The sequence below is a fragment of the Sphaeramia orbicularis genome, chromosome 7 (genome assembly GCF_902148855.1).
Source record: "Sphaeramia orbicularis chromosome 7, fSphaOr1.1, whole genome shotgun sequence".
NCBI lineage: Eukaryota > Metazoa > Chordata > Actinopteri > Kurtiformes > Apogonidae > Sphaeramia > Sphaeramia orbicularis.
The window spans coordinates 5,546,506-5,682,681 of NC_043963.1; the positions used below are offsets into that span (position 1 = coordinate 5,546,506).

The 136,176-nt window shown below is 37.3% G+C and overlaps 4 protein-coding genes and 1 long non-coding RNA gene across 6 annotated transcripts; 4 read left to right on the forward strand and 1 right to left on the reverse strand.

The window, feature by feature from the left end:
• The first annotated feature begins 1,803 nt into the window (after positions 1-1,803).
• On the forward strand, positions 1,804-7,979 carry LOC115422147 (DNA repair protein RAD51 homolog 3-like). The gene is given in 5 exon segments (XM_030138247.1): positions 1,804-2,039; positions 3,367-3,589; positions 5,334-5,550; positions 6,888-7,055; positions 7,057-7,979. Coding segments are annotated over 5 exon segments (1,059 nt in total). The 5' UTR covers positions 1,804-1,921; the 3' UTR covers positions 7,390-7,979.
• Positions 7,980-12,711: 4,732 nt separating this feature from the next.
• Positions 12,712-70,101, forward strand: LOC115422143 (metabotropic glutamate receptor 6-like). 2 transcript variants are annotated; one of them, XM_030138240.1, is made up of 18 exons: positions 12,712-13,025; positions 17,535-18,152; positions 34,212-34,428; positions 39,780-39,915; positions 41,746-41,900; positions 42,015-42,155; positions 46,398-46,598; positions 55,482-55,621; positions 55,807-55,929; positions 57,716-57,980; positions 59,350-59,585; positions 61,801-61,962; positions 62,052-62,201; positions 64,422-64,562; positions 65,684-65,816; positions 65,851-65,893; positions 67,987-68,686; positions 69,464-70,101. In XM_030138240.1, exons 2-15 carry the CDS (start codon positions 17,580-17,582, stop codon positions 65,771-65,773), a joined length of 2,730 nt encoding a protein of 909 aa, XP_029994100.1. In that variant the 5' UTR covers positions 12,712-13,025; positions 17,535-17,579; the 3' UTR covers positions 65,774-65,816; positions 65,851-65,893; positions 67,987-68,686; positions 69,464-70,101. The 2 variants fall into 2 exon arrangements, with proteins under 2 accessions (XP_029994100.1, XP_029994098.1); XM_030138238.1 differs by having other exon boundaries at positions 65,684-65,893.
• Positions 70,102-73,999: 3,898 nt separating this feature from the next.
• On the forward strand, positions 74,000-75,455 carry LOC115422154 (uncharacterized). The gene is made up of 2 exons (XR_003935801.1): positions 74,000-74,099; positions 74,365-75,455. It is a non-coding gene; the product is annotated as an uncharacterized LOC115422154 (long non-coding RNA).
• Positions 75,456-78,520: 3,065 nt separating this feature from the next.
• Positions 78,521-87,403, forward strand: LOC115422148 (pre-rRNA-processing protein TSR2 homolog). The gene is made up of 5 exons (XM_030138250.1): positions 78,521-78,649; positions 80,459-80,549; positions 80,690-80,781; positions 82,993-83,151; positions 86,871-87,403. Exons 1-5 carry the CDS (start codon positions 78,524-78,526, stop codon positions 86,979-86,981), a joined length of 579 nt encoding a protein of 192 aa, XP_029994110.1. The 5' UTR covers positions 78,521-78,523; the 3' UTR covers positions 86,982-87,403.
• Positions 87,404-107,439: 20,036 nt separating this feature from the next.
• On the reverse strand, positions 107,440-129,221 carry LOC115422028 (SRSF protein kinase 3-like). Its single transcript, XM_030138069.1, is given in 19 exon segments — positions 107,440-108,703; positions 108,780-108,872; positions 110,809-110,878; positions 115,517-115,624; positions 115,723-115,820; positions 115,917-116,117; positions 116,772-116,823; positions 117,923-118,015; positions 119,972-119,997; positions 121,260-121,425; positions 121,528-121,595; positions 121,598-121,633; positions 123,988-124,075; positions 125,605-125,630; positions 125,633-125,691; positions 128,260-128,368; positions 128,466-128,522; positions 128,525-128,997; positions 129,064-129,221. Coding segments are annotated over 19 exon segments (2,166 nt in total). The 3' UTR covers positions 107,440-108,518.
• Between the last annotated feature and the right edge of the window lie 6,955 nt (positions 129,222-136,176).

The following is a 136,176-nucleotide window of genomic DNA, read 5'->3' on the forward strand; positions in this document are numbered from 1 at the left end:
ACCAACAATGACACACAGACTTCTGTTTGACTACTGTGAAAGAAAAGTGTGTGTGTGTGCGCGTGTGTGTGTGTGTGTGTGCGCGTGTGTGTGTCTGTGTGTGTGTGTGATCTGTGGGTGGAGCCTGGCAGTCGGTAAAAGATGCAGTGTGGAGTGGAATTTCTCCATAGTTCACAGTAACTTTTCTGGAGATTCTCCAGTGGGAATCAGCCTCCGTGAAGAGAAGGAAAAAGAGCTGAAAACTAAAGTCCAAACACAACAGTCCATGTTCACTAAACTGACCAAGACCAGCTTCAACAGAAGCATCAGTGAAGTGGGTCACATCCTGGACCAGCACAAACATGTGTTGTATGTGTGCATGTGCTCAGACGGCTGCAGTCAGACCTGAACAGGTGCCTCTGCGTTTGACTCCAGTGTGAGGACTGCAGAAGTGACAGAGTGATGGTGGATTTCTGTGCACAGACTTGTTCTGTTTTTACTTGATATGTTTTTTCAGCATATGTGAATTTAGAAAAGGTCAAATCCTTCAGAAATACAGCAGCACATGCAGGTGCAGTTTTATTGTGTGAGTGACAATGTTCCTTTTCACAATTTCAGTGTATTAAAAATGCACATACAGGTGTGTATTGTTTTTAACAATTCTATAAAAATATGCAGGATTGTTCCATTTCATAATATTTGACATAGTATTAAAATATTTAGGAATACAGCAGCAAATGCTTGTATCTGTTTTTTTTCTACTTTTGATTTTCTTAATAAAAGTAAAATAATAGTTTCATATTAACACTTTTTAAGTATTGTAAATGTTAAAACAAAGATATATAAATAAATAAAATAATAAATGAAGAACACAATGTTACAAACGTATTATACAAAATACGTGTATGTATGAAAATTAGGTATGTAAATACATGTCGCTAAATTAGAGTAGCCCTCCAGCAACTTCATTATGTAAAAGTAGCTCACAGAAGAGAAAAGGTTGGTGACCCCTGCCCTATAGGGACGTAGAAGCTGCTCCTCCTCCCTAACTGAAAAAAAACTTGTTCAACTAACTCTAAAACAAAAAGTTTGACCACCAGCCACCCCCAGGCCAAACTAAAAGAAATTAACTTAAAAGAAAGAAAGCTAATGGAGAGGGTTGGTCTACTTGTTCTTGGGTTTGTTTGCATGTAAAAAAAAAAAAAAAAAAAAGGAAATTGTGCAACAATTTATTTTCAATTGATGTGTCACATATACAGTGTTTGTATTGCCCAGTTTCAACAAAACTCCAAATATACAAAGGTTGTGAAAAAAAAAAAAAAAGAAAGAAGGCTGTCCTAGCCTTAGGCTTCAGCTGTGGGTGGCTCTGCTGAGGTGTTCAGCTGACTGGCTTTTCCAGCTGGCTGACCACCAGGGCAGCTGGTTCAGCTGATCAGCTGCACATGCCTGGCCTGATTGAAAGAGCTACAAACAGGGTTACGCAACAATATTAAACAAACAAATAAAAAACAAACAATTAGCCAAAAAAAATTCCAAATTAGTAAATAAAAGGATAAATTAACATAAAAAAAACTAAATAGCTGTTACAGAATCTAATTTAAATCAAAGTGATGGATTGATTCAAACACCTGTGTCTCAGGTTAAAACTGACACCTGGTGGTTATTTTATAAATTACAGCTTCAACTACGTATCCAGTTTGTGTTCACATTAACACTCTTCATCCTGTAAAACCACAGTAGAAGACTCTTTAAGGTAAAGTTTAGTTCAGTGAAGTTAACCCTTCAGTTAGTCGCGGAACTTGAGCCAGTTTTACATTGAAAGTTCAAACAGGAAGTGTGTTTATTCACTTCCGCATCCCCGAACCGAAAGGCATGTTGGGATACGTGTCACGGCGCGGTGTTTTGAAGGCGGACTGTTGATGTTTTGTTTTTTCCGGTGAAGATGCTCAGACCTGTGTCCAGTTTACCTCTGGGCTCCAGTGTGAGGCTCAGACTGGGAGGCGCTGGGTTCCAGTTCACAGCCGACCTGAAGCACCTCAGCCCGGATCAGCTGAGCACAGGTACCCGGAGCCCGAACCAGAACCCGAACCGGAGCCCGGTTAAAACACACCGGCTTTTAGATTCAAGGCTCAGTTATGACGTTAAAACTCCAGTTGAATATAAAAAAAATCTGACTTAAAGTGGATGAAATAAGGCTAAAGAGTAATTCGGCATGTGGTTAAAATGTCAGGGTTTAAATATTTAAACACATGGTTTAACACAAGTCCTGCTTCATCACAGACTGATACACATGATAACAGGTTTGAATGTTTTATTAATAACACTAACATTTAATTTGGCATAAATGCAACCAGTTATTTTATGTTAAATCTGGACTTTTTAACTGGTGGACTTTAACTAAATACTTAATTATGGATCGAGCAAAACCAGAAAAGTTGTATATTTTTTTCTATATGGTGACATGATTCAAACATAACTTTAATTTTCAGTATTGTTTGATATAGTATTGTCATAAGATTATTTTTAGTCTTTAAGGTTTATTTTATTAATCAAAAAAGTTAAAAAAAAAAAAAAAAAAAAAAAAAAAAGTCAGTAAAATTTAAAACCAATTTTCAAATGTTTTTGTCATTTTCATGTTGAATAAAATTTCAGACTGACCTTTTTTTTTTTTTTTCTTTGTGTTGATATTATGTTGTGGAAATACAATAATGACCAAATTATTAGAACACCTGAAAAATTGAGAAATTGTCCCTTTTTTTGCCACCAAAACATGATTTAATTTCAGTGACAGTGAAATAGCCCAAGCTTGTTTGTTTGTTTTTTTAATAAATGATCTGAATCTCCTTTATAATGCCTCTATTCAGTGATTTATAGAGTGTAATAATAAGTTTTGTGAGTATTTTAATGGACAATTAAAAAAAAAAAAAGAAACAGATGAAACCTCTTCCATTTGACAAGTGTTCCAATAATCTTGACCTCCGTCTATGTAACATTAAATCAGAATGAACAAAATACCATTGAAATCAGAGTCTAGAGGCATGTTTTTGTCTTATTATTTTAGTTTTATATTTGTATTTTATTCGGGGTTTTTTTGTTTGTTGTGATTTGTTCCTTCAACAGGAGGGAAATAATCATTTGACATTTATCATAATTATCCATACTGACTGATGTCTGTGCCATCTTATTACCATCTTTATTATTGATTTATTATTAATTAATTTATTTGCTTTTTTACTTCTACTCCACTACATTAGTCTGAGAGTTTTATTTTTAGATTCACATCATTGAGATAAACTAAAAGTGAACATGTCAAACATGTCAGGTCTTTGTTTATTTCACTGTTAACTTAAATTAATATTAGTTGAATGTGATCCGTCTGTTCTGCAGAGACCGGTCTGAACCACCAGGAGGCGCTGGAGGTGCTGCAGGCCGTGACCTCAGATGGGGGCGGAGTCTCCTTCACAGCTCTGGAGCTCCTTCAGAAGGAGGCGGAGCTTAAGAGCATTGTGACGTTCTCGTCTCAGCTGGACGCGGCACTGGGAGGAGGAGTTCCTGTCGGGAAAACCACAGAGGTCTGCGGCGTTCCGGGAATCGGAAAAACCCAACTGTGGTGAGATGACGAAAAGTTGATCTGTGGAGACAGGTCACATGACACGACAGAGTGACATCATCAAGAAACTGACCAATAAGAATGAGTGTTTTTCAATTAAGAAATATAGGATTTTACAGATAGACTTTATTGATCCCAAAACAGGAAATTATAGTGCAGCAGCAGCAGCATGACAGACACTAAAGGTAGAAAGTAAGAATAAAAATAGAATACAAGAGCAAACACATGATATGTGATAAATTAGAAGGATAAAAAAAACAGTTAAGTGCAACAATAAACTATAATGTGTAAAGTAAAATGGAATTGTTCAGTAAAATGGACAGTAAAGTGCATGGTAAAAATATGTTTATGACCGGGTTTGAACATCAGGCAGAGATGAGTTTATTTTACAGTGAAATGGCAAGTGGCAATAGAATAGAATAGAATAGAATAGAATAGAATAGAATAGAAGCCACCACGTGAGGGTTAAGTGTAAAGATGCTTTGGTAAAAACTATTATCATTCCTAACATTTATTCTTAACTCAAGGGAAAACTTTTAGACAACAGGAATAGTTCTAAGATTCTATTCACTCTAGATCTATGTGGTTTCCTTCATAGTTTCTCCTTATGAGTTAAAACCACTTGGTGTCACTGTTTACCTCAGAATCAGAACAGACTTTATTCAAACAAAATCCAGATGTTCAGACCAACACAGCAGTGATGAAGAAAGATGAGAATGAACAAGGAAAAGTAAAAAATTTGTATTAAAACATAAATACACAGTTAAAAAAAAATAGAAGAGAAGAGAAAGTCAGTCAAAAAGAGAACATCTGTTTTTCCCTTCGCAGTTTATCTGAATAAATAAAATACATGTGGAAACTAATAAACTAAAACAATGAAATTAGAAAACTAAATGTATACATATGTTGTTGTATTTTTTACATTTTGCTGTTTATATTAATGTAGTTCTGAAGTCACTGTTATATCGACTTTAAAAACCTACAATCAATAAACAGTAAAAACAGTTTTAATATTTTATAAACTGAAATGTGAATTAAACACTATTTTTATATCTGTCTATATCTATCACAGTAGTTTGACTGTATTTAATTGATAAATGCACTATGTTTTAATATATATTTTTGTGTATTTTTTGTGAATTTTAGTGTATTTATTATGTATTATAGCATATATTTTAGTTCAATTTAGTGTGTTTTTGTGCATTTTAGTGTATTTTTTTGTCCACGTTTGTCTAGTTTTTTTGTGTATTTTTAGTGAATGTTTGTGAATGTTAGTGTAGTTTTGGTGAGTTTTAGTGTATTCATTGTGTTTTTTAGTGTAGTTTTGGTGAATTTAGTGTGTTTGTTGTGTATTTTAGTCTATTTTGTGTATTTTTGATGACTTTTAGTGTATTAATTGTGGATTTTAGTGCATTTTTTTGTCCATGTTAGCCTCTTTTTTGTGTATTTTAGTGTGTTTTTGGTGAATTTTAGTGTGTTTATTGTGTATTTTAGTCTATTCTTTTGTGTATTTTATTTTCTTGCTGGTGTATAATAACTATGAGGCCTTTTGAGACTGTTATTGGACTGTTATTTATGTGACTGTAACGTCTAAAATTTGACCAAAAACGCCTTGAAAATCATTTTTAAAAGTGATACCTTTGACTTGGTCAGACCAGTCAAATGCCCTGCAGTCAAACCAGTGTTGGATCCTGTATTTCTGAACTCATCTGGGTTCTATGAGTTAATCTGGTGTGGTGGTCAGTCTGCAGCTGGCGGTTGACGTCCAGATCCCAGAGTGCTTCGGGGGGGTCGGAGGTCAGGCGCTGTTCATCGACACCGAGGGCAGCTTCACGGTCCAGAGACTCGTCGACCTCGCCGCCGCCGCCGTCCGCCACTGCTCGCTGCTGGTTGAAGACGACGAGCAGCGGGACGCCATGACGATGTTCACCGTGGAAACCATCCTGTCCAACCTGTTCCTGGTAGGTCGTCATGGTAACCATTAATAACAATAAAGAGGTGAAATCCATCATTCAGGAAAAATATACAATAAAATTTTACGATTTTGTTGAATTTTATGAATAATTAAATGTATGATGATCATCCACTTGAAAATAATGTATGTATGTATATATGTATGTGTGTATGTGTATATATGTATGTATGTGTGCATGTCTTTATATGTGTGTGTGTATATATGTATGTGTGTGTATGTATGCCTGTCTTTATATATATGTGTGTGTATATATATATGTATGTGTGTATGTGTATATATGTATGTATGTGTGTGTATGTGTGCATGCCTTTATATGTATATGTGTGTATATATGTATGTGTGTGTATATATGTATGTACGTGTGTATGAGTGTATATGTGTGTATATATGAGTGTATGTGTGTATATATGTGTGTGTGTGTGTGTGTGTATATGTATGTACATGTGTATGTATGTGTGTGTGTATGTATGCATGTCTTTATATGTATGTGTGTGTATATATGTATGTATGTGTGTATGAGTGTATGTGTGTGTATATATGTATGTGTGTGTGTATGTATGCATGTCTTTATATGTATGTGTGTGTATATATGTATGTGTGTGTGTGTATGTATGTGTGTGTGTCTGTATGTGTGTGTGTCTGTATGCATGTCTTTATATGTATGTGTGTGTATATATGTATGTACATGTGTATGTATGTGTGTGTATGTATGCATGTCTTTATATGTATGTGTGTGTGTATGTGTGTGTGTCTGTATGCATGTCTTTATATGTATGTGTGTGTATATATGTATGTACGTGTGTATGTATGTGTGTGTATGTATGCATGTCTTTATATGTATGTGTGTGTATATATATGTATGTGTGTGTGTATGTGTGTATATATGTATGTATGTTTGTATGTATGCGTGACTTTATATGTATGTGTGTGTATATGTATGTATGTGTATGTTTGTCTTTATATGTATGTGTGTATATATGTACAGTATGTATGTACTATTCTATACATTTTATTGAAGTGTATAAGATTTTATTCTATATTATTATTATTATTATTATTATTATATAATTCTCTACATAATACTAAAGTGTGTAATATTTTATTCTATATAATGTGTGTGTGTGTGTATATATATATATGTATATTTCCAGATTGGATCTAAATCCAGAGTCAAATGCATGTGTGTGGACATTAGAACTTTATTAAACCACCAAACAGAACACCTTTTCTGTAAATGTCATCGTTCACATGTTCTCCGTTCCCTCCTGTCCTGGTCTGGTCCTGGTCTGGTCGGATCTGGTCTACGTGGACCTGGTGTTTCAGGTGCGTTGCCGTGACTACGTGGAGCTCCTGGCTGAGGTCCACCTGCTGCCGGACTTCCTGTCTCAGCACCCGAACATCCGCCTCCTGGTGATTGACAGCGTGGCGTTCCCGTTCCGCCTCCTCTTCGACGAGCTCTCGCAGAGGACACGCCTCCTCAACGGCCTCGCTCCAGCGGCTCATCACCACGGCGACCAGCCACAACATCGCCGTGGTGATGACCAACCAGATGACCACCAGGGTGCAGCAGGGCGGACAGTCACAGCTTGTCCCCGCCCTCGGAGACAGCTGGGGTCACGCCGCCACTCTGAGGCTCCTCCTCCAGTGGGCGGGGTCTCAGCGAATGGCGACCTTATTTAAATCTTCATGTCACATGGACACCACCGTCCAATACCAGATAACCTCCGATGGCTTCAGAGACACTGACCAATCAGAGCAGCCGCAGAGCAAACGCCCCCGGATACAAACCGACCAATCAGCTTCAAGCCAGAGGGACGGCAGCTGATTGGTCAGAGCTGAGGGTACTGTCGGCCAATCAGAGACTGAGGTGCAGAGTGTGTTTGCTCTACATGAAATATGCACAGTTTATGTTCTGACGTATCTTTTCTTAAAACAGATTTATATTTTTACACAGATTGAGCAGCTCGTTAATCAGTTTGATCGATCATTGAAACGGAGCATTGATCACTTTGGTTCGGTTCATGTACAGCATCTAAAGACTGGATTTTTGAACAAATCACAGTTAGTTTAGCAAAGTTATTTTGACCAAAAACATGATAAAAATGAATGAAATTAATGAATCCATTTATGATGAGACTGAGCAGGTTTAGTCGATGACAGAGGGACGTATTTATCCACTTTAGGACAAAAAAGAAAGAAAAAGACAGCTTTAAAACGTCATAAAATATTTTTCACAAATATTCTCAGATAACAAAAATAAATCTGTAAAAAAAACTGGACAATTATTTGTTAATAAAAATATTAAAAGTTGTAATCAATGAATTTCTCTCATTACTTTTGTGTCAGAATCAGCTGCTAAAAATAAAATTTCCCTTTACATTAAACCTTTCTGTAGCCAGTTATAAAATTATCCTCCTTATTTTTCATTTTCAATGATAATGAGGTATTTTCTTATATTTAATTCACTGATTCTGTGGATGTTCAGAGTAAATTCAAATCTTATTATGTCAAAACAGAGAGAACTGAAGAAAATAATGCCTTTTTCATTAAATCTCTCATTAACTGAACATAAACCCAGTGTGTCCATCCACTGTCACTGATCCAGCTCCATGGGTTTATGAGTTTTTCTTCAACTTCCTTCAGTTTGGGGCTTTTTTTTTTTTTTTTTTTCATTTTTGCTTCTTATCTTTGTAATTTTTTTGTTCATTTTCTTGCTTATTTTCTCTCAATGTTGTAGAAGATGACGGTGTTTCCACGGTAACCACGGAGCCTCTGAATGTCCAAATGGGTCATATCTGATGACCATGAAAAGATGAAGAACTGTGTTTTACACCAGTTATCGACATGTATGGATAGAATTAGTGGCTGTTTTGGTTTCAGGGTCAAATCCTAGAATATAAATCCATCTGAATTCCACTGATTGTTTTCATTTAAACCGTACATTTGTGTTTCTAAACCACTGCACAGTGTCTCTAACTGCGTATTCTCTGATTTCCCAGTTTTCCACAGACCCTTAAACGCAGCGTGTGACTGTGAACTCTCACTTAACGATCTGACACGAACTTAGACGTCTGAAGGTGAAAACGACCGCATCTGTGAAGATGAGGTTAAAATCTGTATGGAAATATTCACAGTTAACCAGGTGGTGAATCTGTCACTGCACAAATACTGACGGACCCGAGTGTATCTAAAAATACTGCAGTAACTGAAGTATTCTGGGTGTTTTGATGTCATTTCTGTAGAAGACACATAATAGTTTACAGATTTTTCTCTTGTTCTATTTTTTGATCCTGAATATTCACTTAAGGGAGGAAAAATACTGGAAATATAACAAGTTTAGAAGCAAAATTAGAGAATTCCCTTATGTTCTTACTTGGAAAATGACTTAAACTAAATATTGATTGAATCATTGTTACTATTGATATTATTGATATCTTTAAAACTACTATTACAGTTATTACTTTTATTATTATTTATTTATTTACTTATTCTACCTTCTGTAATCAATAGTACAATGACTGTAATCATTCTTACTTTTATTACTATTTCTTTCATTATTAGTATTATTAATATTTCTATTATTATTTCTACCCCGCCCCCTGAAAGGGAGAAAAGGGCTATTGTTTTTGGTTCAGTTTGTTTATTTGTTTCTTTGTTAACACTTTAGCAGCAAAACTATTGGTTGAATTCAAACCAAATTGGGTTTCTAGATTGTCATTGACCCAGAATAGATGTAGGTCAAAGTTCAATATTTTAAAGAAAGTTTTAAAACTTTTTCTTCTCCCTTTTACTTATAATGGGCCAAATTTCAAATGTCTATAAAAACATCAGTTTTGTTTCAATTTGCTTCAAACATGGCACATATAAAGAGACAATTGACATGATGACATTAGCTGGATCGATGCCAAAATAAGCTTCAATATGTGCGAGGGGCGGGGTTTGTTGTGCCTGGAACCACTTATTATTAATGTTAATATGTATTACTACTAGTACTTCTAACATGCAATTGTCTGTTTTTACTAGTTTTTATAGTATTGTTTATAATATATAAATAATAATATATAAATAAATAATAATCTGGGCGGCCATGGCTCAGGAGATAGAGCGGGTCGTCCAATAACCGAAGGGTTGGTGGTTCAAATCCCGCTCTGTCCTAGTCAGTCCATTGTGTCCTTGGGCAAGACACTTCACTCTCCTTGCCTCCAGTGCCACTCACACTGGTGTATGAATGCATATGAATGTTTGGTGGTGGGAGGGGCCGTAAGCGCAGATTGGCAGCCATGCTTCTGTCAGTCTGCCCACCCCCCACCCCCCCCACCCAGGACAGCTGTGGATACAGATGTAGTTTACCACCACCAGAGGGAGAATGTGAGAGCAAATGAATAATGGGTCAATAATGTAAAGTGCTTTGGGTGTCTAGAAAAGCACTATATAAAATCCAATCCATTATTGTTATTATTATAATAATAAAACATTTTATTCATATAGTGCTTTTGATCAAAGTTATTACTAAGTTATATCAGTGGTTTCCAATGTTTTTTGGCTCGTGACCCCAAACATTTCTGGCAACCCCAGACATTCAAAACAGAAACTTTTTTTTTTGCTAAAATTAATTTGTTTTTGATCATGTAATAGTTTGCTATACTATGTTGCAGATTAATGTTAATTTTAAACAACATTTAGTCTATATAATGTGTATTATTATGGACAGAGGCAGTAAATCCAGGTGTAGATTACTGCACAAAGAGAGAATTGGATTTTTCTTGGTCAGGATCTGTCCAGTCAGTCCAGCTTTGATTTACAAGGAAGACAATTAATACTGAACAAACAAGAACTGAAACTATGAATTATGAAAGAGCTGCAGCATCTGAAACTGACAATGAACATTTGACAGATGAACAGAACCACAGATAAACAGAACCGCAGATGAACAGAACCGCCGATAAACAAAACCGCAGATAAACAGAACCGCAGATGAACAGAACCACAGATAAACAGAACCGCAGATGAACAGAACCACAGATAAACAGAACCGCAGATGAACAGAACCACAGATAAACAGAACCGCAGATAAACAGAACCACAGATAAACAGAACCGCAGATGAACAGAACCGCAGATGAACAGAACCGCAGTGCTGCAGTTTCACAACTACAGTTTGTCTGCTATGGATTTGGATTGTCTCTGTCAACTCCACATTTATATTTTATTAGTAAGTTTTTATTTTTACTTTAATCAATTACTAGAAATTCCAGGTGAGCCCACATGGAGTCCAAACCCTGAGGTGGAAAAACACTGAGTTATGTTAAGTTCTACCTAAGACTGTATCTGAAACTGACAACTCCTAGTTTGGAACGAAGTACATTATCTATCTATCTATCTATCTATCTATCTATCTATCTATCTATCTATCTATCTATCTATCTATCTATCTATCTATCTATCTATCTATCTATCTATCTATCTATCTATCTATCTATCTATCTATCTATCTATCTATCGTTCTATCTATCGTTCTATCTATCTATCTATCGTTCTATCTATCGTTCTATCTATCGTTCTATCGTTCTATCTATCGTTCTATCTATCGTTCTATCTATCGTTCTATCTATCGTTCTATCGTTCTATCTATCGTTCTATCTATCGTTCTATCGTTCTTTCTATCGTTCTATCTATCGTTCTATCGTTCTATCTGTCGTTCTATCTATCGTTCATCTATTGTTCTATGTATCGATCTATCTATTGTTCTTTCGTTCTGTCTATCGTTCTATCTATCTATCATTCTATCTATCTATCGTTCTATCTGTCGTTCTATCTATCGTTCTATCGTTCTATCTATCTGTCATTCTATCTATCGTTCTATCATCCTATCTATCGTTCTATCGTTCTATCTATTGTTCTATCGTTCTGTCTATCGTTCTATCTATCTATTGTTCTATCTATCGTTCTATCTATCGTTCTATCGTCCTATCTATCGTTCTGTCTATCGTTCTATCTATCGTTCTGTTCTATCTATCATTCTATCTATCGTTCATCTATCGTTCTATGTATCTATCTATCGTTCTATCTATAGTTCTATCTATCGTTCTATCTATTGTTCTATCGTTCTATCTATCTATCGTTCTCTCTGTCGTTCTATCTATTGTTCTATCTATCGTTCTATCGGTCGTTCTATCTATCGTTCTATCGTCCATCTATCATTCTATCGTTCTATCTATTGTTCTACTGTTCTGTCTATCGTTCTATCTATCGTTCTGTTCTATCTATCATTCTATCTATCTATCGTTCATCTATCGTTCTATGTATTGATCTATCTATTGTTCTTTCGTTCTGTCTATCTATCGTTCTATCTATTGTTCTATCTCTATCGTTCTTTTGTTGTATTGTTCCATCTATTGTTCTATCGTTCTATCTATCTATTGTTCTATCGTTCTAACTTGTTCTATCTATCATTCTATTGTTCTATCGTTCTATCTCTATCGTTTTTTCGTTGTATTGTTCTATCTGTTGTTCTATCGTGCTGTCTCTATCGTTCTATCGTTCTATCTATCATTCTATCTATCGTTCTATCTATTGTTCTATTGTTGTATTGTTATAGCTATCGTTCTATATCGTTCTGTCATTCTATCGTTCTATCTATCATTCTATTGTTCTATCTGTTGTTCTATATCTATTGTTCTATCATTCTATCTATCGTTCTGTCTATTTATTGTTCTATCTATTGTTCTATCCTTCTATCTAATCTGGGCATTCTGTTAAAATGTAGAAGCAGATTTTCTTTTTCTATGTGTTTTTTTTTTTTTTTTCATTCTTGTTTTTATGAATGAACTAAAATAAAACCTCCTGATGATAATAAAAAGTCCTAAATTCACTAAACAAACCCTCAGACTGTGACTGGATGAAAGTTTTCTGGTGTTAAAGTTGATTTAAAGTCTGTTTGTTGTTGTTAAAGGTCTCCATCTGTTTCCTGCTGTAAATAATGCACTTTGTTTGGGATCTGTGTCTGCAGCTGGAGGTTTGGATCCGCGGGGACCAACCACGCAACACCTGACGCACCTGGAGCGGACGGAGGACACCACGTGACCAGCAGAGGTCGCTGACAGGTAGCGTTACCGGCGGCTCCATCGGTCGGACCCACGGACGGACGGAGGGAGGGACGGGGCTCCGCTCTGTGCCTCTGCGGGAGGAGGAGACGCGTGTGTCGGCCGCACTCTGCCACCGGACCCGCGGAGGGAACAGCGGCTGTCTGGTCCTCCTGCAGCCGGAGCGGAGAGCAGCTCGGCGGGGTCGGGGCTCAGTGGGACCCGGGGTGGAGGAGGGTCCGCTCCGGTTCTGGTTCCGGTTCTGGAGTTAAAAAAAACAAAAACAAAAAAAAAAACAAAAACAGCGGATTTAGGACGTTAACCTGAGAGTTATGATGGTTTTTCATCAGATTTAGAACCGAAGAGACGCTGGATTAAAGGTAAGAAATTAATATTTGTATTAGTTTTTGTCATAAAACTGAAAAAGAGATGATTATTCTTAATATTCTACATGTGTTATTTACTGTTTAAACAGTTACAGGTAAAATACATTACTTTTAAAGTGCTTTTGATCAGTTTTATATTATTATTATTATTATTATTATTATTATACTTAATATGATATTTCAAGTTAGTTTTATTGAACCCCTGACAGAAATTAATTTGTCATTCAGCTCAAGAGATAAATATATATAATATTAAGTATTATTAATATGATTTGGCTGTTTTATTTGATCTTTTACCAAAAAAAAAAAAAAATCTATCGCATAATTTGAAGAATAATCAATGAAAATGAAATGAATGACATGAAAATTTGCTTTTTTTTTTCTCCAACTACTATTTTAAAATGATCACTCTGGTAAAATGTATTGATTATTTACTATTATTTATATTCTTTCAGTTACTATTCTAGACTATTTATTGTGTTTCCTTCACAGCAGGATGATCGACTGTAGGCTCATGTTTTGTTTTGTTTTGTTTTGTTTACATTTTTCATTTTATTTATTTAACCAGAAAAGACTTATTTAAGCTAAAAATGTTTTCTTCTACGCAGCACCAATTAACCCAGTTACAGACAGAATAGAAACCAATAAAAACTACATATATACAGACAACTTATGGAGCAGAAAAACACATCTACACAAACATTTAATGAAATAGAAGGCAAATGATGTGTGCAAAGACTGTAGGTTTAGTGTTAGATTAATTAAGTAGAACATCTGCATCCATATGTTTGTGCTTCCAGTTCATCTAAAAGCATTTAAAACTGTTCAGCGAGAGCAGATTGTTACGTTTCAGGTCATTTTCTTATTGACTGAGCAGCAGATTTAAGGCTTTTATCACAGTTCAGCCCATTTGGAACAATAAGAATAAACCCAGAGACTGAAACTGTCAGTACTATTAAACAGATGTCGTTCTGAAGATGTGATGGAGGCAGATCTGGATACATTACTAGATGAAAATATGTTGATGTTTCAGGTTGTGTGAAACTGTCCAAGTATCAAACAGTGATGAATGAGGCTTAAAAGTTCAGAATAAACCTGAGATCCACGATCAGCACAGATACAGGAGTATATGTGGTTACATTTAAGGACTGTTTTTAGTGTTTAGTCTGTTTTTATCATTTTCTTGGTCATTAAATATCAGTCCAGTTGGTGTTAAACTGTTTCATCTGAACAAACTGAAATAAATCTGTTTGTGTCAGAGGTTTTAACACAAGCCTGAACCTGCAGATCCAGTTACCATCTGATCCTCAGTCATTTAATGGAATCATGTACTTTTACTGCAGTACTTCCATACTTGAATACTTCCATTTTCTGCTGCACCTCACAGACAAATATGACACTTTTTGTTTAGTTCCTTTGACAGTTCTTCATCTGTTTCCTGACCCAGTTAACATTAAACATTTGTGATAAAAATTCATTTTAGATTCTCCTCCTTTGGACATTTTAACCCTTAAAGACCCAAACATCTACCGCTGAATAATGCCATTTACTGATATGAAAACTCCAATAACTGTTGATCCACTAATCTTATCAATACATGTAAATAATTGGTGTAAAATACAGTTATTCATCTTTTCATGGTCATCAGATATGACCCATTTGGATGTTCAGAGGCTTTGTAGTTACCATGGAAACACCGTCATCTTCTACAACATTGATTCACCAGTAAAACTCATGAGTTGGATCAATGACAGTGGATGGACACACTGCAGTTAATCAGACATTTCACTGAAAAAATAACTTTTTCCTCCATTTCCTTAACTTCACTCTGAGCTTTTATGGACATCAGTCACAATCAGTAATAAAATAAATGTAGGAAAATACGTGGTTTTCACTGAAGAATTCCAAATACTGAGCATAATATTCGAATAAATGGAGATAAATCACTTGAGAAAAGTGAAAAATAGGCAAAACTCATTTGGGAACTGCAACAAAACTAGCACTGGGTCTTTATGAGTTAATGTATTTACATAATTCTATAACTTAAACTTAAGGATCTGAAGATTTATTTTACTGTTGGTCATGTAAGTAAAATCAGTCAAGCTAGGACTGACATACAACTGGATAAAAACATATTCAGTGTCAAGACTGTAAGATTTTGTATTGTGTAACTGTAGGAATGGAATATACCATTCATAGTTATGCATGTGTATATCTATGTGTATGTATGTGTGTATGTGTATGTGTGTGTATGTATAGTGTTTACCTCATAATAACCTGTTCATATCTACAAATGGTTATTTCCCCCTCCTAAAGTTGCTCAGACCTGACCTCTTTTTCTCCTTTTCCACTTTTAGAGCAGGTGTCATTCTAGTATATAACTGTCATTTAGAGATAAAATCCTCTTAACTAACAAACCAACACTGGCTCGAATGCATTTAGAGCTTATGCATTTATTTATCTATTTTTGGTATTGTTTGTGGCCGTGTAACCCCCAACCCTTATCCCATAGGGAGGAGTGTGGAGGGAGGGTGCAGTCTACAGCTTCACCACTAGGTGTCACTAAATATCACAGCTTTAACTGATTAATTGTTTAAATCGGGGATGTCAAATCAGGCTGCACCATTAATCGATTTTAAACGGAAATTGGATTATTTAATTAGGACAATATTTAAAAAAGGGTCATCGTCAAATCGTATTCCATCTCTCTTGTGCCTCCAGGCTACCATAGACTCCTCCTCCGGGTTTCCATAGACTCCTTCTCTGGGCTACCATTGGCTCCTCCTCCAAGCTAGCGTCGTCTCCTCCTCCGGGCTACTGTAGGCTCCTCCTCCAAGCTACTGTAGGCTCCTCCTCTGGGCTACCGTAGGCTCCTCCTCCAGGCTACTGTTGACTCCTCCTCCGGGCTACCATAGAGTCTTCCTCCAGGTTTCCATAGACTCCTCCTCTGGGCTACCATAGGCTCCTCCTCCAAGTTAGCATAGTCTCCTCCTCTAGGCTACTGTAGGCTCCTCCTCCAAGCTAGCGTAGGCTCCACCTCCAAGCTACCGTAGGGTCCTCCTCCGAGCTAGCATAGGCTCCTCCTAGGGGCTACCATAGGCTGCTCCTCCGGGCTACCATAGGCTCCTCCTCCGAGCTAGCGTAGGCTCCTCCTCCGGTCTACCCTAGGCTCCTCCTCCAAGCTAACGTAGGCTCCTCCTCCGGTCTACCCTAGGCTCCTCCTCTGAGCTAGCGTAGGCTCCTCCTCTGAGGTAGCATAGGCTCCTCCTCCAAACTAGCATAGGCTCCTCCTCCGGGCTACGACAGACTCCTCCTCTGGGCTACCGTAGGCTCCTCCTCCTAACTGTGACAGCGGTCTCCACAGTCTTTGGTCTCCACACACACAAAAATGCTGTTTGCTAAAGAGAGTAAGAAGTTCGTGGTTAAAAATAGCAAGTCAGTTGAGTGGAATTGGTATGGCTTTGAAGTTTCCGATGAAGACCAAACCATTCCTTGCTGTAAACTCAGCCTGCAGGTGGGATCAGTCAAAAACAGCAGCACAACCGACTTATTTCAGCTCAAACGTCATCACACCCCAGAGTGGGAGCAGCGCGTTGCATTGCGAGCTGCACACGAAAACCACATGCCGACTAAAATGCCACAAACAAACAAAATGATTGAAATAACTTCTGTTGTCTTTTGTCGTTTTACCCAAAAAAATAATTTTTAGAGGAAAAAAAATCAGGATTTTTGGCCAAAATGGTGCAGCCCTAGAGTCTAACATAGGACCTGTGGGTCAAAACTGACCCATCGAATGAATCTGTGAAATACAAGAATTACACAGAAGATATGAATCATTTTAGTTCAGGTTCCACATACAGACCAGTTGAATCTCCAGTGGGTCGGATCAGTCAAATACTATCATAATAACCTATAAATACTCACAACTCCAAATTTTTCTCTTTATAAATATAAAAATTTTCATGTCATTTTACTGTATTTACACTAAAACATAACTATACTATAACTATACAATAACATAAACTATTTTTCTCTGTTTTAGTGTAAAAACATAAAATGACATGAAAATTTTTACATTTTCAAATTATCCTTTCAGAAAGAATGTGAATAACCTGAACAAATTTGAACAAACTGAAATGTCTTAAGAGAAGTGAGTACAATTTAACAATATTCTGCCTGTTATTAAATGTTTTGTGTGTTTTTAGATTCAGTTTTATCTGTTAGTTGTGATGAACATGATCAACCGAGACAAATATTGTTGAAATTGCACTTATTTTTCTCCAGAAATTTCAGATTGTTCATGTTATTCACATTTTTTAAATGATAATTTGTAGATGTAAACATTTTCATAATGTAATTTCACTTTTTTTCGCTCTAAAACACCAGTAAAACATTTCAGTTGACATTATTTCCAGGTTCTTCTGTTATTATTGTACTTTTTCGGCCCGTTTCAGATCATACTGGGCTGAGTGTGGAACCTGATGTGGATCCATTTCTCCTCAGGTGTCAACAGCGGGATGAAAACTCTGCGCTGAACGCGACCTCACTATGATGTCATCAGTCGCCGCCCGCCCCTTCATCCCCCTCCACCTTCATCATCAACCCGACACGCCTGCCATTGGACTACAGCCCCGCCCCTCTGGCATCTGGCCCCGCCTCTTCATCCTCCTGTGCATCCTTGTTGGTCACCAGGTGAGTGCGTCCCATCAGCACTTCCACCCCCACTCCATCAAGATTCCTGGGGACATCACGCTGGGGGGCCTGTTCCCCATCCACGCCCGCGGACCCCACGGCATCAACTGTGGCGAGTTGAAGAAGGAGAAGGGCATCCACCGTATGGAGGCCATGCTGTACGCTCTGGACCAGATCAACGCGGACCCCTACGTCCTGCCCAACATCACCCTGGGGGCCCGGATCCTGGACACCTGCTCCAGAGACACCTACGCCCTGGAGCAGTCTCTCACCTTCGTCCAGGCCCTGATCCAGAAGGACACGTCCGACATCCGCTGCTCCAACGGCGAGCCGCCCCTCATCAGGAAACCGGAGCGCGTGGTGGCTGTGATCGGAGCTTCGGCCAGTTCCGTGTCCATCATGGTGGCCAACATCCTGAGGCTGTTTGAGGTCAGAACACTTTCATTTAAGTCATGACGCTCAGACCAAGGTTTTTATCGTTAACAAAAACTAACGAAATGACGAAAACTAGAATTGTAAAAATATTTTTGTTAACTGAAATAAATAAAACCTATAATTAAAAGAAAAAAAACGATAACTAACCGAAACTGTATTATGTGCTTACAAAACTAAAATATATAAAAATTATGGGTAAAATTCTCTTCGTTTTCGTCTTTGTCAATGTCAGATTGATACCAAAGCAATTTATTTCACTCTAGCAATTTTAGCTAGCGGAACCATATGACACTTCGGTCCGTTACTTCTTGTCACTTGTGGTTTCCAGTCGTCTTCTGGTCCCCACTCTACCTGGAAACATGGAGACTAAAGCTGGGAGAAAGCAGCAGAGTCCTGTCTGGGATTTATATGAATACGACAGAGAAGAAGAGAAAAGATACAACACAACTAAAATTAATACTAAAACTAAAACTAAGCATTTACAAAAAAACGAACACTAATAAAAACTAGCAAACCTGCTCTAAAAACTAATTAAAACTAACTGAATTAGAGAAAAAAAGTCAAAACTAACTAAAACTAAACTATAATGAAAAATCCAAAACTATTGTAACCTTGGTTCAGACGAGGGATTCAACCACTGCAGAATTCTAGTTCCATATCGTTAGCCTCGTAGCATAAATGCATATATCGCGTATAGTCATATTTTTTGGCCAGACTGTGAAATCTGCATAACTTTACCTCCTGATACTGTTGATTTATTTTCCTCGGCGGATAGACCATGAGCTATTGTGAAGGCGCCATGTCTGTCGTCATCTTCATCTTCATCATCGTGGTCGCTCATCTTTGTTGTTGTGTTTGTTGTCACCTTCATTTCATTCATCATGATCTTCATGGCTGCCTTGGCTGTTGTCTTTGTCATCATCTTTGTCTTTGATGTTGTCGTCGTCTTGGTTGTTGTCTTCTACATTGTCTTCGTCATCGATGGTGTCTTCATCGTCGCATTCATCTTCGTCGTTGTCTTTGTTGTTGTCTTCATTGTTGTCTTCGTCATCGCATTCATCGTCATCTTTGTTGTTTTCTTCATCATCGCATTCATCGTCGTTTTTGCCGTCATCTTGGCCGCCATCGCCGTCTTCGTCATCGTCTTCATCACTGTCTTCGTCGCTGTCTTCATTAGCAATTTCTTCAAATATCTTCTTCTCCAGAATCACTGGTTGGATTCATCTCATGTATCTTCTTTAGGACAATGTCGACAAAGTTTGCTCACAGTTTTGAGAAATTTAGATTCTTGAATTTTTGACAAATTTTTTAAATATTAAAACTTTTCCTTTATTTTTTATGGTCCATATTTTAATAGTTTATAACGTATAAATGGTTACAGATATCAATATAGTTCCTATTGATCACTGATAGAAGTCATATATGGACTTTGATTGGATTAGCTGAGTTCTCCTCCAGTGAAAGTACCGCCCACTTCTGTTGTTAGACTGATCTCCTGCTTGATGCAGTCAGAATTCTGAAAAAATTAAAGTCAGAATTCAGAGATTAAAGTCCGAATTCTGAGAAAAAAAGTCAAAATTCTGACATTTCTCTCAGAATAATAGTAAAAAATATATATTGGACCTTAATTTTTTTTTATTTTTTTTTTTTTCCAGTGTCCCTAATCCTCTTATTACACTGGGTTGCAAAAAAATGTTTTTTGCAAGTTGTCTAGGTTTTTTCAACTGAATTAGGACCATTTTGCACCGCTAAATCCAAAAATGACATGTTTTTCTCAATCAGGTCAGGTTTTTTTTTTGCTAATTTGATTTTGAAAAATTTGATCTTCTCACAAAATTGATTACATTTTTGTGACTTTATCAGTTGATTTTTTATATAGTTCTCACCCAAAATAGGTTTTAAGAGAAAAAAATCATTTTCTAACAGGATTCCTGTTAGGTACAATGGTGTATTCAGCGCAGATGTAGCAGAATACGTCTGGATTATTTTTGCAAGATCTTCTAGTCGAAGCCATTTCATTCACCTGTAATATTAAAAAAACCATTCATCATAAATTGGCAAAAGTAAAATCTTCAGAACTCGTTTATTACAAGAAATATGAAAGAATTTTGTATCATATGATGTGAAAATGCCCATAAATGTAAGCAAAAATGTTAAAAAGCCAATATGTAGCATAGTTCAGAAAGTTGACCTGATTGAGCAAAATTAATGTGATTTTTGGATTCAGCACACCAAAATTATCCTAAATCAGCTCAAAAAACTGAAACAATAAATTTGTTGTTGACCAGTGTTATTGTGTGTAGTAGGAATAAACAGAGGAATATGTTGAGAGCAAAATTTTTCCAACTTAATTGGCAACAATGTATTTAGTTGAATTTCAGTTTTCTGACATGTATTTATGGTGCTTTGTTCAATAGGAAGTGCCATAATATGGTAATAATACCTGATGACAGCAGTAATATGTGTGTTTAGTGTAGTATTTAGTACTGACTGTGTCCGTGGTGCTGGTCATTCATGTACAGACGGACACACAGACAGGTGTAGAGACAGACAGTCTGGGCAGTGGATTAATGTTTTAAGGTTTTTAACAGACAGTTAGTGTCTGGATGACTGCCTGTCTCTAATAAAAGCTTTTAATGACTGTGTGAGCCTGTGTGAGGGGGTGTGTATTATTAGATTGTTAAAGCTGAGGTTTGTTAAAATCACCACAGACGATGGAGCACTGACCCACAGAGATGCATTCTGGGAATATTTCAATACGCAGAATATTTTTCACACACAGATGGGCTAAAGTGAACATGAGTGTCATAAATGAAAGTTTCACCTATTGTTTCTCAAATAGGCTCATTTTTTAGCTTAAGAACTCTATTTTATGGAACTGTTTACAACATTTCAGTATCACTTTGTAGAAAAGAAGATATAAAAATATAATCAATATAAACTGAAACCTAAAAAGGATTTAAATATGTAAATGCACTTTAACTTTAATGATAATATTTGTTCTAGACTCATTTAAGTCAAAACACTTCCTGTCCATATAAAAGCTCTGCTGTGTATCTGCTCCTGTCTCAGTCATGACCTGATCGTGATTTAATTTAGTTAAATTCCAGAATACACATGATAACACACTGTACCACAAAATGTATGGGCGTCCATCCATAACGTCACTTACACTAGCGTGAAAACAAAACGGAAACTTTACATACTTTCAACCTCCAACTCCTGGTTCTATTCCTCTATTATTCAGCAGATCTTACACGAAATGTTCACATCTTCTAACCTGTATCCACTGGACCCCCTCCACTGCTCTATGGCCCCCCCACAAATGCTGGGCCCCATGAATCTGTCACGTTTACCCCCCCTTTAAGGCGCCCCCGACTTCTTGTGACATTTCACGATAATAAACAAACAAATCATCGCATTTGTGATTTAAGGGAAAAATCCACATTACGCACTTTTGTTTGTTTTTTTTTTACATTTGGTAAATATTGGCCAAATTTTGCACAGATGTCCAACTGAAAAGTGACTAGTGACAGGTAAAGTGGTGGTAATGCTGATTAGCTCATCCCTAGGGTGCGATTTATCAAGAAAACAGAGGGGGGGATGTTTTTTTGTTTATTTTTTTTGTATGAGCGGAGGTGGGGGGGCTGCAGTTATATACATGGGGGTGTGGTCCACAACTAACATCACTAACGCTGGCATGAAATGAAAGTGAAACTAAACATGCTGTACTTTCAACCTCCAACTCCTGGTTCCATTCCTCTATTATTCAGCAGATCTTACATGAAATTTTCACAACTTCTAACCTGTATCCACTGGACCCCCTCCACTGCTCTATGGGCCCCCCACAAATGGTGGGCCCCATGAATTTGTCACGCCCCCTTTACAGCGCACCTGTGCATGGGGACATTTGTGAATTCTGAGACTGCGACAGTTGGGTTCAGGTAAACGTTAGTGTCAGTAATGTAGGATATAGGAGGAAGAAAACTGACACAACCTGCTGTTATTTACATTGCTTGGTTGCCCCCTCTGCCCCCCCCCCCCCCCCCCCCCATGGATGAAATTCATTGAAGAGAAGTAGGGATGTAAAAACCAGAGAGGGGTTTCTCATTCCCACCCATCCCCCCCAGCCCTGCTCATCCCAGTGGGACCTGTCAGAGGGTGGATGCTTTAGGCAGCAGGTGAACATGGAGACACTGAAGTTAATGCGTCACAAACGGTGTTCAAAAGTAGGAATATGAGCAACTCTGATGAAAGGGAGGAAATGTGATGAAATCAGTGAGTCTGATCATGTGCAGATCTTGTTCATTTTCAGTGTAAAGTGTTCAGAACAGACCAGTTAATCATTTACACATGTGCATTAAGACTTACAGATCACAGTGGATCTACAAATATACAAACAGTGTAAGCCCAGACTTTGTATTTACTAACATGCTTTAATTACAATGTACTTCAATGATTTACGTTTTATGACATTACTATAAAATATTAAGTATATGCGAATAATTTGTAGACATAGTTGAAAGAACGAAAAAGTTTAAGTTGAATGGATTTAAACCACTCAGTTTTAGTCATGACCACACCTTTTTATCTCTGCGTTGCATTGTGGGTATTGGGCATGTTGTTGTAAATGTGTTCTTTTTCTGTGCAGGGGTTCAGCGGGGTTGTGGTGTTAGTGTTCATTTGGACTGAATGTGTGTGTGTCAAAGTTTATTGGCCTTTTTGTGTTTGTTTTTGTATTTTTGTACAGCTGCACCGTGAGTCAGAGCCAGAGGAAGAACTATGGAATTACTGTTCAGCTAAAATTGTTCTTGTACAATGGAAATATTGATGCCTTTCCGAATTAAAAGCAGCCTGTTCTGGCAAATGACATTGAGCGAACTTCCATCCATGCTACTATATATTAAGTTGAATAGTTTTACAAAGCACTTTATATTGCGAAAGATTTTAATTTAAATCAACTTGGAATTGAGTAAAATGATGTTGCAACAAACTTTAAGTTAAATTAACTTGGCATTTAGTGTGTTGTACTTATAATAGCAATTCCATTTAAATCAAGCATTTAAGTTTAATACACTCAAGTTTTCATTACTCATTACTTAAATTTTTTAAGGCAATGAGCTACCTGCGATTTTTTAGGTAAACTCAACTATCTGGTCTTACAGTGGAATATTTAGTAACAGGCAGAATATTGGTCAAATGTTGGAGTTTGGAGATGACCTTATCCGTAGGTTATTATGTTATTATTTCACTGGTCCGATCCAGTCATACTGGGCTGAATCTGGTACCTGAACTAAAATTAATTTAACATCCGTGACCGTTAACGTCTTCAGTGCCATTTTTACATTTCACACATTCATCCTATCGGTCGTATGTTTGACTCGCCTGGTGTTTTAGATCCAACCCAGTGAAAGGTCTGTTTGTAGTGAGATTATTAATATTAATTCCTCTTCTCTCGTCAGTGTCATAATGTTATGGCTGATCAGTATCAATACGTTTACAGACCCATGAAGAATATTTTAATACACGTTACAATCTGTTCACACATTCATACATGTACATTTCTTCACATATGTTGCATACTGTACCTTTAAAGTTTCAGTGAGTAACATTCATGTTGCCTCTTTAAACATTGAAAATATGATTAAACATTCATGCCACTGATGTCAGAGTCTGTTTGACTCCACTTCTAAACTAACAGTGGTGCTGCTGCTGTAGAAGAGCAGAAAAGAGCTTTTAAGCATCAGTAGAATGAAAGGATTTTCTTGGAAAAACAGACCACAGTCCTTTAGGACCTCAGAGAAGAAGAGATCCCCCACAGGACCTTCAGGACTAAATAAGGGATAAAATAAATAAAAAATACATAGAAATCAGAGTACAGGCTTTTATCATGGATGTAAGGAACCGGGACAGTCAGAGACGGTACTGATGGGTTTAGTGTCGTTGAAGTAAGTCATCTTATATGAAGTCAAACTGTCCGTTCATGTGCTCAGCCATGTTAAAATAAGATAAAATAAAATGCAATAAAATAAAACAAGATGAGAATAAAAGATAAAAAATAAGAGTAAAATAGAATAAAATACTGATAGCTGAGTTAAAATGGTGGTAAAATGCTATAAAACCCCCAAATGTAATACATACATTATAAATAAAGTACATATTCAGTCACTTATGGTGCATTTGAACTATTTTTGCAGTGAGGTGGGTGGGGGTCTCGTCCCTCAAACATCAACTAATACATGTACGTTCTTCATACCTGCTATTTATTTAACTTTTAACTCATGTAATATCAGTTCATGTGCTCAGCTGTGTTAAAATAAGATAAAATAAAATCCATTAAAGTAAAACAAGATGAAAATAAAAGATAAAAAATAAGAATAAAATACTGATAGCTGTGGTAAAATGGTGGTAAAGTGCTATAAATGCTCCAAAAATAGTTCATTTATTATAAATAAAATACATATTCAGTCACTGATGGTGAATTTGAACTATTTTTACAGTGGTATGAGTAAGGGGGGGGGGGGTCTTATTGTCCCTCAAACACCTGTTAATACATGTACGTTCTTTATACCTGCTGTTTATTGAACTTTTAAATAAATTCGACTTATTTAACCCTTTACAGGCACTAATATATGCTCTGAAATTCAAAACCTTAGTTTGTTATTGGAAGACATAATAAGACTTTGGTACTTTTGTTAATTTTTCAACATTTTTTATTGTTAGGTCGAAAATCAAGGTCAATGACGTTACCATATGTGGTTCCTTAACTGTAAGTGGCAAAAAAAACCCAAAACAATAGATGACAAACTGGAAGAAAACTCCCAGGCACTGTCTTTAAGCATTCAAATGCCTTAATTGTCATGGCATGGAGACAGGAAGGAAGCAGGAAGTTAGTTTGTTGTTTTTTTTTATTTGACTTCCTGATGAAGGCTGGAGCTGAAACCTGCAGAGGTGTTTTCTAAGGTCTATATAATACCATACCATGAGAATGAAGGCATTTTAATGCTTACAGAGAGTGCCTTGGGTTTGTTTTTTTTGTTTTTTTTTCAGTTTTTTTAATCTATTTTGTGAATGCCTTTTTCCACAGAGCACCTTGAACAAACTCTTTTTTCGGTCCTAGAAGCATTCTGTTCCATGAATTTCTGGAAAAAAACAAAAAACAAAATCTAAGAAGTATTTATAAAAAAATACAAGAAAAAGCACATGTAAGATGAAAGGCACGTGTATTTTCTAACTTTAGACCAACATGCGTGCTGATCCAGACCCCTGTCCACGTCCACATGATCCCTTTGAACATCATCTCTTTCCCAATAAAGGGTTAAAGGTTCGATATGGTCAGATGTGACGTAAACAGGTGATGAGCTGTGGGCGGAGTCTGGCTGTGTCATGTGACCTTCCATCTATTTGTTCTATTTAAATCAAGGCTCTCAAACTCATTTTTGTTTCAGGTTCCACATTCAGCCCAATTTGATCTCAGGTAAAATAATAACATAATAACCTAGAAATAATGAGAATGAAATTCAAAATTTTTGTCTTTGTTTTACTGCAAAAAACCCATTAAATTATGAAAACACTTACTTTTATAAACTACCCTAACAAAAAAGACATGAATAACCTGAAAAAAACTGAAATTTCTTAAGAAAAATAAGTGCAATTTTAACAGTATTCTGCCACAACTTATCATTTCTACATGTGCATTATGGATCAGATCTACAAAGACACGAAACATTTAGTAACAGGCAGAAAATGGTTAAAATTGTGCTTAATTTTCTTTAGACATTTCAGGTTGTTCACATTTTATTGTTATAGGATAGTTTGTAAATGTAAATATTTTCAGAATTTAATGTTATTTTTTGCACTAAAACAAAGTCAAAAATTTGAATTTGTCATTATTTATAGGCATAATGTAATATGATTTTTTTTCACTTCAAACTGAGAAGAAAATATGGAGTCATTATTTTTTGTCGGTTATTATGTTATTAGCTCCTCCAAGGAGGTTATGTTTTCATTGGGGTTTGTCTGTTAGCAAGATAACTCAAAAAGTTATGGACAGATTTTGATAAAATTTTCAGGAAATGTTGGTACTGGCACAAGGAACAAATGATTACATTTTAATGGGGATCGGGGGTTGATGATTACCTCCACCAAGTAAAACAGCGGAGGTAGTGTTTTCATCAGGGTTTGTCTGTTAGCACGATAACTCAAAAAGTTATGGATGGATTTGAATGAAATTTTCAGGAAATATTGATACTGACACAAGGAACAAATGATTAAATTTTGATGGTGATCGGGGGCGGGGGCGGGGGGGGACGACTGATCTGCCTTGGCGGAGGTCTGCGCTCTCTGAGTGCTTTTCTAGTTTTTTGTTTGTTTGTTTGGGTGTTAGCAAGAAAATGACCTCCGCCAAGGAGGTTATGTTTTTGCTGGCGTTGGTTTGTCTGTCTGTCTGTCTGTGTGCAAGATAACTCAAAAAGTTATGGATGGATTTGGATGAATTTTTCAGGAAATGTTGATACTGGCACAAGGAACAAATGATTACATTTTGGTGGTGATCAGGGGGGCTGATTTGCCTTGGCGGAGGTCTGTGCTCTCCGGGTGCTTTTCTAGTTGTTTGTTTGTCTGTGAGGAAGATAACTCAAAAGGTTATGGATGAATTTTGATGAAATTTTCTGGAAATATTGATACTGACACAAAGAACAAATGCTGAAATGATGGTGGTGATCAGGTGGATTGGTGGAACCTGAACTAAAATGACTTTGACAGCCTTGACTGTGGAATTTCTGCACTTTTCAAATTCATCCCACAGGCCAGATTGGAACCCTTGGTGGGCTGCATTTGGCCCCCAGGCCGCATGTTTGAGACCCCTGATTTAAATGAACTGCATCATCTGAGGGTTTTTTTTTTACGTGAGTTCCATTATAATGAACTAATGCAAAAAAAAGCAGCAGATATTTGTCGTATTTGTAAAAACAGATGCAGGGAAACGTGAACTGAAGCAGGTGAATTCCCCGTCGGCTCGGTCGTGGTCGCTCTGGGCTCCGCTGAAACGTTTCCGTTACCTAATGGCTGATGATGATGGAGGTGATGAAGGTGATGACTGTCATAACGAGGGCTGCTTTTAGGAGCTCATTAATGCGGAGGCCTTCATTAATCTGCACACACACTCACTGGGTTAATGTGATTGTCTCTCAGTTTATTGAAGCCCTGACACACATTCTGCTGGAGCTGTTACACAACGTAATCCTCTGTCAGTGTGTGCTGTTTGTGTCCAGTGTTCCCAGTTTGACGGAACTCGCTGTTTAAAACCCACAGAGGAGGCAAATCTGTCCGAAAACCTGCTTCCAAGAAACCGCTCCAGTCCGTTTATCTGTTCTTTGGAAGCATCAGCGCACATCTGCGACGTAAATAGAGTTAGAGTTAGTTCGTTAGCCACGTTTGTTCCCAGAAACAGGCTTCAAAAACAAAAGAAATAATTCTCAAACTGGAGGAAAAATCCAAGGCACTCTCTTTAAACATTAAAATGCCTTTATTAACCCTTTCATGCATGACGTCCACATTTATGGACACATATTTTAAGTTCACTTTCCAAAGGGTTAGAAAGGCAATATCCTCCAAACCACATGGGGGCAGTCTCTATAGACCCGATGTTACGGCTGGGGCTGTTGGTTGTTCTGTTTTTTTTTACTTGTCTCCGCCTTCAATCTGGGGCCAACTGGGAACACCTGAATTCAATTCGCCACCTGCCTATAAAAGCCTGGAGCTCCGACCATAAAGAGGAGACTGGGTCCATCACTGCAGTTTACTTTTTGTTTGTCGTAACTTTTGTTATTTATAAGTAATTTTGGCTATGTACAATTTCTTTTTTCTATAATAAATTTTCAGTCTTTTTGCTACAAGCGACCTGCTCTCCACGTTTTCCTTTGCTGTCTCCCGGACCATCTTTTTCTTTCTTTTAATTTTTGTTATGTGTCAGCACCCTAGACCTCCTGGCACGTAACACCCGAAGAAATACAATGAAAAAAAGTATCATGTTATTTGTAGAATTTCGACTGCTCTGTGATCTCATCATGTTAACCTCCTTAGACCCAGCTATGGGTTTACTGTTTATGGACAAGAGTTTCACAGCTTGAAAAAAAAAACAAAACCCTGTCCACCACAAAGGACATTCCATAAAAAATCAAATAAAAAAAAAAATTGCATCTGAAAAAACTGTTGCATCATGATGTTTCCAATATGGACAATTATTTAAATTAAAAAAAAAAAAGCCAAAACTTACTTTCCTGGGTCTCAGGAGCTTAAATATCTTCTTAATAAAACCATATTTAAAAAGAAAAAAAAAATTCAAAATGCATTTCAACTTGAGCCTAATTTTGAGTGTAAGAAAAAAAAAAAATCTAGACACTTTTTTTCATAATTCATGCATGAAAGGGTTAACATGGCACCGTCATATCTAGACCCAAAAAACACTTCATGTACAATACATGTATGTTCTTCATACCTGCCATTTATTGAACTTTTAAATATATTCAACATATTTAACCCTTTGTAGAGCACTAATATATGCTCTGAAATTCAAAACCTTAGTGTGTTATTAGAGGACATAGCAAGACTTTATTACTTTTTAACTTTATAACATTTTTTGTTATGTAGAAAATCAAGGTCAGTGAAGTTACCATATTTGGTGCCTTAAGCATGAGTGGCAAAATAACAATAATAATAATAATAATAATAATAATAATAATAATAATAATAATAATAATAATGGATGACAAACTGGACAAAAACTCCAAGGCACTGTCTTTAAGCATTCAAATGCCTTTTTTCTCATGGCATGGAGAATGGAAGGAAGCAGGAAGTTAGTTTGTTGTTTTTTTTTTAAATTTGACCTCCCAATGAAGGCTTAAAGCCGAAACCTGCAGAAGTGTTTTTTTTTTTTTTTTGTCTACATACGACTGTGCCATGTTAATAAAGGCATTTTAATACTTAAAGACAGTGGCTTGGATTTTTTTTCCAGTTTTTTATCAACTTTATGAATCCCTTTTTTCCACAGAGCACCTCGAACAAACTGTTTTTTGGTCTGAGAAGCATTCCTTCCAGTGAATTAAAAGAAATGATTATTTGACAGGATAAAGTCAGATTCTCTTTATTGTCCCTGAAGGTAGATGGAACACAATTCCAGCATTACTTTGGGCGTCATCTCAACTACATTACCTGAGGTCCGCTGCAAGTGTTCATATTTTTAAAAGTAAACTCAAAATCTGTCTATTTAGTTTAGCTTTTAATTAAACTCTTACTTTTTAACATTGCTTTACTCTGTTGCTTTAATTCTCATTTCTATTGGCAACCGCGGGACAGTAGGGGGTTTGATGTAAAGCGCTTTGTGCTACATGTGACATGTATGACAAGTGCAATACAAGTAAAGTTTGATATTAACCCATAAAGACCCAAACAACCACAAAAGCATCTTCTGGTGTAAAATGTTTAGTAACTTCTGATCCACTAATCCTATCAATCCATGTCAACAATTGGTGTAAAATACAGTTCTTCATCTTTTCATGGTCATCAGATATGACCCATTTGGACGTTCAGAGGCTTAGTAGTTACCATGGAAACACCATCATCTTTTACAATACTGATTCACCAGTAAAGCCCATGGAGTTGGATCAATGACAGTGGAGGAAGATGCGTGTTGTTGGTTTTTTTTTATGTTAAGTTAATGATATCTTTGTTGGAAAAGTCACTTTTTCTTCAGTTTTGTCTGTTTCTGAAATAATAACCCTCAATTTTAATCAGGGCTTCTATGAACATCTACATAATCAGTGAACTGAGTCGAGGAAAATACATGATTTTCACTGAAAAAAAATGCAAAATACAGAGGATAATATTATAATAAATGGTAATAAATCACTTAGGAAAGTTAAATATAGTGGAAAAAACCATATTTTTGGAACTGCCACAGAAGTAGCACTGGGTCTGTATGGGTTAATGTCAAATGAACGTTAATATATAAGCAATGCAAATGTTTTTTGTTTTTTTTCAGATCTAAGAGCCACAGTTTTGTTTTGTTTTTTCATAAGTATATTTATTGTCGTTTTCATTGTTTTATAAGAACCTAAGAGCCACCGTTAGTCCACAGTTCATTTATTTGTTTCCTGTGTTTTTACCAAGTTTTGTTTTTGCATCGGTTTGTTTTTATTTTCATATATTTTCACTATCTCCTCTACTTCTTCCCTGTTCTTGTACAGATACAGATAAAGATGAACCGCATCCTTCCATCGACTCGATAAAAAAACAGAAAGAAAACCAAACCACAAACAGAATTAATGAGCAGTAGGTGCAGGTCTGTTAATTATAGTAATAGTAATCCTTTAAAATTATGTAAAATGATGTGTTTTCATTGAAAACTCTAAAACCTTTGAGGAATTACCACAAACGAAAGGGTAAAAAAAAAGATGTTCACTTCTGAAGTCACTTCAGATTTTCTTGGAATCCATTTTTGTAAATCCTAAACTGTAATTACATCATTTAAACCCATGAGAATCGCAGGGGAAACCCTGTAATTCTGCAGCTGAACAGTTCAGAGCAACAATAGAACACAGCATTAAAAACACACAATAGAACATCTGGATGTGGAATGCATCATTTACAACGCTGTGGGAAAAGGGTTAAATAAATATGTAAAATGTTACATAATCCTCATGGGATGTGAAACCAAGTCTGTAGAACCACAACTGTAAAAATAAAAGTACAAAAGAATCTTAAACCATCGACTGAACAACAGAGGGTTCGTGTTTGGGGTTCATCCATATTTAACCACACGAAAGAAAACTGTGGTGCATTGAAGTTTATCATTCAGTATTTTTGAATCCAGACACAAGGATGATTAACTAATGAATGAATGACACAAAAGAGCAAAATAATCTGGAAAATTTAAGAAACTAATATGAACAAAATAACTGAAAAAAGAATACAATAACTAAGAAATAAAAAAAAATAAAAAAAAATCAGTATTATGAACAAAGAGTAAAATATTCAACAAAAGTAACACATTAAAAATAATCAATGAATTACACAAAAAGGAACAAGAAATGAAGAAAAAACCCATTTACAGTTATGATCTTTTTCATTCTAATATGATGTTGTTGTCGTTTGTCAATACTCTGTCGTTGTTGTTGTTGTTGTTGTTTTTGGTTTGTTCATTTATTTGCTTGATTTTCCTTTTGTTTATGTGTTGTTGTTGTTGTTTTTCTGTCCTTATTGTCTTGTTAACTATCACTATAAAAAAAACGAAAAAACAGCAAAATGAAAATAATCAACAAAAAGAAAAATGAACAAAATAAACAGAAAAAACTACAAAATTAAAATAATAAACAAAAAGAAAAATGAACAAAGTAAATCAAAACAACAAAATGAAAATAACAAACAAAAAGAAAAACAAACAAAATAAACAGAAAAACAACAAAATGAAAATAATCAACAAAATGAAAAATGAAGAAAATAAACAACAATATGAAAATAATTTAAAAAAAGAAAAATGAACAAGTAAATAAAAAACAACAAAATGAAAATAATAAACAGAAAGAAAAATTAAGACAATAAACAGAAAAACAACACAATTAAAATAAACAAAAAGAAAAATGAACAAAATAAACAGAAAAATAAACAACATTACAATAATAAACAAAATTAGCAAAAAGTAGTAAATGATTAAAAAAACCACACAATTCAGCAAACTGAACAAAAATTCAACATATGAACAAAAGGAACAGAATATTCACCAGATTCTCTGTTCAGTCTAAATGTGGGTCAAAGGTCGTGGATAAAGGCGTTTCTGGTAAATCAGGTTAAATGGAACCTGGAGGATGTGGCGTTCAGGCTCCTGACCGCTGTGGGACAAGTCAGTTCCGTTTCAGTGGGCGTCACCTTTAGCGCCTCCCTGAGGACCTGCGGGATGCGACGCCTCGTAGACCGTCTCCTTCTGACCCGTGATAGTTTTGCGTCCAACGGCGAGCTTCAGTTACCGTCTGAAAGGCCGTTATTGACCTTTTGATCGGAAACATGTGGACGTGAACAGGAAACATGAGCCGCTGGACCCACCGACCCTAAAGTGGGCTCATCACTCATCTGAAAACCAAGAACAGATGTTACTGGAAGCGGCTCAGACCTCTCAGCTTCACCTCCAGCCATGAAATATTCACTGAGATTCTGCTTTAAAACACAATCTGTCGACCTCCGAGTCTGAAAATACAACGTCCTGAACATGTGACCAAGTCTCACACAGCAGGTCTGAATGCACAGTTCAGATTTTTGGGTGAAATCTGATTTTTATCTCCACACGGAGGTATTGTGATCGCTTTGCTTTGTGTGTGTACGTGTTTGTTTGTTTGTTTGTTTGTTTGTTAGCAAGATAACTCAAAAAGTTTTGGATAGATTTTCATGACATTTTCAGGAAATGTTGATACTGGCACAAGGAAGAAATGATTAAATTTTGGTGGTGATCAGGAGGGGGGGCACCCACTGATCTGCCTTGGTGGAGGTCTGCGCTCTCCAAGTGCTTTTCTTGTTTTTTCTGTGCTCGTTCATATCACACATTAAATGCGACTTCTATCAGTTTTGAGTCTGAACTGAATGCGACCCTGAAGTGACCCACATGCACTAAAGGTGTTCTGATGGAATACGTGACCACAGAGACACGCACTGAGACCCTGTCCATACCAAAAAGGTTTTGGTCGTATCCGCAAAACTTTTCTATCAGATAGACCTTTCATCCACATGAAACTGGTGTTTTCAGTCACTGAAACTGCATCTTTCTGAAACCAGGTTCCAGAGTGGATAACTTTGAAATAGCAGGTTTTGTGTCTTCACCTGTACGACCAAACCACAACTTTTCTAACACAATGATGTCATAGCCCCGCCTCTCTAACCTTGCACCCCGGAAGCAAGACGCCGCTTCACAACAACAACAACAACAACAACAACAACAACAACAACAACAACAACAACAACAACAACAACAACAAGAAAAGCACTCAGAGTGCGCAGACCTCCGCCAAGACAGATCTGCCTCCCGTGTTTATTTGTTTGCAAGATAACTCAAAAAGTTATGGAGGGATTTTCATGAAATTTTCAGGAAATGTTGATACTGGCACAAGGAAGAAATGATTGCAACATTTCCTGAAAATTTCATGAAAATCCCTCCATAACTTTTTGAGTGATCTTGCAAACAAACAAACACGCACACACGCACGCAAACACACGAAGCAAAGTGATCACAGTACCTCCTGGCGGAGGTAACACTGGAGGAGTACAGAGCAGTGCTTGTGCTACAACAGCTACTGAGCTTATTCCACTGGTTCCAACCTTTTTTGTCTCGTGACTCCATTTTAACATCACAAATTTCTGGCGACCCCAGACATTCAAACTGGAGACATTTTTTTGCTAAAATTAATTTGTTTTTGATCATGTAATAGTTTGCTATATTATATTGCAAATAAACATTAATTTTAGAGGACATTTAGTCTATATAATAAATATTATTATGGATGGAGGCAGAAAAGCCAGGTGTAGATTACTGCACAAAAGGGAGAATTTGATTTTCCTCCACCATATCTGCATTTGAATAAATACCTAAAAATATCGATAGTACTTTTTAATATCGATACAGTATTGTGAAATGAAATATTGTGATATATTGCAGAACCGATATTTTCTTACACCCCTGGCCATTATTCAACTTTTATTAATGCTTAATAGTTTATTAACTAACTTTGAGTGATAAACATTAATTAACGGCTTATTAACACATTAACTGATATGTTACCCAATGCGAAGTAATACATAATAATGATTGTTTATATAATATTAAACAGTTAATTAATGCTTAATAATGTACTAACTAACATTAGTTAAGGGACCCTTATTGTAAAATATGTGCTTTAAGTCATACGCTGCTTTAAAGTGATTGTCAGTCCTCATGTGTCTGTGATGAAGCAGGTTTGAACAGTTTGATGTCTGACTCTAACGCTGTCTTTTTTTTCTTAAATCCGTCCTCAGATTCCTCAGGTCAGTTATGCGTCCACGGCTCCGGAGCTCAGCGATAACAACCGCTACGACTTCTTCTCGCGGGTGGTTCCTCCGGACTCGTACCAGGCTCAGGCCATGTTGGACATCGTCAAAGCTCTGGGCTGGAACTACGTGTCCACGCTGGCGTCCGAGGGGAACTACGGCGAGAGCGGCGTGGAAGCCTTCATGCAGATCTCCAGAGAGGCTGGTGTGTATGGCAAGCCGACCGAGCACTTCTTACATATCCTTGATATCCACTGCTGTTTTGCTGCACTAGTAATATCTTATATATCTTATATATCCAGTTGTAATTCAGGTACAAATTAAACACAGTTTTAGGAACTTAGAGGTCTATGTCTTTCATACTGAGTAACCAGAAATATAGTTTTAGAGAAAAAAAGAAATTGGCCCTGATGTTCACTTTTGCTTGGCCAGGCCCACTAGCTCTGCACTCTACAGTTGGCAGAAGTAATTTAACATCCTGAGATTCCACTGGAAATGTGTAATGTGCAGCCGTGCCTTGAGCCATGATTGTACGTTATGGTGGGAATCTTCCAGGAAAAGCCAATAGGAAGCTTCGGTTTAATCTTCGTACCCACCTCCTCATTAGCATATGCTCAACTAGTTTACTAATTGGTATTTTGCGCCGTACTAGTTGACTAGTACGCCTAAAATGCATCTACTACTTAAATAGTGAGAGATTTTGGCTGCACTAGTAGCTAAACTAATAAGGTCAAATAGGCATCCACTAGTAAACTAGTGTGACGTTTTGCCTTACTAGTGCAGCAGAACAGCAGCGGATATGAAGGATATGTAATACATGCTCAGCCAGCTGGCCATAGGTATGTCCTCGTCCTCGTCCTGTGGTGTCTCATGTCTCCTCTGTGATGCATTCAATGTCTCTGCTTTGGATTTGGACGTAAATATCTCGTCTCGTTCTGCGTCAGATGCAGGGATTTGGGTGGAAAGCGGTTCACCCGATCTGAATCCTTTCTAATCCCACATTGAATGTTTTTCTATTTGTTTTGTAGGAAATAGAGACGTCTGTCATTTGGAAAGCAAGTTTTTATTTCACAATGCACAGAAACAAAAGATATACTTTAATATTTAAGGACCATGATGAATCAAAGATTGTTATTCAGTGAAGTAAAAAGGAGAAAAAGTTTGATGGTTTGGATTCACAGAATATGTTTAACCCATAAAAACCCAAACATCCACCGTCGACCAAAACCATCTACTGATCTAAACTGTTTAATACCTGATGATCCACTGATCCTATCAATACATGTCAGTAACTGGTGTAAAATACAGTTCATCTTTTCATGGTCATCAGATATGACCCATTTGGACGTTCAGAGGCTCCATAGTTACCATGGAAACACTGTCTACAACATTGATTCAACCAGTAAAACCCATGGAGTTGGATTAGTGACAGTGGATGGACACACTGGGGTTATGTTCAATTAATGAGAGATTTGACTGAAAAAGACACTTTTTCTTCAGTTTTCTCTGTTTCTGATATAATAATTCACAACTTTAATTAGAATTTTTACGAACATCTACATGATTAGTGAATTACATATAAGAAAATACATGATTTCCACTAAAAAATACAATGTGTAGATGATGATATAATAAATGATGAGAAATCACTGAGGAAAAAATTAGAAGTTGACGAGGACAAATCTTTAAAACGTTTTTATTGTTAAAGGAGGTGGAACTGTGACGCTGAGATGTTCCATATTCTTGACCAGTGCAACGCTTTTCTGTACGTGGACACAACCAGGGTGCAATTTGTTGGGTGGGGCGGGGCGGATCAACCCCCCTCTGGTTTTTGCATCCCTACTTCTGCTCAGTGAATTTCATCTCATGAATTTCATTGTGACAGTTTTCTTCCACCTTTATCCTACATTACTGACACTAACGTTCAGCTGTCACAGTCTCAGAATTCGCAAACGTCCTCATGCACTGGGGCGCTATAAAGGGGGGGGGGGGGACGTGACAAACTCCTGGGGCCAAGCATTTGTGGGAGGGCCACTGACCAGTGGAGGGGGTCCAGTGGATACAAGTTAGATTTTGTGAACATTTGTGTAAGATCTGCTGAAAAATAGAAGAATACAACCTGAGAGTTGGATGTTGAAAATATGTAAAGTTTTAGTTTCGTTTCACGCCAGCGTTAGTCACGTTAGTTATGGAACGCACCCCCACGTATATAACTGCCCCCCCCCCCAATGCTCTGACAAAAAAAAACAAAAAAACATCCCCCCTCTGTTTTTTTTGACAAATCGCACCCTGTACACAACCACCAAATTCTAATGGGATTGCTGAAAGGGGCGGAGCTTGTCCCTCTCTGTGGGTGGAGTTAACCAATCGGGTTAAACCGCCACGTCCGTCGTCAAATCAAAAACCAAATGACAGAAAACTTGTGCCAGGTTCCTGGAGTTCCACTTTACACCCATAAACGGGATGAGGAGGACGACGAAGGAGGAGGAGGAGGATGATGACGGAGGAGAAGGAGGAGGATGAAGGAGGAGGACGATGAAGGAGGAGGAGGAAGGAGGAGGAGGAAGGAGGAGGAGGAGGACGACGATGACGGAGGAGGGGGACGAAGGAGGCAGAGGAGGAGGAGGATGAAGGAGAATGAAGGAGGAGGAGGTGGATGAAGGACGAGGAGGAGAATGAAGGAGGATGAAGGAGGAGGAGGAGGAAGGAGAAGGAGGACGAAGGAGGCAGAGGAGGAGGAGGATGAAGGAGGAGGAGGAGGAGGACGAAGGAGGAGGGGGATGAAGGAGGCAGAGGAGGAGGATGATGATGAAGGAGGAGGAGGAGCTAGAGGAGGAGGAGGAAGGAGAAGGAGGACGAAGGAGGAGGAGGAAGGAGAAGGAGGACGAAGGAGGCAGAGGAGGAGGAAGGAGGAGGAAGGAGGAGGAGGAGGACGATGACGAAGGAGGAGGAGGAGCTAGAGGAGGAGGAGGACGAAGGAGGCAGAGGAGAAGGAGGAGGAGGATGATGACGAAGGAGGAGGAGGAGCTAGAGGAGGAGGAGGACGAAGGAGGCAGAGGAGAAGGAGGAGGAGTCTTTCAGTAACTTAAATACTGGAAAATACCTGAAATTCACTGAAAAAAGCCAAATCCAGAGGATAATATTGGGTCAAAACACAGTATTTGAAATCTCTCTGACGGACATTTTAGAGACACTTTGACAGATTAGTGTTACTAAATGACCCACATTTGTACTTTTACATTCATTTTTGCTTTAGTTGGACCATAAGAGATTATCCAAAACAAGGAGCTACTTTATATTGAAATAAATGTTGTAATGGAAATCAGTTAAAGTTCACTCTGTGACAGGACATGACTGTGTTTTGACCCTATTATAAAAATGGTGATAAATCACTTAAGAAAGTTTAAATACAGAGAAAAAAACATTTTGGAACTACCACAAAAGCAGAACTAGGTCTTTACAGGTTAAAGCAGGGGTGTTAAACTGTAGTTCAGTTCTACATTCAGCTAAATCTGATCTGCAGTGGGCCGAACCAGTGAAATAATAACAGAATAATATAGAAATAAAGTCAACTCCAAACTTTTCTCTGTTTTAGAGCGAAAAAAGTACATTTATATTATGAAAAGGATTACATCTACAAAGTATCCTTTCAAAAGATGTGAATCACATGAACAAACTGAAAAAATAAGTGTAATTTTAACAATATTCTGCCTCAGTTTATCGTTTACACATGTTCATAATAACTTACAGATCACAGTGGATCTACAAACACACAAAACATTTAGTAACAAACAGAATATTGTTAAAATTGTATTTACTTCTCTTAAGACATTTCAGGTGGTTCATATTTTTTCAGGTTATTCGCATTTTTTGTGAAATTATACTTTGCTTTAGTGTAAATACATGAAAATATTTATATTTACCAAGAGAAAAATTTGGAGTTGTGAGTATTTATAGATTATTATGATAGTATTTTACAGGTCTGACCCACTGGAGATTGAATTGGTCTGAATGTGGAACCTGAACTGAGAGGATTGTTAATATCAGTGTTAGTGATGGGGCTTTTGGCTCTTTGAAGGGAGTCGTTCAATCAGGAGCCGTTCACTGAAAAGAGCCGTTCTAGAGACTGGCTCTTTTATGTGTTTTGCATTATTCTGAAACACCAATGTTTTAATGACTAAATAGGCTACATGTGATGATTGACATTACATTTTAAAGGTGTTTAATTGGTGTAGCAGTAAATATTATCTTACTGTAAAAAAGAATAGTTAGTTCAAATGTGTGGATTTATTCCATCCATGACATGAGAGGTGACATTAGACAAATGCTGGAATTGGACCAAAAACATCACGGTTCATTATGTGGACTGTAGAGCTGTCCCACAAGTACAGTCGGTGCTGAGTTTTCAAATGGAGGTGCAAATTATTCGTTAACCCAGACTTGAAAGATATATATTTTTTTGCAAATATTGCAAGTTTCATGTCCATCTTTTCTTCCTGAAAAGTGCATCCAAATACTCCTCCTTTTTCTTTGGCTCATTACTCACAGGTGCTCACTCACTCACTCACTCACTCACTCACTCACTCACTCACTCACTCACTCACTCTCAAACTTTTCTCCGGTTTCGACCACTCTTCCAGCTCCGCCTCCTTGAATATGCTCACCTCACGTTTCAAACTGTTGTTTTTTTGCTAACTTCTTGCCATGAGACATGTGCAGTGTGCAAGCACTCTGTTTTTTCTGCTGGAACATTCTCCTCCTGCCCAACGCCTCCCCAGTGACGCTAAATTGACAGGCAATCAGACACTTCCTCCTTAAAAAAAAAAAAAGAAAGAAAGGAAAAAGGACGGCTCTTTACAAAGACTCGGTTCCCATCGTTCATTTCAAAGAGCCGTTCAAAAGATTTGATTTATTCGTGAACGTCACATCACTAATCAGTGTAATTTTTGCATTTCATAAATTCATCCCAAGGGCCAGACTGGACCCTTTGGCGGGCCAGATTTGGCCCCCAGGCCGCATGTTTGACACCTGTGGGTTAAAGCCATTTGTCTTTTAGAACTTTAAGACCTTTCTTTTATTGTTCAGCTTCATTTCTGTTTGGATTGAAGGATCATTTCCAGTATTTGTGGATGTTGTAGACTCCTTTTTGTCCAACTGTCTGTTCTCTTCTTCAGCTCTTCTCCTGCAAATATTCAAATCCACAGTTATTGACTTTGTATTCACACTTAAAACCAGTCTGTTGTTTTTCACATGAACCAGCGTTTGTTCACGTCATCCGTCTTTTTTCAGCCTTTCGTGGAAAAGGTTCACTAGATTAATTACCCATTTTTACTGACTTGGAACCGCCTACCGTTGCTCATTACCAGTGAATCAGTCATAAACTCTGGGCTTTAATTGCATTTGTTGCCTCCACAGAGACACCAGACGTTTCTTTTATCCTCATAATAAACAGTTCTCGGATGGCGACGCCTGACTTTATCTCCACTGACTGTTTCATCATAAACCCTTAAACTCAGGAAAAATAGATATTTTTTTTTTTATGTCTTTTCTATTTAGGTGGCGTTTGCATCGCACAGTCGGTGAAGATTCCTCGCGAGCCGACAGACGGGGAGTTCGATAAAATCATCAAACGACTGATGGAGACGAGCAACGCCAGAGGAGTCATCATCTTCGCTAACGAGGACGACATCAGGTAGCATTTTATTTACCTGGAAAACAACGATAAACAACTCTGGAGGACAATGTATTTACTGGAAACACGTCGTATTGGTGTTCGCACCTTTACTCACAACATTTATTAGGGTCCATATAAAGTCGTAGAAAGTCTCTAATAATCCAACTGGACTTTTGACGGGTCAGAAACATGTCTGGATGAATTAAGTTAGTATTGACCTCTAACAACAGCACAAACCAAACGGACATTTGACCAATCAGCTGTAACTGCATCTGTCAGAGTTTCATGGAGTCCACCCAGTTCAGTAGTGGGTTAATGTCATGTCTCATTTCATCAAACCAGAACCAAAATGACGCACAATAACTCATGATCTGTCTCTGCAGTTATGGCCTGAAAAGTGTTTTAGAGACAAAATCTAATAAATTCCACTTTACCCTTGAATCTAAAGTTTGAACTAAGTCAGAGGCGTTCCTCAGTTATCATCCTCATAAGAATAAATGGAACTGACATCACAGTAACTTTGACCTTTGACCTTTGGCCGCCAAAACTCTTTCAGTTCATCCTCAAATCTAAGTGAATGTTTGTACCAAATTTAAAGAAATTTCCTTAAGGTGTTTTTGAGACATTCTAAAGGGACAGACTAGAGGTCGCAGTGAGCTTGACCTTTGACCTTTGGCCGCTAATATCATTTTACTTCATTTTAGTCTCGATTGAACATTTGTCATAAACTTGGAAACACTTTGAACTGTTTCAGTAAGAATGAGGAATATATTATTCTTTATTATTTCTCATATTTATTCTTCTGGTGATTCAACAGACACATGGTTTGTCTTCTTTTTCTAAATCTATCTATCTATCTATCTATCTATCTATCTATCTATCTATCTATCTATCTATCTATCTATCTATCTATCTATCTATCTATCTATCTATCTATCGTTCTATCGTTCTATCGTTCTATCGTTCTATCTATCGTTCTATCTATCGTTCTATCTATCGTTCTATCTATCTATCGTTCTATCTATCTATCGTTCTATCGTTCGTTCTATCGTTCTATGTCATCCTCGTTCTTCTTATGGAAAATGTATCATTTTTTAAAAATTGTTTAATGGCTATAGGAACTGAAGACAAAATATGATTGAAAAACACTTTATTTACTAAAACGTTAAAATGATGACTGAAGAAACACATTTATAATTAATATATTACAAGATACCAGGTGTCCAGAGGAATCCTCTCGATTTGAACATCTTAATCTGGCAGATTTCTGAGCCCTATATTCCACAGATACTGTATTTGTATGTATTTTTATTATAACCTTTATTCAACCAGGAAAAAAAAAACGCTCATTGAGATTAAAAATTGCTTTTTCAAGAGTGTCCTGGCCAAGGCAGCAGCAGCAGAAGTTACACAAAATGGAAATCCCAGCCGTACATTCACACTAAAAATACACATGAACACAATAAAAGTCAGTACTAAAAACAAACTTAAAACTGATAAGAACATACATATTAAACATCACCATTTGAATGCATGTGTTACTTTTATAATGGGATCAATCACCAAACACACCCTCTGAACAAAATAAACAATGGACTCGTCTAAAAAGTAGATGCTTCTAGAAGTATTAAGCCTTCATAAATTCTTCAGGATCTTTCAGGTGAATGAACACAGTATATTTACTTTATGAAAAAGGTCTTAAACTGCCTCTATAATGGGCTTTAAGATGTTCTAAATTTAAGTCGTTGAAGTGTGGAGAACCCCTGGGGTCTGTATTTGTATCTGACATTATGTCCCTGGTCCGTTCAGTCACATGACTCCATCCTGACTCCTCCCTCTCCTCGGTAGGCAGGTCCTTGAGGCGGCGAAGCGGGCTAATTTAACGGGTCACTTCCTGTTCGTGGGGTCGGACAGCTGGGGGGCCAAAAGCTCCCCGGTCACAGAGCTGGAGGACGTGGCCGAAGGGGCGGTGACCATCCTGCCAAAGCGAGCGTCCATAGACGGTAAAACCAGGACACGTGACCAGAGGATGAACTAAGAACAAACCTGTCAGTTCAAACAGTGTGTCTGAACATGTGTGTTTGTGTGTGTGTGTGTGTGTGTGTGTGTTTCCTCAGGATTCGATCAGTACTTTGTGACTCGTTCTCTGGAGAACAACCGCAGGAACATCTGGTTCGCTGAGTTCTGGGAGGACGACTTCAGGTGTAAACTGACCCGACCTGGAATCAAACTGGACCCAGAAAAGAAGAAATGCACAGGTTTGACCTGAGAGCAGTGGTTCCCAACCTTTTTTGGCTTGTGACTCCATTTTAACATCACAAATTTCTGGCGACTCCAGACATTAAAAACTGAGACATTTTTTTGCTAAAATTAATTTGTTTTTGATCATGTAATAGTTTGCTAAACTATGTTGCAAATAAACATTAATTTTAGATGACATTTAGTCTATATAATGTATATTATTATGGACAGAGGCAGTAAATCCAGGTGTAGATTACTGCACAAAGGGAGAATTTGATTTTCCTTGGTCAGGATATGTACAGTCAGTCCAGCTTGGATTTACAAGGCTGACAATTAATACTGAACAAACAAGAACTGAAACTATGAATTATGAAAGAGCTGCAGCATCTGAAACTGACCACAATGAACATTTGACAGATAAACAGAACCACAGTGCTGCAGTTTCACACTCACAGTTTGTCTTTTATGGATTGGGATTGTCTCTGTCATCTCACCATATATTTTTTATTAGTAAGTTTTAATTTTTTGTTTTTTATCAATTACTAGAAATTTCAGGTGGCCCCATTTGAATTCCAGGCAACCCCACGTGGGGTCCTGACCCCAAGGTTGAAAAACACTGCCTTAGATGTAGAGCACAGGTGTCAAACATATGGCCTGGGGGGCCAAATCCGGCCCGCCAAAGGGTCCAGTCCAGCCCTTGGGATAAATTTGTGAAATGCAAAAATTACACTGAAGATATTAACAATCCTTTTAGTTCAGGTTCCACATTCGAACCAATTCAATCTCAAATGGGTCAGATCAGTAAAATACTACCCAATAACCTATAAATACTCATAACTCCAAATTTTTCTCTTTGTAAATGCAAATATTTGCATGTATTTACACTAAAACAAAGTATAATTTCACAAAAAATGTGAACAACCTGAAATGTCTTAAGAGAAGTGCAATTTTAACAATATTCCACCTGTTAATAAATGTTCAGTGTATTTGTAGACCTACTGTGATCTGTAAGTTATATATAATGTACATGTGTAAATGATCAACTGAAGCATGATATTGTTAAAATTACGATTATTTCTTCAGTTTGTTCATGTTATTCACAATGTTTGAAAAGATAGTTTGTAGATGTAAACATTTTCATAATGTACGGTAATTTTACTTTTTTCACTGTAGAACATAGAGGAAAGTTTGGAGTTGACATTATTTATATATTATTATGTTATTATTTTACTGGTTCAGCCCACTTCAGATCAAATTTAGCTGAATGTAGAACTGAACTGAAATGAGTTTGACACCCCTGATGTAGAGGGTTTTACAGGACGATACAATAACAACAGGTTTATAACAGGAAGTAGACAACAGCTGATGAATCTACTGATCGATCCTTGTTCATGAAAACTGTACGAGAAGTGAATTTTTGTTTGAACTCATCTTTCAGTGATTCAGTCTGACACTTCCTTCATATTGAAGCAGGGATCAGGAGGTCCTACCACTAGTCTTATACATCCAGACTGATCTCCATACGTCATTAGCTGTGTGTCAGTTCTGTAGGTAGGTCTTACAGCCTCCAATATCATCCTGATAAAGTGTTCTGTGGGTTCTTTCATTCTTGAGTGGCACTGAGTGCAGCCAAACAAAACCAACCAAAGACAAAAGAGAAGTGCATCTTTGTTAAAATGTGTCATATTCAGAATGTAATGGCACTTTCAAAGTGATAATACAAAGACAGCATCACCTTCACTAAGCTAAAGCATCAGTAAATATAACATACACTCATGCAGATCACATACTACTGTGTAACTGCATCAAGGCAAGGCAGATTTACTAGTATAGCACAAGTCATACACAGGGCAATTCACAGTGCTTTACAAAATGGAAAAGAGACAGGTTAAAAACACACAATTACAATTAAAACATAATTAATAAAACATAAATCAGTAGATACAGTATGTGTGTGTTCATGTCACAACACAGAAAACCAAGTTGAAGCAGGAAATCTCTAAAACATGTTGAAAATGTTTGTGTTGGCCTGATCTTAACAAATCAACCACCAATTTGAGTCTAAACAATGACATTCCTGCCTGAAAAACCTTTTATTTACATAAGTATGATTACAGTCTTATGTTTCTATTGTTACTTCACTTAGAGTTGCACTGAAAACGTCCCAGTAGTTTATATGATATTCTTAACCCTTTAACCCCTCAGACATTCTTTGTTCTGTGAATGTGCGTCTGTTTCAGGTTCGTTAAAGCTGCTGTGAGTTTGTGTTTGTGTTCCTTTACCTCAGTGGTTTTGTTTTACTGTGTGTTTTAGGGTCAAAACAGGGTGGAACTAGAAAAGAGACCTCCGCCAAGGCAGATCAGTCCCCCCACCCCCCACCCCCGATCACCACCAAAATTTTGTCATTTGTTCTTTGTGCCAGTATCAACATTTCCTGAAAATTTCATCCAAATCAGTCCATAAGTTTTTGAGTTATCTTGCTAACAGACAAACAAACAAACAAACAAACAAACAAACAAACAGACAAACCCCGATGAAAACATAACCTCTGCTGAGGTAATAACAGAATAAGACAAAGAGAGGAATTGAAGTTTAACAGGTTTGGACTAAATAAGGCATTTAGGATGTTGAAAATGAACTGTGAACTGGAACACACAGAACAAAAAACAAGGATTTGAATTTTTTCCCAGTAGTTTATGTTTCGGGCTCTTTTTTTCTAAATCAGTCCAGCTGCTTTTTGACACCTGGTTGAACTCCAAAAAGCAGTTACACGGTCAAAACTGTAATAACAGTAAAAAAAAAAAAAAAAAAAGAAAAGAAAATCACCACAACTCTCTAAACAACAGTAAAAACTAGAAGCACTCGGAGAGCGCAGACCTCCGCCAAGGCTGATCAGTGGCCCCCCCCGTGGGCCCCCCCACGCCAAGGAGGTTATGTTTTTGCCAGGGTTTGTTTGTCTGTCTGTCTGTTTGTCTGTCCATTAGTGTGCAACATAACTCAAAAAGTTATGGACAGATTTTGATGAAATTTTCTGGTCTGTGCCCCCCCCCTCCCCCCCGTGGGCCCACCCCCAATCACCACCAAAATTTAAAATTTAATCATTTCTTCCTTATCCCATTTCCAACAAACCCTGAAAATTTCATCAAAATCTGTCCATAATTTTTTGAGTTATGTTGCACACTAATGGACAGACAGACAGACAGACAGACAGACAGACAGACGGACAAACAGACAGACAGACAGACAGACAGACAGACAAACCCTGGCAAAAACATAACCTCCTTGGCGGAGGTAAAAAACAACAACAAGGAAACCTGTAAAAAAAAAAAAAAAAAAAAAAAATTCCAAACGGTCTATTTTTATAGTGAGTCGGTCTCCCTCACTGCTGTATCTGTGTTTTACCCCCCATTCCAAAGGTGGTGGGGGGTGAACTGAGCATGCTCAGATGTCTATGGAAAGAACAAGGTCTATTCTTTCAGCAAGTTTTGAAATTTTTCCTATTGAGCAAACGGTTGAATTTATATGAATATTTAAAATGAATCACCACAGATACGTCAGGGGTTAAAGGGTTCACATACAGGTCTTTGAACATTGACCAACACCAAATCTTTTTTCAGTTCATCCTTTCCTTTTGTGTAAATGAATGTTTTGTACCAGATTTTTAGAAATTCCCTCAAGTGATTTATGACAGATTCTGTTTGTGAGGATGGACAGACTTGAGGTCACAGTGAGCTTGACCTTTGGCCATCAAAATCATTTCACTTCATTTTTGTGCCCAAATGAACTTTTGTGCTAAATGTGGCAACGTGCTGTTGACCCGTTCCAACAGAGTGCAGTGATATGGGCAAAAAAAAAAATATTGGTATTATTACGTTCACCAAGGAGGTTATGTTTTCATCAGGGCTCATCGGAGTCTGTTTGTCTGTTAACAAGATAACCCAAAAAGTTATGGATGGATTTTCATGAAATTTTTAGGAAATGTCAATACTGGCACAAGGAACAAATGATTAAATTTTGGTGGTGATTGGGGGGGGGGGCTGATCTACCTTGGCGGAGGTCTGTGCTCTCTGAGTGCTTTTCTAGTTTCTTACATTTTTTCTTTAGAAGTTGAACATTTCAGGATGAGGGTCTTTGGGGACTGAGTCATTTTTGGATCCAGCCTCATGTGGATGTTGGAGGACCTGTAGGTTCAGGCTCCTGGGTTCAGTTTGGACCAGATAAAACCAAAACCTGGTTCATCCATGTCTTTGTCTCTGCAGGCGAGGAGCGAATCGGCCGGGACTCTCTGTACGAGCAGGAGGGGAAGGTTCAGTTTGTGATCGACGCCGTGTACGCCGTGGCTCACGCTCTGCACAACATGCATCAGGAACTGTGTCCCGGCAGCTCAGGGGTCTGCGGGAACATGGACCCTGTGGAGGGACGGTCGCTGCTCGACTACATCAGAGCCGTCCACTTCAACGGTGAGTCCTGGGACCAGGGTCACATGGGATTAGAGCAAGATCAGCAAAATAAACCAGTCAGATTAAGACGTGAGAAAACAGGATCTGAACCCAAAACCTCAGAAAAATGAGATCACAGTCAGAGATGAGTTAGAGCACAGGTGTCAAACATACGGCCCATGGACCAAAACCAGCCCACCAAAGGGTCCAATGCAAAAATTACACTGAAGAATTTAACAATCAATGGTGTCCAAACCATTTTACACTGAACAAAAATATAAACGCACCACTTTTGTTTTTGCTCCCATTTTTCATGAGCTGAACTCAAAGATCTAAAACTTTTTCTACGAACACAAAAGGCCTATTTCTCTCAAATATTGTTCATAAATTTGTCTAAATCTGTGTTAGTGAGCACTTCTCCTTTGTCCTTTGCTGAGATAATCCATCCACCTCACAGGTGTGGCAGATCAAGATGCTGATTAGACAGCAGGATTATTGCACAGGTGTGACTTAGGCTGGCCACAATAAAAGGCCACTCTAAAATGTGCACTTTTACTGTATTGGGTGGTCCAGGGGGGTCAGAAAACCAGTCAGTATTTGGTGTGACCACCATTTTCCTCGCACAGTCTTCTTCATGAATTCTCTGAAACACCTTTGGAGATGGCTTATGGCAGAGAAATGAACATTCAGTTCACAGGCAAAAGCTCTGGTGGAGATTCCTGCAGTCAGCATGACCAGTGCATATTCCCTCAAAACTTGTGACATCTGTGGTATTGTGCTGTGTGATAAAACTGCACATTTTGGAGTGGCCTTTCATTGTGGCCAGCCTAAGGCACACCTGTGCAAAAATCATGCTGTCTAATCAGCACCTTGATCTGCCACACCTGTGAGGTGGATGGATTATCTCAGCAAAGAAGAAGTGTTCACTAACACAAATTTAGACAGATTTGTGAACAATATTTGAGAGAAATAAACCTTGTGTGTACACAGAAAAAGTTTTAGATCTTTGAGTTCAGCTCATGAAAAATGGGAGCAAAAACAAAAGTGGTGCGTTTATATTTTTGTTCAGTGTAGTTCAGGTTCCACATTCAGACCAGTATGATCTAAAGTGGATCAGACCAGTAAAATATTATCATAATAACCTATAAATGATGAAAACTACAAATTTTCTCTCTGCTTTCGTGTAAAAAAGTTAAATTACATGAAAATGTTTACATTTACATACTATCTTTTTTTCACAGTTATTTTTAATTGAATTTTTTACAGCAATAGTGCAAGAAAAGGTGCCAAACATGCGGCCCAGGGTCCAAATCCGGCCCGCCAAAGGCTTCAATCTGGCCCCAGGGATGAATCTGTGAAATGCAAAAATCACACTGAAAATATTAACGATCAAAGATGTTAGAATCATTTTAGGCCAATTCAATCTAAAGTGGATCAGACTAGTAAAGTACTATATAATAACCTATAAATAACGAAAACTGCTCATTTTTCTCTTTGTTGTAGTGTAAAAAAAAAAAAAAAATTTCACAAAAATGTTGACATTTACAGACTATCCTTTTACAAAAAATGTGAATAACCTGAAATGTCTTAATAGAAGTATGTGGAATTGTAAAAATATTCTGCCTGTTATTAAAATGTTTTGTTTATTTGTAGATCCACTGTGATCTGTACGTTGTGATTCGCATGTATAAATGATAAACTAAGGCGTAATATTGTTAACATTGCACTTTGAATTTACAGGTTGTTCATATTTGTTCATGTTATGTTCAAGTACAGTTCGTAGATGTAAACATTATCATTACAGAATTTTACTTTTTTCTCTCAAAAGTTCTTCTCCTGTTATTTATATTATTTTACTGGTCCGGCCCACTTTACATCATATTAGGCTGTATGTGGAACTGAACTGAAATGAGTTTGACACCCCTGGTCTAAACAATTGGAACTGTTGTTTTTATACAGAACAGAACATGTACAAAACACACATATGACAAAACAAAACAAAAACAAAAAAACATCATAAAGCAAGCCACTTATCATCCTGGACAAATGTAACAGAGTTTGTGAGATGGAAACTTACACTTAAACACAGGGACAAAATATCACTGAGAAAATTAAAAAAAAAAGAAAAAGAAAAAAAGAAAAAAGGGAGATATACATATACATACATACACACACAAATACCAAACTATACTTTTACAAAAAGTGTGAAAAACCTGAGATGTCTTAAGAAAAATTAGTGCAATTTTACTAATATTCAGCCTGTTATTAACTATTTTATTCATCTGTAGATCCACTGTGATCTGTACGCTGTAATGAACATGTGAAAATAATAAACTGAGGCAGAATATTTGGGTCTTTAAGGGTTGAATAAATGTTCCAGAACTTTGAGGTCCAAACCACACAGATCACCATGACTTTCCTTTAACTCGGGAAAATAAATTCCTGCTGATAAAGGTTTGTGGGGGTGTTGACAGAAAAGGACCAAAGGTTAAGTACCATTAAATTCCTGCATGTTTTCCTCTTGTTTTGTTTCGTGAATACTCGGCTTTAAAATGTTTGCCTCAGATTTAAGTCGACAGAATAAACCGATCATCCCTGATCATCGGATCACAACGTTTTCTCTGTTAAATGTTCAGAGAAGGCTTTGAAAACAGCAGAACAAAGTGCAGCAGCTTCACCCTGTTACTTATACAATCCATATTTTATAAAGATGAGAAGCTCCAGCAGCTGGAACACCGAGAGGCAGATCTGCACGCCATCCAACCCACCTATCTGCCGCTCCAACGTCTGCTTCCATATGAATCCTCTTCTTGTCTGGTGTTTGAATTTTCATCTCTTCAGTATGATCATTTTTTCAGTCCAATGGGTCTGATGGATGATTGGTATCAGATGTCATTCGTCTGTAAACAATTATTCAAGAATCTTCTTCTCAGATACCATCAGTTAGAATGAATTGATTTTTTTCTGTTTTTTTTTTAAATTTTATCTTGCAGTATTATTATTAGTGTTAATGTTGTTTTGTTTGACTGTTCAGCAGGGATGTAATGATTACTGGTATAACAATAAACCGTAAAATTGCAGACGGTTAGTATTACCGTTTAAGTTCTAATTATCATGATAATTGTGTTTGATTACCGCACTTTTAGGGGAAAAACCCCTATGTAAAGATCTGATTTTATGTCAAATATTTAAGTATAGTTTTAATTTATTACAATTTTGATTTTATATACCTAATATTTGGAACCAATATTCACTTTTAAAGTCTTTGAAAAGGTTCGTTAAGCATCTGTGTGTTATTTATGCAATGAATTATATACATTTTTCAAATCGGATTTTATATATTTTTTTGTGTTTTCTGTCCTTTTATGTTTTTATAGTAGGTTAAAGTGAAAAAAATAATAGACAGATGATATAAATGAAGTTGTGCTGAAAAAAAGATCCCAAACATGGGTATAGTAAACATTTGTTTATATAGTATATAAAGGCAAAATCAAAAGGACTGAAAAACGGACAAAATAGGCTCAGACCACTAAGGGTTAATACTTGAATGTTTCTGTCAGCAGAAGGTACATTGTGCCAATTATTTTATTTATTTATTTATTTATTTTTTCTCAAAATACAACTTGGTTAAATTATTTCAGTGTGTGTATAAGTACTTTTTGAACATTTTGAGCACAATTTCAACAATACAGCGATAATAATGATAACCATGATAATTTTGGTCCCAATAACCGAGATATGAAATTTTCATATCGTTACATCCCTACTGTTGAGACTTAAGAAGGTAATATGTGATTCACCCTGATATCAGGGTGAATCACATAGTTTTTATGCTTGTAAACAGATACTGTTATGTCTGTTGGGAATGGGAGGACTCCAGGGAGAGTAGCTGATGTTCTGCATCGTCCTAATAAATAAATAAAAAAGTAAATAAATAAATTAGAATGTTTTTGGGGTAAGGTCTACCAAGTCTGTTCAAAGAATTAAAAATCCACATTGGTTTATAACAGGACACATTTCAAAGTGCTGTAACTTCAAAACAGTTGAAGATATTGATATCATTACTATTAGTAATAGATAAGAAGTCACACATAGGCTTTCATTTGGTACCATGACCTTTGGCCTTGAGTGACCTTGAAAGATCAAATGAATGTCGATTTATGTCATTAATTATGCCATTGGACATTTTTTGCCTCTGTACCAAGGTTATTATCATTAACGAAAACTAATGAAATGACGAAAACTAGAATTGAAAAAACATTTTCGTTAAGTGAAATAAATAAAAACTATAATTAAAAGAAAAAACAATAACTAAATAAAACTGTATTTTGTGCTTACAAAACTAACTAAAACGTATAAAAATTATGGATAAAATTCCCTTTGTTTTTGTCTTTGTCAATGTTGGATTGATATGAAATCGATTTATTTCATCTGAGCAATTTTAGCTGGTGTCTCCACACAGTCTGTCACTTGTGTTCACTTGTGGTTTCCAGTCGTCCTCTGGTCCCCACTCTACCTGGAAACATGGAGACTTAATTTGGGAGAAAGCAGCAGAGTCCTGTCTGGGATTTATTTGAATTCGATGGTGAGGAAGAGAAAAGTTATAAAAAAAAATAAAACTAATACTGAACTAAACTAAAACTAAGCATTTAAAAAAAAAAAAAAAGAAAACTAATAAAAACTAGCGAACCTGCTCTAAAAATGAATTAAAACTAACTGAATTAGAGAAAAAAGTCAAAACTAAATAAAACTAAACTCTAATGAAAAATCCAAAACTATTCCAACCTTTCTCTGTACGTCATGAACTGTGATGAGGATGTGGAATTCTTCTTCTACTGTTTGTTCATGGCACTGGTAGAAGAATGGGGCGGGACTTATGGGCACTGTGCGCTGTTGCTAGGCAGACTTCAAGAAAACCGGCCAATGAGAGAAAAGCTGAAGTGAAGGCTTACATTAGAGACCGAAAAGGAGTTTGTGAACTGTGAGTCATGCAGAGTTATTCTAGTCGAGTCCCAGAATAAAAACATGGAGCTGGAAACACTTCATATTTCAGCCTCATGTCACATTCTGTTAAAACATCAGAAAAATGGGCTGCGTTGAAGTTGGAGACACTGAAAATATTATTCTGCATACATTTGCACTGTGAAGTGAATTCACACCATGATTTTTAATATTTAAATCCTATTTGTCCGCTTCTCTGGCTGATAACTACAGCTGCATTACCTGGTGAAAAAGTTGGAATGCAGTTAATGTGAAGTTCAAGGTTTATGGAAAAGTTTAGATTTAGAAATGTCAAATTAAACTAGAACAGAAAAATCTGCTAAAAATACAAGAACTTCAACAATATTTATGTGTTGACATGGTCACATTTCTTTGCTCAGTGTCAATAAATTAAAAAAACTATCCCCAGACAAGAGATCTTATATATATATATATATATATATATATATATATATATATATATATATATATATATATATATATATATATATATATATAGTTTTTCACTATGATTTTTGTAGTTATTGTTATTATTATTTTCTTGTAATATTTCTTACATGTTTATATTCAGTGTTGTGCTGCTACTGGAACCTTAATTTCCTGAGGGTTCTGTCCAAGGGATGAATAAAGTTCTAATCTAATCTAATCTAATCTAATCTAATCTAATCTAATCTAATCTAATCTAATCTAATCTAATCTAATCTCTATTGGATATTTTCATCATACAGATCAGTACAGTTATTATCTGATGTATCATTAAATATAAATCTGTAGTTTCTTGTTCCTGAAATTCAATAATAAATATCTAAACATAGACAGTTGTACAGTAGTGATTCTATTGTCAGAATGTGAATCTTAATATAAATCGAGTGTAAATGACACCAATTATAGAAAAAAACAAAACAAAAACAAAACTGTACTCTGTTGTTCTGGTCCAGGTCTGATGAGTCCAGAACCCAAATCAAACCGAACCCACATGAGTCTGATCCTCACTGACAGCTTTACTTTATTCAGAGATGATGGGAGATAATAAGTTAATGCACTTTACATGTTTCCTCTGAGGATGGTGTGTGTGTGTGTGTGTGTGTGTGTGTGTGAGTGTGTGTGTGTGTGTGTGTGTGTGTGTGTGTGTGTGTGTGTGTGTGTGTGTGTGTGTGTGTGTGTCATGTTAATAATTGAAGTGAGCAGCTGCTGAAAACACTCAGGACCACCAAGAGGAACATTCACAGTTTTTCCTCCTTTCACCTGTTCTCCACCACATTTTCATTTTCTGCACATTCAAAAGTCACATATTTAACTTATACATCGCTTTTTTTTTTTTTTTTTTTTTTTTTTTTTTAACGTTCCAGCTGTGACAGGTGAGAAAAGACTTACCTGTAGGTGCAGGAAGTGAAAATTAGTTGATAATTTGACATTATCCAACAAAAAAATCTTGAAATAAAATTAAAACGATGAACTTCAGGAGTAGGGCTGTGTATTGGCAAGAATCTAGACATATGATACAAATCACAATACTAGGACCACAACACGATATATCACGATATATCACGATATATCACGATATTGTTAAAAAGGCAATTTTTTCACTTGTTTCTTAATTTTTATTATGATTATTTCCTTGAAGAACTGAATTACACCCGAAATCTGCACAAATACTAAACACATTTTTATTTGATCACAACAGGATCTAATGCTGTATCACAAAATGTTCCTGTGTTCAAACTGAAATTCTGTTTTACAGACATTACAGTTTAAGATCCTGTTCAAATGTTCATGTTCTATTAGTTCAGAACTAACATCAGAACATTATTTTAGTTCAATCCCAACAAAGGAACGAACATTATTTAATCAAAGAGTGTTAAATAATAATAGATAAAAACAAAAAAACAAAAGGATTCAAAGGAGTTTATTTATCATTCCATCACAAAGAAAGAACGAAACTGGTTACTGAGGACCCGTATTACCCACATCAACAGAATAAATAACTAATAAATAAATGAATACATTAAAATCGACTAAAATCTAAGGCTAATTAAAAAAAAAAAAAAAAGTAAAATATACGTCTAAAATTTAACTTTAAAATACCTACATAAAATAATGGCACATTTACAACCTAAAAAGAAAAGGAACTAAAATGAACCTCCACAATATCTGCATTTGAATAAATATCTAAAAATATCAATACAGTACTTTTTAATATTGATGCAGTATTGTGAAATGAAATATCGCGATATATTGCAAAACCGATATTTTCTTACAGCCCTATTCAGGAGGTTCTAGTTAAATACAGTTGAAGTGGAAGAAGCCTTTGTCTTATAGATGTCGGTACTTTTGACTGTACCTCCAGTTTGTGAGTCTAACTCCACTCACTGCATGAGTCTGAAAAGTGCTAAAAGTGTGTGAGGGGCAGAGGAGGTGTGGATGTGAGGCTGGAGTTATTCACAGTCATGTCTGTTCCAGAGGAAGGAAAATAAAAATAGACCCAGAATCGCAGTAAGTCCAAGTGTAAGAGGCTGTAAAAGGGTTAGTCTGGGTCTGGACCAGGACCGCTTTGAGTGCACAAACACATTTAGAACTTTTCCACTGGTTTACCTCCACTTCACACACGACTTTAGGATCTGAGGCCAAAATATGAAATAAGACTTTAAAGGAGTCTGACTGTATGTACTGTTAATATTCACAGCTGTGGTGAAGAAAACCAGCAATGAAGAAAACCAGCAACGAAGAAAACCAGCAACCAATCAACACTATGTATCAGTCACTGAATAAAGGATTTGATTTGATTCGATTAGACTAAATTAAATGAGATTAGATTAGATTAGATTAGATCAGATCAGATCAGATTAAATTAAATTAGATTAGATTAGATTAGATTAGATCAGATCAGATTAGATTAGACTAGATTAGATTAGATCAGATTAGTGCAGATTAGATTAGATCAGATTAAATTAGATCAGAGTAGATTAGGTTAGATGAGATTAGATCAGATCAGATTCGATCAAATCAGATTACGTTAAATTAGATTGGATTAGATCAGATGATATTATATTAGATCAGAGCAGATTCGATTACATCAGATTAGATTAAATTAGATTAGATCATATTAGATTAGATCAGATTAGTGCAGATTAGATTAGACTAGATTAGATCAGATTGGACTAGATTAGATTAGAGTAGATTAGATCAGGCCAGATTCGATTAGATCAGATTAGATTAAATTAGATCAGATTAGATTAGGTTAGATTAGATTAGATCAGTTTAGATTTGATCAAATCAGATTATGTTAAATTAAATTAGATCAGATTATATTATATTAGATCAGATTCGATTACATCAGATTAGATTAGATTAGATCAGATTAGATTCGATCAAATTAGATTAGATTAGATTAAAGTGCAAGAGATACATACAGATAATGCAAAAAAACAATATAAAAAATAGTAATAACACCTGTACAGACTGTATACATGCATATTGAGTGGAAGTATAAAAATGTCAGACAGTACAGATGAGACACATAAAACTAATTTATTCCACACGTCTGTTGTCACATCATTGTGGACCCTCACCCCTTTTACATTATGCACTGAAGGACAGAAAAACTGATGGTCTTTATCGATAATTTATGATTAAAGGAACATGTAATGTTGATTTAATCATAAATCAAATGATGGAAGAAATCACATGGACATCACATGGGAATCATTCAGTTATATAAGGTTATATTAAATAGACTGTAATTTGACTTTACAAATGAAGCAATTACAGTTTATAGATGTTATTACTGTTTAGATTGTAGTGTCGTTATCTTGTGTGCTTTTACCTCTTTTCCTTCCCCCATCCTCCCTCCCTCCCTCCCTGCTTCCTTCCTTCATTCCTTCCTTCCTTCCTTCCTCTCTACAGGAAGTGCTGGTACCAGCGTTTTGTTCAATGAAAATGGAGATGCTCCCGGTCGCTATGACATCTTCCAGTTCCAGATGACCAATCACAGTCACCCTGGTTACCACGTCATCGGCCAATGGACCAATAACCTGCGACTAAACGTAAGCTAGAAGCGAACGTGTCTTTCCATTTAATCCAAACCATTTTCGGGCGGTTTGATCTTTTCCCTCTAAAGCAGGACTGTGACACCTCTGACATGTTGAACCAAAAACTGTTGTGGGTTTGTTTTTGTCTTACCTTGTGCCACCTGTTGGCCCCGCCCCCTTCTCACCTGTCTGTCTCTCAGCTGGAGGAGATGCAGTGGTCTGGGGGGGATCAGTCTGTCCCAGAATCCATCTGTAGCTTTCCCTGTAAACCTGGAGAGAGGAAGAAGATGGTGAAGGGCGTTCCCTGCTGCTGGCACTGTGAGGTAGAGTCTGTCTGGAGTTACAGTCTGTGTTTGTATCGGCTTTAAAGGCAGTACAGTTTATTCTGTGAGGTTGGTACTTTATAGTTCACTCACAAATACTCTGGGATTCAATATTAGACAGTGCCAGAACCCCCCAACTCTGGCCCATGTGTCTGGAACAAAAAATTATTTGTTAGTATTCTGTTGAAATCCCAACTTAAGACTTATTTATTCAAACTCATTTCCATAATTTCACTTTTTTTCTGCTGCCATTTTATGTACTTATTGCCGCGTTTCCACTACGTGGAACCAGCTCGACTCAACTCTGGTACCAGGTCCTATTTCTGGAGACTGTTTCCATTACAGGATACTACAGACTTTACAGTACCTGGACGTCATAGTGATGTGGCGCGTTACTTCTGTGTCATCTGCTCAGAGTTACTGATAAACTCACTAGTTGCGTGTTGTCTTGTCAAACTCATGCTGAATTTTTACATCGGCCACCAAAGACTGAATGGTGTAGTTTTACAGGCTGTCATCATGTGGAATAACCTGCTGCTATATTTACTGCAAACTTCTGCATCTGTTTTTTGTAAAACGGTAGGTCACAGAGACGACTCTGACCAATCAGTGTTCTGCAGTGTTTACATGTCACCTTTTAGTATCTGGTCCCCAGTCCTGGAACTTTGATACCAAAGAACTAGTACCGGGTACCAGATTCCAGGTCCTTTTTTGTAATGGAAACGCAAAAAGGCCGAGTCGAGTCGAGCTGGTACCATGTAGTGGAAACGTGGCATGTATGTTTTATATATGTATGTGTGTAATTTTTACATTTTTTTTTTTTAAATTTATCTTTTTTGAGCAATATAATAGTACATACAAAGGAACAGAATTATAGTGCATTCATTATACATTGCCTTTTATATAATTTTCCCCCATGCCCAAACCAACCCCAAGGCCCTCTAAGAAGGGGCAACAGCAGAAATAAGAACATTATAACAGTCTCTGAGCAGAAGAAAATCAAATAAGTACAAGCAGTATCAAATCTGTAATTCTGTGCAAGAATATTAACTGAACTAATGGAAATAGAAAAAAAGTAAAATAAACAAATAAATTAATAATAATTTAAAAAAAAGAAAGTCCTGTGCTGACTTTTTTTTTTTTTTTTTAAATTAGACATTTCATAGATGTATCAAATGTAACAATAATTGGTAGACAGAATGAATTATGACAGAAAACAACGACACCTAAACAATAACAAAATAGAGCAGGGTGGAGGTGTGAGAGATCAACTGAAGGCTGTTTTTGTAAAGATCAAAAGTAATCTAAAAAAGATTGCCATTTATTAAAAAATTTAGTTGAGGAACCTTGTAATGAGAGTCTAATCTTTTCTAATTTAAGAAAAAAACATAGCATCTCTAAGCCACAATGAAATAGACGGGGGTTTAGGAGACTTCCACAAAAATAAGATGCGTCGTCTTGCAAGGAGGGATGTTAAAGCTATTATATCAGACTCTATTTGGTTAAAACAGGAGTCAACAGAGAGCCCAAATATCGCTATGTATGTGTGTAATTTTAATTGTGTTTTATTTATTTTAACAACTTTGTACGGTGACCTTGAGTGTCCTGAAAGGCGCCTATAAATAAAATGTACTATTATTATTATTATTAGTAGTAGTAGTAGTGGTAGTAGTAGTATTACACTAATCCAAAGTAGAGACATGAGATAAAATGGACGTTGATCAGTGTGAGTCTGACCTGTCTGTTTGTCTTTTTTTCTGTTTATCTTTGTCTTCGTCGTCCTCAGCTGTGTGACGGTTACCAGTACCAGCTGGACGAGTTCAACTGTGAGACCTGTCCATCAGACATGCGTCCCACCATAAACAGAACCGGCTGTCGTCCAACCCCGATCATAAAACTGGAGTGGAACTCGCCCTTCGCCCTGGTGCCCGCCTCTTTGGCCATGCTGGGTATCATAGCAACCAGCGTCGTGGTGATCACCTTCATCCGCTTTAACGACACGCCTATCGTCAGGGCTTCAGGGCGGGAGCTCAGCTACGTCCTGCTGACAGGTGAGTCCAACCCACAGGTGAGTCCAACCCGCAGGTGAGTCCAACCCACAGGTGAGTCCAACCTGCAGGTGAGTCCAACCCACAGGTGAGTCCAACCCGCAGGTGAGTCCAGCCCACAGGTGAGTCCACCAGGAAGGTAAAACAGGCTAAAATCAGGTAAACCCGTTCACAGTAGGAGGTTGTCATGGTCACAAACCAAGCAGAACCATGCCAGAACCAGGCTATACCAGCTGAACGGGCCAGAACTATGTCAGAACCAAGCTAAACCAGACTATAACAAAGGTGAAGCAGGACAAAATTAGACTACAACAGTTCTCATGGTCAGAAACAAGAAAAAACAGGTCAGAACCAGGATTACAACTGAAACAATTGTGCATTTTTTAGCTTCTAAAACAGGGGTCTCAAACATGCGGCCCAGGGGCCAAATGCGGCCCGCCAAAGGTTCCAATCCGGCCCCTGGGATGAATTTGCAAAGTGCCAAAATTCCACAGTCAAGGCTGTGGAACTCATTTTAGTTCAGGTTCTACATACAGACCAATATGATCTACAATAAAATAACAGCAGAAGAACCGACAAAAAAGAATGACTCCATATTTTTTTCTCAGTTTGATGTGAAAAAAAAAATCAATATTACATTATGCCTATAAATAATGACAACTTCAAATTTTTGTCTTTGTTTCAGTGCAAAAAATAACATTAAATTATGAAAATATTTACATTTACAAACTATCCTGTAACAATAAAATGTGAATAACCTGAACAAATATGAACAACCTGAAATGTCTAAAGAAAATTAAGCACAATTTTAACTCTTTTCTGCCTTTTACTCAGTGTTTAGTGTCTTTGTAGATCTGATCCATAATGCACATGTAGACATGATAAGTTTAGGCAGAATATTGTTAAAACTGTACTTATTTTTCTTAAGAAATTTTTGTTTTTTCAGCTTATTCACATCTTTTTAATTTGGATAGTTTATAAAAGTAAGTATTTTCATAGTTTAATGGGTTTTTTTTTGCACTAAAACATAGACAAAAATTTGGAGTTGTGATTATTTATAGGTTATTATGCAATTATTTTACTGGTCCGGCCCACTGGGGATCAAATTTGGCTGAATGTGGAACCTGAAAGAAAATGAGTTTGAGAGCCCTGTTCTAAAAGTTTCTGAGTTGACTGTAGTTCTAAATTTCAGATGGTCAGAAGGTATTAAATATGTAGTAGTTTGAGGTTCTAGTGGTGAATGAGAAGGTTTAGCATGTACATTTTTGGGTTCTAGGAGTCAGTGAGTAGGTTCTGTGTAAGTCCGATTAAAATGTCCATGTAAACCCAGATGGACTTCCTCTACTGACGTCATCTGTCCGATGTTCTTCAGGGATCTTTCTGATCTACCTGATCACCTTCCTGATGATCGCAGAACCAGGTGTGGTGGCGTGTGCGTTCCGCCGCCTCCTGCTGGGCCTGGGCATGGCCATCAGCTACTCCGCCATGCTCACCAAAACCAACCGCATCTACCGCATCTTCGAGCAGGGCAAGAGGTCGGTGACTCCGCCCAAGTTCATCAGCCCCACCTCCCAGCTGGTCATCACCTTCATCCTGATCTCGGTCCAGGTGAGGTGTCAGGAGTACGTCCCAAGGTTATTATCGTTAACGAAAACTAACGAAATGACGAAAACTAAAATTGAAAAAACATTTTCGTTAACTGAAATAAATGAAAACTATAATTAAAAGAAAAAACGATAACTAACTGAAACTGTATTTTGCGTTTACAAAAATAACTAAAACGGATAAAAATTATGGATAAATGCTTGAAGTGTGAAGTTGAGACTGGAACCCTCACACACTGCTTTTGGTCTTGTTTAAAAGTGCAATATTTCTGTCAGATGATTGGTCAGGAAATGGAAAAAATATTTTATGCGAAACTGAACTGTAATCCTCTGTTTCTTTTGCTTGGATTAACTGACCCTGTTGTTGCCAACAAATATCACAAAAAACTATATCGAATGCTTACTTGTTGTGCCAGAAAATGTTTGCCTGTAAACTGGATCTCAGATCAGATTCCCACCCGGACTCAACGGCATAAGACAGTTTTTAGTTCTGTTTCCTTTGACTATCTCACATGTCGGTTACACCATAAGGACGATGTCTTTCTAAAGACTTGGGAACTTTTTAGTACAGGGTGACACAAAAAAACGGGAACTTTTTAGCAATCCAATGAAACCAAGAGTGATGGAAGAAAAATATTTTATTCATAGTAATTGAAACCTTAAAACATGCCATTTAAGAAACAATGATGGAATTTTCATTTTTTAAAAATTACTTCCTGTAGATGGCGTCCTCCTGTACGAATGCATTCTTGAAATCTGCTGTTGAGGTTCCTCATTGACTGCTGCAACATCTCAGCTGGGATACTGTTCCACTGATCCATGGTTACTAAAATGGGGGTGTGTTTACTTGCTCAAGGTCACTGTCTTGCAGTGCTGCCACTTGCTCATGTCTGCCAATACGCACTTCAAAAATTCCCTTTTTTTTTTGGGTCACCCTGTACCTACATGGGACTGGAAGCTTCAACAATTTGAAACAAGTACAACGGAGGACCCAAGTGCAGTTTAAGGTGCTCGGTGAGCACAGTCTTTATTAGGAAGCAGACAAGCAACCGACAAGGGACAGACAACAGGTTAACCAGAGACAGGCGGGGGTCCGAAACCAGGAGATCCAGACGAGTCCAGAGGGGAGCAGGCAGGAGACAAGGCCAGAGGACAGAAGGCAGGTCAGTTAACCGGGGGTCAGGCGGAGAGACGTGGTCAGACAGGGCTGGTCGGTTACCGGGGGCTCAGACAGGGAGACGTGGTCTAACAGGCGGGCAGGTGAATCTCCAGGCGGCAGGCAGGGCAGGTCAGGAACTAACAGGGTCCGGATCAGAAAAACAGACAGGAGAAAACGCTGGAGAGTAACACACGGTGGTAGATACAATCTGGCAGAGAACAGAGAAGAGAGAGGTGAATATATACCCTCTACCTAATGAGCCCAGCCGGGCTCACAAGTGAGAGTGATAAACTGATGAGGAGGTGTGACAGGCAGAGTAATGAGGAGGTGTGGCTGAGAAGTAAGAGAGAGAGAGAAAGAGAGAAAGAAAGAGAGAGAGAGAGCAGAGTAGACAGGAGATGTGACACAATTGTTAACAGGGCGTTTGTATTTTGAAATGAAAACATAACTTTTATGGGCCAATTTTTGTTTTAGTTTGGTTGTTTTGTTGATATGTTTTTTTGTTTTGTTTATTGTCATTTTGTGAGTGTATGTGTGTATAAAGCAAAAATGACAAGAAATATAATTTTGAAAAAAAAAAAAAAGGATAAAATTCCCTTCGTTTTCGTCTTTGTCAACGTCGGATTGATACAAAAGCAATTTATGTTGCTCTAGCAATTTTAGCTAGCGGCACCATACGACACTTGATGGTCCGTCACTTCTTGTCACTTGTGGTTTCCAGTCGTCTTCTGGTCCCCACTCTACCTGGAAACATGGAGACTGAAGTTGGGAGAAAGCAGCAGAGTCCTGTCTGGGATTTATTTGAATACAGCGGAGAAGAAGAGAAAAGATACGACAAAACTAAAACTAAGCATTTAGAAAAAAACAAACACTAATAAAAACTAGTAAACCTGCTCTAAAAACTAATTAAAATTAACTGAATTAGAGAAAAAAAAGTCAAAACTAAATAAAACTAAACTAGAATGAAAAATCCAAAACTGTTAGAACCTTGGTACGTCTGCGTCCGGTCTGTCTGAGGTTCTCCGTCAGTAGGTTCACTCTGGTTTGGTCTTCGTTCCAGGTCCTCGGGGTCTTCGTGTGGTTTGCCGTCGTCCCGCCTCATACTATCATCGACTACGAGGAGCTCCGCCCCCCAAACCCTGACCTGGCCCGAGGAATCCTGAAGTGTGACATGTCGGACCTGTCCATCATCTGCTGCCTGAGCTACAGTATCGTACTCATGGTAACATATTGATCTGGCATTGATCAGTTATCGGTAGTAGATGTAAGTACAGGTGTGATTGACAGGTGTGAGGTCTGGTCTGTTTCCAGGTAACGTGTACAGTTTACGCAGTGAAGAGTCGCGGCGTCCCGGAGACGTTTAACGAGGCCAAACCGATCGGATTCACCATGTACACAACCTGCATCGTCTGGCTCGCCTTCGTACCCATCTTCTTTGGTACCGCTCAGTCCACCGAGAAGGTACGAACCAGGCTAAAGCAGGCCAGATCAGAACCAAGGTAAACCAAGTAAAAAACCAGGTCAGAACCAGGCTGTATCAAGCTGAACCAGGTCAGAACCAAGCTAAAGCCAGTTAGATCCAAGGAAAACCAAGTCAAAACCAGACTAAACCAAGTCAGAACCAGGCTGTACCAAACTGAACGAGGCCAGAACCAAGGTGAATCAGGTCAGAACCAAAGTGAAGTGAGGCAAAATCAGCACAAGCCAGGTCAAAACTATGTTGTACCAAGGTAAACCAGATCAGAACTAAGCTGAACCACGCCAGAACCAAGGTGAACAGAGGCAGAATCAAGTTAATCCAGGTCAGAACCAGGCTATAACTAGTTAAACCAAGTCACCACCAAGGTGAACCAGGCTGTACAAAGTTGAACCGGGTCAGAAGCCTGAAAAACCTCAGAACCAGGCTGTACCAGCTAAAGAAGGCCAGAACCAGGCTAAACAAAGTCAGATTCAGGAAATCCCAGAAAAATACCAAACTGAACCAAACTAATCATGATTGGAACCAATGTGAAACACGTCAAAAAACTGCAAGACCAGGTTATTTATTATCATGGTGTAAAGACCCGAGATGTGTTCTGTGTTCTATGTTCCATGTTTCGTGTTCTGCGTCCTATGTTCTGTGTTCCATGTTCTGTATTCTATGTTCTATTTCCTGCGTTCTGTGTCCTATGTTCTGCATTCTGCATTCTATGTTCTGTATTCCATGTTTCATGTTCTTTGTCCTATGTTCTGCGTTCCATGTTCTGCGTTCCGTGCAGAAACCAGAGCAGGTTTTCCTGTTTTTTTCCGGCTCAGTGCGGGTTCACAGAGGGACGTGTCCTTAATGGAATAATTTCAGGCAGAACAGGAGCACATTTGGATTATACAGATTATAAAACAACACAGGATCTAATTCTGTTGTATTAACTTTGTCAAACCAAACTCTCGCGGCTTCACAGCAGACGAAAAGGGAAGCAACGGATTTATGAGCAAATGGAAAAACAAAGGAAGGTGAAACAGAACAAACGGGTCTATTTTCTGCTCTTCATGGGAGGATGCTGAGAATTTAAATCCAGGTTTTTTGGAATTCCCAACAAAATCCACAAAAACACAATGAATCCTCCTGTTCCTCTGGTGTTCCTCCTCTGTTCCGTCCTCCAGGAGTCCTGGATGTTCCATGGACCAGAACATAATAGAACCTGCTATGTTCCTGTCTCTGTCTCCTTGTCTCTGTCTCCCTGTTTCCGTCTCTAACTGTCTCCCTGCCTCTGTCTGTAACTGTCTCCCTGCCTCTGTCTCTAACTGTCTCCCTGCCTCTGTCCCTGTGTCTCTGTCTCCCTTTATCTGTCTCTAACTGTCTCTCTGCCTCCGTCTCTAACTGTCTCCCTGCTTCTATCTCCTTGTCTCTAACTGTCTCCCTGCCTCTGTCTCTAACTGTCTCCCTGCTTCTATCTCCTTGTCTCTAACTGTCTCCCTGCCTCTGTCCCTGTGTCTCTAACTGTCTCCCTTTATCTGTCTCTAACTGTCTCTCTGCCTCCGTCTCTAACTGTCTCCCTGCGTCCGTCTCTGTCTCCCTGCCTCTGTCTCCTTTTCTCTAACTGTCTCCCTGCCTCTGTCTCCTTTTCTCTAACTGTCTCCCTGCCTCTGTCTCTAACTGTCTCCCTGCCTCTGTCTCCTTTTCTCTAACTGTCTCCCTGCCTCTGTCTCTAACTGTCTCCCTGCCTCTGTCTCCTTGTCTCTAACTGTCTCCCTGCCTCTGTCTCTAACTGTCTCCCTGCCTCTGTCTCCTTGTCTCTAACTGTCTCCCTGCCTCTGTCTCCTTTTCTCTGTCTCCCTGCCTCTGTCTCTAACTGTCTCCCTGCCTCTCTCTCTGTCTCCCTGCCTCTGTCTCCTTGTCTCTAACTGTCTCCCTGCCTCTGTCACTGTCTCTCTGCCTCTGTCTCTAACTGTCTCCCTGCCTCTGTCTCCTTTTCTCTGTCTCCCTGCCTCTGTCTCCTTTTCTCTAACTGTCTCCCTGCCTCTGTCTCTAACTGTCTCCTTGCCTGTGTGCCTGTCTCTCTGTCTCTAACTGTCTCCTTGCCTGTGTGCCTGTCTCTCTGTCTCTAACTGTCTCCCTGCCACTGTCTCTAACTGTCTCCCTGCCTGTGTGCCTGTCTCTCTGTCTCTAACTGTCTCCCTGCCTATGTGCCTGTCTCTCTGCAGATGTTCATCCAGACGGCCACCCTCACCGTCTCCATGTCCCTCAGTGCGTCCGTCTCTTTGGGGATGCTCTACATGCCCAAAGTCTACGTCATCATCTTCCATCCGGAGCAGAACGTCCAGAAGAGGAAGAGGAGTTTCAAGGTCCAAACACATTTACTGGTCCTAGTTGTCTGGTGGAAGTGTTGTTGTGTTGCCTGTTGTAATAGTTGCCATGCTTTCAGTTGTAACTATTATATGTTAACTGTTGCTATGTTGCTTGTTGTCATTGTGGCCGTGTTGCCTGTTGTAATGGCTGTCATGTTGCCCATTGAAACAGTAGCAGTGTTGCCTGTTGTAATTGTTCCTGTGCTGCCTGTTGTAATTGTTGCTTGGTTGCCTGTTGTAATTCTAGTCTTATTGCCTGTTTAATGGTTGCTGTCTTGCTTATTGTAATCATTGCCTTATTGCCTGTGTAATGTTTGCCATGTTGCCTGTTGTAATTATTGTCTTATTGCATGTTGTAATTGTTACCTTATTGCCTGTGTAGTGGTTGCTATGTTGCTTGTTATAATCATTGCCTTACTGCTTGTGTAATTGTAGCCTTGTTGCCTGTGTAAATGGCTGCTGTGTTGCCTGTGTAATTGTTGCCGTGTTGCTTGTTGTAATAATTGCCATGTTACCTGTGTAATGGTTGCTGTGTTGCCTGTGTAATTGTTGCCATGTTGCCTGTGTAATGGTTGCTGTGTTGTTTGTTGTAATAATTGCTGTGTTGCCTGTGTAACGGTTGCCCTGTTGCTTGTGTAATTGTTGCTGTGTTGCCAGTGTAATGGTTGCTGTGTTGCCTGTGTAATTGTTGCCATGTTGCCTGTGTAATGATTGCTGTGTTGTTTGTTGTAATAATTGTTGTGTTGCCTGTATGATTGTTGCCATGTTGCCTGTGTAATGGTTGCTGTGTTGTTTGTTGTAATAATTGCCATGTTGCCTGTGTAATGGTTGCTGTGTTGTCTGTTGTAATAACTGTGGTGTTGCCTGTGTAATTGTTGCCATGTTGCCTGTGTAATTGTTGCCACGTTGCCTGTGTAATGGTTGCTGTGTTGTTTGTTGTAATAATTGCCATGTTGCCTGTGTGATGGTTGCTGTGTTGTTTGTTTTAATAATTGCGATGTTGCCTGTGTAATTGTTGCCATGTTGCCTGTGTAATGGTTGCTGTGTTGTTTGTTGTAATAACTGCCTGTGTAATGGTTGCCATATTGCCTGTGTAATGGTTGCCGTGTTGCCCACAGGCTGTTGCCCAGGCTGCCCGACTTTCCCAGAAATCGTCCAATGAGAAACAGAACGGAGAAACAAAGATTGAACCTGACAGATCGCAGTAACGCTGCAGCAGTAATACCACAGTACTACTGCAGTATTACTGTAGTATTACTGCAGTAGTAATGTGGTATTACTGCAGTACTACTGTGGTATTACTACAGTGTTCCTCTGCAGACCCACAGGTACAAACACACAACCTTCAACACACACTGTCTGGTTCTTTTCATGTGTATTTGCTGGTTTCTGTGTCGTCATCTTCTTAGGATGCTTATTGGTTTTGCAGTTGGTGGGCGTGTCCCTGGGTGGGGGCGGGGTTTCCTCTGTGTCCTTACATGTAAATGGGTGGGGTTTAACATCTAACATGCGTGTGCTGAAACAGATGCAGATGAGTCCTGACGTCTGGAAGCTGCTGCAGATATTTTTGGAGACGCTGTTGAATATTTCAGCTGTTTGTTAAACTTTCATGTCGCTGCTCTGAGCTCTGGAGCAAGGCACTAACAGAGCAGGTGGATGGTTCTATTCCCCAAAGGACGGAGACGGAGACAGACAGATGAGCGGACTGATCTGACAGCAGATGGTTTTGTGTTTACCCTGTTCTTATTATTAGTCTTCTTCTGTGGTGGTTCCTCTCCCATGCTGCCTTGCTCCACGGGGAATAGAACCATCATCCTGGTTAATAACATTAGTGAACCGAGGAAACCTGAGACAGAACCAGACACAGTGATTTCCAATATCCTGTACGATCAATAACTCGTAGCGATAAGAGGAAGCAGCAGGTCACATGACCCGTGTCGAGTATCAGAGACGAATATTTAATGTTTAACCAATGAGTCGAGTCGATAGAATCAAAGTCTGTAAATGAAAAATGTGACGTTTATTCAACACACGTCAAACAGCTGGACCCAAACATCTACTGATCGAATATGTTTAAGAAGTATTGATCCACTAATTCTATTGATACATGTCAATAACTGGTGTAAAATACAGTTCTTCATCTTTTCATGGTCATCAGATATGACCCATTTGGACGCTCAGAGGCTCTGTAGTTACCGTGGAAACCCCGTCATCTTCTACAACATTGATTCACCAGTAAAATCCATGGAGTTGGATCAATGACAGAGGATGGACACACTGGGGTCATATATATATATTAAGTAAAATGAACAAAATTAATTTAAAAAGCATACAGAATAATAAATAACATGAAAAAATAAGTAAATAATAGACTGAAGTGAAGTACAAAAGAATAAAATGAGCAACAAAATGAACACAAACAGCCAACGTAATGAATAAAAGGAACAAAAATGAATTAAAAAAGTCAATAAAACATGAACAAATAAGCCACAAAATGAATAAAATGGGAAAGAAATTTAAAAGACAACACACAAATGAAATAATAAATGAAATAAAGAAAATTACTAAGAAAATCTACAAAATAATAAATAACGTGGAGAAAATGATTAAATAAATAATCAATAAAATAAACAAAATAGATTAAAAAAAAAAATGTGACATTTATTCACCAGTAAAATCCATGGAGTTTGATAAATGACAGTGGATGGAAACACATGTTTTTAATGATATATTTTTGCAGAAAAACTCACTGAAAAATGTCAATCAATAATAGAAAATGGTTATAAATCTTTTACAAAAGGTTAAATGTTGAGTAAAATTCATCTGAAAGTTGCCAGAAAAGTTGCTGTATGTGTGAATCAGAATACTGTGTGTTACAGTTGTATAGAAAGTAGAAGGAATTAAGGACATCCTTTTTGTTCAAACACGTTCTGTTCATGAAATCATTTGGTCTTACAAAAATGTCATCATTAAGTTACAATTAAACTGACACTGGCAATTTTGTCATAGAATAATAATAAAAAGTTGCAGGAAGGAAATTATCAATACCACAAAACAAAGGTATATACACACACACACACACACACACACACATATATAAATATACCCGATATGAATATAAAACACTGTATTAAAACAATTAGAACAGCAATTTGTACAATATTTACCAAACAAATATGATCAAATACCTGATGCAGACAAACACAAACCAGATTATATAAGAAGTGCTGTTAAAGATCTCAGTTTTTGTGACTTAAAGACGTTGTTTATCTGTTGATAAGATGAAGAAATGCACAGAAAACCATCTGTTTGACCAAATATGTGCATTAATGTGGACGAGGCCTCAGACTCTGAAGTTCATGGAGGTTCTACATGTTCTGTCTCGTTCTCTGTTAACGTCTGTTTCTGTTTTTATTCTCAGGTCTTTTCCCGACCAATCCTTGTCCAGAGCTTGATGACATCACCATGCCCCGCCCCCTAAAGCACATAAACACACACACAGATACAACCGACCAACAGCGACACAGCCCGTGTTTGTATTTAATGAACTGAACTTTTATTGTGAAAATCAGGACTTTTGATGATCACATGACAGAAGAAGGCGGAGCTTGTTTGTTTGTTTTTTTTTTACTCCAACCTATCAGCAGTGACTGAAACCAAACTCCATCAGCTGATCACGAGGAGCAGAACCAGGTCCAGTCTGAGGACAAAGGCCGGAGGGGGCGGAGACTCACCTGTCGGACTCACCTGTCCACCTGAGGACAGGAAGTGGGACTCTGAGGACAGAGACGCGACAGGTGACCCCCATTCTTTCATCACAGCAGAAACAGAACATTTCATAGAACAGGTAACATGGTCCTTTTATGTCAGTTCAATCATGTGACTCGACGTACGGACTCATACAGGTGACGCTGGAACGTGATTGGTCGGAGCGCCTGCATTTCCTCGTTAGCTCCTCCTACTTCTGGGTGACACCTTTTTCCGTTTAAGCTAACCCGTCGTTAGCGTTGAAATGTCAGTGTTTGGTGTTTGACGAACTGCTCCTCTGGTGTTTCAGGTGTTTCCATCACCTGTCCTTCAGGTAGAGCCGGGCGATTTCAAAGATCCTCTAGAGCAGGGGTGTCAAACATGCGGCCCGGGGGCTAAATGTGGCCCCCCAAAGGTTCCAATCCAGCCTGCAGGATGACTTTGCAAAGTGTAAAAATTCCACAGTCTTGAATTGAAATAAACAAAAAATTTTTAGCTTGAATTAAGGAAAAAAATCTTGAATTAAGCACAAACAAAACATCTTCAATGAAGTGGAAAAAAATCTTGAACTGAGCCAAAAAAAAATCTCAAATTTAGCAAAAAAAAAAATTGAATTAAGCAAAAAAATCTTCAGTTAAGTAAAAAAAAAAATCTTGAATTAACAACTTCAATTTTTTTCTTTGTTTTAGTGCTAAAAATAACATTAAATTATGAAAATATTGATATTTACAAACTATCCTGAAACAAAAAAATGTGAATAACCTGAACAAATATGAACAACCTGAAACGTCTAAAGAAAATTCAGCCCAGTTTGAACTCTTTTCTGCTTCTGTTCCTCAGTGTTTAGTGTCTTTGTAGATCTGATCCATAATGCACATGTAGAAATGATAAGTGGAGGCAGAATATTGTTAAAATTGCACTGATTTTTCTTAAGAAATTTCAGTTTTTCCAGGTTATTCACATGTTTTTTGTTTGGATAGTTTATAAAAGTAAGTATTTTCATAATTTAATGGGTTTTTTTTTTCACTAAAACAAAGACATAAATTTGGAGTTGTCATTATTTATGGGTTATTCTGTTATTATTTTACTGCAGATCAAATCAGGCTGAATGTGGAACCTGAAAGAAAATTAATTTGAGAGCCCTGATCTAGAGTTAACGATGACGCTTCACCTGTGACAGGAACTGATTCACTTCCTGTCTTCTGAGTGGGCGTGGCCAAAAGGGTTGAGAATACTGAGTGGATGAATGAAAGCAGATTAATGAGTTCCAAATGCAATAATAATACAGTAATATTACATGTTTTAGCAGTAAATCACTTTATTTTATCATAATTATCATTCATTTTATTTTCTCACTTATTTTTTACCTATTTTCAAATCAGATTCTTTTTCTATAATCTCAAACAAAGTCAGTTTTCTTTTCAGTTTTGTTCAGACGTTGTGTATCTTATGGAAAATGAGTCCAGAATTTACTTTGGCGACTCTAAGTTTAAGGAATTGGTTGAAAATCACTTCTCATATTGGAACTAATGGGATCTGCTGCCAGCCTCCTAAAGGGGCGGGGCCTAGGAGGGACCATGTGACCCTGAAACAGGAAGTTAATTGATATATAGGCTTTATATCGTTTCTCAATTTCAAGGATTTATTTACTTAAAGCTCCATCATCAGATTTCATTGGAGGATGATTAATACCCAGGATGCATCTGTGGTTCCTTGATGCTCATTAACTACCCACAATGCCCTGCATGAGTCTTTTAAAATGGCCACTAAATTAAAAAAAAAAAAAAAAGTTCATCACAATCGCAAAGATATCCTCAAAAAAGAATAATGTGCTCTTATTATACAAGACAAACAGGGTTATTTACATTATACATAGAAATTCTAACATAAATGCATTAATAATAATAATAATAATAATAATAATAATAATAATAATAATAATAATAATAATAATAATAATAAAGATAAATTAAGGGAACATCCAGGGCAAAATAAAATCATACAAAGATAGAAATACAGAGAATAGATGAAATCCTAATAAATAAAATAATGTAACAGCTGAATATGAAGGAACAGTCGTCTTGAATTTAACAATAAATACAGTGAAATAAGAATTAAGGAAGAGTTCAATAATCAATAATATGACGAGTAAAATGTTTTAATGGATTATAAACATCCACCTTTGGGATAAATGGAAATAATGTTTGTTTCACATAAATGCAGCTCTATCTTTATTATTGTCCTTGTATTTGTCAGTTTTCCATTAAATCTACCGTCATGTGAGTCAACAGTCACTCTTCCATTGGACATCTGCGCAAAACTTAACTGATATTTACTAAATGTCAAAAAAACACAAGTGTGTATTGTTGGTTTTTCCATTAAATCACAAATGTGATGTGTTTATTTATTATTGTGAAAATGACACGAGAAGTCATTCCATAAACATGGCGACAAACGTAAATATGGTGTTGATTTACAGAAATATTCATTATTATTATATATTACCCCTCTATCCAGGACAGTGTATCGTTTGGTAATTGGATTTTTTTTTTTCAGAAACAAAAGAAAAACTAGTGTTTAATTGATTTTAGTTTTAAAATAGAAGAATTAAAATTGAATTTCAAAGTGTTTTTCTTTTTCAGTGTCGAAACAGATAAACCAATTTTTTTTAAAAATGGATTGATTTTCATTTTCTCTTTCTAATAACAAAAACGAAAGTTACTACCTGATAGAAATGGGAAAACTGACCAAAAATGGTGGGTTTTTTGGGTTTTTTTTCATTTTCTGAGACCAGACGTTGTCATTTTCAAGGAAAGTCTTTTTTTTTTTTTAATTTGGTTTATCTGTTATGACACTGACAAACAAAAACGCCTTGAAATTCAATTTTAATTCTTCTATTTTAAAATGAAAATCAATTAACCACTAATTTTTCTTTTGATTCTGAAAAGAAAATCCAAATCACCAAAAGATACACTGACCTATCCTGTACTAAATTAAAAAATGATTCAATTTCTTCTAAAACTCTTCATCTTCTCTTGTTGTAACGTCCATCAACATCCCTTTTTTTTTTTTTTTAATCAACCTGACTCTAGTTGCAGAAGGTCTTTCCACTGCAGTTTTGTGTGATTATACCATTTGTGCTACATCTGGAAAAACCACCTCTTGCCAGCGCAAAAACTTTTAATCAAAAAATGAGAGTTTTGGTGAAATTGTCATTTTTCCATTAGGTACATTTTTATACACAAGTTGTATTTATGCGCGATTTGAGGGTCAATGGAAAAGCGACTAGTGTGTTATTGTAAAATGATCAATATATGAGCGAATCGATCAGATGGAAGGACTCAGGTCTGGTTTATGAAGGAAGTGATGGATCCTGGAGGTTGAGAAACGGTCAAACTAAAGCCTATGGATCAAACATCACAGTCGTATCACATTTGCATCATCGGCAGAATGAACGGTACTGATTATATTGAAATATTGATCATATGCTTTTCCCACTAAACAGTTGGAAACAATTATTGAACCTCCGTGCAAATTTTGTTATTCACAAACTAAGACACAAAAGGACTTTTTCTGATGAAAAACACTCAGATCAAATAATTTATTCTGATTGATTATCTGATTTATAAGAACTGGTTCGAATATTTAACCCATAAAGACCCAGAGCTACTTTTGTGTCAGTTCCCAAATTAATTTTTTTTCTATATTTAACTTTTCTAAGTGATTTGCCACCATGCATTGTAGTATTATCCTCCTTATTTTGAGTTTTTTTCAGTGTAAATCATGCATTTTTCTATATTTAATTCGTTGATCATGTAAATGTTCGTTAAAGTTCAGAGTAAATTCAAAGGTTATTATACCAAAACTGAAGAAAAAGTCATTTTTCCAGTAAAGATATCATTAACTAAACATTAAAACAAGCCTCTCCATCCACTGTTTTATTCATTTTTGTTCATTTTGTTACCTTTAAGTTTTTTGGGTTTTTTTGTTTAATTCCATTCAGTTAGTGACTTATTTTGTTCATTTTTACTTATTATTTTGTCAATCTTTTATTCATTTTTGCTACATTTATTCATTACTTTAGCTGTTTTTATTTGTTTTGTTGCTCATTTTATTCTTTTTTTTATTTCATTTCAGTCTATTTTTTGCTTCTTTTTCATGTTATTTATTATTCTGTATGTTTTTTTTTTTCTATTATTAATTTTGTTCATTTCATTTACCATATATAAACTCAGTGTGTCCATCCACTGTCATTGATCCAACTCCATGGGTTTTACTGGTGAATTAATGTTGTAGAAGATGACAGTGTTTCCATGGTAACTACGGAGCCTCTGAATGTCCAAATGGGTCATCTCTGATGACCGTGAAAAGATGAAGAACTGTATTTTACAGCAATTATTGACATGTATTGATAGGATTATTGGATCAATAGTTTTTAAACAGTTTAAATCAGTAGATGGTTTTGGTCGATGGTAGATGTTTGGGTCTTTATGGGTTAAAAACACATTACTTTACAGGTGGATAATGTACTGTTTTAAATTATGTTGACAGGTTTTGATAAAACACCTTGTTTCAGTGTTTGAATCAGTTGTCTTTAAATGATGGTTTGAGTGAAATGGATGGTTTTATCACTAGTCTGTCATTTATCAACATTCGTGCGGGGGTTCAAAAAATTCTGCCTCTGTAAGAATAGAATAGAATAGAATAGAATAGAATAGAATAGAATAGAATAGAATAGAATAGAATAGAATAGATATTTATTTTCACTGTCACAGGAACGATGAAAATCAGTTTAACAGCAAAAACATTTAGTACAAAAAGACTGTATAAAAATATCACACATAACATCAGAATACTGAATGTAGGCATGTGCAAAAAACTACAGGATAAAAAATTATATATACATATACTACTAAAGTACTACAAAAACGACTGAAATATACAACAATACTACAGATGAGAAATATGTACAACAAATAAGGATATATACAGGCAACAGAGGATATATACAGGTAATATATGTAAAGGTAATAGAGGATATATACAGGCAATAAATGTACATGGATACAGGTAATATATGTACATGTAATATACGGTATATACAGGTAATATAGGACATGTACAGGTAATATAGGATATATACAGGCAATAAATGTACATGTAAAATAGGATATATATAGGGAATATAGAATATATACAGGTAATATATGTACATGTAATATACGGTATATACAGGTAATATAGGACATGTACAGGTAATATAGGATATATTCAGGCAATAAATGTACATGTAAAATAGGATATATACAAGCTATATACAGATAACATAGGATATATACAGGCAATAAATGTATGTGTAAAATAGGATATATACAGGCAATATAGGACATATACAGGTAATAATGTACAGGTAATATAGGATATATACAGGCAATATACAGATAACATAGGATATATACAGATAAAATAGGATATATAAAGGTAATATACGTACAGGCAATATAGGATATATACAGGTGATATATGTACAGGTAATATAGGACATATACAGGAAATATAGGGTATATACAGATAATATTACAGATAATATAGGATATATACAGGTAATATATGTACATGTAATATACGGTATATACAGGTAATATAGGACATGTACAGGTAATGTAGGATATATACAGACAATATAGGACATATACAGGTAATAATATACAGGTAATATAGGATATATACAGATAAAGTAGGATATATACAGGGAATATACGTACAGGTAATATAGGATATATAAAGGTAATGTACGTACAGGTAATATAGGATATATACAGGAAATATAGGATATATACAGCTAATAAATATACATGTAATATAGGATATATACAGGTAATAACTGTACAGGTAATATAGGATATATACAGATAAAATAGGATATGTACAGATAATATATGATGTATACAGGTAATATAGGATATATATAGGTAATACACAGTATGTACAGGAAATATGGAATATGTACAGATAATATAGAATATATACAAATAATATAGGATATGTACAGGTGAGATACTGTCTGATGTCATGATGCTTCTGTTATACATGATGTGATAGATTCTCACATCAGTTCAGTTTTGAGCTGTTGTTTTTTATTTCTATGTTTATATATCGATTGATCTGTGTTGATCTAATGCTCTATAACTGATCAGTGTCAGTGCTGTTCAATAATAACTAATATCTGACTGGAAATACTGACTTTGAGGGAAAACTGTTCATAAAGGACATTTTTTTAACCTGAATTATTCCATTTCAGTTTGGTTTTGAGGTCTTTGAGTCGCCTGGTTCTACTGTTCATCCACCTGTTCCCTGTTCGCTCGTACATCACACGTCAAAACTATTTGGAAAGAACTTTTGGAAAAAACAACACCAACATTTGTACAGAAAACACCAGCAGCATCTTCATTCATTCATCTGTTCATTCATTCATTTATTCTCTTCTGCTTCAGTCATATGACACAGGATTCATTTTTCAGCAGGTGATTAAATATTAGTCAGTTTTACTTATTCATGTATTTTTTTTTTTTTTTTTTATTTCAGTCGGAGCTTTTTGGATCCGATCAAAGGCAGATCAGTCACTTTCCTCCCCGTTCTAAAAATGTTCATAAAAATGGAATAATATAAAACACTTCTGCAGATTTTGGTGATTCCTCTGCAGTTTTATACCAATACAGTGAAAAACAGTGTGTTTTTATCCTCTAACCTGAACTGAAATTATCATTATGTTCTTTTTTTTTTATAGATAAATCTTGTTATTTGACAACAGAAGTGTGATCTTTATATACAATGGCACAAATGGTCCATTCAGAGTCTATTTTTACCAGTGAAGAAGTGAATAAGTTACAGTTTAACAACACTGTGCAGTAGAATAATGACTGCACTGAGTTATAAAACTGGGATTATTCCTGTTTATTTGATCTTTATGGGTGTAATGTGTATTTTAAAAGTTACTGTAACTGAGAACAGTCTGAACAGAAAAGACTGAACAGTTTATTATTCTGTTGTTTGTACTTGTTTGATCATTTTCAGCTGAATTGAACAACAAACTCCTCATTTCACACATTTAATCTATAAATAAATGTTACACTGCTACGACGACAGTGTTGGATTTGTTTCCTGTTGTTTCGATGCACATGTTTATGAAACAAAACCAAAAAAGAAGCAGAATCAGACAAAAACGAGGAGGGAAAAAAGGTTTTTCCAGTTTCAGAGGACGATCGCCCAGTTAGAGTCTGTTATATAATGAATAAATATCCACTGTTTTTGTGAAAAACCCAGTGGACAAACAGAGCGTTTGTGTCTGCTTTTAAATCTGTAAAAGAAGAAAAAGCCTGAGAGGATTAAAATCCTGCTGTGGAGAGAAAATCCTATCTGAAAGAGATTTTATTTAGAAAGGAAGGGAAAAGCAGATTTTCAAAATAAAACCATCGGTCAGCACATTTACCTTCAACCCATAAGAGAAACACTTCTTATTGGCTTTAATTCCTTTTCATTTATGTGCCTTTCATTTATTTCTGTATTTTTTCATGAGTCTTTGTAGAGCTGCTGCTGCCACCTGCTGGTGACTCATGTTATTACATCAGATTTTACATGATTCAGATTTAACTTCACATCATTATCTCACATGAAGGTGGTTCTAAGTGAAAATAAAACAGTAAGCATGTAAAAATAAACAACAAATTGGTTTGTGTATAAGGCCAATAATTATTAGTCCATCTTGAATACAAAAAAAAAAATCATCATAATTATTCTTTTTATTCTTCTTTGTCTTATTAATCACCATCATCATAATCATAATAGTAGTAAAAGTATTGGTATTAAAATTGTGAAGGGGACATTTTTTTCCTATAGTTTACATAAATTGTCTAATAAACAAAATAAAATCCTAAAGCGTCTGCTTTTATTGTTTTTCTTGGATATAAGAAAATACGAAAACACTTAATGAAAGATACAGTTTTAAAAACCTTCTGATGAGTCAAATATGGACTAAACTCACCACGACTTGACATAAATCAGTATGTTTGGTCATGTTTTTTCAGAAAATGTGCAAAAATGATCAAATCTGTGGCTTAAAGGTTCCCAAAAGCACCATGAAAAATACAACATAAAGTCTGGAGTCAGTGTTACTTGTGTTGAGATTCATATAATTATTGAATTTTATTACACTTAATTTTCCTTATGTGCAAAGAGAAGCACAGATAGAGATAATTTAGTCTGGAGAAATGAAAAAATGAGCATATGATTTAAAAAAAAAAAAAGTGTACACACACACACACACACACACACACACACACACACACACATATATATATATATATATATATATATATATATACACTGAACAAAAATATAAACGCACCACTTTTGTTTTTGCTCCCATTTGTCATGAGCTGAACTCAAAGATCTAAAACTTTTTCTGTGTACACACAAGGTTTATTTCTCTCAAATATTGTTCACAAATCTGTCTAAATTTGTGTTAGTGAACACTTCTTCTTTGCTGAGATAATCCATCCACCTCACAGGTGTGGCATATCAAGATGCTGATTAGACAGCATGATTTTTGCACAGGTGTGCCTTAGGCTGGCCACAATAAAAGGCCACTCTAAAATGTGCAGTTTTATCACACAGCACAATACCACAGATGTCACAAGTTTTGAGGGAATATGCACTGGTCATGCTGACTTCAGGAATCTCCACCAGAGCTTTTGCCTGTGAATTGAATGTTCATTTCTGTACCATAAGCCATCTCCAAAGCTGTTTCAGAGAATTCATGAAGAAGACTGTGCGAGGAAAATGGTGGTCACACCAAATACTGACTGGTTTTCTGACCCCCCCTGGACCACCCAATACAGTAAAAGTGCACATTTTAGAGTGGCCTTTTATTGTGGCCAGCCTAAGTCACACCTGTGCAATAATCCTGCTGTCTAATCAGCATCTTGATCTGCCACACCTGTGAGGTGGATGGATTATCTCAGCAAAGGACAAAGGAGAAGTGCTCACTAACACAGATTTAGACAAATTTATGAACAATATTTGAGAGAAATAGGCCTTTTGTGTTCGTAGAAAAAGTTTTAGATCTTTGAGTTCAGCTCATGAAAAATGGGAGCAAAAACAAAAGTGGTGCGTTTATATTTTTGTTCAGTATATATATATATATATATATATATATATATATATATATATATATATATATATATATATATATATATGTATATGAAAGAGGAGAGTCTGAGTCATTCAGGATCTGTCTTTTTAATAAACCATTACTACTATTTATTTATCTATTTATTTGCAAAAGTAAGTGCCATAAACTGCCCTGTAAACCTTTGTTCATATGTGGGGATAATCATGAATTCATTTCTGTAAAATGACATCAATGATCAAAAATACAAGTACATTCTGTTTCATATGACTTGGAATACTTTCTCTTATTTGTAAAAGTAAAACAATAAGAAAGTTGAATAACAATTTAAAAAATACACTTTTGTAATTGATTTAATGATCAAAAACTTACAAAAATTGGCACCTATATATATATATAACTATATAACTATATAACTATATATATATATATATATATATATATATATATATATATATATATATATATATATATATAATCAATGACATGAATAAAAATAACACAAGTTCAACAGAAAGTATTAAATCACAAATATTTTCTTTGTCAAATCAAACATGACTGCACAGTATTGGTTTAAATGGGTGTTTTTATAACTTCACAGCTTTAAATATTAGGAATTATAATATAGTCATTAAATGTGAGTCATTACATAACTTTGAAAAAGTAATTTTTGACATCTAAGTGACTCATTCCATGTTCAACAGATTGATAAATTAATCTGTAATCGGTTACATTTCAAAAGAAACCTTCACAACACTGACAATAATATTCATAAAAAAGTTAGCAAATGGAAACATAAATATTTGTCTCTCTCTCTCTCCCTTTTTTTTTTTTTTTTTTTTTTAACCTATTTTTAATAATGATATACGTTTAATCGACATTCATAAATATATGACCTTCAACAACACACATACAGTTAAAAATTAAACACATTAAATATATAAATGATATGAATGCCTGTATATAGAGAATAAACGTGTTTTAATAATAAACTAAACCGGATCCCGGACTCTGATCCGGATCGATGCGGATCCAGATCTGTACTCCACTACTTCTGTCTGACACGTCCAACATGGCGGCCTCCGCGGCTTCACGTGAAGTGTTCAGAGAAGGAGTGAGAGCAGTGTTACACACCTGGCCGGTCCTCCAGGTAAGACCCGAACACCTGTGCACACACCTGAGAGCCCGGTCCGTCCACAGGTAAACAGACAGACCGCGGAAACAGACGGAAATACCCGACGTGATCCGAGGAGCCGAGCGGCTAAAGCTAACAGGCTAACAACATGAAGCTAACAGGCTAACAACCTGAAGCTAACAGGCTGAAGGCAGACACAGTTTCAGACAGAAGCAGAGTCATTAAAGTTCAGTTTTTAAGAGTCAACACTAGTTTACGTAGTGTTACCAAATCTGACGAGTGTAAATACAGTTTTTTTTGTATGGTGGGGCTGGTTTAATGAGGTTTTTTCATGTTTGAAGTGTTCTATTATTACAAAGAAACCAGGTATCTGACATTAATTTAACATTCTGATGCAAACTTGAAAACTAAAAATTATGCGTTTTTAACCAAATCTTAATTGATTTTATGTGAACTGTGAAAATGAGGTGAAATGGGTCTTTTCTTGTATCGTCTTTATTTTGTGCATGTGTCACAGTATGTATTCACAGTATAAACAACGCTTCAGAGTGTGTTTATGACTGTAGTATGTTTGTGTTTCTACTGAATGAAGGAGTATTAGGATTTACAAAATATCTAATATGTATTGATAAAATGTATGTCTTTACAAGGGAATATTATATCAGAATATTATGTGAAGTAATGATTATGTAGAGGGTACAAATCTATTAAAATTATTTGTAAAACCTATTTTCTTACCGAATGGGCAAGATATTGGAAAATTCCCATCTCACCCAAACGCAGCAGCAGCAGCTGTTGTGACTGAACCTCAGGTCAGTGTTTGGTTGTTTGACTCTGATGATTTCTTTGTTTTATTTCCATGAAGACATTTCACTAAAATAAAATCACAGCTTTATTTTCATAATATTATAGCTTCATTATTAATGTCTGACCAATTTATTAAATTTTTTTTACCCTAATTCACCTTTATATTATGAGAAAAAACATAACATTGTTTTAAACGTTGCAGCCACGAAATACATTTAATGACAAATTATTTACTTCAAGTTTAGAGGGTGAGTGTTTGGTTTTGTGTGAAATTTTAGGAAACCAGATGATTATTTATGGGTTTAATTGATTTTATTAGTAAAAGATGTTAAGAAGAGGATTCTGTTGGGTTTCTATAAATTGGCTTAGAGTCTGGTTTTGACTAACTCTATATATAAAGTGTCATGAGATAACTTTTTTGTGATCTGGCGCTATATAAATAAAATTTGATTGAGTGAGTGATTTGATTGGTTTCCCCTGTAAGTCGCTTTGGAAAAAAGCGTCTGCCAAATGCATAAACATAAACATAAGATACTGTTATTACAATACAAAAAAAAACAGAGGTGGAACTTTAACGTCCTCAGACCCAGCTATGGGTTTCATGGACAAGAGTTTTACAGCTTTATACAAAAACAAACAAAAAAAAAAAAACAACAGCTGTCCACTGCAAAGGACATTCCATTAAAATAAAAATAAAAAATGCATCAGAAAAAACTGTTGCATCGTGATGTTTCCAGTATACGCAATTATTTAGTTTTAAAAAGCCAAAAATGTGTACTTTCTTGACATTTCCATGAAAGCAATTTTAATGATTACAGTAATAACATTTTAAAAAGTAGTAAAATAAATAAGATGACAATACTGTGAATTGTTGTATGTTCTGACAATGTTAAATGGCGCCTAATGTCCACTTGAAAACGTCTCTCCACTGTTTCCACGGTAACAGTTCAATGGGTCCAACTTTTACAGATAAATGATGATATCACATATTTAGTCTGAACGTCTGAATTTCCTCAGATCGCCGTGGACAACGGATTTGGAGGCGTGTACGGTCAGCAGAAAGCTGACTGGTTGGTGGATGTGGTCCAGCAGTATTTCCATGACAACGGTAGGTCACCACGGTAACCAGTTAGCTAATGACTACGGGCTGTTTGGATTAAAGCCACAAAATGTTACGTTTCCATGTTCAAATATCTAAAAATGATTTGCACATATTGAATAGTGTGTGTGTGTGTGTTTTCCCATCAGCTGATCTGGACCAGTACGAGGTGGAGGATTACATCTCTGGGCTGATGGATCAGGAGTTCGACACCGTGGTGGATGATGGGAGTTTACCTCAGGTACAAACACTGACACTTTGATTTTAAAGGACAAACGTGGATCAGAAAAGATGGGAAAAAAAACAAGATTCATGTTTCAGAAAAAGAGGAAACAGGAGTTTTCAGCTTCAGTTTCACAGTAAAACACTGATGTTTTATACGGTTTATTGACCTGCCGTTCATCAGGATGTAAACGTCACATATTTAAAAGGAGAATCTGTGAAACCAACAACATTTCTATGTCATTAACCCTTAGGAGTCTGGGCCTATTTTGGCTGTTTTTGACTACTTTTACCTTTATATACTATATAAAGAAATGTTTACTATACCCATGTTTGGTATCTCTTTTTTCAGCACAACTTCATTTATATCATCTGCCTATTCATTTTCCACTTTAACCTGCTATAGCAACACAAAAGGCCAAAAAACACTCAAAAAAAAATCTGATTTGAAACATTTTTATAATTTATTGCATAAATAACACAAAGATGTTTAATGAACCTTTTCAAAGACTTTAAAGGTGAATATTGGTTCTAAATATTAGGTATATAAAATTTAAAATGTAATAAATTAAAACTATACTTAAACAGTTGACATAAAAGCATATCTTTACATGTTGTAATTATTCAAATTACGTCAAAAACAACGAAGCGAGACTCTTGGTTTAAAAAGACGCATTCCTGTTTACCGCGGCAACTTGAAACATACAACTTTTCACAACTCGTGGCATACGTACATCTGCCTCCGAGAAAAATTCCCTTTGCTTCTTAGTAGGGATGCTCCGATACCGATACCAGTATCGGGCATCGGCTCCGATACTCAGTGTGTGTACTCGTACTCGTAAAAGTAATTCGATACAAATGCACTGATACCACTTACGGCCGTGTGACATTCCCAGTTCAGTGCAGCAGGTACGCGGCGGTGGAATAATGTGTGGGCAGTGTGAAGAGTGTGGAGATTTTTCAAAATAAGCGACGGTGATAAAAGTAACACTGACTGACAGTAATGTTCCAGACACAGACAGATACGGACACAGCGTTCTGTCCGTCCTCTGCGTACATTCTATCTGTTTTCCAGGTGCTGGTGGAGACAGAGAATACCACCAGGAGTACGGAGCGGTGCGGACCACCGCCAGCGGAAGTGAAAACGAAACTTATGGCTCATTTCTCTTTTCTTTTCCTGCTGAAGCTAAACTTTTAAACATTACCAGTGAAAATGCTGCAATATTGCTATCACATTGGTGTTACCTCTGTCGTCTCCATGTTTGTTATTACTGACTTTCTTCTTCTTCTTCTCAAAAAATAACTTTCCTCTTCTTCGTGGTATTTGTCCAGTATGGTTAATTCAGAGTGGCGCCCCCTGGTGGATTAATTGAGAAACGCTCATTCCAACACATTAAATGTCAGTAGCAGCACTTTGTTCCAGTCAGACTAATGACAACGACAATAAAGCACATTTACAAAAGGAACTAAGAACTGGAATGGGATTATTAAGTACTCGTATCGGTACTCGGTATCGGCAAGTACTCAAATGTAAGTACTCGTACTCGGTCTGGAAAAAAGTGGTATCGGTGCATCCCTACTTCTTAGGTAATGCTAAGCCTCATGGGAAATGTAGTTATCTTAATCTTAGCATTTACTATTGCTTATTTTAACTCAACTTTCAACATAAATCACAAATGAAATATCTTGTATCTTTTTACTCAGAAATGAATTAACTGCAATTGCATATGCATCGTCAAATTATAATAAATCTAAACACAAATTACTTGTACTTTATCCTTCCCAAATAAAGTCACAACATTACATGAGTGTGCCGCCCCCCCCCCCCCCCCAGTCGTCCTGGTTTCCTCATCCGGTTCAGGTGGGGGTCATTCTCACCCTTACCTGTAATGCTACTGCAGTCTGTGGGTTAGAATCCACAGATTCAGCCAGTTTTTACTTTTTGAAAAAGGACAAAAAAATGACGAAGCTATGGTAAGATATATAACCCCCCACCACCTAATTTTCATACTTTTACTCATGTTTGTTTGCTCCAGTTTCAAACCGTCATATCTCTGTTTGTATTTCCTCTATCAACATCAAATAAAAAGTGAGCGAGTGTTTCAAGTCCACACTTTTGAATGCAGTTTTCTCCAGTGGTCTACGTGACCTACTTCCTGCTGCTAGTGCGTTAGTTCTTTCTTATATTTGTTGCAGTTGAACCTTCACCTCTGCGTCTCTGTCCTTTCAGGTGTCGCTGACTCTGATGCAGATGTTCGCTCTGTGGCAGCAGGGGGCGCTGCAGCAGCTCCAAACCAACATCAGCAAACTGACACAGAACACGCAGAGGGCAAAGGTCACGGCGGCGCCAAGCAACTCCGACCAGGACAGCGATGGCGGCGACGCAGAGGTGGGTCTGAGCGGTTCTGATTCTGTCGATCCGAACGTTTCACAGGTTCATCAAAGAATCTGTTTTTGTGTCTGAGATGTTTCATACCTGTTGATCCACGAATCCTATCAATATGTGTAAATAATGTGGACGTTCAGAGGTTAGGTGGTTACCATGGAAACACCGTCATCCTCTACAGCATTGATTCACCAGTAAAACCCATGGAGTTGGATCAATGACAGTGGATGGATACACTGGGTTTATATATATATATGAAATAATAAAAAGAATGAACATAAATAAAAAATGTACAAAATAATAAATAATATAAAAAAATAAGTAAAAAAAAGAATCTTAAACATAGTAAAAAAGAATAAAATATGCTATATAGTGAACAAAAACAAATAATAAATCAACAAAACAACATTAGCAATATAAGCTACAAACTGAACAAAACTGAGAAAAAAATAATAAAAACAAAATGAACAAAACAAATGCTTGTTATGTTAACATTTATAGATTTCCAAATGAATGTTTCTCTATATTTAACCTTTTCCTGAGGGATTTATCACGATTTATTACTATGTTATCCACTGCATTTTTCAGTATAAATCGTGTATTTTCTAATATTTAACCCACTGATCATGTAGATGTTCATTAAAACTCAGAGTAAATTCAAAGGTTATTGTATGAAAACAGAGAAAACTGAAAAAAAGTCACTTTTTCAGAAAAAAATATAGCGTTAAACTGCAGGTAAAACAATTTTCTGATTTGATATGACCCAGAAGTCACTAACTTCTTGGTGTGTTGAGCTGAACAGTCGTGTTATTGGTTATGTGGTGTTACTCAGAGGCAGAAAACGTGTTACTCTGAAGGAGGACGACATGACAAACTGAAAAAATGGTCCGGGCCTTCCAGGTGTTGTTTTGTCTGATACAGTGGGTCCATGGTAGACAATCTAAGCAGAAGACACTTCAGTAACACATGAAGAAGTCAGGAACTTCTGGGTCAGGCCAAATCAGATATCAAAAATGTCAACATGAAACCCCACATTTGGTCCATTTGATTATTTCCAATTTTTAATTTGTGTGAACAATCAAAAGAATGAAAAACAACTTGTTTTTTGATTTTTGATTTGTACATGAATAATGAAGTAACAAGTCAGTTTTTCATTTTCCGTTTGTGGATTCTCAATTGAATATGAAAAGAACGAATGATACATGGATTGTGATAAAAATCAGACGCTGCTTTAAATGTATGTGATGAAATGTGGTCATAGTAGACTATGTGTAAAGTATTGTTGTCTTTGTCAATTAATTTTATAATACTAATTATTATTATGACGATGGCTACTGCCACAGTACTGTGGCACAAAATATCACTGTGTCTATTGCCAATCAGGGATACTGTTCCATGAAGTCATTATCCTCTTTTTTTTTTTTTTTTAATCTTACTCATTATCCTCTTTTTTTTTTATTTTACTCATTATCCTCTAGTTTTTTTTTTTTTTACTCATTATCCACTTGTTTTGGTTTTTTTTATTTTTATTTTACTCATTATCCTCTTGTGTTTTTTAAAATTTTACTCATTCTCCTCTTGTTGCCACAGTACTGTGGTCATATATGCCGTATACTTCAGTTCATTCTTTTGTGCATTTTTCTACCACAGTACTGTGGCAACTCATGGAAGAAATGACAAATTAGTGATAGTATATATTATAGAAAAGGAGTTACTGTGCTAAATACACTATATGTTGTTTTATGGTGTTCTTTGCTCTGGAGAAGGTGGGCAGAGCTACATGTTAGATGCAGTAGTGTGTCATGTGACTTCAGTTCTGTGTCAGTTCAGTGCTGTGGTCCTGTTGAATTCTGCACTCTGAACGTTGTCCCAGTGGCTGATTTATATCAATGTTGTATTTACCTACCAGTAAACACCCCCACCCCCCCCCGAAAATCTTTAGGGAAAAAAAAAAAGCTATTTCCACTGGGAATTGAACCCAGGTCTTCCATGCTGCAGTCTGATACATTACCAAGTGAGCTAAGCATCAGTTGTGTTTCACGATGACCTGTTCACCTTATGATTGCCTCAGTACTTTTCGGGATGTACATGATGGTCTACACATGATATAACGAGGGCGCTGATTGGCTCTGTGGTTATAGATAAACCCATATTTCATGCCACAGTACTGTGTCAATAGTCACTTTGTATTATTATTCCCATTTTTATTATTACTATGTTATTATTCTTTCTATTACTTATACGAGGGGGGGGCTGAAAAGTTCATAGCCTGACTAAGAAGAAGTTCTTCCCCAGCAGTGAAACTGTGCATACATTAAAGTCAACCTCTCCTGATACTAACTGCAGGGTTTCCTTCCAGATAAACCCACACTGGATAAATAATTTAGGACTTGGAAAAGTAGTACTACAGACATTTCATGAAAATGCTTGCTTTTCACCCCTCCCTCGTTCTCCCTACCCCTCTTGAATTCCTCTTCCCAGTTTTGCACAGTCTATAAAGCTGGAGCATCAGCCCCTACAGCAGCCATGTCAGCATGGACGTCCTGGGGGGGCTAAGCCCTTTTTCTGCAGACATTTGATAAGACCACGGTGCCATGGATGGTTCACCAAATGTCTCTGGTACTACCGTACTTTCTGGGCTATAAGCCGCGGCTGACTATAAGCCGCAGGTGTCCACGTTGTGACATGAGATATTTACACAGAAAGATGGTAAACAGACAGATTATGTAAATATTTATTTCCATACCTTAACTGCTTTTTTCCAAACAGTGCCTGTAAAACGGCAGGAACAGGCTGGTTCAAAAACCCAGAAAAGTCCTGGATCTGTATCTTCATCTTCCTTCTGCTCATTGAACCTACAGCAGTCGTCTTCTTCAGTGTCGGAGTTCAAAGGCTCCGTCACTCACCTTCTACGTCTCTCCTCCGTTGTTGCTCAATGGCACTTCTGTGCTGCAGCTCTGTTTCCTTCTTAGACAGATGCATCGATTGGTTTTAACTTAAAAGCAGCAAAATATGCATTTCTTCACATGTTTTCCATGATGAGGGTTTGTGCATGACACACAAAATGATTGTTAAAAGTTAAGCTTAAACTTCTCCTCTTCATCACCTCTTCCACCTGTCTGTCTCACTTTTGTGCTTCCTGCTAGAGCACCCCCTGGAGACCATTAGCCTGTATAAAATCTATACTCGAGCCGCATCGCTGTATAAGCCGCAGGGTTCAAAACGAGAAAAAAGTAGCGGCTTATAGTCTGGAAAGTACAGTACTTTTCGAAGTCCTAAATTATTTATCCAGTGTGGGTTTATCTGGAAGGAAACCATGCAGTCAGTGTCAGGAGAGGTTGAATTTAATGTATGCACAGTTTCACTGCTGTGGAAGAACTCCTTCTTACTCAGGCTACGAACTTTTCAGCCCCCCCCCGTATATACTGTTGTTATGACTACTAGTACTGTTATCGCTTTATTAGAATTAGAACACAGGATTATAACTTCTTTCTTATTACTACTGTTATTTTTTCGCTGCTGTTTTTTTTGTTCGAGGCCCCGTCCAAAGGATCGATAAAGTTCAATTTAATCTAATGTGTGAAATCTGTTCATAAAGTTGTCGGTAAAAGTGTTGAATAACGGCTCCTGTTCATCTGTTTCCATTGGATGGTAAAGGTCAGACCAGTGTTTACGTCAGCTGGTCTGGTCTGATGGTTGCTGACCGGTGCTTTTGTGTCCAGGGGATGGAGTGTGAGACGTCCAGTCCATCGGTCAGCAGGACACAAGCCCCCCCTCCTCCTCCTCCTCAGGATGAAGACGATGGGTGGACGGTGGTGCGGAGGAAGAAGTGAAGACGATGAACTGTGCAGCCTGGAGGAGCTGACCTTTGACCTTTGACCTTCAGCATGGGACACACAGACTGTTGGACATTTGTCCTCATGTTGGTCTCTGGGACGTCCTGGTCGAACCTCTGTGAAGGTTTAACCCTGGGATGTGGACTTGAAGGGAGGGGAGCGTGACCTTTGACCCCAGATTAAATGACCTTCATGGTGTTTTTTAAATAACTGTGTTTAAACGTCAACTCCTGTAGGTTTGATCCCATCAGACTTTTACTGAGTCAGTGACAGGAACAGGATCCCTGTTCGCTTATTTAAACACCTCACGGTTGATACGTTCTGTTTGAATTAGACATTTTTAGAACTATTTGTAAATGTGCAGTTGAAGTTTTACTAATGCTTCAAACTGTCCAAATAAAAGATTACCAGATATGTTTCATTTTCATCAGCTTTAGTTTGTGATTTTAAAGTTGGTCATATTATTGTTTATTATGATGAAAAATGCTCCAAATCTACCAAAAATATATTAGAAAAACCTTTGAAACCGCGATGGAAAAATGATCCAAAATAACCGTTTTCAGGGGTCATGCCATAGAACACCACCTGTTTCCTGTTGGTGATCATCTGAAAAAGAGTTTGGGACGACCAAAAATACCTCAGAGTGTTAACTCTGAAGTCAGGTTTGTCCTGAACACTTTTAGCATGGGTGAAAAAAAGATCCAAGATGACCAGGTCAGAAATGCTCCAAAAGTGTTTTTGGACCTTTCAAAGTTCAGAATAAACACTCCCTGAGGTGTTTAAGGTTGTTTCAACACTTTTTTCTGATGGTCATAAAAAGACTCAAAATTGGAATTTTCATAAGGCTATAGTATGACGTCCAAAAATGGTCATTTCGAACATATTTTCATAAATGCTTAAAAAGTGTTTTAGAGCATTCCTAAGGCATCGATAAACACTCCCTGAGGTGTTTCAGGTTGTTTCAACACTTTTTTCAGATGGTCACCAAAAAGCTCAAAATTGGAATTTTCATAAGGCTATAGAATGACGTCCAAAAATGGTCATTTCGAACATATTTTCATAAATACCCAAAAAGTGTTTTAGGGTGTTCCTAAGACATCAATAAACACTCCCTGAGATATTTGAGGATGTTTCAACACTTTTTTTCAGATGGTCACCAAGAGGGTCAAAATTGGAATTTTCATAAGGCTATAGTATGACGTTCAAAAATGGTCATTTTAAACATATTTTCATAAATGCTTAAAAAGTGTTTTAGAGCATTCCTAAGGCATCGATAAACACTCCCTGAGGTGTTTCAGGTTGTTTCAACACTTTTTCAGATGGTCACCAAAAGGCTATAAATTGGAATTTTCATGAGGCCATAGTATGACGTCCAAAAATGGTCATTTCGAACATATTTTCATAAATGCCGAAAATTTTTTTAGGGCATTCCTAAGGCATCGATAAACACTCCCTGAGGTATTTCAGGTTGTTTCAACACTTTTTTCAGATGGTCACCAAAAGGCTCAAAATTGGAATTTTCATAAGGCTATAGTATGACGTCCAAAAATGGTCATTTCGAACATATTTTCATAAATGCTTAAAAAGTGTTTTAGAGCATTCCTAAGGCATCGATAAACACTCCCTGAGGTGTTTCAGGTTGTTTCAACACTTTTTTTCAGATGGTCAAAAAGAAGGTCAAAATTGGAATTTTCATAAGGCTATAGTATGATGTCCAAAAATGGTCATTTTAAACATATTTTCATAAATGCTCAAAAAGTGTTTTAGGGTGTTCCTAAGACACCAATAAACACTCCCTGAAGTATTTCAGGTTGTTTCAACACGTTTTTCAGATGGTCACCAAGAGGCTCAAAATTGGAATTTTCATATGGCTATAGAATGACGTCCAAAAATGGTCATTTTGAACATATTTTCATAAATGCCCAAAAAGTGTTTCTGGGTGTTCCTAAGACATCAATAAAACCTCCCTGAGATATTTGAGGATGTTTCAACACTTTTTTTCAGATGGTCACCAAAAGGCTCAAAATTGGAATTTTCATAAGGCTATAGTATGGTGTCCAAAAATGGTCATTTTGAACATATTTTCATAAATACCCAAAAAGTGTTTTAGGGTGTTCCTAAGACATCAATAAACACTCCCTGAGATATTTGAGGATGTTTCAACACTTTTTTTCAGATGGTCACCGAGAGGGTCAAAATTGGAAATTTGATAAGGCTATAGTATGATGTTCAAAAATGGTCATTTCGAACATATTTTCATAAATGCTCAAAAAGTGTTTTAGAGCATGCCTAAGGCATCGATAAACACTCCCTGAGGTGTTTAAGGTTGTTTCAACACTTTTTCAGATTGTCACCAAAAGGTCCAAAATTGGAATTTTCATAAGGCTATAGTATGATGTTCAAAAATGGTCATTTTGAACATATTTTCATAAATGCTCAAAAAGTGTTTTAGGGTGTTCCTAAGACATCAATAAACACTTCCTGAGGTGTTTCAGGTTGTTTCAACACGTTTTTCAGATGGTCACCAAGAGGCTGAAAATTGGAATTTTCATGAGGCTATAGTATGACGTCCAAAATTGGTCATTTTGAACATATTTTCATAAATGTTGAAAAAGTGTTTTAGAGCATTCCTAATGCATCGATAAACACTCCCTGAGGTGTGTCAGGTTGTTTCAACACTTTTTCAGATGGTCACCAAGAGGCTGAAAATTGGAATTTTCATAAGGCTATATAGTATGACGTTCAAAAATGGTCATTTTAAATATATTTTCATAAATGCTTAAAAAGTGTTTTAGGGTGTTCCTAAGAAATCAATAAACACTCCCTGAGGTGTTTCAGGTTGTTTCAACACTTTTTTTCAGATGGTCACCAAAAGGCTAAAAATTGGAATTTTCATAAGGCTATAGTATGATGTCCAAAAATGGTCATTTTGAACATATTTTCATAAATACCAAAAAAGTGTTTTAGGGTGTTCCTAAGACATCAATAAACACTCCCTGAGATATTTGAGGATGTTTCAACACTTTTTTTCAGATGGTCACCAAGAGGGTCAAAATTGGAATTTTCATAAGGCTATAGTATGACGTTCAAAAATGGTCATTTTAAACATATTTTCATAAATGCTCAAAAAGTATTTTAGAGCATTCCTAAGGCATCGATAAACACTCCCTGAGGTGTTTCAGGTTGTTTCAAGACTTTTTTCAGCTGGTCACCAAAAGTATCAAAATTGGACTTTTCATAAGGCTATATATAGTATGACGTTCAAAAATGGTCATTTTAAACATATTTTCATAAATGCTCAAAAAGTGTTTCAGGGTGTTCCTAAGACATCAATAAACACTCCCTGAGATATCTGAGGATGTTTCAACACTTTTTTTCAGATGGTCACCAAGAGGGTCAAAATTGGAATTTTGATGAGACTATAGTATGACGTTCAAAAATGGTCATTTTAAACATATGTTCATAAATGCTCAAAAAGTGTTTTAGAGCATTCCTAAGGCATCAATAAACACTCCCTGAGGTGTTTAAGGTTGTTTCAACACTTTTTCAGATTGTCACCAAAAGGTCCAAAATTGGAATTTTCATAAGGCTATAGTATGATGTTCAAAAATGGTCATTTTGAACATATTTTCATAAATGCTCAAAAAGTGTTTTAGGGTGTTCCTAAGACATCAATAAACACTCCTTGAGGTGTTTCAGGTTGTTTCAACACGTTTTTCAGATGGTCACCAAAAGGCTAAAAATTGGAATTTTCATAAGGCTATAGTATGATGTCCAAAAATGGTCATTTTGAACATATTTTCATAAATACCAAAAAAGTGTTTTAGGGTGTTCCTAAGACATCAATAAACACTCCCTGAGATATTTGAGGATGTTTCAACACTTTTTTCAGATGGTCACCAAGAGGGTCAAAATTGGAATTTTCATAAGGCTATAGTATGACGTTCAAAAATGGTCATTTTAAACATATTTTCATAAATGCTCAAAAAGTATTTTAGAGCATTCCTAAGGCATCGATAAACACTCCCTGAGGTGTTTCAGGTTGTTTCAAGACTTTTTTCAGCTGGTCACCAAAAGTATCAAAATTGGACTTTTCATAAGGCTATATATAGTATGACGTTCAAAAATGGTCATTTTAAACATATGTTCATAAATGCTCAAAAAGTGTTTTAGAGCATTCCTAAGGCATCAATAAACACTCCCTGAGGTGTTTAAGGTTGTTTCAACACTTTTTCAGATTGTCACCAAAAGGTCCAAAATTGGAATTTTCATAAGGCTATAGTATGATGTTCAAAAATGGTCATTTTGAACATATTTTCATAAATGCTCAAAAAGTGTTTTAGGGTGTTCCTAAGACATCAATAAACACTCCCTGAGGTGTTTCAGGTTGTTTCAACACGTTTTTCAGATGGTCACCAAGAGGCTGAAAATTGGAATTTTCATAAGGCTATATAGAATGACGTCCAAAATTGGTCATTTTGAACATATTTTCATAAATGTTGAAAAAGTGTTTTAGAGCATTCCTAATGCATCGATACACACTCCCTGAGGATTGTCAGGTTGTTTCAACACTTTTTCAGATGGTCACCATGAGGCTGAAAATTGAAATTTTCATAAGGCTATATAGTATGATGTCCAAAATTGGTCATTTTGAACATATTTTCATAAATGCTGAAATACTGTTTTAGGGTGTTCCTAAGACACTAATAAACACTCCCTGAGGTATTTCAGGTTTTTTCAACACTTTTTTCAGATGGTCACCAAGAGGGTCAAAATTGGAATTTTCATAAGGCTATAGTATGACGTTCAAAAATGGTCATTTTAAAAATATTTTCATAAATGCTTAAAAAGTGTTTTAGAGCATTCCTAAGGCATCGATAAACACTCCCTGAGGTGGTTCAGGTTGTTTCAACACTTTTTTTCAGATGGTCACCAAAAGGCTAAAAATTGGAATTTTCATAACGCTATAGTATGATGTCCAAAAATGGTCATTTTGAACATATTTTCATAAATACCAAAAAAGTGTTTCAGGGTGTTCCTAAGACATCAATAAACACTCCCTGAGATATTTGAGGATGTTTCAACACTTTTTTTCAGATGGTCACCAAGAGGGTCAAAATTGGAATTTTCATAAGGCTATAGTATGACGTTCAAAAATGGTCATTTTAAACATATTTTCGTAAATGCTCAAAAAGTGTTTTAGAGCATTCCTAAGGCATCGATAAACACTCCCTGAGGTGTTTCAGGTTGTTTCAAGACTTTTTTCAGATGGTCACCAAAAGTATCAAAATTGGACTTTTCATAAGGCTAAAGTATGACGTTCAAAAATGGTCATTTTAAACATATTTTCATAAATGCTTAAAAAGTGTTTTAGAGCATTCCTAAGGCATCGATAAACACTCCCTGAGGTGTTTCAGGTTGTTTCAACACTTTTTCAGATTGTCACCAAAAGGTCCAAAATTGGAATTTTCATAAGGCTATAGTATGATGTTCAAAAATGGTCATTTCGAACATATTTTCATAAATTCCCAAAAAGTGTTTTAGGGTGTTCCTAAGACATCAATAAACACTCCCTGAGATATTTGAGGATGTTTCAACACTTTTTTTCAGATGGTCACCAAGAGGGTCAAAATTGGAATTTTGATGAGACTATAGTATGATGTCCAAAAATGGTCATTTTAAACATATTTTCATAAATGCTCAAAAAGTGTTTTAGAACATTCCTAAGGCATCGATAAACACTCCCTGAGGTTTTTCAGGTTGTTTTAACACTTTTTTCAGATGGTCACCAAAAGGTTCAAAATTGGACGTTTCATAAGGCTATATAGTATGACTTTAAAAAATGGTCATTTTAAACATATTTTCATAAATGCTTAAAAAGTGTTTCAGCGTGTTCCTAAGACATCAATAAACACTCCCTGAGATATCTGAGGATGTTTCAACACTTTTTTTCAGGTGGTCACCAAGAGGCTCAAAATTGGACTTTTCATAAGGCTATAGTATGACGTCTAAAATTGGTCATTTTGAACATATTTTCATAAATGTTGAAAAAGTGTTTTAGAGCATTCCTAACGCATCGATAAACACTCCCTGAGGTGTTTCAGGTTGTTTCAAAACTTTTTCAGATGGTCAACAAAAGGCTCAAAATTGGAATTTTCATAAGGCTATAGTATGACGTCCAAAAATGGTTTTTTAAACATATTTTCATAAATGCTTAAAAAGTGTTTTAGGGTGTTCCTAAGACATCAATAAACACTCCCTGAGATATTTGAGGATGTTTCAACACTTTTTTTCAGATGGTCACCAAGAGGGTCAAAATTGGAATTTTGATGAGAATATAGTATGACGTTCAAAAATGGTCATTTTAAACATATTTTCATAAATGCTCAAAAAGTGTTTTAGAGCATTCCTAAGGCATCGATAAACACTCCCTGAGGTGTTTCAGGTTGTTTCAAGACTTTTTTCAGATGGTCACCAAAAGTCTCAAAATTGGACTTTTCATAAGGCTATATAGTATGATGTTCAAAAATGGTCATTTTGAACATATTTTCATAAATGCTCAAAAAGTGTTTTAGGGTGTTCCTAAGACATCAATAAACACTCCCTGAGGTGTTTCAGGTTGTTTCAACACTTTTTTCAGATGGTCACCAAAAGGCTCAAAATTGAAATTTTCATAAGGCTATAGTATGACGTTCAAAAATGGTCATTTTAAACATATTTTCATAAATGCTCAAAAAGTGTTTCAGGGTGTTCCTAAGACATCAATAAACACTCCCTGAGATATCTGAGGATGTTTCAACACTTTTTTTCAGATGGTCACATAGAGGCTCAAAATTGGACTTTTCATAAGGGTATAGTATGACGTCCAAAATTGGTCATTTTGAACATATTTTCATAAATGTTGAAAAAGTGTTTTAGAGCATTCCTAACACATCGATAAACACTCCCTGAGGTGTTTAAGGTTGTTTCAACACTTTTTTCAGATGGTCACAAAGAAGGTCAAAATTGAAATTTTAATAATGCTATAGTATGATGTCCAATAATGGTCATTTTAAACATATTTTCATAAATGCTTAAAAAGTGTTTTAGGGTGTTCCTAAGACATCAATAAACACTCCCTTAGATATTTGAGGATGTTTCAAAACTTTTTTTCAGATGGTCACCAAGAGGGTCAAAATTGGAATTTTGATAAGGCTATAGTATGACGTTCAAAAATGGTCATTTTAAACATATTTTCATAAATGCTTAAAAAGTGTTTTAGGGTTTTCCTAAGGCATCAATAAACACTCCCTGGGATATTTGAGGATGTTTCAACACTTTTTTTCCAGATGGTCACCAAGAGGGTCAAAATTGGACTTTTCATAAGGCTATAGTATGTTGTCCAAAAATGGTCATTTTGAACATATTTTCATAAATGCTCAAAATGTGTTTTAGGGTGTTCCTAAGACACCAATAAACACTCCCTGAGATATTTGAGGATGTTTCAACACTTTTTTTCAAATGGTCACCATGAGGATCAAAATCTGAATTTTCATAAGGCTATATATTGTATGACGTTCAAAAATGGTCATTTTAAACATATTTTCATAAATGCTTAAAAAGTGTTTTAGAGCATTCCTAAGGCATCGATAAACACTCCCTGAGATGTTTCAGGTTGTTTCAAAACTTTTTTCAGATGATCACAAGAAGGTCTCAAAATTGAAATTTTCATAAAGGCTATAGTATGATGTCCAAAAATGGTCATTTTGAACATATTTTCATAAATGCCTGAAAAAGTGTTTTAGGGCATTCCTAAGGCACTCGATAAAGACTCCCTGAGGTGTTTCAGGGTGTTTCAAATCTTTTTTCACATGATCACCAAAGAAGGGTCAAATTGAAATTTTCATAAGGGTATATAGTATGATGTCCAAAAATGGTCATTTTAAACATATTTTCATAATGCTCAAAAAGTGTTTTAGGGTGTTCCTAAGACATCAGTAAAACTCCCTGAGGTATTTTAGGTGTTTTCAACCCTTTTTGCAGATGGTCACCAAGAGGCTCAAAATTGAATTTTCATAAGGTTATAGAATGACGTCCAAAAATGGTCATTTTGAACATATTTTCATAAATGCCTCAAAAAGTGTTTTAGGGTGTTCCTAAGACATCAGTAAACACTCCCTGAGGTATTTTAGGTTGTTTCAACCCCTTTTTGCAGATGGTCACCAAGAGGCTCAAAATTGGAATTTTCATAAGGCTATAGAATGACGTCCAAAAATGGTCATTTTGAACATATTTTCATAAATACCCAAAAAGTGTTTTAGGGTGTTCCTAAGACATCAATAAACACTCCCTGAGGTATTTTAGGTTGTTTCAACACGTTTTTCAGATGGTCACCAAGAGGCTCAAAATTGGAATTTTCATAAGGCTATAGAATGACGTCCAAAAATGGTCATTTCGAACATATTTTCATAAATACCCAAAAAGTGTTTTAGGGTGTTCCTAAGACATCAATAAACACTCCCTGAGGTATTTTAGGTTGTTTCAACACGTTTTTCAGATGGTCACCAAGAGGGTCAAAATTGGAATTTTGATAAGGCTATAGTATGACGTTCAAAAATGGTCATTTTAAACATATTTTCATAAATGCTTAAAAAGTGTTTTAGAGCATTCCTAAGGCATCGATAAACACTCCCTGAGGTGTTTCAGGTTTTTTCAACACTTTTTTCAGATGGTCACCAAGAGGGTAAAAATTGAAATTTTCATGAGGCTAAAATGGTCCTTTTGAACATATTTTCATAAATGCTGAAAAAGTGTTTTAGGGATTTCTCAAGACACTAATAAACACTCCCTGAGATATTTGAGGATGTTTCAACACTTTTTTCAGATGGTCACCTAAAGGCTCAAAATTGGAATTTTCATAAATCTATAGTATGATGTTCAAAAATGGTCATTTTGAACATATTTTCATAAATGTTTAAAAAGTGTTTTAGAGCATTCCTAAGGCATCGATAAACACTCCCTGAGGTGTTTCAGGTTTTGTCAACACTTTTTTCAGATGGTCACCAAGAGGGTAAAAATTGAAATTTTCATGAGGCTAAAATGGTCCTTTTGAACATATTTTCATAAATGCTGAAAAAGTGTTTTAGGGATTTCTCAAGACACTAATAAACACTCCCTGAGATATTTGAGGATGTTTCAACACTTTTTTCAGATGGTCACCTAAAGGCTCAAAATTGGAATTTTCATAAATCTATAGTATGATGTTCAAAAATGGTCATTTTGAACATATTTTCATAAATGCTTAAAAAGTGTTTTAGGGTGTTCATAAGACACCAATAAACACTCCCTGAGGTATTTCAGGTTTTTTCAACACTTTTTTCACATGGTCACCAACAGGGTCAAAATTGAAATTTTAATAAGGCTCTAGTATGATGTCCACAAATGGTCATTTTAAACATATTTTCATAAATGCTGAAAAAGTGTTTTAGGGCATTCGTAAGGCATCGATAAAGACTCCCTGAGGTGTTTCAGGTTGTTTCAACACTTTTTCAGATGGTCACCAAAAGGCTCAAAATTGGAATTTTCATAAAGCTACAGTATGACGTCCAAAATTGGTCATTTTGAACATATTTTCATAAATGCTTAAAAAGTGTTTTAGGGTGTTCATAAGACACCAATAAACACTCCCTGACGTATTTCAGGTTTTTTCAACACTTTTTTCACATGGTCACCAACAGGGTCAAAATTGAAATTTTCATAAGGCTATAGTATGACGTTCAAAAATGGTCATTTTAAACATATTTTCATAAATGCTTAAAAAGTGTTTTAGAGCATTCCTAAGGCATCGATAAACACTCCCTGAGGTCTTTCAGGTTGTCTCAACACTTTTTTCAAATGGTCACCAAGAGGGTCAAAATTGAAATTTTCATAAGGCTATAGTATGATGTCCAAAAATGGTCATTTTGAACATATTTTCATAAATGCTGAAAAAGTGTTTTAGGGTGTTCCTAAGACGTCGATAAACACTCCATGAGATAATTGAGGTTGTTTCAACACTTTTTTCAGATGGTCACCATGAGTCTCAAAATTGGAATTTTCATAAAGCTATAGTATGACGTTTAAAAAGGGTCATTTTGAACATATTTTCATAAATGCCCAAAAAGTGTTTTAGGGCATTCCTAAGGCATCGATAAAGACTCCCTGAGGTGTTTCAGGTTGTTTCAAAACTTTTTTCAGATGATCACAAAGAAGGTCAAAATTGAAATTTTCATAAGGCTATATAGTATGATGTCCAAAAATGGTCATTTTGAACATATTTTCATAAATGCTGAAAAAGTGTTTTAGGGCATTCCTAAGGCATCGATAAAGACTCCCTGAGGTGTTTCAGGGTGTTTCAAATCTTTTTTCACATGGTCACCAAGAGGGTCAAAATTGAAATTTTCATAAGGGTTTAGTATGATGTCCAAAAATGGTCATTTTAAACATATTTTCATAAATGCTCAAAAAGTGTTTTAGGGTGTTCCTAAGACATCAGTAAACACTCCCTGAGGTATTTTAGGTTGTTTCAACCCCTTTTTGCAGATGGTCACCAAGAGGCTCAAAATTGGAATTTTCATAAGGCTATAGAATGACGTCCAAAAATGGTCATTTTGAACATATTTTCATAAATACCCAAAAAGTGTTTTAGGGTGTTCCTAAGACATCAATAAACACTCCCTGAGGTATTTTAGGTTGTTTCAACACGTTTTTCAGATGGTCACCAAGAGGCTCAAAATTGGAATTTTCATAAGGCTATAGAATGACGTCCAAAAATGGTCATTTCGAACATATTTTCATAAATACCCAAAAAGTGTTTTAGGGTGTTCCTAAGACATCAATAAACACTCCCTGAGGTATTTTAGGTTGTTTCAACACGTTTTTCAGATGGTCACCAAGAGGGTCAAAATTGGAATTTTGATAAGGCTATAGTATGACGTTCAAAAATGGTCATTTTAAACATATTTTCATAAATGCTTAAAAAGTGTTTTAGAGCATTCCTAAGGCATCGATAAACACTCCCTGAGGTGTTTCAGGTTTTTTCAACACTTTTTTCAGATGGTCACCAAGAGGGTAAAAATTGAAATTTTCATGAGGCTAAAATGGTCCTTTTGAACATATTTTCATAAATGCTGAAAAAGTGTTTTAGGGATTTCTCAAGACACTAATAAACACTCCCTGAGATATTTGAGGATGTTTCAACACTTTTTTCAGATGGTCACCTAAAGGCTCAAAATTGGAATTTTCATAAATCTATAGTATGATGTTCAAAAATGGTCATTTTGAACATATTTTCATAAATGCTTAAAAAGTGTTTTAGAGCATTCCTAAGGCATCGATAAACACTCCCTGAGGTGTTTCAGGTTTTTTCAACACTTTTTTCAGATGGTCACCAAGAGGGTAAAAATTGAAATTTTCATGAGGCTAAAATGGTCCTTTTGAACATATTTTCATAAATGCTGAAAAAGTGTTTTAGGGATTTCTCAAGACACTAATAAACACTCCCTGAGATATTTGAGGATGTTTCAACACTTTTTTCAGATGGTCACCTAAAGGCTCAAAATTGGAATTTTCATAAATCTATAGTATGATGTTCAAAAATGGTCATTTTGAACATATTTTCATAAATGCTTAAAAAGTGTTTTAGGGTGTTCATAAGACACCAATAAACACTCCCTGAGGTATTTCAGGTTTTTTCAACACTTTTTTCACATGGTCACCAACAGGGTCAAAATTGAAATTTTAATAAGGCTCTAGTATGATGTCCACAAATGGTCATTTTAAACATATTTTCATAAATGCTGAAAAAGTGTTTTAGGGTGTTCCTAAGACATCAATAAACACTCCATGAGATATTTGAGGTTGTTTCAACACTTTTTTCAGATGGTCACCAAGACGCTCAAAATTGGAATTTTCATAAGGCTATAGTATTACGTTCAAAAATGGTCATTTTGTACATATTTTCATAAATGCCCAAAAAGTTTTTGAGGGCATTCGTAAGGCATCGATAAAGACTCCCTGAGGTGTTTCAGGTTGTTTCAAAACTTTTTTCAGATGATCACAAAGAAGGTCAAAATTGAAATTTTCATAAGGCTATAGAATGACGTCCAAAAATGGTCATTTCGAAAATATTTTCATAAATACCCAAAAAGTGTTTTAGGGTGTTCCTAAGACATCAATAAACACTCCCTGAGATATTTGAGGATGTTTCAACACTTTTTTTCAGATGGTCACCAAGAGGCTCAAAATTGGAATTTTCATAAGTCTATAGAATGACGTCCAAAAATGGTCATTTTAAACATATTTTCATAAATACCCAAAAAGTGTTTTAGGGTGTTCCTAAGACATCAATAAACACTCCCTGAGGTATTTTAGGTTGTTTCAACACGTTTTTCAGATGGTCACCAAGAGGGTCAAAATTGGAATTTTGATAAGGCTATAGTATGACGTTCAAAAATGGTCATTTTAAACATATTTTCATAAATGCTTAAAAAGTGTTTTAGAGCATTCCTAAGGCATCGATAAACACTCCCTGAGGTGTTTCAGGTTTTTTCAACACTTTTTTCAGATGGTCACCAAGAGGGTAAAAATTGAAATTTTCATAAGGCTATAGTATGATTTCCAAAAATGGTCATTTTGAACATATTTTCATAAATGCTGAAAAAGTGTTTTAGGGATTTCTCAAGACACTAATAAACACTCCCTTAGATATTTGAGGATGTTTCAACACTTTTTTCAGATGGTCACCTAAAGGCTCAAAATTGGAATTTTCATAAAGCTATAATATGACGTCCAAAAATGGTCATTTTGAACATATTTTCATAAATGCTGAAAAAGTGTTTTAGGGTGTTCCTAAGACGTCGATAAACACTCCATGAGATAATTGAGGTTGTTTCAACACTTTTTCAGATTGTCACCAAAAGGCTCAAAATTGGAATTTTCATAAATCTATAGTATGATGTCCAAAATTGGTCATTTTGAACATATTTTCATAAATGCTTAAAAAGTGTTTTAGGGTGTTCCTAAGACATCGATAGACTCCCTGAGGTGTTTCAGGGTGTTTCAAATCTTTTTTCACATGGTCACCAAGAGGGTCAAAATTGAAATTTTCATAAGGCTATAGTATGATGTCCAAAAATGGTCATTTTGAACATATTTTCATAAATGCCCAAAAAGTGTTTTAGGGCATTCCTAAGGCATCGATAAAGACTCCCTGAGGTGTTTCAGGGTGTTTCAAATCTTTTTTCACATGGTCACCAAGAGGGTCAAAATTGAAATTTTAATAAGGCTCTAGTATGATGTCCACAAATGGTCATTTTAAACATATTTTCATAAATGCTGAAAAAGTGTTTTAGGGTGTTCCTAAGACATCAATAAACATTCCCTGAGATATTTGAGGTTGTTTCAACACGTTTTTCAGATGGTCACCAAGACGCTCAAAATTGGAATTTTCATAAGGCTATAGTATGACGTCCAAAAATGGTCATTTTGAACATATTTTCATAAATGCTGAAAAAGTGTTTTAGGGTGTTCCTAAGACGTCGATAAACACTCCATGAGATAATTGAGGTTGTTTCAACACTTTTTCAGATGGTCACCATGAGTCTCAAAATTGGAATTTTCATAAGGCTATAGTATTACGTTCAAAAATGGTCATTTTGTACATATTTTCATAAATGCCCAAAAAGTGTTTTAGGGCATTCGTAAGGCATCGATAAAGACTCCCTGAGGTGTTTCAGGTTGTTTCAACACTTTTTCAGATGGTCACCAAAAGGCTCAAAATTGGAATTTTCATAAAGCTACAGTATGACGTCCAAAATTGGTCATTTTGAACATATTTTCATAAATGCTTAAAAAGTGTTTTAGGGTGTTCATAAGACACCAATAAACACTCCCTGACGTATTTCAGGTTTTTTCAACACTTTTTTCACATGGTCACCAACAGGGTCAAAATTGAAATTTTCATAAGGCTATAGTATGACGTTCAAAAATGGTCATTTTAAACATATTTTCATAAATGCTCAAAAAGTGTTTTAGGGTGTTCCTAAGACATCAATAAACACTCCCTGAGATATTTGAGGATGTTTCAACACTTTCTTTCAGATGGTCACCAAGAGGCTCAAACTTGGAATTTTCATAAGGCTCTAGTATGACGTTCAAAAATGGTCATTTCGGACATATTTTCATAAATGTGTTACACCCCGGCCTTGGGGCTCACCAGGGCGCACACAATGTGCTCTATGTTGTCCCCTCCCAGCTCCCAAGCACACGCACCAGTCAAAACCAAAAAATCACAATATTTATTATTAGTTTTTTTCTCAACAACTAAGGAAGGGTTAGGAGAGGGAGTGGCCAAAACAACAAACAAAACATCCTCCTCTACAATTCAAACAAACCTACCTAATCAAAATAAATGCAAGAAATAAAACACAGAACACCCACCCAACCTCCTAACCAAAAACAGGAGAAAACGTTGAGAAACAAAAGAGCCGCCCCCCCACCAGAAAGAGGCCCAATCCAACAAAAAAATCCACAACCACCTGCAACCGAATTTTACACGAGCACACGAAGACGGACGGCCACACACACGAACACAGGGCTGAGAGCTGGAGGAGGAAAGAGAGAGCGTGGACGGAAGATCCAGGGCAGTTTTTAAAGGGGCCGGGTAATCCTGTTCCACCAGTCCGGTTCCTGCAACAAACAGACACAAAAGACACACCTACAGGACGGGGGGAGAACACACACACACACACACACACACACACCAAACAGAAAACATATATACATATATATAAATAGACAAATTATGACCCAGGGTCATAACAAATGCTTAAGAAGTGTTTAGAGCATTCCTAAGGCATCGATAAACACTCCCTGAGGTGTTTCAGGTTGTTTCAACACTTTTTTCAGATGGTCACCAAAAGGCTCAAAATTGGAATTTTCATAAGGCTATAGTATGATGTCCAAAAATGGTCATTTCGAACATATTTTCATAAATGCCAAAAAAGTGTTTTAGGGTTTTCTTAAGACACCAATAAACACTCCATGAGATATTTGAGGTTTTTTCAACACTTTTTTAAAATGGTCACCAAAAGGCTCAAAATTGGAGTTTTCATAAGGCTATAGTATGACGTTCAAAAATGGTCATTTCAAACACATTTTCATAAATGCCAAAAAAGTGTTTTAGGGTGTTCCTAAGACATCAATAAACACTCCCTGAGATGTTTGAGGATGTTTCAACACTTTTTTTCAGATGGTCACCAAGAGGGTCAAAATTGGAATTTTGATAAGGCTATAGTATGACGTTCAAAAATGGTCATTTTAAACATATTTTCATAAATGCTTACAAAGTGTTTTAGAGCATTCCTAAGGCATCGATAAACACTCCCTGAGGTGTTTCATGTTGTTTCAACACTTTTTTCAGATTGTCACCAAAAGGCTCAAAATTCGAATTCTATAAGGCTATAGTATGATGTCCAAAAATGGTCATTTTGAACATATTTTCATAAATGCTGAAAAAGTGTTTTAGGGTTTTCTTAAGACACTAATAAACACTCCCTGAGGTATTTCAGGTTTTTTCAACACTTTTTTCAGATGGTCACCAAGAGGGTCAAAATTGGAATTTTCATAAGGCTATAGAATGACGTCCAAAAATGGTCATTTTAAACATATTTTCATAAATGCCCAAAAAGTGTTTTAGGGCATTCCTAAGGCATCGATAAAGACTCCCTGAGGTGTTTCAGGGTGTTTCAAATCTTTTTTCACATGGTCACCAAGAGGGTCAAAATTGTAATTTTCATAAGGCTATAGTATGATGTCCAAAAATGGTCATTTTGAACATATTTTCACAAATGCTGAAAAATTGTTTTAGGGCATTCCTAAGACATCAATAAACACTCCCTGAGATATTTGAGGATGTTTCAACACTTTTTTTCACATGGTCACCAAGAGGGTCAAAATTGGAATTTTCATAAGGCTATAGTATGACGTTCAAAAATGGTCATTTTAAACATATTTTCATAAATGCTTAAAAAGTGTTTTAGAGCTTTCCTAAGGCATCGATAAACACTCCCTGAGGTGTTTCAGGTTGTTTCAAGACTTATTTCAGATGGTCACCTAAAGGCTCAAAATTGGAATTTTCATTAAAGCTATAGTATGACGTCCAAAAATGGTCATTTCGAACGTATTTTCATAAATGCTTAAAAAGTGTTTTAGAGTGTTTTTAAGACACCAATAAACACTCCCTGAGGTATTTCAGGTTTTTTCAACACTTTTTTCAGATGGTCTCCAAAAGGCTCAAAATGCAATTATCATAAAGCTATGCTATTACGTCCAAAAATGGTCATTTCGAACATATTTTTTATAAATGCCCAAAAAGTGTTTTAGGGCATTCCTGAGGAATCGATAAATATTCCCTGAGGTATTTCAGGTTGTTTCAACACTTATTTCTGATGGTCACCAAAAGGCTCAAAATTGAATTTTCATAAGGCTATAGTAAGACGTCTTAAAATGGTCATTTCAAACATATTTTCATAAATGCTTAAAAAGTGTTTTAGAGCATTATTAAGGCATCGATAAACACTCCCTGAGGTGTTTCAGGTTGTTTCAACACTTTTTTGTGATGGTCACCAAGAGGCTCAAAATTGGAATTTTCATAAGGCGTCCAAAAATGGTCATTTCAAAGATATTTTCATAAATGCCCAAAAAATGTTTTAGGGCGTTCCTAAGGCACCAATAAACACTCCCTGAGATGTTTCAGATTGTTTCAACACTTTTTTCAAATAGTCACATAGAGGCTCAAAATGCAATTTTCATAAAGCTATAGTAATGACGTCCAAAAATGGTCATTTCAAGCATATTTCCATACATGCTCAAAAAGTGTTGTAGGGCATTCCTAAGGCATTGATGAACACTCCCTTAGGTGTTTCAGGTTGTTTCAACACTTTTTTCAAATAGTCACAGAGAGGCTCAAAATGCAATTTTCATAAGATTATATTATGTCGTCCAAAAATGGTCATTTTGAACATGTTTTCATAAATGCCCAAAAAGTGTTTTAGGGTGTTCCTAAGTTCATAATAAACACTCCCTTACATGTTTAAAGTTGTTTTAACACTTTTTTCAGATGGTCACCAAGAGGCTCAAAATTGGAATTTTCATAAGGCTATAGTATGATGTCCAAAAATGGTCATTTTAAACATATTTTCATAAATGCTTAAAAAGTGTTTTTGGACCTTTCAAAGTTCATAATAATTGGTCCTTGAGATGTTTCAGGTTTATTTGATGCGGCATGAACATACACAGAGTTTATAATGCATACAGATAACATGCCGATTAAATATGGCGTGTATATTTACGTATATATATATTTATCATATTTTAATACTATGGTCTTACTGAAAAAAAAACAAACAATCAACAATCCAAGAATGATATTCGGAGCATGTTTGTGACCATGTGACAAATGTTTGAAATCAACCTCCAACACTTCAGCGAGTGTTTATTATGGCCTTTGGAATATTGTAAAGCCGTTCTGTCCAAAATAACAGCAGAACTGCAGTAAAACTACTTTTAACCATCAGGACTCCTAAAAGTATATGTTACTTGTCACTGATATAACTGGGTTTTTACTGTCATTACTTTATAAACGTCTTATTTCTTTATTACTTCTACTCAGGTCGTCTGACAGATGTTTTACCAAAGCTGTGGTCTGGGGCGATTTTACTACAGGAACATCAAAAATCGGTCGAGAAAAGTTCAACGTAATGTTTTAATTTATAAAGAAAATGCAAAGAAAAACGTAATTATCATTACTTTCAACTAATCAAGACAAATAAAGTGATTATTCACACTGAAATATAATGTTAATATATTCATAGTCACCAACAGGGGGGCAGCATACAGACTTTCACCTACTGGGGTTGTCGGTTAGATTCCCTTCTTCCTGGCAGGTAAAGGTCAAAGGTCACAGGAAACAGCTCAACGCTTTCATTCACCTTTATTTTCACATTAATAGAAGAAGAAGCATTCCACACAGGCTGGACACATGTAGAAAAGAAAACCTCTGTTCATGTCTCCGGTGATGTCACAGGGGTCAGGGGTCAGGGGTCATATCAAGGCACTATTTATTATAAGGATATAGAACCACGTGAGACTAAGGTGAGGAGGTCGGAGGTCGTCTGAGGACAATTCAGTCACGTTTATCAATACTGTTATCGATACGGTGATGGATCAGTGAGAGGTCAGCGGCTGTCAGGAGGCTACAGTGTGCTCGTCTAAACCAAGACTCTTCATCATTATCATCATCATCATCATCACAGGTGATGTTTAAGAGCAGGTTCAGGAATCTTAGGAGTCTCTGATAAATAATCAAGAGTCAAAAATAATAAAACGACAGCAGGAAGTGAAGAAATACAGAAGAAAAACAACCAGCGTAAAAGGAACGACAGCACAGAAAAACACAAAACGTTCAGAAGAAGAAGAAGAAGAAGAAGATGAAGAAGAAGAAGAAGAAGCAGAAGAATCAAACTGACTCAAATGTCATTAAAGTGACTAAAGGTGAGATCTTCATCTGTCGCCCCATTGGCTGCTTGTTCCCCTGAACAGCCAATCGGGTTTTTACACTGTAAAAAACATATTCTGAGACTTAAAAAAATCAACAAGAAGCGGTCGAGGTGATTGTTTCCCAGCGGACCAACTGTGTCCCCTTTCAGACCCAGTGCATTGTGGGAAACCAGCATCAATCACGGTGACTCTGGTTCTGTTTCCTCTGTTCTGTTTTAGTTCTTTTTCTTTTCTTTTTTTGTGCTTATCCTCTGATCTGTCAGATTATTAAAGGATCATTCTGCTGATTTTTCATCCATTCGGTTCGTGTTTCCTCACCTAAAGGTCTTTTGCAGATTGTGAAGAACATGGAGTCAAATTTGTCATTATGTGCCTAAAACTGACTTCTGATGGACAATAAATTCTGTGACAGACTGAGGAAGTGCATACGTCTTGTGCTGTGCATGAAAACAACCAAAAACACTGAACATCACTGAACCTGTGAGACATGTCTAATGTGGAAACACTGGACAACAATAAAAGTGTTTGTCTGTTACTGGAGGAAACATCTGATGACCACCACCACCACCACCACACAAACAGACATTATAACCAAGTCACTGCTGACCAGACGAATGAAGGCCTCGATGCAGCTGATGTCATCATGTCTGTGTGTGCTGACGTCAGCATATCAACTGCCTTTATATAAGTGAAAAGTTTGAAATAAACTGAAACAAAATGTATGTTTTTATAGACATGTGAAATCTCGCCCATTACAAACAAATGGGGGGAAAAAATGATTTTAAAAAAATTTATAGAAAATTTAAATTTTGACCTACTTTTCCCAAAATGTAATGACATCTATTCTGGGTCACTGATAATCTATAAACCCAATTTGGTATGAATTCAACTGACAGTTTTGCTGCTACAGACGTGTGAAATTCCACACATTAGAAGTAAATGGGAAAAAAAGGATTAAAAAAAATTCATAACAGCTAAAATTTGCTTAGAGGTCTTATTTCTGTCTTTGTGCAGTTTAAGTGAATCCCCAAAGGAACTTTGTGTTGGTAAATGCAAGTTCTGCAAATGTACAGGATTTCAGTTCTGTTCAACATGTTGATGCTCATATGAACTATGTTTTCAGCTCAAAAATGTCCAATTTCATCACAATTAATGCGATATTTTCATGTCACAAATGGCTGAGTTATATTTGAACTGAATTTACCTGAAAAACAAATATTCTATTCTTTTAGATTCCCCAGTTTTTCTTCCCAGATTCTATCCTACATATCACATGTTTTATTTTTACAGGTTCAGTCTGGAGTATGGTGCTGATCCATCCTGCTTATGTTACGCCAAAACATACATGAAGAATGTCACACGTCACTTTTTAAATCAACAGTTTTCTAATAATAAGCATTTTTATAAAGAAATAACAATTCTATAGTTATTTCCTCTTTAGTCTGATGATAAACTATACAATAAATAATTCTGATCCTAGTTTTTGCACATGGATCATTAGTGTAAACGCTGACATGGCTGCAGAGCATCAGTATGATGGGATCCACAACAACCATGTCACATCCGTCCACTGACACATTCTGTGTTTTTGTGTCAGCTGTTATTGTTTTAGATCCACAATACTAACATTTATGAATAAGAGGAGAATTATCAATAGTAAGTCTATAAGTTTATTCCTAATAAAGTACTGGTACTGACCAGAGCATTATGGGTAATGTCACATCCGTCCACCAGCAAAAGTTTTCACATACACGTGCTATTCCAAATCCAATATTTCTGAAAATAGAGCTTCCACTGTCGAATAATATCAGTAGTCTGTGCACAAATGGATTAGCATTATTTACACGCAGTTCTATGCATTTATGACAACTTTTTTTTGACAAAAATGGCCGCTCATTTGACCCCCTAAGGAAATTTTAGCCTATAAAAATTTTTAAACTTTGATCTATTTTTTCCCAAATGTATTCACATCTATTCTGAATCACCGGCAATCTACAAACCAAATTTGATATGAATTCAACCAATAGTTTTGTTGCTAGTGTCAACAAACATACAAACAAACTGAACCAAAAACAACACCCCTTGCCTCCCCTTCAGGGGGCGGGGTCATAATAGGTGAAAACAGACAGAATCCACCGACCATCAACCAAACCAAACACTCCTGGATGTTTGAAAAACCTAAACCTGTTCTTTTTCCAGTTTATGCGACTCTTCACATGAGGTGGAAACACTTTGTCCAGGTTTTGGTCTGATCAAATGCGTGGCTCGTGTAAACACATCACATCAGATCGCTGTATTTGCTGAACGTGTAAACAGTTCTGTGAGAGTCTAAGTGAATCATTTCAGTCTGTGTTTGTGTTTTCAGAAGATGATGAGCCTGTTTACATCCACACTGAAACTACCATCACTATCTAATTTCTGGGGTTATCAGATTATTGAAGTGATCATGTAAACAGTATAATCTGATTATAATAAATCAGATTAACACACCTGGATTTATCCCCAATACTCTGATGTCTTCCTGCATGTATACAGGTTCATCTGATTCATTTAGTTCTGTTACATCTGCGCATGTGTAAAAACAAATAAAATTGTAGAAAACAGATGTTATGTAGTCAAACGTAAGCAGAAGACAGTAACAGGAAGTTTGATTCTACCATCGCTACGTACGTACGAACTCTGAATCCAATAATAGACCGGAGCGTCTAAACCAGAATTTATCAATTATCGCATTTCTTTAGTGCATGTAAACACGTCAATTATCAGATTATTCCCAGTTCTCTGTTTTTATGCTCGTGTGAACGGGCTCTGACCCGCTGCAGATCTGGGATCAGCCGGTGTTTGAATCAAAGCAGAACAGAGGAGACGAACAGAAGCAGAGGACAGATGGTGTGAGATCCACTCCTAACACCCCTCAACCGGTGTGTGTGTGTGTGTGTGTGCGTGTGTGTGTGTGTGTCAGGGCTGCAGCCAGCTGTGTTGCAGACACTGTGCGGCTGTCGCTCTTCGATCCGGCTGCAGCTCCAACATGGTTAACAGGAAGTCACTGAACTGGGCGGCCTGGTCCAACGGCCACTCGTATTTCTCCAACAGGACCTCGAACAGACCCCACGGCTTCAGGGACGAGATGTGACGCAGATCGCCTGGAGACGAGGACGCCGTCGTCAGGTTTAGGAGCAAACAGACGGAATCTGTGTCGAATAAAACAGCCCGACTCACCTCTCCTGGTGAAGTATTCTCTGGAGTACCTGCCAGACAGAGCGAAGGGCAGAGGAATGGGACCCAGCAGCTCCATGATGTGAGCCAGGTGATCTGGAAAAAATAAAAACACACTGAGTAACTTTATAAACACACAATGAATTTAATGAATGTTTTACTTTTAATTCATGGACTATATTTCCAGTTATAGTTACTGTTCTTATTGCACACATTCTGGGAGACAAACACAAGATTTGGAACAGTGGAGTGTCAGACGCTAAAGCGATGCCACGTCCGTCTGCACCATTCCTGTACGCAGTATCCTGACTGTCTGAACATGGTTGGCTGCACTCAAGCGTGGCGTTTTTACTACAGACATTTTCCCCATTTTTATGCTGCGTTCCAGGCCGATTTTTGAGCCCCTAAGTCACGACTTCAAACCACGACTCACGACTTTGTAACGCTGAAGGCAAGTCACGCCAAACCAAGGTTATTATCGTTAACGAAAACTAACAAAATGATGAAAACTACAATTGAAAAAACACTTCCATTAACTGAAATAAATAAAAACTATAATTAAAAGAAAAAAAAACCCCAAAAACTAACTGAAACTGTATTGTGTGCTTACAAAACTAACTAAAACGGATAAAAACTATGGATAAAATTCCCTTCGTTTTCATCTTTGTCAACGTCGCACTGATACGAAATTGATTTATTTCGTTCTAGCAATTTTAGCTAGCAGCACCGTACGACACTTCACGGTCCATCACTTGTGTTCACTTGTGGTTTCCAGTCGTCTTCTGGTCCCCACTCTACCTGGAAACATGGAGACTAAAGTTGGGGGAAAGCAGCAGAGTCCTGTCTGGGGTTTATTTGAATACGACGGAGAAGAAGAGAAAAGATATGAAAAAACTAAAATTAATACCAAAACTAAACTAAAACTAAGCATTTAGAAAAAAAACAAGAAAACTAATAAAAACTAGCAAACCTGCTCTAAAAACGAATTAAAACTTACTAGAGAAAAAAAGTCAAACTAAGTAAAACTAAACTCTAATGAAAAATCCAAAACTTTCAGAACCTTGCACCAAACTGCCTGAGCACAAGGAATTGTGGGAGCTAGATGTGAACAAACCAGCATGGTGGACCGTAGAGAGCTTATGTTCATTTACAGTCATTTCTATCCCAGAGGTGTTTGTTCTTTGCTTATTTGAGGGAAACAGAGGAGGAAAAACGGCACATAAAGGCAAGAGAAGCTGTTCTACCTTTTATGTTATGTTATTTGGATACATATTTGGTATTAATTTATTCTTGTCCTAACGCTACAATAGCTGCTGATTCTGCAGAACATTTGCAGATAAATTACGTTGAAGCAATACCTTGTTTTAATAAACAATTTGCATAAACACCACATCCATGGGGCTGCCATTGTTGTTTCATGGGCTACGTGACGTCAGAGCTCGGAACTGGGAGAACATCGACCTAGTACAAGTTCACAGGTGGGAAGTCATGGGTTTGACTGACATTACAGTACATTTTCACTGGTAGAAGGTTGGAAAAACACGATTTACAGGTGCCTGGAACGCAGCATTACTTCATTTTTATAGGGAGGGTCCCATGTGTACAAAGCCCACACTAGCCCATCCCAGTATTTCCATCGCCCTACCCAGTCTGTACACTTGTGAGTAGAACTTTTACAAACTGGTCGGTGGTCAGACAGAGCAACAGTATATCATGTGTCTGAGAAGCTGTTTGGAGCATCTGAGTACAGCTCATGACATTCCCATCCAGTTTTAAAAGTCTGTTTTTAGAGTTTCTTAGTGTAGTTCCAGTGTCCCTGTACGTCAGCGTCCTGTTCTATGTGAATCAACACCAGCTGAATGTGTGAGGATGTCAGGTTCTGTTCTCTGTTCCAGTCCTGTGGTCTGGATGCAGATCAGTCTAACAATAGAAGTGGGCGGGACTTTCACTGGAGGAGAACTCAACGAATTCAATACATTCAAGCTGACAGACGGAGGCAGAGGTGCAGTCAGAGTGTGTTTGGATGGTTTACCTTCGTCTCTGGTGTAATCTTCACCTGAATGAGGCTCAAACAGATAATCCCCCGTCGCCAGCTCGAAGGCCTGAAACACAAACATCCATTCATCGGTCGGATGGTAGCTTTTCTTTGTTGTAACTTGTGTTTATTGTGGATTTTTTGTCTCTGCTTAAAGATGTGGGAGACTTTCATCACCAATTATTCATCAAATCTGTAAAACCTCAGTCATATCCTCAGTATCATGAATCTGTCAGTCTTTCTGTGATTACTCACCTGAATCTCTTGCATTACGGTGAATAGTTTTAAAGTGTCATTCACCATAAACAAACCATTTGTTTACAAACAGAGCCAGGAGGTAACTCGGGCATCTTTTGGAATTTTGTTGCGACGTGCATTGTGGCTGTGCATCCACATGATATTATATGGCTGCAACAAACACGATGCGGAAACGGCCGAAATGCGGAAACAGCTGGAGGGAATCGGAGCAAGCGGAGCTCCGCCTGGCAGCGGCAGCTCCAAGAAACATGAGGTGGAAACGACTGGAGCTCCACTTCCCTTCAGCGATTCCTGCATTTCAGTCGTTTCCACATAGTGTTTGTTGCAGCCATATAATATCATATGGCTGCACTGCCGCTGCCGCTGTCAGGCGGCTGCGCGAACCTCCGCTTCCCACAATGCACGTCGCGACAAAATTCTGAAGATGCCCAAGTTACCTCCCGGTTCTGTTTGTAAATAAATGGTTTGTTTATGGTGGATGGTACTTCGAAACTGTTCACCATGAAGGAAGAGATTCGGGTGAGTAATCACAGAAAGACTTACGGATTCGAGATACTGAGGATATGACTGAGGTTTAACAGATCTGATGAAAAATTGGTCACAAAAGTCTCCCGCACCTTTAAAGATCTAAACAACTGCCAGCGATCACAAGCAGGTTCAACTTCAGAAACACAGAAAATCTAAATTTATACTCCAAATAAAAAATCTAATCTAACCCGCAAAAGACAAAGTAGTCAGATACACACCCAGATACAGAGGCTGTGGTTTTCACAAATGAAAGTATGAAACGTTCACATGTCGACTAACTTCAGTGGGTTCTTGCTGCTAGGTTTCAGATCTATCTGAAAAAGTTACTGATATAATCAAAACCTCTTTTTTATTTTAAGCTCATGTCATCACAGAGGGAATGAGCAGCAGCTGTGGATCACCCAGATCTGACCCACAGGTTATTGAGCTTTTTATCCAGAAAAAAAAAACACTGATTTTCAACCTAGTTTTTGACCCATAACCCAGTAAAGACACAGTCTGTAAATGGGTGCTTCTACGAAACTGGTCCTAAAAACAGGACAGAGAGGCTAAACATTCAAACCAGATGTAGACGAATGTTATGAAGCAAGTTTGGAAGCACTTTGGGTCTATAAGTTTTTATATTATTTTACATTATTTTTATACAAAAATCTGTATATAACACGGATAAAAAAGACCCGAAAGTTACATGCTACTATTTTTTAAAATATCTCTTTATTCTCCCACAGGTACATTTTGGGAATTGAACTAATTATTCAAGGTAGAGTGTTTCACAAAAATGACCGCTGTTGTAAAATAATTTGCAATTTATATGTGTTTAAATGGGCAGATTCTGCATGTAACGCAAGTGGACACGATGGGTTCCACACCAAATCTGGAATGGGACTGAGATCGATGAAAAACCCACGTGTGGATTAGAAAAACCACTAGGATCGACACATTTAACACAGTGTCTATATTTAGAGTCTATATAAGACCATTTACAGACATGTTTTCACATCTAATGCACACCTAGGTAGCTTTAATGTCCATATTTGGGTCCTTTTTGGATGCAATATTTGATTAAAAATTCATTAATTATGGGATGGCTCAGAGCAAGAGTGTAATTTTTTTTTGCGTTTATCTGAGGTCATCATTAGGTCCATCCTGAGGGGAAATATGTCTACATTTACCTTTTATTATTGGGTCTAAAAAGCTGGAAAGTGCCAGATACCAAAATAAACCCAGTTTCATAGAAGCACCCATATGTATATATATATATATATATATATATATATATATATATATATATATATATATATATATATATATATATATATATATATATATATATATACACACACACACACACACACACACACACACACAGGGTGTCCCGTAAGTCTCCATGCATAGGAAAAATAAACATTTCTTGACATAAACCATTTTTATTTATATAATATGCTCTATATGACTGCCATTTTGTCGGGAACACATTTCAGTGCGTGTCCTCCACTGCTGAAGAACTATAAAGAAGAAATATAAAGAAATACATGTTAGAACCATATGTATTATGTCTCCTATGTATGGAGACTTATGGGACACCCTGTATATATATATATATATATATATATATATATATATATATATATATATATATATATATATATATATATATATATATATATATATATATTTAAGTCAATCACCACTTTTGACTGGATATGGGAGGATCAGATGTGGTCTGATACAGTGATATCGTGATACTGGTGCTCTGATCGGCTGTAGGTCTGTCAAATTTCACCCAGAGACACTTTGGTCTGAGCCTGTTGATAAAACCACTTGGAACCACCATGACTCTCATCCCGTTCCTCATGTGATCGGACACAATAAAACCCAGAGCGTAAATGCTGATTCAACAGGCCGCAGTTCAATCCTCCTTTCAGAGCTTATGTTTGGTTCTGGTGGTAGCCCACTGGGGAAGTCAAATAAATCACTGTGTGAAGGGGATAAATGTTGTCCCAGTGGAGATAAAAATAATTCAGCAGAGACAGAGATTTATAGATGGAAATCCCCCTCATGACCCCCAGCAAATCACACATAGGATGTACAGTCCTGAGGAAAAGTCCAACGTTCTGTCTGTTGGTTTGTTACAGTTCTAATCCAAACTCAAAACCATCTGTTTAGGACCGCTTTCCTCTTTGTATGGTCCAAATATATATATATATTTAACCTGCCTTTTAGTTTTTACTCTACGTTTTAGCACATAACATTGTTGGTTGTTATAATGTAAGTTAACAATTAACTGTTACCTGCGGCAACACCATCAGGAATGTACTTTGTTTCTATTTTTTACCCACATTTTGGTTCTATAATGTAAATACTGTCAAATGAGTTTATTCCAATTTGGAATCAGCCTAATTTGTTCCATGTTTTGGCTTGAAGTCTAAGGACAGGAGTGAGTATTTAAAACGCCATTATGTTCAGTTATTTGATGATGAGAATGGCAGTGGGATTAATTATGTTTTTCTTCTTTCCACTCCTTTTCAAATGTAAATGAATGATTTCGGGATTGTGAATTTGCATGTATTCTGTAAATGCTTGAAATAAACAAATAAAATGAAAAAAAAAAAGAAAAAAATTGCTTGTTTTATACTCTTCTTGTTAACTGTACGGTGTATTTGAGTGCCAAGAAAGTTGCCTATAAATAAAATGTGTCATCATTATCATTATTATTATTGTTATTATTAATGTCCACATCAAGGTTCTAATAGTTTTGGATTTTTCATTCTAGTTTAGTTTTATTTAGTTTTGACTTCATTTTCTCTAATTCAGTTAGTTTTAATTCATTTTTAGAGCAGGGTTGCGAGTTTTTATTAGTTTTCATTTTTTTCTAAATGCTTAGTTTTAGTTTAGTTTTAGTATCAGTTTTAGTTATGTCGTATCTTTTCTCTTCTTCTCCGTCGTATTCAAATAAATCCCAGACAGGACGCTGCTGCTTTCTCCCAACTTACCGTACCGTATGGTGCCACTAGCTAAAACTGCTAGGGTGAAATAAATCGCTTTTGTATCAATCTGACATTGACAAAGACGAAAACGAAGGGAATTTTACCCATAATTTTTACACGTTTATGTTAGTTTTGTAAGTACACAACACAGTTTCAGTTAGTTATCATTTTTTTCTTTTAATTATAGTTTTTATTTATTTCAGTTAACGAAAACGTTTTTACAATTCTAGTTTTTGTCATTTCGTCAGTTTTCGTTAATGATAATAACCTTGGTCCACACATATTAGGGATGCAAATGATCGATTAATCCATTCAGCATTAGTCGACTGACCTTATTGATCGATTAACGATTAATTGATGAGCAGCGATTTTCCTGAGAATCTGAATTTCTCTGTCAATAGGGTCTATAAGAATAAAAGCTAAATATTGTTTATATACTTCATAACAAAATCATGCCATATTCCTTAATGACTGATTTATTGAACCATTGGATACAGAACAGACAATGACATTTATGGAGTAGAACTAAAGAAATTCAATAGAGAAATTCAATAAAATAAATGGATCTGAAGAGGGGCAGTTTAGAGGAAATAGGTATTTCTGACTTTGCATCACTGACATGATGGAGCGACATTTCAGGTTTGATTCAATATATGTCAGATGTTTCTAATTGTGGTGCTTCTTCTCATGGGGTCAAAGGTCACATTAAATAGTGACTTTAACCTTTACGCACATTTAGTTCAGTTTTTTTGTGTTTCTTTTAAGGCTGTGCACATATTTCCTGTACTTCCTTGTTATATTTGAAGAAAAAAGCATAAAAAAAACATGTATGATCATATCAACCCTGGAAAACAAAAATAAAAGTGGACTCAGACTTTTCCACGGGACTGTATGAGAGTATAGTTGTGTGTTTTTGTGAGTCTGTGTGTTACCATGCAGGCGGTGCTCCAGATGTCGGCCGGTGGTCCGTACTCGGCTCCGATCAGAACCTCCACGGCTCGGTACTGTCGGGTCTGGATGTCCTCCGTGAAGTGTTTGTGCTGAAAGACCAGAGAAAGGAGGCGTGTGATTGGTCGGGAGAAGACAGGTGATTACAGAGTCATGTGATCGGACAGGAAGAGGAAGAGGAGGAGCTTACCACCCAGCATGCATTGCCTAAATCCGCTATCTTCACTTTGAGTTTGTCTGCGTTTTGAGGATCCAGAGGACTGAGGACGAAATCTGACGCACAGAACACTGAAGGAAACACAAACCACAGAAGAAGAGTGTCATGCTGCCTGTAACGTGTGTTGTGTTATTTATTTATTTGTGTGTGTGTGTGTGTTTTTTCACCGTCTCGACTGCTCGAATATCCCGACTGTGTAGAAAGTGCTGACTCGGACGTCGCTGACATCACGGAGCTGGAAAATCCCGACAGGCCGGAGGCGGGGCTAGAGAAGCGTCCGGGGGCGTGGCCGTTACACCTGTCCTCCAACCAGGACGAGGTGGACTCCGGGCTGGCCTTGGAATTGTTGCCGTTGACGACGTGGGAGGCTGAAGTCGTAACGATAAATATTAATGACGGAGTTTATCTAGGATGTCTTAGACCAGTGGTTCCAACCTTTTTTGGCTCGTGATTCCACCCCAGACATTCAAAACAGAGACTTTTTTTTTTTGCTGTAATTAATTTGTTTTGATCATGTAATAGTTTGCTATACTATGTTGCAAATAAAGGTTCATTTTAGAGGACATTTAGTCTATATAATGTATATTATTATGGACGCAGGCAGTAAATCCAGGTGTAGATTACTGCACAAAGAGAGAATTTGATTTTTCTTGGTCACGATATGTACAGTCAGTCCAGCTGGGATTTACAAAGCTGACAATTAATACTGAGCAAACAAGAACTCAAACTATGCAACTATGCAGCATCTGAAACCGACCACAATGAACATTTGACAGATAAACAGAACCACAGTGCTTCAATTTCAGACTCACAGTTTGTCTTTTACGTATGTGATTGTCTCTGTCAACTCACCATATATTTTTATTAGTAAGTTCTGTTTTTGTTTTGTTTTTTTAATTTTACCAATTACTGGAAATTTCAGGTGACCCCATTTGAATTCCAGGCAACCCCACATGGGGTCCCGACCCCAAGGTTGAAAAACACTGTTTTAGACGTTAAAGAGCGACGGAGTTCGGACTCACGGTTTGTGTCGAGGTCGTCTGGATTCGTTGGGCCGTCCTCCTCCTCCATCCTCTGAAGAAAACGACAAAAAACACACAGACTGAACAACAATGATACAAACACATCAAAACATACAAGAATCTGGTCCTGCTTCTGTTATTTCCAGGGTTGTGTAGTAACGCCGTACTAATACTTCACTACTGTACTCAAGTATGTTTGGGAGTACTTTCTATTAGGGATGTCTGCATCATAGACAGTTAAATATCCAAATACCTTCCATCTTTTTTTTTTGGAATAACACTGATTTTAAACCTTTCAATAATTATCTCATCCTCATTTGTTGTCAAACTGCTGGTCCTCGGCCATTTGTTCCTGGACGCTGCTTTTGGACCAAATCATGACCATAAACTAGTACCAGTGAATTGTTTATGTCTAATCATGCAAAATTCATTGCATGCTGTGTTGAGAAATATGAGGTTTAAATTTATGTGTCGCCTGAATCATTCAGAAAATACTGTAATTTTGTTGCTGACTAATCCTTTGTATAGTGTTGTACATTACACATCTCTGCTCTGGAAACACTGGTATGACTGCCTCTTGAAAGCATAGAGGTTTTTTTTTATTGTGTTTTTTTTATTGTGTTTTTTTTATTGCGTTTGTATTCATCTGTTTGCTTTTTAAGGTGGACCATGAGTCTGTAATAAAGCCTGTCTGTCTGTCTGTCTGTCTGTCTGTCTGTCTGTCTGTCTGTCTGTCTGTCTGTCTGTCTGTCTGTCTGTCTGTCTGTCTGTCTGTCTGTCTGTCTGTCTGTCTGTCTGTCTGTCTGTCTATCTATCTATCTATCTATCTATCTATCTATCTATCTATCCATCCATCCATCCATCCATCCATCCATCCATCCATCCATCCAAACCTGTTGACATCAACATTATTCAACATATTATTTCTAAATCGCTCCTATTTCAGCTTTTTTTTTTTAATGTGTTGCAGCTTGAATGTGGAGAATGGATGGAGATTTACCAAAGAAATTAGCTGAAATGTGTTTACACCGTATACAAAGAAATGCAACTCCTTTTTTTTTATTTTTAAAACTAACGCTGCTTCTTCTTTTTTTAATTGAGATTTCCATGTTGGACATCAGTAGATTTTTAATTATGAGGAGGACATTTACCTGAATGTCCACCAGTCTTTCTTCTAAAAGCCTTTGCTGTCGTTTTGCTTTTCTCTTCATCTTCTTCCTCTTGTTTTTTGACAGTTTACCAGCCTGCGCACACACACAAACAGCATGAGGACACAGAGAAAATCCCAAAAAATATCAATATCTATATTAAACTAAAGGTGACAGTAACTCAGACCTGGTTAGAGCAACTTCATGCAACATGTGACCAACATTTGACTACATCTTTTTTATTTTATTTTTTTACTGATTCTGAATAAAACATTTGAACAGTTACAAAAACACACAGCCTGGTCATAAAAAGTCCCACACTTTTGTATTTTGCTGAACAGCCTTTAACTTCGATTACAGCCTTTAATACACTGATGAAATGTTACAGTTCTTATATCTTATTAATTTTAGTCCAGATCTTCTATGGATGACGAAAGTCTGATCACTGTGTAAATTCTTCATCACATCCATAGATCCTCGATGTGGTTCAGGTCTGGACTCTGTGGTGTCCAACCCCCCTGTAAAATGATGCTCCTGAGCTACTCTTAAACAATCTGATCCTGATGAAACCTGGTGTTGTCATTTTGGAATATGAAGGTGTCATCAGCGTAGAGAGAAACTCACTGATGTGGTTCGAACAAGCTACATTTTGAAAATACACAATTCAAAAGTCCAAACCCCTTTCTTCAGACTTCCCCCCAAAGCCATGCCTCCAGCGTACTGGAACGTGCAGTACTTGTTTCCGAGGGTTCACGAGAGCTGCACGGCATCAATTCACCCGCCCCTCCGCGGATCCGTGCGTACCTCTGAATTCAGGTCTGTTCATCAGTATATTAGATTAGAAGTTGGACTTTTCACTTGTTATTTTGATACGTGTTCTAAGTAATCTGGGGCTAGTAAGAACAGCTGATTGCAGCACGACTGATATCAGGCTAGCTGCCCACTAAAGTTTGTTTTGAACGCTGTAATCTGTGCATTTCACTATTATGTTTGTGGGCAGAACAGCCCCAATTCATACCTATCTGGTTAATGTTACATTTCCTTGTGATTTATGTTAGTGACAAAACACTTTGCCAGTGAACTTTACATCCTAATATAGCTAATATAGCCAAGCTCTGGCTTCGTTTCCTGAACAAGTGCTCTAAGCCTCTGAGAACGTGTGATTCGTGCACGAAGAGGGGTACTCACAGAGGGGGGAGGGACAAATGACAGTTGAATTTGATAGACATATCACCGTTCAATCATTTCGATGGGCCGATTAAAATGATTGGATGGTGTTTTTTCAGTCCTGTCCGTTCCACAGGTGACTAAAATTTTTATTTTTGTGTTAGAGGGTTTAATTAACTGGTTGCATTCGGGGTGTGAAGGGGATTTTAAGCAATATAGTAAAAAATGCTCCAGGAAAACATCTCTGACCCTACACCTTTAAAGGGTTAAAGAACTGAAACCCATTAATCACTGACTGTAGTGATTATCCGATGGATGGAAGTAAACTATTGGCTCTCCAGTTCCATCCAGGTGGAGACATTTTATTAACTAGGCTGTGTATATTACTATTATTAACTACAGTAATTAGTTGTCAAAAGATCTGGTTCAACAGTTCTGTAAATAAACATCTAATTGGTAGATATGATTATATTTATAAATGCATTACAGGTCCTTAAATAAATATGAAAATGTATTTGGACTAAACTACTTTTAATGTGGTTTAATTTGACATCTGTCCATGTGTTACTGATACGTTACCTCCACACAGAGGTCAAATATCTTTAAAAAAAATAATTTAATACTGACAAACCTCAATTCTTCAATAGAATTTAACCATTAAACATAAAAATACCCCTGCACTTCATTCAGAAAATTACTAATACAGATAAAGCAAAGGCAGGAAATTAACTCTTACACTGCTCAACCACAGACACACACGAATAACAATCTATTGAACATAAAATCAACCTTTGTTTATATTTTTACCAAGCGGTCTGGCACATTTTACTGTAGCGTAACAATGAACCAATGAGAACACAGCAGGCGTCACACCTGGACACTTACCTGGACGTCCCTGGGAGCCGTGCTAACTAGAGAGAGACATGTAGAGGTAGACAGACAGAGAGAGAGAGAGAGAGAGAGAGAGAGAGAGAGAGAGAGAGAGAGAGAGAGAGAGAGAGAGAGAGAGAGAGACAGGAAGAAAACATGAGAAACAGAAAAACAAGAGAAGTAAAGATGGAAACGAAGAGGACAGACAGGTAGACAGACAGTTAAACGGACAGACGTGTAAACGGACAGACAGGGAAACAGACAGACAGGTAGACAGATGGGTAAACAAACAAGTGGGAAAACAGACAGACAGATAAACAGACAGACAGGTTAATAAGCAGGTAAATAGAAAAACAGCCTTAGAGAAAGACAGGAAGACGACAGTTGTCAGATGAAAACCACAGCTCCCAGTTCCACTCCAGTCATTCCAACAACAACAAAAAAGTCCCAAAATGAGCCGTTCATGTATTTTTTCAAATAGCATTAAGTATTAAAAAATGTTTTTTTGACTTCTCTGAGCTTTTCTACTGCAAATAAAAGCGTCAACCAATCACGTTGTACAGCAGCTGTTTGGGTCTTACCTGTTTGATAAGACTAGAGTCAGAGGACGATCATCCTCTTATGCAGCACGATATTGAGGAAAACTGACACTGCGATTTTTTTTAACCCTCTAATATATATATATCGCAATATGAAAAAATACTTAGGAGGATATAATAGCTGTGTGGTGTCGATGTAAATGGTGAAACAAATTAGTTATGTTTCCTCTCACTGTGGCAACAATTGCAAGACACTGTCGCCACAGAACACGTGTTTCAGTTTCATCCTTCTTGTAGCCGAAATAATTCCAGATAACTTCCGTTGCTTTACATTTTTGGCACCAAGTCTTCGTTTACGGTGATTTTCTCTTGTTCGTTGCTCATTTTACAATATTGTTACCAGTGACTCACTCCAAACTGATTAAGAACGATTGTGATTGGTGGATGGCTGTGTGCAGTGTGTGTCAGGTACCCTTGAAATTAGATGAGAACACATCGAGCTCATTTTCCTCCTACATTGCAGGACCTGCAGTGTGACTATTGCGCACACATACATCGCGATGACGATGCTCAAACAATATATTGTGCTGCCCTAATAGTTTTTCTTCTTCTTCTCCAGAACCAAAATGAAAATATTCCTTAACATTTCCACAAACCACCTGATCATCCTCACCAGCACACATTTCCAACACACACACAGTAAAATCACACACCCGTCCACATCCAGAGTTGTGTAACTGACCAATCATACGTCTCCTCCTCACCTGAGGAACCAGAAGGGGGCGGGGCTCCGGCTCTCTGCCAGACGGTGGCCTCGGCCGCCAACCTCCTGACGTAAACGTCGTCCGCGTCCAATAGGATGTTCTCAGGTTTAATGTCCGTGTGGATGATTTTACATTTGGTGTGGAGGTAGTCCAGACCCTGCAGCACCTGGACCGGACAGACGGACGGACATCAGACAAGTAACGCACACCTGAGGCCATCAACACCACTATACATGTGTATGTGTGTGTGTGTGTGTGTGTGTGTTACCTGTCTGATGATGGCCTTCACACACACCAGAGGAAGTCCCATATAGTTGGACTTGATGATCCATTTAACAGCTGATGACCCAGAACCTCCAACACCATACAGACATCTGGGAACAGCTGAGGAAACTACTGACGGACTGACGGACAGTACAGGTAGGAATCACAGCCTTAATACACTAACCTCAGTTCTTTTAACTATTGCTTGTTTGTTTCCTGATCTGAGTAAATGTTTGTCATACCTTTAGTCTTTATGGTCTTACAAGTGTTGTCTCTTAAAAGCTCAAAAGCTACAAATTCCATGTACATTCCATTAGCTTCATTCTTTTCAATTTAGCAAAGCCTATGTGTTAAATAAATAACAAAATACACTGTATTTCCTCAAATAGTATGCAACCCTTTATTTCTCGCAGAAAGTACCAGGCTTTTATGTGAAAATAGGACCAGTGTCTCTGGTATCAAGAATCAATAAGTTGAATTTGTGAGGTTGTCAGGTTCTGTCAAGAGATCAGTCTCCCAATAGAAGTGGGCGGTACTTTCACTGGAGGAGAACTGAACTAATTCAACCGAAGTCCATATATGACTTCTATCAGTGATCAATAGGAACTAGACTGATATCTGTAACCATTTACATGTTATAAACCATCAAAATACAGACCATTATAAGAAAAGGCACATTTGTAATATTTCAGAGATTTGTAAAAAATTCAAAAATCAGAATTTCTCAAAACTGTGAACAAACTTTGTAGGCGCTGTTTCTAGGAAGATGCATATAACGTTTGAAATGAATACGATCAGTAGTTTGGTCAGAGACGAGGATGACGGTGGACAGTGCCTTCACAGTAGCTCATGGCTTATCAGCCGGTGACCTAAACATTCTGATTTTGATCTGCTGACGTTTGTGATGTTACATGTAAAACACTGCACTTTTCAACAAATATAACACTTCCTTAACCACAACAAAATAAAAGTCCTCTAGTATTTCTGTGAATAGAAACTCCTAATTGTTCAACAGGACTGTTACTGTTTTGTGTTGTTGAACTTGTTGGTCGTGGCTCAGGAGGTAGAGTTTGTCCTCCAATAGCTGAAGGGTTGGCGGTTCGAATCCCGCTCTGTCTTAGTCATGTGCCATTTTGTCCTTGGGCAAGACACTGCACCCACTTGCCTCCAGCGTCACTCACACTGGTGTATGAATGCGTATTCATTCATGTTTGGCAGCCACGCTTCCGTACGAACGTAGTTTACCACCGCCAGAATGTGACAAAACACTTCACTAGAATTACAGATTCTATGGACTTTATGAAACTTAGTGAACTCAATTGACAGCACATTCTCTGACAACAAATGCAAGTTTCTAGATTTGAAGACTGGTTCATTTTTGTTCATATCTGCTTTGACTACAGCTTGTAACTGAAGCCAAGTATTTGAGGAAATATAATATAACGAAAAGAAATACCATTTACAGAGCAATATCACTTTTTTTTTTCTTTTTTACAAATGGCATCGTGCCTACAATATAAAGTCTGCTGCTTTATATCATTACAAAAAATACTGGAACAAATCCTGTAGTGTGTAGGATTCTTGGAACCTTTATGCTGTAGAACTGCCCACATTTCAACACATTCCAAGTGAAACTATTCTAATCAAGGATGCATTTTTACCAGAAAGCAGCACACAGTGAATGGTACAATAACACATGACTAAATCCAGTTATTTCTTGCAATTCTTGGGTTCAAGTGAAAGCAGTCTCTTATTTTCTGGCTTTTCCTTAAACCTAGTAAATGATAAATGACCAGAGTGCAGTAGGTTTAATCAGCAGTTATAGCCTTTTCCCCCATTGGTTTCCGAACATTCACTAGTTCACCTACTGTTTTTGGTTAAAGCTTGGAACATTCTAGGTTCTGGACAAATTCATTCTTGACCTCCATGCTCTGAAAGGTTAAAAATGAGCTCCACAAACTGGACCGGTGCCACTTCCATGTTGGTAAAGAAGACGTATCCGTAACAGTCGTAAGATTTACTCCTCAGTGTATTGAAATGTGGAATAATATAAATGATCCCCAACAGTTCCAGGCATTTTTTTTGACACTTGATAGTACCTTAGCTGTTCAGCCAGTGCCATAAAAGTACTGAAACACTGAAATTTGGTACCTGCCCTGTCTACAATAAATCAAGACGTCCGTGTAACTGAAGAAGAAGAATTACCTTGAAAAGGCAAAAAAGCAGGAATTCTATATTTATTCCCGGCGTTGTGGTTCTACTTTCAGAGATTTGGAAAACTGAGATGAACGATGCACGTAGGAATGAACAGAGTCTAAGTTTCGTGCTCTTCAACATAGACGCACTTTTCATGTCCAAGTGTTTCCATAAATATAGTGATATTTGACACCATACATATTTGTAGAGGAAGAAATAGGATGCATTCATGTACCGGCAGACAGACAGACAGACAGGTAAAGGATACGAACTCCGTTGACTCCAGAGATCTTGAAGTCGTCGATCAGCTGGACGATGGTTTCCCTGTGTGGATCGGAGGGGTCACTGTCCCTCACCTGGACAAACACATTAACCACATTACATTGTTAATACTGATTTTAATACTGACAATAAGTCTTCTGTTCTTGGAATTGTCTGTATCTCCTCAAAACTGCTAGTTTATAAGATACCTGTGTCCTTTGCAAAAGGAATGTTTACTCTCAGGTCAGTTCTTCAATTCTGCATTTTCCAACATTTCCCTGTGATCTACATAAACTGTAAATGCTCTGCTTGGGTCTGAATTCTTCATTAATTCAACTTAGCTTCAAATTAGCTTGAAACTTTTCAGGATTAAACTGGGGCCTGATTTGAGAAAAAAACATCCAAAACTGGCTCAGACTGACAGTTGAATTCCTTGAATCTTGATTGTAAAATGGTTGAAAAAAAATTGTAACTGTTTTTCAGAGCGTCAGAAAAACATGAAAAAAAAAAAATCTGAAAGAAGCAAAATTTGCAAAATAAAAATTTGCGACGCTGATGAAACTTTTGGCCACGATTGTGCATTTTGTTTTAGTTTCAATAATTGTGCTGAAGTGACTAAAATACCAAAATTTAAAGGACTGATATTTAGCTTTTTTAAATGGAATTCTTCATTTTCCAACATTTCCCTGTGGTCGCCATAAACTGTAAATGCTCTGCTTGGGTTTGAATTCTTCATTCATTCAACTCCACAGGTCCATCTTCAACCCTATTTCTGAGTAATGACACCAGAAAGGTGGTTTGGAGCGCTGGCCCTTTAAATGCAAGAGACACTTCACTTCAGGCCCTGCCCCCTCCAGCTTGCTGACTGTGTTACTCTGTCCCGTTCAACAACAACTGAATACTTGAGGCAATGGGCTCCAAGTTTGGGACATATTTTCAGTCTGGACTACAACCGCTGCTGCTGACAAACAATTATGTCGTACTCAGAGAAATGTTCGTCTGAAGTCTGGACCTTATATGTGCAAATGTCGTGATGGAACAAGTTATAGACATGACACACCAAAAAGGAATTAAAGCAGGTTGTAGAAATCCACTGGATTTTTGCCCAAATGAATATAAAGGTAGTTCTGCAGCAGCTGGAGGGTTCAAATTCAAACTGTATGAACTATTAGGGTCCAAATACACAAAGAAATGAACCACAGACTAAGAAAAGTGGGTTTAGACAAACATGAGCCTTTTAAGGTGAGTGTTTGCGTAATTCATATAGGCTACATGTATTCATTCAGTACACCTCTGTAACAGGGATGAGGGATCCTACACCTTTTCCCACATCTGGGATGCTGTCCTCCATGGGATGCCAGGCAACAGGGGGCAGAATCGTCCCCTGTACCTGGCAAACCTGGATAAAACAGCTGGCAGTGAAATGTCACAGTAACATCAACTGAAAAAAGAAAAAGAAAGAAAAGGAAATCTTTATAGGTATACCTCCGTACTGTATTGAAGGCCCTGAACCAAAACAGTTCGGTACAAACGACTGCACCGTTCCACCCCCAGTCATCACACCTTCATCTGTTTATAAAGCCTCTTCATCAGGTTCATGTTTGTTGTGTGTTGTCAGACTCACACATCTCAGCAGCTTTATCTCATCAGTGCCGTCTCGGTGTAATGTGGAGCGCTCTTCACCACCTTCAGTGCAACAAAACGCTTCTTCCTAAACAAACATTAACAAAACACTGTCAGACACAAATACTGGTTGATGAATGAATGAATGAAGGATGACGCTCATACCAGATTTCTCCCTTTATGCTGTTCTACATTAGTACAGACCAATCAGACACTACATTCAGACACTGACAGGTAAAGTGGTGTTAATGTTGATTATCTCCTTCCAGTGGGACCTGTCAGTGGGTGGATATATTAGTCACCAAGTGAACCTGTTGACTTCCAATTTGATGTGTTAGAAACAGCAAAATGTTCAAGAGTACCAGTAGAGACAGAAATTGTTATGAAAATCAGTGGGTCGGAGCATCTCCAGAGTTTGTTGTTCATTTCCAGTATGAAGTGGTTCGAATCCACCAAAAAATATCGAAAGAACAGCTACTGAATCTAAGCCAATCAGCATCTGTAGGAGCAGAACATTAATACTGTTAAGGATTTTTTGTGTTTGTTGATTGGAAGCTCCAAAGATGAGTTCAGGAGGCACTTGGTCTCAGTTCAAGAATTTATTGGGGGGGGCTGAAAAGTCCATAGCCTGACTAAGAGGAGTTCTTCCACAGCAATGAAACTTGGCATACATTAAATTCAACCTCTCCTGATACTACCTGCATGGTTTCCTTCCAGATAAACCCACATTGGATAAATAATTTAGGACTTTGAAAAGTAGTAACGGAGACATTGGTGAACCATCCATGGCACCGTGGTCTTATCAAATGTCTGCAGAAAAAGGGCTTAGCCCCCCCCCAAGGACATTCATGCTGACATGGCTGCTGTAGGGGCTGATGCTCCAGCTTTATAGACTGTGCAAACTGGGAAGAGGAATTCAAGAGGGGTAGGGAGAATGAGGGAGGGTGAAAAGCAAGCATTTTCATGAAATGTCTGTAGCACTACTTTTCCAAGTCCTAAATTATTTATCCAATGTGGGTTTATCTGGAAGGAAACCCTGCAGTTAGTATCAGGAAAGGTTGAATTTAATGTATGCACAGTTTCATTGCTGTGGAAGAACTCCTTAGTCAGGCTATGAACTTTTCAGCCCCCCCTTCGTATAAAGGTCAACACTGGTCTCTCTGGAAAAGAGCTCTTGCAGGAACTCGAGACAAAGAGCGGTTGAAATTATCTTCTTTGATGACTCCACTCCGAACAATAGGTTGGACTTTTTGCAATGTCATCTGACTCCGTCTTCTGATTGGACCTCATCTTTGACTTGAGTAGCCAACCTTCAGTCCACATGTTGTTACTGGGATGTGCTACGCAAAGTGTCATGACTGTTGTTAGAGACGTGTCTCTATTGGAATGCAAGGTCTCAGCTTCTGTAGCCACAACATCTCCTTCAGAACTGACCCTGAATCTTATCAGTACCAGCGTCCATGAGTTACTGGGAGACAAGCGTCATCAGTAGAGAAATACTGAAGTTACTGTGACATTTTAGAGCGGCTCAGAGCAACACTGTATTTATTCTATAATTATTCTTCAATACTATCTCTCTAATATTGTGTAGGTTCTTCTATTTCTGCTAAAACAGCTCTGAACCAAGGCCTGGACTCCACCAGACCACTGCAGGTGTGTGTGGTATCTGGACCAAGACTTTACAGCAGATCCATGAAGTTCTGGAAGTTGTAAAATGGGAGGGATTGGACTTGAGGCGGCCATGGCTCAGATGGTAGAGCGGGTCGTCCAATAACTGAAGGGCTGGCAGTTTGAATCCCACTCATGTGCTATTGTGTCCATGGGCAAAACACTTCACCCTCCTGGCCTCCAGTGCTGCTACTCACACTGGTGTATAAATGCATATGAATGTTCGGTGGTGGTCGACGCAAATTGGCAGCCACGCTTCTGTCAGTCTGCCCCAGGGCAGCTGTGATATCAAATGTAGTTTACCACCACCAGAGGGGGAATGTGAGAGCGGATGAATAATGGATCCTCTGTGCGCTTTGAGTATGTGTTCGTTAGAAAAGCACTACATCAATCTAATCCATTATTATTGTTTATCTGGTACGTCCCACAGATGCTCAGTGGTCCAGAGATGTGGACGTCCTTCCTTAGTCCATGTTTGGTCGGTACTAACTAACGCAGACCAGGAACAAACAACAAGACCTGCAGTTGTGGAGATGCTCTGACCCAGTCGTCACCGTTAAAATATGGACCAAAGTCACTCAGTTCCTTATGTTGATCATTTGCTGCTTCGATGCCTGAATGTTCTCTGCTGCCTAATATATCCAACCCGGTGAATACTTTATTACATGTTTTGACCTTGACTCTCCCTGAAGTTTTATGTTCATTTCCAGATTAATAAGTTTTTTTTTATTATCTCATAAATACTAACACTTCCCTCCCCAGGCTGTTAGATTTGTCCAAAGCTTATCATCGTTATCGAGTTAAATTGATCATAATCCAGTTTTAAGATTGTTTTTAATCACCCAACCATTTTCTACAGTACATTTCAAAGCTAAGAGAAAAGATTTGTGCTCAGATCCATGGATTGGTATTAAAACCTTCATAATCTTCTCATCAGATCACCCAGTCTTTTGTGTACATGTTTGTGTTTTGTGTGTGTTCGTCGTACTGTAAATCCCAGCAGAGCCAAACTGTAGAAAAATGTCCCCATCCGAGTTTCCTGACCACGTGGTACCTGCCGTTAAATAAGTCACCTATCTTCACGGGGTAGTAACCACCTTTGAACACAACAAACACAAAACCACTGAGTCCAATAAAAACACTGATTATTGATCATGATCACATTTTATCGAAGTGCTCTGGATAAAATCTTACCTTTACAATAATCCGACGGGTCCTCCTGCTCTTCATCATCTGAGCCAAGCAGCTGAGCGGGGGTGGGGTAAAGTCCGGAGGGGGCGGGCTGAGGGTGGGAGGGGGTGTGGTCAGCTGAGGGGCGGCCAATGACATCATGGGAGGCAAACCGATGGAAGGGGAAGCGAGTCGAAGGAGTGGAGGAATGAGGAGGCAGAGGAAGAGCAGAGAGGGGAGTAGAGGTGGGAGGAGACACTGGAGGTGAACGTCACGGAGTTCAACAAGAAAGGATCCGGGTGGGAGGGGCTTAAAGGGGGAGTGGGGGGCTTTGGCAGGATGATGGGCAAAGAATGACGGCGACTCGGAGGCACTGTGGCTGAAACTGTGTGGAGACTTGGAAGGATCTGATTCATGATGGGAAAGACGCAGGATGGCGTTTTCAAGAGTTCTGTGGGGAACCTCGAGGGATTCTGGGAAATATTTTGGTTGCCATTCGGCGGTGACTGGCTGTGGGGGGGCTTTGAGAATCGTTAAGAGGCGACTGGCTGAAAACCTGACGAGTTGCCGTCAAGGGGGGAGTTTGGGGCCCGTTTTCAGGAGGTGGTGATGGGGTTTTTACCGTGTGTGGCGGGGGCTGGAGGTCTGGTCGGAGGTGGTGGTGGTGGCGGCGACGTGCTCAGGGGGGGAGAGGGTGAGGAGGCTGGGGGCGGTCTGTGCGGGCGTTTTGGTTGGTAACGTAGGGGAGCGAGGGGGGCTGTGTCCGGGTCGTGCTTTCATGTGGATCTTGTGGCTGTGTTGAAGTTTTTGTGGGCGATGCTTGTGGTGAGTTGTCGGGGGTCAGCCTGGGGGGGGCGGTCTGAGGAGCGTCTGCAGGTGGCTGCTGTCAGCGTTCAGACTCTGAAGTTCACAGATGTCCTCAGACCTGGAACAGAAGAGAAGAAGTCACACTAAGAGTCTGTGTCACTCTGATATTTACTTTCAAACTCTGAAAACCTGATCACGCTCATACATCGATGTAGTTTATCGTCTCCATAGCAACGACTCTGCACTTCCATCCTCACCACTGGCTTTTCTACACTTGTTGTACATAGATATAATCTGTAGCTGGATATGCAGTGACTGTGAACTTCTGGGCCAATACAGATGCAATATTTAATCCTGAAAGTGAACCTGTGCGGGACATGTTTACGACACTGAATGTGTTTTGTGTTACTTATAAGCAAGAGGCGCAGGTCAGTAAAAAATAAAAATAAAAAATCACCATAAATGAACCACACTGGACCTTTATGGGCACTGGCTGATAATGTATCTCTTAGACTGGTATCTGCTGCACGGGGTCAGTGACCAGTCCATCACAGCCCAGGTAATCGGACAAATCAACGAGTCTGCGTCACTACCGGTGTTGAAACAGCCCATGAAGGAGGAAACATGTCGCTGACCATGAATGACTGACAGAGCAGTGATATGCACACTGACAACAGGTTATGATGTAAGCTACCAGACAGAACCGCTAGTATTATATGTGATCTTTTGAAACAGCTAGCAATGAAAATTCACTACAGGTACCCTTTAAAGACCTCGAATGATTTTAGTGGCGACTTTCAGATGAAATTTTCTCCACATTGAACCTTTCCAAACTGATTTATCACCATTTATTAGAATATCATCCACTCTATTTTGCATTTTTTCAGTGAAAATCTGGTATTTTCCCATATTTTATCTACTGATTACATTGCTGTTCATGAAAACCCAACACCTGACTTATACAGTCATGTGGGTCATGTGCAATAATTACCTCAACCAGGAGGTTTTGTGATCACTTTGCTCTGTGTGTTTGCGTGTTTGTTTGTTTGTTAGCAAGATAACTCAAAAAGTTATGGACAGATTTTCATGAAATCTTCAGGAAATGTTGATACTGGCACAAGGAAGAAATGATTAAATTTTGGTGGTGATCTGGGGGGGGGGGGGCAGATTTGTCTTGGCGGAGGTCTGCGCTCTCCTAGTGCTTTACTTGTTTGCATTATTTTTGCATGGTCTAAATCACTCTTGCACTTTTTATTACCTTTTAACATATTTCATATATTTTTTACATCTTTGCATTTTTAATTGCCCTGTGTATATTTGATTCTGTTTGTCTTTTTACTCTCCTCTGCACCGAAAAGTCTTGAGCCCTAATTTCGTCGCATTTTATACTGTGTATGATTGTGCAGTATCTATCTATCTATCTACAGGGGTTGGACAAAATAATGGAAACACCTTCACCTCAAGATGATAATGCCCCAATCCATACAGCTAGAATTGTTAAAGAATGGCATGAGGAACATTCTAATGAAGTTGAGCATCTCGTATGGCCGGCACAGTCCCCAGACCTCAACATTATGAGCATTTATGGTCAGTTTTAGAGATTCAAGTAAGACGTCATTTCCACCGCCATCGTCTCTAAAAGAGTTGGAGGGTATTCTAACTGAAGAATGGCTTAAAATTCCTTTGGAAACAATTCACAAGTTGTATGAATCAATACCTCGGAGAATTGAGGCTGTAATTGCCGCAAAAGGCGGACCTACACCATATTAAATTATATTTTGTTGATTTTTTAAGGTGTTTCCATTATTTTGTCCAACCCCTGTATCTATCTATCTATCTTTCTATCTATCTATCTATCTGAGTAGATTCAAAGGTTATTACATCAAAACAAAGAAAACAGATCTGATCGGGTCAAATTGACTCATCTTGGCAAATAACTGTAGCAGAGCATCTCAAAAACCGACAGGTCTTGGTATGTGTTCATGTACCTTCCAAAAGCAGTCTAAGGAAGGACAACTGGCTCTCAAAACGAGTAGGCCTAAGTATTTATAAAACCTTTTGTACATGACTTGAATGTTGTTGACAGTTGTGAATGTCAGTATGACATTTAACGCCTTTCAAACTTCCCTAAAACATAAATGGATCCAAATAAACCATATGTTTATCTTCACTGGGGTCATTGTATCTGAACTGTCCAAACACTTTCTGAAGAGTTGTTCTTGACCTCATGCATCCAGTCAATGTGTTTCACCAGGAAACATCAACACGGATCTGACACACACACACACACAGACTCAGCTGCTATCTGACTCATGTACATTGTTGAGGTTTGCCTGAGCTGCACTGAAATAGACCGATGAGTGTGTGTGGGATCATGATTCAGTCTGTTTCTATTATTGGAGCTGAGTCTCTCTGGGCCGAGCTCCAAACCTACTTGTGTGCCGGGGCAGCAGGTAGCTTAGCTCACGTGGTGGAAGCAGAGGGAAGCCATTAGCCTAGCCTGAAGCGTGGGTCGGTTATATGTTTATGTTGTTCGCCAACATCATCGCATTGACCTGCAGTGGGTTCAGCTGACACCTCAGACTGCGTTATATACATGACAGCAATCGACCATTTGAAACAGCTGCTCATGTGAGGGTCAGCGGTTTGAAGATGAAGCTATGTTTATTTATTATACAATTATTCATTTAGAACATTAATATATACCCTACAGAGGCCCTTCTGCAGTTGGAGGAGGGGTTTAAAAAAAATCAAACTAACATAAATACACGTTAAAAGGAAACACAATGAAACCTTCTAACATATGTTGCAGCGGAGCGTTAATAAAAAATAATACCTACTAATCAGAGAGGTAGAAATAGATATAAATACAGATATGAATGACTCATATGGTGGGCTAAAAGTTGGAAAAAGGGTCAAATTAATTGTTGGCTTAAGATGTAAGGTAACTTCTGTAAAAAGTAATGTATAATTAGACACTTTTAAATAATTACATGTACTTTAAGTATCATGTGCATGAGGGGCTGTTCATTCTATCTTTTTTTAGGGCAACAGTTACTAGATTACTAGAAAGCAAGAAGAATAAGAAGTGAAGCTTGGACTTGGAGGAGAAATTAAAGTCTTGTTAAGTTCCTTTAGGCTTATTGTAAAATGAAATTTAAAAAAGTACAAGTCTGTAATGCAGTAAAAACAGCTTTTGTCAGAATTTGCATTAAACTAGCGGGGATTATAAATAACAGACAGCAGTAAATAAATAAATGTTCTTTTCCATATCCATCAGATCTTGCTTTAAGTGAAGGACTGTTTGTTGATTTATTTCACTGACTTAAAAACACAGCAGTAGCCATAAACATGTGAATATCTGATCAGACAATCACACTAGTTTATAGTCCACATAAGCTGAATTGAATGTGTCGGTAACAGGATACGTATCTGATTCCACTCTGAGGTCAGAGGGGTTTAGAACTTACGACCCTCACAGTGTCCAACCACTGGTCTCGGACCTCCCTGATAGTACTATCACCCCTTACAGTCCATTAATCAAAATAATAATCATGGTCTTAAAGTATTATTAGTATCATAAAGAGGAAAATCTAGAGGAAAACACTGTGGAATCTCTCAGCCAACAGTCACAGCTCTGTTTCTGTATCTGATCAATATAAATGTGTAACTCTGCATCTCAGCCTTCCACAATGAAACAAAGAGATGAACTGAAGTGGTTTTTGAGAATGAAACTCTGCCAACAGGCCACAAATCACTATCCAACACACACACACACACACACACACACTACTTAATATAGCCTGAGTGTGTGTAGGAGGTCAGCGCTCAGTGCTCTTGGTCTCTGCTATTTCTTACCGGTTCTCTTCTGCTTTGACTCTTCGGTGCTTCTTGCCTCTCCTACGGTTCTTCTTATTGGGTCCGGCCGGGTTCCAGGACCGGCACCAACCGCTGCTGCAAGGAAGGGAAACAAACAACAAACAAAAAAACAACACAAAAAAATCTGAAATATTTCCACTCATATTCACTAATGACTTCATGAAACCCAAGCTCTTCTAGCAGCTCATTAACATGACATTCAACCAATTTGCACCAGACTGTATATAAAAACAAAGTATAATATTGCCAAACATGTATCATTATATGAGTATGATGAGTATTATTATGAGTATTATGTGTAATATTAGGAGTATTATGATGAGCCACCATTTCCTGGTGTCATGTGCACAAACTGCATTCACGCTGCAAAATTAAACTAAAACTAAATTAGTCTTCTTCACTGGAAAAGAGCTTCTGGTTAAACATATTTAGTGACATCTTATGTGACATAAACTGGCACTTTTATCTTTCATTTGAGGTGAGCATCATTAACATAAACCTTGCAGGTTACAAACAAAACCATATCAAATGAGCAACAACAGCTGAAGTAAACATGAGAAATGCATTTTGAATGTGTCAAACCTAGGTTTGTTTCCTTTAAATACAAGTCACACAAGTCCTTAATTATGAGAATTCACATTTAATTAGAGTCATAATAATAAATAAGTCAACAAACAATAATATGCAACTTATCAGGTTTTTCTTTGACACTGATGCTGTTAACATAACTTCAGTGAATTAAATCAGTTTTCACCTGGTGGATCTATTTTATTTGTTTTCATGTAAAATGTTATTAATGGTTGGGGTGAGCATCATTAACATAAACCTTACAGGTTACACACAAAAACATATCAAATGAGCAACAACAGCTGAAGTAAACACGAGAAATGCATTTTCAAAGTGTCAAATCCAGGTCTTTTCCTTTAAATACATGTTACATTAGTCCTTAATTATGAGAATTCACCATTTAATTAGAGTCATAATAAAATAAATAAGTCAAAACAAAATAATATACAACTTATCAGGGTTTTTTTTTTTTTTTTTTTTGACACTGATGTTAACCTAACTTCAGTGAATTAAATCCAGTTAGTTTCACCTGGTGGATGTATATTTCTTTGTTTTCATGTAAAATGTTCTTCATGGTTGTTATTAAATGTGCCATGCTGTGTGGTTCATGTGCAGCAGTCACAGGCTGGTACCGTTAGCATTAGCATGTTAGCTCCAGACTCTAACATCATATTATTAGACTCCCAGCCAACAAACAGCACTGACAGCTGCACCACGACACCGACCCGGTCACAGGCACTTACCTATCAACATCCTGACTCCCAGTCCTCGAACCGAACCGAGCCGATGCGGTCTATTCCAGCCGGGATAAGTAACGGATTTTGTGCAGCTAGCAGGTTAGCCGCCGCTGTCCGGTTGAACTCCGCCGCAGACGGGCGGTGCAACCCGGAGACAGTCCGGCTGAGAGCGGTTCCGACGGTCCCTACGTATCCCGGGTCAGAACGGGTCGGTGCGGTGCAGCGTGGTGAGCATGAGCCGTGGCCTGTCAGTTAGCCCGGTTAGCCCCGTTAGATAACAGCTGACGGTCTGCTGTCAGTTAGCTGTTAGCCTGTTAGCTCCGGCGGCAGCTCCACAGACACAACGGCGGCTCGTCTCGCGGTCCGGTCCGGTCTGTAACGGTTCTGTAGCGGCTCTGGACCGGGTCCGCTCGTTTATTCTGGGTGTGTTTAACGTGTCGCTTCGGTCCTACCGTTCATGGTCTCAACAGCTGCTGACAGTCTGACACCGGACACCGGCGTTTACGCATGCGCAGTGTCCGACCACGCTGGGACTGAACCAAAGCAGGAGCAGAGGCGCAACTACATGCACGAGGAGGGGGTCATACATGCACGAGGAGGGGGTCATACATGCACGAGGAGGAGGTCATACATGCACGAGGAGGGGCCATACATACATGAAGAGGGGGTCATACACACGAGGAGGGGGTCATACATGCACGAGGAGGGGTCATACATGCACGAGGAGGGGGCATACATGCACGAGGAGGGCCATATATGAGGAGGGGATGGTACACACATGAAGAGGGGCTCGTATATGAGGAGGGGGTCATAAATACAAATTTATGCTCACATTGTGACTTTCTCTCTACATGCTGTCTTTATTCTTCTGATATTTTCTGCAAGTTTGTCTATTTTTTCGATTGTGACTTTTTCATTTCAAAATGTTTGATTTAATTTTGTTATATTGTGAACATTATAATACACTGATTTTAATCTTCATTGTAGATCTTCTTCTGCTTCACAGGATTTAAATATCATCTTTGCGTTACAGCTTCTTTATGAAGAAAATGCTGAATTTGCCAATGAAATTAGGTCAAGCAGATAAAAAAACAAAATAATGTTGTGTTTATATTATCTACAATTAAAGTGGGAGTAAAAAAAAGTGTTTATATCGCTGCTTTTTTCCTGCTTTGTTATTGTATTATAACATTACTATGAATATAATACAAATATTCAGATCCATTCTTTCTGATGAAAGTCACACACACAGATGGAGAACTGTTAAAATTATAACTTTATTTTTACATCATACAAATTGTGTTTTGGCCTCCTGCCTCTTCACAATAAAAACACATTTCCATTGCAGACTGACGCGTCTTCATCATCATCATCTCCTCCTCAGAGAGGTATTTACAGGCACATTTACACACTGTTAGCAAACTGTACACAGTCAGTAGAAAGCAGTTTGTGCTTCATCCTGGATTTATTTTATACAAACATTTAAACTTTTTATTCCCTTGTGTAGAAAAACATTTCATAACAAACAGAGCTCGTCCAATCAGAGCCGAGAATCTGTTTCATCACGACCCAGAATACAAGATTAGAAAACTGTACAGATGTCAGGAGGGTCAAAGGTCAAAGTGTCCTGACCTTTAGCCTCCTTTGACAAACACATCATCATCATCATCAGTGGCACAGAGGCGTTTAAGCCCTGCCTCTTAATGTTTGAAAAAAAAAAAAAAAGAAGCTTTAAGAAGCACCAG

What these genes read in the sequence shown, in the direction of transcription:
- LOC115422143 (XM_030138238.1), top strand. Translation starts at nt 17,580, where the DNA reads ATGATGTCATCAGTCGCCGCCCGCCCCTTCATCCCCCTCCACCTTCAT. An exon ending in CAGCTACGTCCTGCTGACAG is followed by an intron (nt 57,981 to 59,349) that starts GTGAGTCCAACC and finishes GATGTTCTTCAG; the next exon opens with GGATCTTTCTGATCTACCTG. An exon ending in CCGCTCAGTCCACCGAGAAG is followed by an intron (nt 62,202 to 64,421) that starts GTACGAACCAGG and finishes GTCTCTCTGCAG; the next exon opens with ATGTTCATCCAGACGGCCAC.
- LOC115422148 (XM_030138250.1), top strand. Translation starts at nt 78,524, where the DNA reads ATGCGGATCCAGATCTGTACTCCACTACTTCTGTCTGACACGTCCAAC. An exon ending in GCAGTATTTCCATGACAACG is followed by an intron (nt 80,550 to 80,689) that starts GTAGGTCACCAC and finishes TTTTCCCATCAG; the next exon opens with CTGATCTGGACCAGTACGAG. An exon ending in GCGATGGCGGCGACGCAGAG is followed by an intron (nt 83,152 to 86,870) that starts GTGGGTCTGAGC and finishes TTTTGTGTCCAG; the next exon opens with GGGATGGAGTGTGAGACGTC.